Source organism: Bos taurus, chromosome 24 (assembly GCF_002263795.3).
Source record: "Bos taurus isolate L1 Dominette 01449 registration number 42190680 breed Hereford chromosome 24, ARS-UCD2.0, whole genome shotgun sequence".
NCBI classification, from domain to species: Eukaryota; Metazoa; Chordata; class Mammalia; order Artiodactyla; family Bovidae; genus Bos; species Bos taurus.
Window position 1 is genome coordinate 302299 of NC_037351.1, and position 121896 is coordinate 424194.

The 121896-nt window shown below is 46.1% G+C and overlaps 1 protein-coding gene across 1 annotated transcript; it reads left to right on the forward strand.

Annotated features, from left to right (window-relative positions):
- The first annotated feature begins 39389 nt into the window (after positions 1–39389).
- On the forward strand, positions 39390–116437 carry PARD6G (par-6 family cell polarity regulator gamma). The gene is given in 3 exon segments (NM_001098100.1): positions 39390–39621; positions 79092–79314; positions 113615–116437. Coding segments are annotated over 3 exon segments (1116 nt in total). The 5' UTR covers positions 39390–39549; the 3' UTR covers positions 114436–116437.
- Positions 116438–121896: the final 5459 nt, after the last annotated feature.

Below are 121896 nucleotides of genomic sequence, written 5' to 3' on the forward strand. Positions count from 1 at the left end.
CACGTCCACAGTCTCCAGGGTGACCCCACCTCCTAGACCCTCTATTGGAGTCACACGTACACAGTCTCCATGATGAACCCACCTCCCAGACCCTGCACCTGGGTAGAGGTTACAACAGACAATGCAGAAATATAAAGGATTATAATAGACTATTACGAGCAACTATATGGCAATAAAATTGATAAACGGAAGAAATGGACAGATTCTTAGAAAAATTTGATTATTCAAGACTGTATCCACAGTATCCAAATTTGGTGAAGACTGAAACAGACACCTGGCCAAAGAAGATAAAAAGATTGTAAATAAGCATACAAGCATATACTCAAGATGCTGGTGGAATGTATGTTCAGTCAACTTTGAAAGACAGCTTGGCACTTTTCTCCAAATCTAAAGAGTCTCACCTTAGGAATCAAGAAGTGCACCTCTTGTATTTAGACAACTGCTTTGGAAAACTGAAATAAAAACTAGCATCAAGTAATGTACAAGAGTGCTATTCATAATTCATAATAATTAAAAACTTTAAAATATCAGGATATCCTTCCATAGATGTGCATTCACAGGTAAATTAGGGCACAGACATTTCAAGGGGAGCACAAAACAGCACACCTAAAATATGCACATTTGACAAAAAGATTATTTTAGACTGATTAATTAAGAAAAAAAAAAGCAGCCCCCAGAGAATTTTTGAAAACCAAGTAGAAATGCCATGTTATGAAGTAGATTTACATTTATTAAGGATATCTCCATCTGTAGGATATGTCCCTCTCTGGACAAGGAAATGGAGGATGACTAAATATCAAGAATGATTTGACTAAATGACTTGACTAAATATCAAGAAGGTCTATGGAATGGACCTGGATGTTCATCTGCATAACCACCATACCTTTGTTCACTGTGCTTCACTTAATCTCCCTTAAATGGCTTCTTCCATCCCCTAACCTCCTTCTTTCATTCTTAGCTGATGATAGCATTTAAGGTAAAGTCTTGGACCATTTCAGGAAGAGACTTAGTTTTCCCACGTATCTTTCAACTATACAAGAGGTATGCATGGTGGAGCATCTCAATGAAGAACATTGAGGGTAGAGGGAAAAATTAATTTTCTTCTCATATAATGCAATACAATAGTATTCAGAGAAATAAAGGAATGAACAACCAACCCATTTATTTTTTTTAAAAAAAGGAAAAAAAAAGCATGAATCTAACACTTATATTACTAAGTGAAGGAATCCAGCCTCAAGTGCTACACACTGTATGACCTTATAAGACATTTTAGAAAAGGTAAAACAGACGTGATAAACAGTTTATGGAATATGTGGCTGAAATATTTCATATGGTATTTTAGTGATGAATACCTGCCACTATGCATTTGTCTAAGCACATAGATTTTTGTTTTCAGAACCCAACAAGTAGATTATTACCTATTAACATTTATTTATTTATGGTATGGGAGGGTCAAAGACTGGAATGCAGAATTTAACAAAGAGTCTAACAGACTGAGAAATATATCTTCCATCAGACTTCCCTGGTGGACCAGTGGTTAAGGCTCCATGTTGCCAATGCAGCAGAGGTAGGTTCAATTCCTGGTCAGGGACCTAAAATCCCACATGCCACAGCACAGCCAAGAGATTAAAAAAGAAGAAGAAATTTTTTTTAAAGCCACTCTTAGTGTTAAGACAAAATTATCTGACTTAAGTTCACTGTGGAAATGAATAGAATCTGCAGGCCAAAGGCAAAATGTACCAAACATAAACAATGGGCTCTGTAAGTTCTTCCCACAGGGGTTGTAGCTAACAGGACAGAAACTACCGTATCAGTCACTGAATGGAGCAAGCACTGAATTTGGTAAATGACAAGTAGTGGAAGCCAAGTTTCTTACCACTGGAGTGGGAAGTGACAGGCAGTCAAAGGGAGAAGGTTATAATACCTGTGTCATAAGAAATCAGGTTGGAGACATTATTATAAACTACTTTAGCCTAATACAGAAACACACAGCTCCATGTGAAAATCTTCAGAACCGTGTGTATGTATAGTCTGGGATACATGCATATGTATTTGCATTCATTTTCTGCTGAGATTACTAAGTTCCCACATTCAAATTTTTATTAACATTCTTTAATAAAAAGGAACAAGGACTCTTTAAATATTTGGCTGATACTAGGACTGAGACAGTAAATATGTTAAGCAGCATAATCTTAAAATATGAGAAAGAAGAACCAAAAAACCCCATGAAAGCTGAATTATGTAAAATAAAAACAGGAGAGCATGGATAAAGCTCTCAATAGTTAAAGCAAGAATGAACTAAGCAGTCTAATTGGATGGATTATAGTCAAAAGAAAGTAAAAGTGAAGCATCTCTGTCGTGTCTGACTCTTTGAGACCCCATGGACCGTAGCCTATGAGGATCCTTCATCCATGAAATTTTCCAAGCAGGAGTACTAGAGTGGGTTGCCATTTCCTTCTCCAGGGGATCTTCCCCACCCAGGGATCGAACCCAGGTCTCCTGCATTGCAAGCAGATGCTTTTACAGTCTGAGCCACCAGTGAAGCTCCCAAAAGTTTAAAATAATTTTCAGGTGTCCAAACAGGTTAAAAAAAAAAACATAGATTTTATGAGTAATGTTGAATAAAAATCTCTACACAGAAACATTCTAAATAATTGACACAGACACTCAGCTGTCCATCAAGTATGTGAAGCTAACTCCCCTCTCCTCAAATGTGGGTCCTGCATTATGACTTCCTCCTTAATAAGGCACTCAGGATGGACGTGGGGGAAATCAACAATAAAGACAAATGACAAATATTGGGGAAAATGTACAGAAATTGGAACTCATACTTTACTTGTGGAGATGTAAAGTGGTGCGATCTATGTGTACAAACCAGCATTTTCTCAAAAACATAAAAATGTAATCATATCACTCAGCAGTGGCCACAGGACAGGAAAAGGTCAGTTTTCATTCCAATCCCAAAGAAAGGCAATGCCAAAGAATGCTCAAACTACTGCACAGTTGCACTCATCTCACACGTTAGCAAAGTAATGCTCAAAATTCTCCAAGCCAGGCTTCAACAGTACATGAACCATGAACTTCCAGATGTTCAAGCTGGATTTAGAAAAGGCAGAAGAACCAGAGATCAAATTGCCAACATCCGTTGGATCATTGAAAAAGCAAGAGAGAAAAACTTCCAGAAAAACATCTACTGCTTTATTGACAACGACAAAGCCTTTGACTGTACGGAGCACCACAAACTGTGGAAAATTCTTCAAGAGACGGGAATACCAGACCACCTTACCTGCCTCCTGAGAAATCTGTATGCAGGTCAAGAAGCAACAGTTAGAACTGGACATAGAACAACGGCCTAGTTCCAAATCGGGAAAGGAGTACGTCAAGGCTGTATATTGTCACCCTGCTTATTTAACTTATATGCGGAGTACATCATGTGAAATCCCAGGGCTGGATGAAGCACAAGCTGGAATCAAGACTGCCGGAAGAAATACCAATAATCTCAGATATGCATATGACAGCACTCTTATGCAGAAAGCAAAGAAGCACTAAAGAGCCTCTTGATGAAAGTGAAAGAGGAGAGTGAAAAAGTTGGCTTAAAACTCAGTATTCAGGAAACCCGAATTGAAATAGACATGTGTACCCCAATGTTCATCGCAGCACTGTTTATAATAGCCAGGACATGGAAGCAACCTAGATGTCCATCAGCAGATGAATGGATAAGAAAGCTGTGGTACATATACACAATGGAATATTCAGTTCAGTTCAGTTCAGTCGCTCAGTTGTATCCAACTCTTTGAGATCCCATGAATCGCAGCATGCCAAGCCTCCCTGTCCATCACCACCTCCCAGAGTTCACTCAAACTCATGTCCTTCAAGTTGGTGATGCCATCCAGCCATCTCATCCTCGGTTGTCCCCTTTTCCTCCTGCCCCCAATCCCTCCCAGCATCAGAGTCTTTTCCAATGAGTCAACTCTTCACATGAGGTGGCCAAAGTACTGGAGTTTCAGCTTTAGCATCAGTCCTTCCAAAGAACACCCAGGACTGATGTCCTTTAGAATGGACTGGTTGGATCTCCTTGCAGTCCAAGGGACTCTCAAGAGTCTTCTCAAACACCACAGTTCAAAAGCATCAATTCTTCAGCACTCAGCTTTCTTCACAGTCCAACTCTCACATCCATACATGACCACATTACCCAGCCATTAAAAGAATACATTTGAATCAGTTCTAATGAGGTGGATGAAACTGGAGCCTATTATACAGAGTGAAATAAGCCAGAAAGAAAAATACCAAAACAGTATACTAATGCATATATATGGAATTTAGAAAGAAGGTAATGATAACCCTGTATGCAAGACAGCAAAAGAGACACAGATGTATTGAACAGTCTTTTGGACTCTGTGGGAGAGGGCAAGGGTGGGATGATATGGAAGAATGGCATTGAAACATATAAATTATCATATGTGAAATGAATCACCAGTCCAGATTTGATGCATGATACAGGGTGCTTGGGGCTGGTGCACTGGGATGACCCAGAGGGATGGAATGGGGAGGGAGGCGGGAGTGGGGTTCAGGATGGGGAACACATGTACACTCATGGCAGATTCAAGTCAATGTATGGCAAAACCAATACAATATTATAAAGTAAAATAAATAAATAAATCATTCTTGGAAGAAGATTAAAAAAAAAAAAACTCAGTATTCAGAAAACTAAGATCATGGCACCCAGGCCTATCACTTCATGGCAATAGATGGGGAAACAATGGAAACAGTGACAGACTTTATTTTGGGGGGCTCCAAAATCACTGCAGATGGTGACTGCAGCCATGAAATTAAAAGACATCTGCTCCTTGGAAGAAAAGTTATGACCAACCTAGACAGCATATTAAAAAGCAGAGACATTACCAACAAAGGTCCATGTACTCAAAGCTATGGTTTTTCCAGTAGTCATGTATACATGTTAGAGCTGGACTACAAAGAAAACTGAGTGCCTAAGAAGTGATGCTTTTGAACTGTGGTGCTGGAGAAGACTCTTGAGAATCCCTTGGACTGCAAGCAGATCCAACCAATCAATTCTAAGGGAAATCAGCCCTAAATATTCATTAGAAGGACTGATGCTGAAGCTGAAACTGCTATACTTTGGCCACCTGATGTGAAGAACTGATGCATTGGAAAAGACCCTGATGATGGGTAAGACTGAAGGCAGGAGCAGAAGGGAGTAACAGGATGAGATGATTGGATGGCATCACCAACTCAATGGACATGAGTTTGAGCAAGCTCTGGGAGTTGGTAATAGATAGGGAAGCCTGGTGTGCTGCAGTCCATGGGGTCGCAGAGAGTCAGATATGACTGAGTGACTGAACTGAATTATATGTTTTGGCAATTCCACACCCTTATATACATCCAAAGAATTTAAAGCATGTGTTCAAATATAAACTTGTACACCAATATTCACAACGGCAGTGTTCTTGAGAGCCCAAGTTAAAAACAATGAAAATGCCCACCAACAGGTGAATGGAAGAGCAAATAGGGTAGATCCATCCATAAGATGAATTACTCTTCCATATAAAGGAATATAGTAAAATAGTACCACAGCTGCAGAAAACAGGGGGCTTCTCAAAAACGTAAACCCAGAGTTAACATAGAATCCATCCATTCTGGTTCAGGTTATACACCCAAAATATTCAAAACCAAGAACCAGAACAGATATTCGAACCTCATATTCATAGCAGCGTTATTCATAGTACCCAAAAGCTGGAAGCAACACACGTATCCAACAGATGACTGGACAAGCACAGTGTAGTATAAACACAATGGAATATGATTCAACCTTTAAAAACAAGATAACTCTCACACATGCTATAATGTGGATGAAACCTCAAGTTATTATGCCAAGTGAAAGAAGTCTGACACAAAAGGAAAACTGTTCTATGATTCTACTAGTATGAGATATCCATATAAGACAAATTCCAAGTAGAATAAGATGGCCAGGGATTGAGGGTGGTGAGTGTTTAATGGTTACAGTGTCACTTCAGGAAAAGGAAAAGATTCTGGAGATGAATGGTGGGGAAATTTTTACAATGTGAGTGCAGCTAATGCTATAGAAGTGCATACTTAAAATGACTCAAATGATAAATGTTGTTATATGTCTGTAAGCTCAATGAAAAAATGACACGTGGAACAACATGGAAAAGCACTGAAAACATTCTTGGTGAAAGAAACCACACAGAAAAAGCCACCCAGATCATAGGCATCTTGTCACTTTAAATCCACAAAGGTTTTTAACATGAGGGAAAGCCCCAGTGATGGCTACAGAAAATGAAAACTGCATTAGAATGGAGAAGGACATTTGCACAAAGCTTGGACAGCTGATGAAAGTTGAACTGGTCTTATGGATAGGATTGTAATGTGGAAACAACAATTATCCCCCATTTTGGGGTTATGGGCTGGTTCCCCAGGGAAGTGCTCCTGTTTGGGGTACACAAACACAAATACACATTGCAGTATTTGGTGTGAATGTAGAAAACTTTGTACCATTATTTAAAGTTGAAGCATTCGAAATTTTACTAGAAAGTAAGTTACTTTTCAATACAATCATGTATGTCACAAGCCAGAAAATCAGAGATGACATAGAAAGTTGCAATAGAGGCCAAGACTTAACCAAACCAAATTTAACGAAGTAGTGATGCTAATTGCCTTGTACTAGTCCACATGGTATTAAAAGGCACCATAAGAAGAGTATATTAGTAGACACCATGCCTTCTATTTGGATGACCCAAGTAGAACTAAAACTATGAGATGTCTTAATTCTAGTTTTCCACATAACACTACACCAAAGCAACTTTCAGAACTAAAAAGCTAATTCATGGACTTGCCTGGCAGTCCAGTGGTTAAGACTCTGCACTTCCACTGCAAGGGGTATGGGTTTGATCCTTTGTCAGGGAACTAAGATCCAACATGTCGAGCTGCAGGGCCAAAAGAAAAAAAGAAAGCACGAAACTGAAAGAAAGTAGAACTGTAAGATCATTTGTGGTTCTCTACACTAATAATGAACTATTAGAAAGAGAAATTAAGAAAATAATCCCTTTTACAATTGCATCCCCCCCCCCAACCCAGCTAAAATCTAGGAATCTAACCAAGGATTTGAAAGACCTGCAAGCTAAAAAACTCCAAAACAATGATCAAAGAAACTGAATGGACACAAGTAAAAAGATATCCCATGTTTATGGGTGAAAATACCATTAAAAGATCCATTCTAACCAAAGCAATGTACACATTCATGCAATCACTGCCAACATTTCAATGGCATTTCTTACAGAAACAAAAGCAATCTTCACATCTGTGTGGAGCCACAAATGACCCAGAAGAGCCAAAGGGACCCTGAGAAAGCAGAACAGGCTGGCAGCATCTCCATCCCTGACTTCAATCTAGAGTATACACCCAGAGTCACCACAAGACGTGTGGAGTTGGCACAGAAATAGGCACAGAGACAAGAGAGGTCAGAAGTAAACCTACAGGTACATGGTAATTAATTTACAAGAAAGGAAGTAAGAACATTCACCCAGGAAAGGACAGCCCCCCCCCCACCCCGCAATAAACCGTGCTGGGAAAAACGGAAACCACACACCAAGGAACAATACAGGGCACCATCTTATACCACAGACAAAAACTGACTAAAATCCCACAACTTTCCACATCAAGCCCTAACAGTCCTGGGTTCTCATAAGGCAGACTTTCAGCAACAGCCACACACAGAAAGCTTCTTCCCAATTTTCCTCAGATTTTCCATCAGCAGCACCACCTCCTTACAGGTCTTGAGGAAACTAGACTCCCATCAGACTCAACTGAACCCCACAATGTCCCAAAGCTGAAGCCCCAGCAGGTCCTGAGGAGACCAGAGTCCTGTCAGCCTCAACTGAACCCCACAATGCCCCAAAACTGAAGCCCAAGTGTGTCCTGAGGGACCAGGCTCCCATCAGCCTCAACTGAGCCCTGCCATGCCCCAAAACTGAAGCCCAAGTGGGTCCTGAGGAGACCAGATTCCATCAGCCTGAACTGAACCCCACCATGCCCCAAAACTGAAGCCCAAGTGGGTCCTGAGGAGACCAGATTCCATCAGCTTGAACTGAACCCCACAGTGTCCTGAAGCTGAGGCCTCAGCAGGTCCTGAGGAGATCAGATTCCATCAGCCTGAACTGAACCACACCATGCCCCAATACTGAAGCCCCAGTGGGTTCTGAGGAGGCAAGACTTCCATCCACCTGAGCTGAACCCCACCATGTCCCAAAGCTGAAACCACGTGGGTCCTGTAGTGATCCATCTCCTGTCAGCCTGAACTGAACCTCACACTGTCCTGAAGTTGAGGTCTCAGCAGGTTCTGAGGAGGCCAGAGTCCTGTCAGTGGCCACCCACAGCCGCTGGAAGTGCTCTAGCAGAGCAGGGAGTTCCCCTTGGGGTGGGGGGATTCTCAGGGAGGCAGGCTCTACATTATCACGGACAGGCGTGATCAAGCAGGTTTGCAGGGGCCAGGACAAGGGTGAGGGAGGCAAGCTCCAGCTCCAAGTATTGTAAGTCCCCACTTTCTGAGACTGCGTGACCTACATGATCCAGACTTTGCAAGGAGCAAGCTGAGTTACAGAGGCAGAAGCGGCAGGAGGTGATGTAAAATTTTAACGTTTCCTCTTCAGGTTCAGGAACACGAAAGCCTCCAAGGTTCCCAGTTCCTGTGCCCCAGTGACTGTGAGCTCCTCCTCCGGGGCGTATGGCCAACCCCCATACTAAGTCCCTTGACATCCACAGCCCTGGCCCAAGCCTAACCTCTCCATCAGGCCCTGATGAAGCAATCAATGTAATACACCACATTAACAAATTGAAAGATAAAAACCATATGATTATCTCAATAGATGCAAAGAAAGCCTTTGACAATATTCAACATCCATTTAGGATAAAAACCCTCCAGAAAGCAGGAATAGAAGGAACATACTTCAACATAATAAAAGCCATATATGATAAACCCACAGAAAATATTATCCTCAATGGTGAAAAATTGAAAGCATTTCCCCTAAAGTCAGGAACAAGACAAGGATGCCCACTCTCACCACTACTATTCAACATAGTTTTGGAAGTTTTAGCCACAGCAATCAGAGAAGAAAAAGAAATAAAAGGAACCCAGATTGGAAAAGGGAAAGTAAAACTCTCACTGCAGATAATATGATCCTCTATATAGAAAACCCTAAAGACTCCATCAGAAAATTACTAGAGCTAATCAATGAATACAGTAAAGTTACAGGATATAAAATTAACACACAGAAAACCCTTGCATTCTTATACACTAACAATGAGAAAACAGAAAGAGAAATTAAGAAAACAATTCCATTCACTATTGCAATTGAAAAGAAGAAAATACTTAAGACTAAAGCTACCTAAAGAAACAAAAAACCTATATATAGAAAACTATAAAACACTGATGAAAGAAATCAAAGATGACACAAATAGATGGAGAAATATACCATGTCCATGGATTGGAAGAATCAATATAGTGAAAATGAATATACTACCCAAAGCAATCTATAGATTCAATGCAATCCCTATCAAGCTACCAATGGTATTCTTCAAAGAACTAGAACAAATAATTTCACAATTTGTATGTAAATACAAAAAACCTTGAATATCCAAAACAATCTTGAGAAAAAACAATGGAACTGGAGGAATCAACCTGCCTGACTTTAGGCTCTACTACAAAGCCACAGTCATCAAGACAGTATGGTACTGGAATAAAGACAAAAATATAGATCCATGGAACAAAATAGAAAGCCCAGGGATAAATCCACACACCTATGGATACCTTATCTTTGACAAAGGAGGCAAGAATATACAATGGAGAAAAGACAATCTCTTTTAACAAGTGGTGCTGGGAAAACTGGTCAACCACTTGTAAAAGAATGAAATTAGAACACTTTCTAACAGCATACACAAAAATAAACTCAAAATGGATTAATCATCTAAATGTAAGACCAGAAACTATAAAACTCCTAGAGGAAAACATAGGCAAAACTCTCTCTGACATAAATCACAGCAGGATCCCCACCTCCCAGAGTAATGAAAATAAAAGCAAAAATAAACAAATGGGACCTAATTAAACTTAAAAGCTTTTGCACAACTAAGGAAACTATAAGCAAAGTGAAAAGACAGACTTCAGAATGGGAGAAAATAATAGCAAATGAAGCAACTAACAAATAATTAATCTCAAAAATATACAAGCAACTCCTGCAGCTCAATTCCAGAAAAATGAATGACCCAATCAAAAAATGGGCCAAAGAACTAAACAGACATTTCCCCAAAGAAGACATACAGATGGCTAGCAAACACATGAAAAGTTGCTCAACAACACTCATTATCAGAGAAATGCAAATCAAAACCACAATGAGGTACCATCTCACACCAGTCAGAATGGCTGCTATCAAAAATCTACAAACAATAAATGCTGGAGAGGGTGCAGAGAAAAAGGAACCCTTTTACACTGTTAGTGGGAATGTAAACTAGTACAGCCACTATGGAGAACAGTGTGGAGATTCCTTAAAAAACTGGAAATAAAACTGCCATACGACCCAGCAATCCCACTACTGGGCATACACACCAAGGAAACCAGAATTGAAAGAGACAGGTGTACCCCAACGTTCATCACAGCACTGTTTACAATAGCCAGGACACGGAAGCAACTTAAATGTCCATCAGCAGACAAATGGATAAGAAAGCTGTGGTACATATACACAATGGAATATTACTCAGCTATTAAAAAGAATGCATTTGAATCAGTTCTAATAAGGTGGATGAAACTGAAGCCTATTATACAAAGCAAAGTAAAGGCAGAAAGAAAAATACCAATACATTATATTAACACATATATGTGGAATTTAGAAAGATGGTAATGATGACCCTATATGCGAGACAGCAAAAGAGACACGATGTAAAGAACAGACTTTTGGATTCTGTGGGAGAAGGTGAGGGTGGGATGATTGGAGAGAATAGCATTGAAACATATGTGAAATATGTGAAATCAGGTTCTCAGGTACTGCACAAAGGCACAGACCTGGTTGGGCCTGCGTTTTTTGCCCTTTCCATGTACAAGGAGCTCAGGTGACCAGGTGCTTGGTGAGCGCACTGTCCCACATGGACCATGCGTCTTAATCACCTCCCTGGTCCCAGCTGCTCGGTTTCCCAGATGCACCGAAACTGCACTGTCTCAGGTGTGCCATGTGTCTCCTCTGGGGAGCTGATATCAGGCTGTGACCCTCCTGGCAGATGTCAACCATCCAGGATCCCAGGAAGACTTGGTTAGCAACTGGAAGCCTGCTCGCAGTTTGGCAGAGGATGCCGTCTCTGGGGCTGAGTTTGCCCCTTGCCTTCCAGCTCTGGCTGTCACCCACCTGCCTCTCTGCCTCCAGCAGGGGGATGGGCCGGTCTGCAGCCCGCCAGCTCTCCTCTGGTATTGGCTCAATCCTTTGTTCTGTGAACCGGCCAGGCTGTGCCTTAGGTTATAGGTTAGAGCTTTTCGCAGGAAAGTTCTCTCTCTCTCTCTCTTCTCTCTCTCCCTGGCTATCCCACAGTTTGGGTTGCTATCTTATGTTAGCTCCTTCAGATTGTCCTCAGGGCATTCATGCCCAGTCCTTATCCTAATCATGCAGCCCACGCCTCCCCTGCCCGCTGGTGGCAGATGCGAGCGTCTGGGCTCTTTATCCACTGGGAGTTGCAGTTAAGGGGCGTATTCTGAGGGGTTGTTTCTTTTCCCCCTCCCCGTTATGTTGCCCTCTAAGATTCCAAAGCGCTCCACAGACCCGCTGGTGAGAGGGTTTCCTGGTGTTTGGAAACTTCTCCTTCACGACTCCTTCCCCGGGACAGGTCTCTGTCCCTAACTCTTATGTCTCTCTTTTTGTCTATTTTGTCCTACCTTCTTTTGAAGTGAATGGGCTGACATTCTGGGTGCCTGGTGTCCTCTGCCAGTGTTCATAAGTTGTTTTGTGGAGTTTGCTCAGCGTTCAAATGATCTTTTGATGAATTTGTGGAGGAGAAAGTGGCCTCCCCATCCTACTCCTCCACCATCTTAGGATCGCCCCCCCTCCCTTCTGTGTATTCTTGCCACCTCTTCTTAATATCTTCTGCGTCTGTTAGGTCCATATCATTTCTGTCCTTTATTGTGTCCATCTTTGCATTAAATATTCCATTGGTACCTCTAATTTTCTTGAAGACAGCTCTAGTCTTTCTTTCCCATTCTATTGTTTTCCTCTATTTCTGTGCATTGATCACTGAGGAAGGCTTTCTTATCTCTCCTTGCTATTCTCTGGAACTCTGCTTTCAAGTGGGTATATCTTTCCTTTTCTCCTTTGCCTTTAGCTTCTCTTCTTTTCTTAGCTATTTCTAAGGCCTGCTCAGACAACCATTTGAGAAGACAAACCGGAGTTGGGCAGGAAAAATGCTGCCACCTTGTGGCCATTTCCCATAACAACAACTTTAAAACGGGTATGGATGTGAGAGTTGGACTGTGAAGAAAGCTGAGCACCGAAGAATTGATGCTTTTGAACTGCGATGTTGGAGAAGACTCTTGAGAGTCCCTTGGACTGCAAGGAGATCCAACCAGTTCATTCTGAAGGAGATCAGCCCTGGGATTTCTTTGGAAGGAATGATGCTAAAGCTGAAACTCCACTACTTTGGCCACCTCATGTGAAGAGTTGACTCACTGGAAAAGACTCTGATGCTGGGAGGGATTGGGGGCAGGAAGAGAAGGGGATGACAGAGGATGAGATGGCTGGATGGCATCACTGACTCAATGGACATGAGTCTGAGTGAACTCCGAGAGTTGGTGATGGACAGGGAGGCCTGGCGTGCTGTGATTCATGGAGTCACAAAGAGTCGGACACGACTGAGCGACTGAACTGAACTGAACTGGATGATCTCTGAATATTCACAACGCATGCAGGGATGGAAAAGACACCCACTCTCAAGCAAAGTCCTTGGGGTAAATCACCAAACAAAGAATTCAAAACAGAGTCAACGTTCAAGAAGCCAATTGCAACAGCACACTGTACTCTCACTGTATAAGATCAAAAAGCACATGGAAACATACTCCACATGACTTATTATCAAATCAATGCAAATCAAAACACAGGGAGGAATTACCTCACCATTGTCAGAATGGCCATCATCAGAAAGATCCACAAATAATAAATGCTTCAGATCTTGAATACAAGAGGGAATCTTCCTACACTCTTGGTGGGGGTGTAATGGGTGCAGCCACTGTGGAAAACAGCATTCAGTTCAGTTCAGTTCAGTCACTCAGTCATGTCCGACCCCTTGTGACCCCATATACTGCAGCACACCAGACCTCCCTGTCCATCACCAACTCCTAGAGCCTACTCAAACTCATGTTCATCAAGTCGGTGATGCCATCCAACCATCTCATCCTCTGCCGTCCCCTTCTCCTCCTGCCTTCAATCTTTCCCAGCACCAGGGTCTTTTCCAATGAGTCGATTCTTCACATCATGTGACCAAAGTATTGGAGCTTCAGCTTCAGCATCAGTCCTTCCAATGAATACTCAGGACTGATCTCCTTTAGGATGGACTGGCTGGATCTCCTTGCAGTCCAAGGGACTCTCAAGAGTCTTCTCCAACACCACAGTTCAAAAGCATCAAATGTTCAGTGTTCAGCTTTCTTTATGGTCCAACTCACATCCATACATGACTATTGGAAAAACCATAGCTTTAACTAGATGGACCTTGGTTGGCAAAGTAATGTCTCTGCTTTTTAATATGTTGTCTTGGTTGGTCATAGCTTTTCTTCCAAGGAGCAAGCGTCTTTTAATTTCATGGCTGCAGGCACCATCTGCAGTGATTTTGGAACCAAAAAAATAAAGTCTCTCACTGTTTCCATTGTTTTCCCATCTATTTGCCATGAAGTGATGGGACTGGATGACATTATCTTAGTTTTTTGAACGTTGAATTTTAAACCTACTTTTTCACTCTCTTCTTTCACTTCCATCAAGAGGCTCTTTAGCTCTTCTTTGCTTTCTGCCATAAGGGTGGTGTCATCTGCATAACTGAGATTATTGATGTTTCTCCCAGCAATCTTGATTCCAGCTTGTGCTTCATGGAAGTTCCTTAAAAAACTCAACACACAGGTACCATATGATCCAGCAATCCCACTCGTGGACTCAGATATGGAAAAAATCATAATCTGAAATGATTTGTGCACCCCTTTATTCAGAGCAGCACTATTTATTAGAGTTGAGATAGAGAACCAACCAACAAGATCAGGGATGGAAAAGTGAAGACTAAGTGAGACAACTAGATACAGGAATACTCCTCACTCATAAAACAGAATTAAATAAATAATGTCCTTGGAGCAGCAGAGATGGACCAAGACATGACCATGCACAGTGAAGTCAATCAGAGAGAGAGAAATACCATCAGATATCACCTACAGGTGGAATCTATCCATTTATACCAAAAAACTACTATACAAAAGAGAAACAGACTTACCAACTTCGACAGCCAACTTACAATTACTAAAAAAAAAAAAATTAGGAAGAAGGATAAATTAAGACTTCTGCATTATCACATACACTAATATATATCCAATAGATAATCATAAAGGACATACTGAGTTGCACAGAGAGCCCTACTGAGCACACTGTTCAGAGCAAGAATAGATACACATCTACGTATATCTGAATCAAGTTCCTGGACACCTAAAAAAAAACACATTGGACACCTAAAAATCCACACTATTCTAATATATAATAAAGAAAGGCAATGACAAAGAATATTCAAAATACCATACAATTGCACTCATTTCACATTCTAGCAAGGTAATGCTCAAAATTCTTCAAGTTAGGCTTCAACAGTACATGAACCAAGAAATTCAACGTACATGCTGGATTTAGAAAAGGCAGAGAAACTGGAGATCAAATTGCCAACATCCAATGGCTCACGGAAAAAGAAACAGAATTTCAGAAAAACAACTTCTTCACTGACAACACTAAAGCCTTTGAGCGTGTGGATCACAACAAACTGTGGAAAATTCTGAAAGAGATGGGAATACCAGACCACCTGACCTGCCACCTGAGAAACCTGTATGCAGGTCAGGAAGCAACAGTTAGAACCAGACATGGAACAACAGACTGGTTCCAAACTGGGAAAGGAGTACATCAAGGCTGTATATTGTCACTCTGATTATTTAACTTATATGCAGAGTACATTATGTGAAATGCCGGGCTAGATGAAGCACAAGCTGGAATTAAGATTGCTGGGAGAAATGTCAATAACCTCAGATATGCAGATGACATCACACTTATGGCAGAAAGTGAAACCACCCTTATGGCAGAAAGCAAAGAAGAGCTAAAGAGCCTCTTGATGGAAGTGAAAGAGGAGAGTAAAAAAGTTGGCTTAAAACTAAACATTCAAAAAATTAAGATCATGACATCCAGTCCCATCACTTCATGACAAATAGATGGGGAAACAGTGGAAACAGTAAGAGACTATTTTCTTGAGATCCAAAATCACTGCAGATGGTGCCTGCAGCCATGAAACTAAAACACGCTTACTCCTTGGAAGAAAAGCTATGATCAATCTAGACAGCATATTAAAAAGCAGAGACATTACTTTGCCAACAAAGGTCCATCTAGTAAGCTATGGTTTTGCCAGTAGTCATGTATGGATGTAAGAGTTGGACCATAGAGAAAGCTGAGCACCAAAGAACTGATGCTTTTGAACTGTGGTATTGGAGGAGACTCCTGAGAATCCCTTGGACTTCAAGGAGATCCAACCAGTCCATCCTAAAGGAAATAAGTCCTGAATATTCATTGGAAGGACTGATGCTGAAGCTCCAATACTTTGGCCACCAGATGTGAAGAACGAACTCATTGGAAAAGACTCTGATGCTGGGAAAGATTGAAGGCGGGAGTGTTGCTGAAACCAGTACTTGAGAAACCAAGCACCACACTTGGAGAGTTGGAGAACTCAGGTTTATTATGCCAGTGGGCCCAGAGGAGTTAACACTCCAAACTCTGAGCCCTGAATAAAGGGATTACAGAGATTTTATAGACCTACTATAGTGGGCAACACTAGCTGGTAATAGGCTAGTTTAAACTAAGGGGTTTCGCACACACGGGAACAGTGATCAAGATGGGGAGGTGAATGCCTGACCCGGACAGGCATGATTAAGCAGGTTTGCAGCAGCTGGGTGGCTCCAAAGAGCAGGACAAGGGTGTATGAGATAAACTCCGGTTCCGAGTATCGCAAGTTCCCACTTTCTAAGACTACGTGACCTATGTGATCCAGACTTTGCAAGGAGCAAGCTGAGTTACAGAGAGAGAAGGAGGTAAAATTTTAACTCTTCCTCTTCATTCCCTCCTCTTGATGCTTCTGTCACTCATTGTAGAAAGCATCATCTCATGTTTTAGTAGGACATTCAGAGCTCCCCATTGTTTAGGGGGCTATATTGAGTGGAGAAGGCAATGGCACCCCACTCCAGTACTCTTGCCTGGAAAATCCCATGGACGGAGGAGCCTGGTGGGCTGCAGTCCATGGGGTCGCTAAGAGTCAGACACGACTGAGCAACTTCACTTTCATTTTTCACTTTCACGCATTGGAGAAGGAAATGGCAACCTACTCCAGTGTTCTTGCCTGGAGAATCCTAGGGATGGGGGAGCCTGGTGGGCTGCCGTCTATGGGGTCGCACAGAGTCGGACACGACTGAAGCAACTTAGCAGCAGCAGCAGCATTGAGCTATTACCATTTGTAACTTTATGGATTCAATCTGAGAGGTTATTAACTGAGTAATAGCATTGAGAATAAATACAAGGGCCAAACAAGAGCACCACAAAGAACATGAAGAGAGGACTGGTTAAAGGGAGAAGCCACGATGTCCAGCTCCAGATATTGTTCCAGTTACCCCAGGAATTTACTAGTTCCTCTCTCCTATTTATGGTTCATTTCCCATAGCTGTTGGGCCATGTCCCTGACTATGCCTGATTGGTTTACATAAAAGCAGCATTCTTCATTCAAGAAGAGGCCGAGTCCTCCCTTTTCAGCTGTCAGTAGATGTAACTCCCTGCTATTCTGTAAAACCACATCAGCCAGGGAATCCAATTGGTCCTGTAAGGCCACTAAAGATTTGGCTACTCTCTCAATGCCGTCTGTGAAGTCTTTGGTTAGTGTACAGTAAAAGGTGGTTGATGAAGCAAATCCTCGTATTCCCATACCTATGCCAGCCGTGATCCCCAGACCAACTAGTAGGGGTATAAACTGGACGGCTCTTTTTGACCGAGTATGTGCTGTGAGAGGTACGGTGAGAGTCTGGTTGTTAGGGACAATATTCATCTGGGGAGTGAGGAAGGCTAAGGTGCAGATACCCATCTAATTGACAGGTAGACATAAGTAAGCATCTGCACCACAAAGAAAAGGCCTTGATGAGGGCGGCACCATCTGTTACAGCACGGGACACCAAAAGGCTGCAAAGCAGCCTGCACATAACAGATAACTGAACACTAGCTAAAGATTTCCTCCCCATCTTTGGGTTGTCACGGCTATAGCAACTGAGCCTATCGTGAAGGGGGGTCGGTTATACTGTGGGGCAATTTAGTTAATAGGGAGAATTGATAATAAGAGACATCTAATAATAATGGGGCTTCCACTACAGTGAGATAACAGACAGCTAACCGCAGCTTCTGACCCAAATCCCAGTCCTGGGGTGTGACTGAACCTAGTCCTGTAGCAAAGAGCACAGCAGTAATGGCAATCAGGGGTAGAGTCCAGGGTTGACAATGAAAATCCATTGATATTTTGATAGCCAGACTCTCAAGCTTCCACCATGCGTGGTCAGCTGCCGGAGTGTGGCTGGAGCGAAACTGTAGCATCCTCAAGCTTCTGCCATGTGTTGACTACTCAGCTCCCAGAACAACTAGAGCAGGGCTCAGCGTCCTTCATGGGTGAGGGTCGTTGTTTTGGGAACCAGACCTTGAGGAGGTTTTTGGTGTCCCTAACTGCTTTCCAGGTGTCCTCATCACAGGAAGTTGCTGCCTCCTTAACTCTGATGTGGTGGATCCAAGGGATGACATCTATACCTTTATGAGCAGTAGGGGTTGCCAGGACAACCGTGTGAGGGCCTGTCCAAACTGGCTAAAGTGGTTCCTTTTTCTAATCTTTAACCCATACCTCATCTCCTGGCTGATAGGGATGAACCCAATTACCCAGTGGAATGGGTATCCTTTCCCAGGTTTCTCAGATGATATCGCAGAGGACTGTTCCCAGGGCCTGGAGGTTGGGACATCTCCAGGTCAGCTAGTTGTTGGTGGTCTCCCTTGAGCTTTTTTATCACTGGGGGTGGTCTCCCATATAAGATCTCAAAGGGAGAATAGTCTGAGGACCCCGCAGTGCATTTACAGAGGGCAATAAGAATAACGCAGCTTGTTCTGGCAGCACTGTCTGGGTGTTGGCTGGGGGATATTCTTGTCGTACTACTACTTGGAGAAACAAACTTAACAACAAAGTTAAAGATGTATGACCCAAAGATTAATAGAAATAGGAAAGCTGCCAAGGCACTAGCTAGGAGAACCAGGTCCAGACATTGGTTTGTGACATTAGCGCTTCTCTAGGCATGAGAAGATGTAAGAATTTGGACTCATAAAAATCCTTACCTGAAAACATCTGACTATCCAAAGGCCTGTTTTTATGGGTTTTCCCAGAGCACAGAATGCCTTATTTTTTGAACTCCTTTCAAGGGGGTGTTGAAGGTTGGCATCTTGTAGTGGCCATGATTTAATCTTTGTAGAGGCAGCTGGCAAGGGCCAACTTCTAGTCAGCAGGGCCCCTTCATAGTCATATTTGACCGTGTTTTGGGGGCATTTCATGGTCGTTGTGTCCTGCGGCGCTGGGAAGGCCCGTTCCCAGATCTAACAAAGATTTCACTTACAGGCCACTCATGTGTTGGCACCAGACCAGGCCTTGTAAGTAGCAAGTCTCTGGACCATATCTGTCTTACTAGCCTCTTGTTCCAAGAAAATATTTCCTCTTGTTGCTTCTTCTCATATCTAGAGTTACATTATTACATTTATTGATCTCATATGGAACTGCATATCAGCAGTTTATCACAGGCTCAGTCACACATTTTGTAACATAAATAATCTTCTGAAACAAGCTACATAGAAAATAATATAGCTAGCAATTATTAGTAAAGTCACAAGCAAGAATTTAAGTCAAGAACTTTCATTGGGTATAGCCCAGTATACCCCAGGTCATCTGTCTCAGTTAAATGATTATCAGTTCAGTTCAGTTCAGTCGCTCAGTCGTGTCTGACTCTTTGCGACCCCATGAATTGCAGCAGGCCAGGCCTCCCTGTCCATCACCAACTCCCGGAGTTCACTCAAACTCATGTCCATTAACTCGGTGATGCCATCCAGCCATCTCATCCTCTGTCGTCCCCGTCTCCTCCTGCCCTCAATCCCTCCCAGCATCAGAGTCTTTCCCAATGAGTCAACTCTTCGCATGAGGTGGCCAAAGTACTGGACTTTCAGCTTTAGCATCATTCCTTCCAAAGAACACCCAGGACTGATCTCCTTTACAATAGACTGGTTGGATGTCCTTGCAGTCCAAGGGACTCTCAAGAGTCTTCTCCAACACCACAGTTCAAAAGCATCAATTCTTCGGCGCTCAGCTTTCTTCACAGTCCAACTCTCACAGCCATACATGATCACTGGAAAAACCATAACCTTGACTAGATGGACCTTTGTTGGCAAAGTAATGTCTCTGCTTTTCAATATGCTATCTAGGTTGGTCATAACTTTCCTTCCAAGGAGTAAGCGTCTTTTAATTTCATGGTTGCAGTCACCATCTGCAGTGATTTTGGAGCCCAAAAAAATAAAGTCTGACACTGTTTCCACTGTTTCCCCATCTATTTCCCATGAATTGATGGGACCAGGTGCCATGATCTTCGTTTTCTGAATGTTGAGCTTTAAGCCAACTTTTTCACTTTCCACTTTCACTTTCATCAAGAGGCTTTTTGTTCCTCTTCACTTTCTGCTATAAAGGTGGTGTCATCTGCATATCTGAAGTTATTGATATTTCTCCTGGCAATCTTGATTCCAGCTTGTGTTTCTTCCAGTCCAGCGTTTCTCATGATGTACTCTGCATATAAGTTGAATAAGCAGGGTGACAATAAACAGCCTTGACATACTCCTTTTCCTATTTGGAACCAGTCTGTTGTTCCATGTCCAGTTCTAACTGTTGCTTCCTGACCTGCATACAGGTTTCTCAAGAGGCAGGTCAGGTGGTCTGGTATTCCCATCTCTTTCAGAATTTTCCACAGTTTATTGTGATCCACACAGTCAAAGGCTTTGGCATAGTCAATAAAGCACAAATAGATGTTTTTCTGGAACTCTCTTGCTTTTTCCAAGATCCAGCGGATGTTGGCAATTTGATCTCTGGTTTACAGCTTGAACATCTGGAAGTTCACAGTGTATGTATTGCTGAAGCCTGGCTTGGAGAATTTTGAGCATTACTTTACTAGCGTGTGAGATGAGTGCAATTGTGCGGTAGTTTGAGCATTCTTTGGCATTGCCTTTCTTTGGGATTGGAATGAAAACTGACCTTTTCCAGTCCTGTGACCACTGCTGAGTTCTCCAAATTTGCTGGCATATTGAGTGCAGCACTTTCACAGCATCATCTTTCAGGATTTGAAATAGCTCAACTGGAATTCTATCACCTCCACTAGCTTTGTTCATAGTGATGCTTTCTAAGACCCACTTGACTTCACATTCCAGGATGTCTGGCTCTAGGTCAGTGATCACACCATCATGATTATCTTGGTCCTGAAGATCTTTTTTGTACAGTTCTTCTGTATATTCTTGCCACCTCTTCTTAATATCTTCTGCTTCTGTTAGGTCCATACCATTTCTGTCCTTTATCGAGCCCATCTTTGCATGAAATGTTCCCTTTGTATCTCTAATTTTCTTGAAGAGATCTCTAGTCTTTCCCATTCTGTTGTTTTCCTCTTTTTCTACAAATGATTATAGCCAAGTGTTACTCTCCTGGTTGTACATCATAGAGCATCTGACCTTTATCCAAAGACTGGTTACTGAGATAAGCTTTGGAAACAATCTTAGAGTGTCCTTTTTAATAATTTAATTAAAACTTTTAGCAATATAACGTAACAAGGAACTATCTCAGAAGTGAGTCTTAGTAAACACAGACCTTAATTAACAAAACTAGAACTTAATACTTAGTGACACATAATTTTTTCTTTTCTTTTTTTTGGAGAACTCATTGTGAGGGCATTAACAGTGTAGCCAGGTAAGGCTTTAACCCATCAAATAAAAATAAGGTCTGTCAGGGAACTGGGAAAAGCCAAGGGGCCATCTTGGATTTCCCATAGCCCTGGCTCTTTGATTTTCAGTTGTTGTTTATCCATTTTTAATTTGCTGATTTAAGAGCAGACTATCACCATGTTTTAAGGATATCAAGATAGTAAAAGTCTAACCATGAGGGGTTATTTTTTGCAGAAGCAGAATGAGCTCTGTCCACAAATACCATAATCTTAAATGTTTATTTACTTTACCAAAGTAACAAAAAGATTTTAAAAACAAATATAAATCACTTAAAGGCAAAGAAATTCATAATCTGTTATCAAAAGCTGCATTTTAAGAAAACTTTGTTCTCTAAACAGAGAGAAGACCAAATTCCAATCTGGTACCAGCTTACTGTTAATAACAAAATTTGTTTACCTGTTTAATCTTAGAAAGTCTTTTCCATAAATCTTGAAGAACTAGCAATATTCTTCTAAAAACATGAGAGTAAAACTGTAGAAGGTATGTTTAAAATCTGATTCTATTGCAATTGACAAAGAAACCTGTTCATAACACTTTAATGTGATAACTAGAATTATAATTGACCATATTTTATCAGGGCATATCAGATCTATATGAATTTCACATAATTTTAGGATATCTACATTAGTAACATCAACCATACAGTATAACCTGAAAAGATTTATCACCCCTTCAACAATAATTCCCATGTAATTTAACATGTCCAATGAACCCAGGTAGCTTAATAGCTCTTTAGGATGTCTCAGGGGCCCTCTGAAGCATCCCAAAGTTAGCTAGAAATCAAGTTATTTAGGAAGTTTTGTTGATAAATATCAAAAGGGTTTATAATAGTCAGGTGGGATCATATAAGTTACCATGAAATAATAGTTATTTACTCAGCCAAAGTTAACAAAAAATTTCAAAGGTAAATATAAAACAGGTCAATTAAGAGGTAAAAAAAAAAATTAAATCAAATATTAAAAGCAGTTCAACATCTGAAGAAAGTATGTCCTCTTAACAGAGAGAAAGGCCAAATTTAAGTTTTTCCACCAGCTTACTTTAAACTCATTTAGGTAAATTTAATTAAATTTATTTTAAATTTAGTCAGTCCTAACCATGCACAAAATGTTTTCAGGGTCCACCTTCCACAAATCTTTTAATTACTTTCTGTAACAACTACCTGTAAATCAAACCTACTTTCTTTTCCCTTTATAAAATGTAATTTTATTTTTTTGTATTTTCTTTATTAAAAACATACATCCTACTTTCTTATTAGATTACCAAACATTAATACTAGATATTTAACATTGAATATTTCCCAGTTCACTTGAATCTGAAATTTATTTAGGTTAGTTTTTCTTGTATTTAGAATTGTTTGATTTGTAAGGGCTTACTTTTCTTTAGGCCAATTAAATTAGAACTCATTTACAACTTCAACAATATTATCAGAAAAAAAGATATATAGTGAGACATACATAAATCCAGACAGACTGACTGACTGAGATCTTATAGTTTTCTGCTTGAGATTTAAAATATACCTTTGGGTCCCAGCAAAGGTCCGTCTAGTCAAGGCTATGGTTTTTCCAGTGGTCATATATGGATGTGAGAGTTGGACTGTGAAGAAGGCTGAGCACCAAAGAATTGATGCTTTTGAACTGTGGTACTGGAGAAGACTCTTGAGAGTCCCTTGGACTGCAAGGACATCCAACCAGTCCATTCTAAGAAATTCTAGCAATGACGAATTTAGTAAGTGCCTATCAGAATAATGACATCATTGAATTTGAAAAGATTCTAAAAACAAATCACAGCAACATCATGGATGATTCCTTCATAAGGGAACACAATGAAGAGCTTTTGCGAAACATCAGAACACAAGTGCTTATAAAATTAATTAAGCTTTACACAAGAATACATATTCCTTTTATTTCTAAGGAGTTAAACACAGATGTAGCTGATGTGGAGAGCTTGCTGGTGCAGTGCATATTGGATAACACTATACATGGCCGAATTGATCAAGTCAACCAACTCCTTGAACTGGATCATCACAAGAGGGGTGGTGCCTGATATATTGCACTAGATAAATGGACCAACCAACTAAATTCTCTCAACCAGGCTATAGTCAGTAAACTGGCTTAACAGAGAACAAGCTTTTACAGACATACTTAAGGCAACAGTGCAGAGATGTAACCCTTAAAAGAACTAGGAATGGCAAAACTACTATCGGTTGATGTGCCCTGAAAATTACTGGACTTATGGCAGAAATGTTTTTTTTTGATCAACTGGTTTGTGTTTTGCTGCTGCATTTATCCCAAGGCCGGGGGCGGGGGGGCGGGGGGGGAACAGCTTTAATCTCTAGAAGAAAACCAAAATGCCACAGGATTTATGCTGTATTGACATCTTGCCCTAAAACATACAACATCATAGTAATTTGTCGTGGGCAACATGACCAGAGAGATTTTTGTCATGATTTTAAATACACTGACACACTGCTGCTGCTGCTGCTGCTAAGTCCCTTCAGTTGTGTCCGACTCTGTGCGACCCCATAGACGGCAGCCCACCAGGCTCCCCCGTCCCTGGGATTCTCCAGGCAAGAACACTGGAGTGGGTTGCCATTTCCTTCTCCAAAGCATGAAAGTGAAAAGTCAAAGTGAAGTCGCTCATTCATGTCCAACTCTTAGCGACCCCATGGACTACAGCCTATCAGATTCCTCCATCCATGGGATTTTCCAGGCAAGAGTACTGGAGTGGGGTGCCGTTGCCTTCTCCAACACTGACACGCTACTGTTGGTTAAATTTAAACATGTTTTACCTGCAGAAATTCTCTCACAAATAACCTGCAATAACTTGAAATGCATACCCTTTTGAACACTTCCTTTTCTCATGTATAAATTAAAATGTTTGCTGAATTTTGCAAAAATAAAATAAAATATATCTTTGACCCCTTTTTTTCTTCACTTGAAGTTTTAATTTGCCCAAGGCTGAGGTCTCAGGCAAAGCTGGCTGTGTATTTCAAGGACATGGAAAGGGTTAACTTCAAGCTTTCCCCTGAGCAGGTCTTTTTACAAGCTCATTGTTTTTAATTACATATGCAAAAAGAATTGGTTTTGCAGTTTCCAAAAAGAAAAATTTCTCTCACTCTGTTCAATCAGCCATCACGCACTCACAATCATCAGAGGCTATCACAATGCTTTCCTTACCCTGAGTCCCCAGGTCTCCCTATCTGATGCTCCCTTCCTGGGAGCCCAAGGAGGTGATCAGTCTCCTCTTCCACCCACTGGGGTAGGTTCCTGCCTAGGGATTGGCCTTGGGCCTTACCTTATCCTGTGGCCATTCCTGGTGAGTTGGTCCGTCCCTCCAGTGAGTACAGTTGGGGCTCGGCCGTCTGGAGAGTCGGAACGCAGGTCCAAAAGAGAGCCCGGAATACCGTCAGGTGGCGCGCCTCCTCCTTCCTCTCAGGGTTCCTTCACTCCAGCCCGGCCGAGCCACCAGTCCGGCGCCTCAAGGGCCTAGCGGGGTTGGAATCTCGCTGGGGCCTTCAGAAATGTTGCAGAAACCAGTACTCAAGAAACCAAGCACCACACTTGGAGAGTTGGAGAACTCAGATTTATTATGCCAGCGGGCCCAGAGGAGTTAACACTCCAAGCTCTGAGCCCGGAACAAAGGGATTGCAGAGTTTTAATAGACCGACTGTAGTGGGCAATACTAGCCGTTAATAGGCTGGTTTAACTAAGGGGTTTCGCGCGCATGGGAACAGTGGTCAAGATGGGGAGGGGGATGCCTGACCTGGACAGGCATGATGAAACAGATTGGCAGGGGCTGGGTGATTGCAAAGAGCAGGAAAGGATGTGTACGATAAACTCCAGTTCCTAGTATTACAAGTCCCCACTTTCTGAGACTACGTGATCCAGACTTTGCAAGTGGCAAGGTGAGTTACAGAGGCAGAAGGAGGTAAAATTTTAACTTTTCCTCTTCAGGAGGAGAAGGGGATGACAGAGGATAAGATGGTTGGATGGCATTGCAAACTCGATGGACATGAGTTTGAGCAAGCTCCGGGAGTTGGTGGTGGACAAAAAAGCCTAGCGTGCTACAGTCTGCAGCGTTGCAAAGAATCAGACACATCTGAGTGACTGAACTGAACAGAACTGGACAGCAAAGAGATCAAACCAGTCAATCCTAAAGGAAATCAACCCTGAATATTCATTGGAAGGACTGATGCTGAAGCGGAAGCTCCAATACTTTGGCATCAGATTTGAAGAGCTGACTCATTGAAAAAGACCCTGATGCTGGGGCAGATTGAGGTAGGAAGAGAAGGGGGCAAGATGGTTGGATGACATCACCAACTCAATGGACATGAGTTTGTGCAAACTCTTGGATTTAGTGAAGAACAGAGAAGCCTGGTGTGCTGCAGTCCATGAGTTGCAAAGAATAGATGCAACTTAGCAACTGAACAACAATAAAAATGAAATTACCAAAGAAAAAAAAAAAATAGGGGCATGAAGAAATGCTGCCATCTTGTAGCCATTCACTGTAACAGCAACTTTTTAAGGTGTGTTTGTGGCTCAGTCGTGTCTGAGTCTTTGCAACCCCATTGATTGTAGACTGCCAGGCTCCTGTGTCCATGGAATTTCTCAGGCAAGAATACTGGAGTGAGTATACATTCCCTTCTCCAGGGGATCTTCCCGACCTGGGAATCGAACCCAGGTCTCCTGCATTGCAGGCAGATTCTTTGCCATCTGAACCACCAGGGAAGCACTTAAAAGGTGCGTTGATGGGCATTTAATGTTCACACGGCCTGCGGGGCTGTAAGTAAAACTCACCTGCCTTCAAGAAATGTCATAGGCATGGTCATTAATTTTAAAAAACCCAATACACAGCAGAAGTTCAAGAAGCCAATTTCAAGAGACATGTTTCACTCACACCCTTTTAAAAAATCACATGAAAAGAAAGATGTCAGCATTGCTAAATATTAGAGAAATGCAAACCAAAACTACACTGAGGTATCACCATAGAGTGGTCAGAATGGCCATTGGCAGAAACCCTACAAAGGATAAATACTGGAGACAGTATGGAGAAAAAGGAACCCTCCCACACTGATGCTGGCAATGCAAATTGCAAACAGCCACTCTGGAGGACAGAGTGGAGCTTTCTCAAACAATGAAAAGGCCAGTGAAATTAGAATACTCCCTAACACCACACACAAAATTAAACTCCCAACAGTTTAAAGATCTAAACCTAAGGATGGGTACTATAAAACTCCTGAGGAAAATATAGGGAGATGTAAATCACAGCAAGTTCTTTTGGGATCTACTTCTTACAATAATCAAAAACAAAACAAGAATAAACAAATCGTGCCTAATTAATCTTAACAGCATTTGCACAGCAAAGGAAATCCTAAAATAAATTCATTTCTTCTTCTCCAGAAAATAATTTAGGATGCCCTGTAAATATAACCACAAACTGAGTCAAATATTACAGTAATGCTTTCCTATTATCCAGACAAAACATATCTTAGAGATGTTTTCTTAGGAAACATATATATATATATCTGATATATATACATATATATATCTGTAACAGATATGCAATCATAAAAGAGTCACCCACTTGATTTTCTCCTAACCCCCACCTTTATGGATTTAAGTCTTGGTGACCAGTGACTATTTAATAAATACATTTAAGAAATTGTTGGCAGAGATGGCTCTTTTAAACAATAACTTGTAGTTATATCTCAGAACATAATTTATCTACAAAAAACACTTTAAGTATAGGGAAAGATTGCTTCTGTTTCCCTCGGCTGCAGGGATGACTGCATTGGGGTGCAGTCTCCCCTCACGCATCACCCTGGACAGGCCTAACCCTCGGTCGCTCGCTGGAGCTCAGCTGCAGGGCTGGCCCAAGGAGCCTCTTCTGTCGAGGGGGATTCAGGCTCATGCTCCCCTAAGAGCCCACAACACGTGGAGCTAAGAGTGCTCACTGCAGCCCCCAGGCTACATGGTCTCATGAGGAGCTACTGTGGGAACAGAGGCAGTTCAGGCCTACACTCCACATCAGTTCGATTTACCAACTCTGATTTGTGTCCTGAACTGCTTTTCTTTTCTTCTTCTTCTTTTAGAAAGCTGTTTTTCTGGTTTTATCTATATTTGCTTATTTACTGATGTCACGGTATGGTTTTCGGGATCTTAGTTGCCTGACTACACTGGTGCCTCCTTGCAGGGGAAGCCGGGGAAAAAACCACAAGGGAACTCCCTGGAACTGCTGTTCTTGGGGTGGTTCTGCTGTGTCTGTCTTTCACCCTTTAATTTTACATAATAACCATTAGAACCAGTTTGTAGTTGAAGACAAAAGGATGATTTTTCACTGGGAATTAGCCAGTTATTTCGCAAATCCCTTGGGAATTCAAACACTGATGGGTATTCCTATTTGCAAACAGTGATTATACAAGACTAAATGCCATGTTACGTGGTTAGACGATGTTGTCATGCAGAATCCACTTGCATACAACAACTTGCCCCTGGAAGGACCCAGAAATCCCAGGTCCTGCCTTGTCCCAGGCCCTGCACCCACCGAGGTTGGGGGCACGTAGAGAGAAAGGTTTGCCCTGCACATCCTGTTCTAGGACTGCCGGTCCGGGATCCAGGCAGCTGTGGTCAGCCAGCCAGCACACCCAATGGAAATTCACATCCAGTGGAAAGGACAGACAGAGAAACAGAAAATGACAATGTGGTGTGGCACGTGCTACGAGAGGAGACATTCAGGGGAACAACTCAGACAACAGGAGGGCCAAGGCGGTGTGCAGGGCCGGCCAGACCGGGTGGATCTGTAGAGGCTCCAGGAGGTGGACACAAAGGTTTCCTTGAACGGCACAGGGGTCAGTGTGACCAGGAAATAACCAGCAGGGGATGCTGAGGACCTGACCAAGCACCAGGAAGAGATGACGGTTGGCCTAGCTCCAGACAATCAGCCAGCACCTTGGGTCACCCAGGCCTGCTCTGGCCTTCTGTTTCCCCGGACACAGGCCACCTCTCCAGACAGCTCTGGGCAAAACTGTGTCTTCACCCACCTCCACCCAACTCCCTCCTCACCCACCTCAGGTCTTGCTGAGCCCAGAGCACCAGGGATGCCCACCATCCTCCCAGTTGAAGCCCACCAGCCAGCCCTTCGAGGTCCTGCCAGCACACTTACATGGGCGGTCACGAGATGCAGCTGGAGTCCAAATCGCACAGTCCACTCATTTCACCTTGAGTTCCTAGGAAACAGCTCTTTACCCGTGAATCATACTTTGCATTTGCACTTTCACGCATTGCTGGTCCTTTACAAAACACATTTTCTTAGGGACTTTTACACTAAAGTGTCTTTTACAAAGCAAGCATTCAGTTATAACGTTGATTTTGGTACAGTTTCATTTTATGTGCATAGATGTGTTAAAGAGGGCCATGTATAAAATGAGCTGCTTAGTTTGCCACTTCTTTGAAGTCTGAGGCACCTGAGGGTGAGCTCGCCTGGTGTTTAGGATTGTTTTCTCAGAGTCCTGTCTTCCCACCTTCATCTCCAGACACAAGGGAGATGACAAAACAGGTCTGCTGCTGCAAAGTGTCTTCAGGAATCTTCAAACCCAGCTTCTTCCAGGAGTTCAGGGTTAGGGACCAGAACAGTGAGAGGGTGTGTGTGGGAGGCAAGAGCAAGTCACCGAAACCAAGGGTCTGTGACCAGCCCACCTTCTGTCAGGGGCACCACCTGGAGCTGGTCTCCACACGGGCCAGCCCTTGTGCTGAGACGGGGGGAGCAGTTGACCCCAGAAACCACCAGCTAAGTGCCTGTGGGACCGACTGTCAGCCCCGAGCTAAGGTTGAACCATGACTACATTTACCTGCATATTTACTGTGAGTGGCTGTATTCTCCCCTATTCTTTCTATTTTCTATAAACCCGCTTTATGAAGGTATGATTGACATACAGAAAGCTGAGTTTGGACATAGGTTACATCCACGAAGCCATGACCACAGTCTACACCGTAAACATTTATTTATAATTATCAGTATCATCATCATTTATGTGTACGGTAAGAATACTTAAGATAGGATCCATCCTATCGTAAATTTTAAGTACACAGTGCAGTATTGTGAAGTACAGGAGCCATATTTAACAGCCAACCTCCAGGACTTATTCATCTGGCATCACTGAAATTTGTGCCCTTGCACCAGCACCTCGCAACTTCTCAGGGACTCAGGAGGGTAAAGTATTGCCTAGGGCCTTTATAGCTGGGATTGTAGCAGCAGAGACTGGGTGTCTTTCTGCTCTGTCCAGACCTACTTGAGGTTGGTAAATGCTCTGCTCCCTCCAGAAGCTGGGTTTGAAGATTCCTGAAGACATATAGAGCCCTGAGTCTGGACCCCACGCCCACCCATTCACTAGCAAACAGAAGCCCTTGCTCCCTGGACCTCTCTGCTCCTGTCTTCTGGTCTTCTCTCCCCCTAATATGCCCCTCCTTGCTTTCCACCAGAGAAGGAGCTGGTGGAGAAAAGGGAAGCCATCAGGATATAACAGTGGCTCACACATAGGTGTTTCCTGGCGTGAGGGGCTGCTCTGTGTGTCCTGTGGGGTCACACATTAATCTTCATGACAACCTCATGAGGGGAGTTTTCATCACTACCTCCGCTTCACGGATGAAGGCCTGAGGCAGGGCAGTGCGGGAACGTAGCCACCCTCGCACACAATGAGACCCAGACGTCCTTAACCTGTGGCTCACCTGGCTCCAGCCACTGCCTCCTCGCGTTCTTGGAGACTCTGCTAGGTCCTCTCCACAAATCCCCTCAAGACTTACAGGCTCTTAACTAATCTATGTGGGCAAGTTACTTCAAGTTTGCCTGAAAAACAACCCCAGGCAGGTTTCTACCCAGCTATGAGCACACGGAAACCTGAAGAGAGACGGGAGAGCCCAGGTCCCAGCAGACAGGAAGCAGCTGGTTTCACTGGAAAAGCAGAGGCAGACCTGGGGACTGGACAAGAGGAAGTGGGCCTGGGAAGGAGGGGCAGCGATACCCCCTCACAGCCCCGTCCTCCACTCGAGCACAAGTCCACAGCAGTGCGCTGGCTCTGCAGTCAACACACTGAAGATGACGTGCCCCGTGGGCCAAGACCAAGTGCCAGCCAACATCCACAGAGGCGAAGGAAAGCAGAAAACAAAGAGCAACATCCACAGAGGCGAAGGAAAGCATAAAACAAAGAGCTGTGCTCTGAGTTTTTGAGATTGAACTGTGATGGGCAACAGCAGCATCACCCCTCTCTAGCACATGTCTGTGCCCAGAGTGGCATTCTCCAAGGGCAGTTGTGGACATTTGTGGAACACTGTTGTTGTCGTTCAGATGCTCAGTCGTGTCTGACTCTTTGTGACCCCATAGGCTGCAGCACGCCAGGCCTCCCTGTCCCTCACCACCTCCCGGAATTTGTCCAAGTTCATGTTCATTGCATCCGTGATGCTGTCCAGCCATCTCATCCTCTGCCGTCCTCTTCTCCTGCCCTCAATCTATCCCAGCATCAGCGACTTCTCTAGTGAGTCATCTGTTCGCATCAGAGGACCAAAATCCTGGAGCTTCACCTTCAGCATCAGTCCTTCCAGGGAATATCCAGTGCTGATCTCCCTTAAGATTGACTTGTTTGCTCTCCTTGCTGTCCAGGGGACTTTCAGGAATCTTCTCCAGCCTTCTTCGAACCACGGTTCAAAAGCATCAATTCTTTGGTGTTCTGCCTTCTTTTCGGTCCAGCTCTCACACCCACACATGACCACTGGGAAGACCGGAGCCTTGACTATATGAACCTTTGGTGGCAGAGTGATGTCTCTACTTTTCAACACACTGTCGAGGTCTGTCATCGCTTTCCTGCCAAGAAGCAATCATCTTCTGATTTCATGGCTGCAGTCACAGTCCGCAGTGATTTGAGGAAGCTGAGAACCACAGAACTCAAGTCTCCGAGAAAGGAGCATGCCCTGTCCACAGGTTTTAAGTTGTTTCAGAAGGTCAGCACTGCTGGCCAGGCCCCAGCTTCACACAGGGGGTCAAAAGTCGGGCAAGATCCTTTTGCAAAGCTCCCCCACTAAGCTTCCACTCTAAGAAGGTCTTGATTACAGAAATGTATACTCATGCAGATGTTTTTACAATGCAGAAAATAATGGAGAGGAAGTCAAAACTCCCTGTGATTCCATCCCAAGAGATACTCGCCACTAACCTGTGGATCCATGACCTCTCTGCCTCAGGCTTACTGACCTCTCTAACCTGGACTTTAGTCTGGGATGGACATCACATCCCACACTACCCCTAGATGTCCAGGGCAGAGCTGGCAACACGCTGAGGGTCGAGGTGGGGGTGTCTGGCTGGGAGATCCGTCTGAAGGGGCACACTCTGAAGGGCCTGGGCTGCAGACTTGGTGTGCGTCTGTGTCCTCGTCAGACCTCTGTTTATCAGCTGACCCCAGAGCCATGTGACTAAAGGGTGCTCCACAGAGCAGCCACGACCTCACTACTAACTGGCCCAGTCTGTCTCTTTCTACCCCAAATTCCACATTGTGTATTACCAGTGAGACCAAGACCAAGCCTGCTAGCACCAAGCCCAGCAGCACCCCCTGACTTTTCAGACCCTGCTCCACAGCAGAGGGGAGGGCAGGGAATTGGGGAGTTAACCAGGCCCTCGATTTCCAACTCCTGAGGCCAGGCCACCAGGTCATTCACAAACACTGGACAACAAAAAGTCCTTAAGTCTTAAGCTACAGGAGAGGCTCGTCCCTGACTCATGGGCAGAGAGAGGGATGGGCTGTCCTCCTTCTCTGCGGGCTAGCATTACCACATGCCTAGGCTTCTCCCCCTCGGCGTTGCTGACTTTCTGGACTGAACTGCTCTGTGTAGGGCTGTCCTGGGCACTGAGTGTCCCGGCAGGAAGGGCCACATGGTTCTGCTCTGGAGCCCCGCACTTGCCCCCCTGCTCTGGGCAGCCCAGGGCGCCCACAGGCAGGACTCACCAGGCACTCTGGAGTCGGGGGTGGGACTGGAGTCTCTTCTCCACCGCAGTTGGCATCCAAAAATCCTAACTGCTGATTCAGTAACTCATGTGAGGTTGACATTTCTCCTCTCTGTTATCAGGGTCTTAAAAACAATTTATCTCTGTGTTTTCATTATTAAATCCCTTTTCATTCTGATGAAACACCTTTGGTCTTCAAATACCTAGAAGTTTTGGGGGTTTTTTTAAGATATCCTTTTTTTTCCATTTATTTATTTGGCTGCACTGGTTCTTGGATGCAGCGTGCAGGACCTTTAGTTGCAGGATACTATCTCTGGGTTGCAGCCTGTGGGATCTAGTTCCCTGACTAGGGATCACACCTGGGCCCCCTGCTTTGGGAGTGTGGAGTCTTAGCCACAGGACCACCAGAGAAGTCCCTAGAGGTTAGGATTTTAAGTCTACTGCTACTTCCATTTTGGATACTGATGACTGTGAGGGCATACCCAGGACTTGGGGAAAAATATTTCCCTGGGTCTGTGGCATGTTTCCCTCGATACTGGGGGGATGAGTACCAATTTTGGATGGACTATTTGAAGCCATAGACATGAGGAGGACTGCACCCCTACACCTGCCCGTTTTCCTCCTTGGTCTCTGTCTGTAACTAGTCTGTAGCCGTGTACACATGGGGAGTGTGCACCTCTGCAGCTGCGCCTTCCTTGCAGACTCCCGACACCCTCTCCACGAGACCCAGCCGTGGCTCAGGGAAGGTGCAGCCACTCTGACTGACAGACCTCTTTAAAGACTTCAAAGTGGGGCCACGTGGTGTCCTTTTGCTGCCAGGATACGGCCAGGAAGTGGGTGAGGGAAGAGCCGTGGTGCCCACCTCACAAATAGAGAAGCCCAAGGCTCAGCTGAGAGGACAGTCCAAGCTTGCCCAGACCCAGGGCCCTCATGGGTGCCTGCAGGACGCATGACTGAAGTAAAAGGCCTCCCCAAGCTCCCAGCCCTCTGCAGAGGGCCTTCTCATTTAACTGCAATCACAGCTCTGGACACCTCACTGAGGCAGCCAGCTCAGTGATGACTAACAGAACCGCATCTTATGTCGGGATTGTGGGGCAAGCGTGTACCTTGCATCTGCCAGCCGCAGAGAGCCTCCCAGTGAGGCCTCCCAAGGCTCCATGACCCCATGGTGCCAGTCAGGTCAGGATGCACAGGGAGGTTTTCAATCAAGCTTCTGGACTTTGAAGAGATTTTCCCATTGAAAGACTTTGCTAGGCAAGTTGATTGTCTACACTGAACCCACCCACAGGCTTGAAGCCCTCAAGGACCTTATTCAAGTCTCAGCTGGACGCTCAGCCTCCACGCACAACCACCCAGTGTTCCCAGCCTTTCCTCCTGCTGATCGCACCAACCGACAAGGGACTGCAACAGAGGAGAGGAGAGATGGGTAGGAAAGGCTGCAGCAGGCCTGGGGGTCACGGACGGCGCCGAGCAGACACGTGACGGGGCTCTGACCACAGGCCACCAGCATGGCAGAGGTGACCGCTGCTCCACCAAGTCCTGTGGCCTCAGCCTCCTCTTTCCCCCATCCAGGGAGCTGCTCATCTGCCCTCAGCCTCTTTCCCTCTTTCTTAGAACGTTTGGGCGGGAGCACCCCGTGAGCACGCCCAGAGCTGCTCCTACCCCCGGGGGACAAGCAGCAGCAGCAACCTGCAACTGTCCTTGGGGCCGAAAACCTGCATTCAGCTTAGGAAATGTCCCTCTGAGAGAAAGCCAGCGCTTCTCCATACAGTTTGCGCTGCTGCTTGCCCAGTGTGCATCTTTGACATTTCCTGGTTCTACCTGGAATGTATGAGACTTCGTGTAGATGACAGGTTGATCCTTTTCTAGCTGTCAGAACAACGCTCATGCTCAGTGTGCTGTCTGGAATAGTCTCCTCTTGACTCTGCGGACATCTCTCAGCATTTCTTCTGTCTGCCTGCTTACTTCACTTGTTCTGGAACTCAAGTTCTGGCCAGCCTGCTGTTTCTCTTAAGAGCAGGGACTGTAAATCTCTGCCTCTCTGATCATAGTCCCTGGCATCCAACAGCATATTTATTAAAAGGAAATAAAAATTAAATTTTAAGTACTGCAATTTTGCAATCTGTATTGAAGAGGTTAGAGATATCTGTGCTTTATGGCCTAGTATTTTCATTTTTAGGAGTTGATTGTAATGAAATCAGAAATAAGTAAATTCAAGAAACAGAAGATTATATAAAATCTAAACACTGGAAACATTCTAAATATCCAATAATGAAATGATTAAAATTATACCTGTATTCAAATATTAAAAACAATATTTTCTAAGAACATTTAATGAAAATGCTTTTTATATAACATGAGGTAAAAAAAAGATCGAAATTTTTAAGATATATCAATCAGATCAGATCAGATCAGTCGCTCAGTCGTGTCCGACTCTTTGTGACCCCATGAATCACAGCACGCCAGGCCTCCCTGTCCATTACCAACTCCCGGAGTTCACTCAGACTCATGTCCATCAAGTCAGTGATGCCATCCAGCCATCTCATCCTCTGTCGTCCCCTTCTCCTTCTGCCCCCGATCCCTCCCAGCATCAGAGTCTTTTCCAATGAGTCAACTCTTTGCATGAGGTGGCCAAAGTACTGGAGTTTCAGCTTTAGCGTCATTCTTTCCAAAGAAATCCCAGGGCTGATCTCCTTCAGAATGGACTGGTTGGACTCCTTGCAGTCCAAGGGACTCTCAAGAGTCTTCTCCAACACCACAGTTCAAAAGATCAATTCTTCGGTGCTCAACCTTCTTCACAGTCCAACTCTCACATCCATACATGACCACAGGAAAAACCATAGCCTTGACTAGATGGACCTTTGTTGGCAAAGTAACGTCTCTGCTTTTGAATATGCTATCTAGGTTGGTCATAACTTTCCTTCCAAGGAGTAAGCACCTTTTAATTTCATGGCTGCAGTCACCATCTGCAGTGATTTTGGAGCCCAGAAAAATAAAGTCAGCCACTGTTTCCACTGTTTCCCCATCTATTTCCCATGAAGTGATGGGACCGGAGGCCATGATCTTCGTTTTCTGAATGTTGAGCTTTAAGCCAACTTTTTCACTCTCCTCTTTCACTTTCATCAAGAGGCTTTTTAGTTCCTCTTCACTTTCTGCCATAAGGGTGGTGTCATCTGTATATCTGAAGTTATTGATATTTCTCCTGGCAATCTTGATTCCAGCTTGTGTTTCTTCCAGTCCAGCGTTTCTCATGATGTACTCTGCATATAAGTTGAATAAACAGGGTGACAATATACAGCCTTGACGTACTCCTTTTCCTATTTGGAACCAGTCTGTTGTTCCATGTCCAGTTCTAACTGTTGCTTCCTGACCTGCATACAGATTTCTCAGGAGGCAGGTAAGGTGGTCTGGTATTCCCATCTCTTTCAGAATTCTCCACAGTTTATTGTGATCCACACAGTCAAAGGCTTTGGCATAGTCAATAAAGCAGTAATAGGTGTTTTTCTGGAACTCTCTTGCTTTTTCCATGATCCAGCAGATGTTGGCAATTTGATCTCTGGTTCCTCTGCCTTTTCTAAAACCAGCTGGAACATCAGGAAGTTCACAGTTCACATATTGCTGAAGCCTGGCTTGGAGTATTTTGAGCATTACTTTACTAGCGTGTGAGATGAGTGCAGTTGTGTGGTAGTTTGAGCATTCTTTGGCATTGCCTTTCTTTGGGATTGGAATGAAAACTGACCTTTTCCAGTCCTGTGGCCACTGCTGAGTTTTCCAAATTTGCTAGCATATTGAGTGCAGCACTTTCACAGCATCATCCTTCAGGATTTGGAAGAGCTCAACTGGAATTCCATCACCTCCACTAGCTTTGTTCATAGTGATGCTTTCTAAGGCCCACTTGACTTCACATTCCAGGATGTCTGGCTCTAGGTCAGTGATCACACCATCCTGATTATCTTGGTCCTGAAGATCTTTTTTGTACAGTTCTTCTGTATATTCTTGCCACCTCTTCTTAATATCTTCTGCTTCTGTTAGGTCCATACCATTTCTGTTCTTTGTCGAGCCCATCTTTGCATGAAATGTTCCTTTGGTATCTCTGATTTTCTTGAAGAGATCTCTAGTCTTTCCCATTCTGTTGTTTTCCTCTATTTCTTTGCATTGATCACTGAAGAAGGCTTTCTTATCTCTTCTTGCTATTCTTTGGAACTCTGCATTCAGATGTTTATATCTTTCCTTTTCTCCTTTGCTTTTCGCTTCTCTTCTTTTCACAGCTATATATGCAGAAAAAGAAATAAAGATAAAATATACCAAAAGGTAATAGAGTTGATTGCTAAGTAGTATGAGTGATTTTAACTTTTTCTATTTTGTGTTTGAATTCTCCAGATTTATTTCACAGTGAATTTATGGGCTTCCCTGATGGCTCAGTGGGTAAAGAAAGAAAGTGAAGTTGCTCAGTGGTGTCCAATTCTTTGCAACCCCATGGACTGTAGCCTACCAGGCTCTTCCGTCCATGGAATTTTCCAGGCAAGAGTACTGGAGTGGGTTGCCATTTCCTTCTCCAGGGGATCTTCCCGACCCAGGGTTTGAACCCGGGTCTCCTGCATTGCAGGCGGATGCTTTACTATCTGAGCTACCAGGGAAGCCCCAGTGGGTAAAGAATCTGCCTACAATGCAGGAGACAATGGAGATGCAGTTAGATCCCTGGAGTGGGAAGATCCTCTGGAGGAGCACAGGGCAACCTACTCCAGTATTCTTGCCTGGAGAATCTCATGGACAGAGAAGCCTGGAGGGCTACAATCCATAGGGTTGCAAAGAGTCGGACATGACTGAAGCAACTTAGCACGGCACAGTGCATTTTAACAAAGGTACAGTAGTTAATTTCACATTCTATTTCCTGTCATTTTATTTTGTGAATGCTGATCAATGCAGTATTTACATATATTAGATCTTCATGTTGGCATACCACCATTTTCATTATAAAGGTTCATGGTGTGTATGTGTTCCAAAAAATAGAGCCTTTTACTTAAATATCATGTAAGAGATTCCAAAGTCTTGTGAAGAGTTTATAACAACTGAGTAAACTTAACAGGAGTAAGGAATAACATTATCCTTAAAAAAAATTTTTTGTCCATACGATTTATTTTTTTCTAAAATCCTCTCCTCTGTGGTATCTCATTTCCATTAAATAGGGCAATGCCTTTGTCCCTAAAGCCACATAGTCTTAAATTAAGAACCCCATTTTCTCTCTTTCACTGATATTTTAAATTTCATCCTTTCTATGTCACTTTATTGTAGTTGTATCTCCTTTACCATTTTTGACTGGGTATTACTTAATGAACAAATCTGGAAGTCTTAAAACAGGTGTGTTTTATCTCATTCACGTTTATAGGCATGCAGATATATATACTCTCAGTTCCTATTTATTTTACATTGTGTTTTCTGTCTGTGGAACTGCTTTCTGGCTGCAGGGGCTCTGCACTGCAGTCTGCAGCTCCTTCTGCTGCACGTTCCCCTTTAGCTGCTGGGCAGCATGTGGGACCTTGGCTGCCTGGCCAAGGATAGAAACCCCGTCCCCAGGAAATTCTTAACCACTGGGCCACCAGGTAAGTCCCTATCTAAAGAATTTTATAATGAATTTTATAAATTCTAAAGAATTTTTTAATTTTAAATTTAAAATTTTAAATTCTAAAGAATTTTACAATATGTTTGCATTAGTTTCGCACTCTATATATACATAGAATGTTCTGAAAATTTGGAGAGGCTATATTTTTGTTCTAATACTGTTTTTGATTACATTTAAAACCATAAATTTAACTAATACACCCCTCTGTATGTATAATTAGCACGTTTGTATTTCTTCTTCCTTTTTCTCCAATTAATTCAACTAAGAAAAAGTGATATATAATCTACTAAATAGGATTGTAAGTTTGTGTAGCACGCTTTCACAGCACTCTGGAAGCACCTACTTGTCCTGTGTTCTTGGCTTCATCAGAGATTCCTCAAGAGCGAGGATTTCGGTTTCCGCAGCCCCGCTTCCAGAGCGCTCTAGATAGGAAACACCCATGACGTTGCTCACAACTGACGGCGTCTTTCTTCTGTTTCTTGCCTCTACCAGCCCTGGCAGAAGTCTTCCTTCTCATCAGACAGGCCTATAGGTGCTTCTGACCCTTCCGAACCCTTTACCTTTGGCCTGTGCTAGACTACGCCTTAGAATGTTGCCTCCGTGCAGAACCTCTGCCCAAACCATCTACCACCTGGCAGCTCTAACGGACAGATGGACCCAAGGGGGGTCAGGCCTCGGTGAGTCCGGTATCACCCAAGACAACGTTAAAAATCAGCCAAAACAGACCCTTTTCCTGGACGACGGAAGGATGCTAACAAAATCTTGGCGGAAGCGAGCAAGGGAGAAAAAGTGTGGGCGCCGCGGTGGGAATGGGGCGACCCGGGCGAGTCAACCGGGCTTCTCTCCCCGGCTCTTGATTTTGTGGACTGAAGTGAGCACCCACCCGGGAGAGGCGTCCTCGGGGGCGGGCCCGTGGGCGGGGCTCGGGGCGGGGACTGGCGGCGGCTCCTCCGGAGGCCGGCCGAAGAGCCCTGGGTGGGGCGTCGGGTGAGTCCTCGGGACGGGGGGCGTGTCCTCCAGACTGAGAGGGTGGGTCCTCAGGCGCGAGGCTGGGCCTTGAGGCTCGTGGGGCCAGTCCCCGGGACGTGAGCCGGGTTTTCTCGGCGCCGGGCCGGTCCTTGGGGAACCGGATTAGCGGCGGGTCTACGGGGCGCCGAGCGGGACGTGGGCCCTTGGGGCTCGTGGGGCGGGTCCTCGGGGCTCCGGGCGGGTCCTCGGGGGACGGGTGCTCTGGGCCCGGGGCGGGGACTGGCGGCGGGTATTCTGGGCGCTGGGCAGGGATTGGTGGCGGATCCTCCGGGCTCTGGGCGGGACGTGGGTTCTAGGGTATCGGGGGGCGGGTCCTTGGAGCGGCGCGCGCCGCCGTACCCCGCTCCTCCCGCGCGCGGCCCCTGGAGTGCCCAAGGCGCGCGGCCAGCCCTGCTCGGGCCGCTGCACTCGAGCTGCCCCGCGGCCGAGCGAGCGCGGGCAGGGTCCGGGGCCGGGGCCACGGCGGCGGGTGGCGCACCCAAGGTCCTTCTGCAGTCCCCATAGGGAAGAGCGAGGGCGAAGCCAAGGCTAAGCGGGTCCGGAACCATGAACCGGAGTTTCCACAAGTCTCAGACCCTGGGCTTCTACGACTGCAGCGCGGTGGAAGTCAAGAGCAAGGTGAGCCGGGGGCCGGCAGTCTGCGCAGCCCCCCCTCCCCGCCCCAAAATGAATGGGCACCCCAAAGGGGACTGGGCGGCGCGAGAGGGGCCGGCGCCGACCACAACTTCGGAGCGCGGCGCGCGTCCGTGAGATGCGCCGGGGTCCCTCAGTCCTTCCCGCCCCTGCGCGCGCACAAAGCCCAGCAGCCCGGTAAGGTTCGGCTCGAGCCCCGGCGCTCAGAGGGCCGCGCGGCCGCCGGACCCTTCGCAAGAGTGGCTCTTTTGTTCCACAAGCCGGCGGCGATCCGGCGCACCGCGCGATGGAGGGGCGATGTTTCCGGGGCGACCCAGGGGCTGATCGGATTCGGGGCCCTGGAGGGGCCTTGGGGGCCCGGGCCGGGGGAGGGCCCTGGCTGCGCCGCCTCCTTCGCAGCGGAGGAGCCTCGGAACCGGCGAGGGGGAGACAGGCAGCGGGTCCTCGATCCCCGGACCGGACCCCCGGTCCCCAGCACGGCCCTGCGTACCAGCCCTTCAGCCTCCCGACGCGCCCCAGGCCCAGATTCCCCGGGCGCGCCGGACCGGCGGCCCCTCCCGCTGCCCGCGCCCCGGCCCAAGCGTGCCCGAACTTGCGGGTGGCTGTGCGCTTTGGATAATTGGCTGATAGGATCTGGCGCTTCTGCCCGTTGCGGGGGCGGCACCTTCGCGGCAGAAGCTTTTGTCTGCGAGGGTCTCAGGGGTGGACCTTGCCGCAGATGAAGAGCAGCAGTTGTTCAGGGTCCTGGAGGAGGGGGCCTCGGGCTTACTGCTGCCTGGGATCGGCTTTCGCCCTTTCTCTGCGCTACACCTCCCCCCCCCCCCCCCCGCCCCCGGCTTGGTCTGGCAAGGAGGAGAACCTGAGTGGTGGCAGAGGGGCCAGACCCGAGGGTGGGCTCTGACCTCCAAATCTGTGCACACTTGGTCGCCAGCGTGTGTGCCCTGGTTCGCTCTCTGGGAAGACTAACCCGATGGCCCCTGTCTGGGCTGACCGTACCGATCAAGGTGGGGTCCTTTGGCGTAGGATTTCCAGGGCTTCCTCCGAGGATGGGGGTTCTCTGCAGGAATCCCACAGAATGAGTTGTGGGATTTCATCACATCTTGTTGGGCAGTCTATTTATGAACCTTCATATCTAATTACCTCCAATGCTAATTCTGTGACCCTGGCCCAGCACTCATCTCTTTTTAGCCCCAGAACTCCCCACACCCCCAAATCAAAAGTGACCTCTGTGAGTTGTGTGGGGGGAAAAACCAGCAAGCCTGAGTGGGAGCACCAAATAACTGACGTTTCTTCAACTCAGTGGGAATGTGGCTTCTTAGAACTCATTGTCCCCTGACAGTAGCCACTGAGCACCCATGGTGTTTCACTTTAACTCTTTATTTTGAGATCATCATAGATTAACAGGCAGTTGGGAGAAAGAACACAGAGACTTCCCACAGGTGCCATCTTGTATCACAGTGTCACATCCAGGGCCTTGTGGCATTTTCAGGTCACAGTTTGTCATGCGTGCATTCCTGAGGCCCAGCAGTCTCCACGAGGACCACTTCCGTCGCGAGGGGACCTCCTGGCAGCCTTTCACCCCTGCAAGGTGGCCGTGTGGTTCTAAGTGATGAACAGCACAGGCCGTTCACGAGTCTCACTGGCCGAATTCCCTGGGCTCTGCAGCCGTGGTGGCAGGCAGCTGCCTGACCAGATGCAAGTCCGGAGGGCTAGCCCTGGAGGAAATGCCCTCACCAGCCTTTATCCTGCAGTCATGCACTCTGGATACTGCGGACCCCTGAGGCCTGAAGAGTAAGAATCTGCCTTTGCCTCTCCCGGGGAACTGGGGGCCATAGGCGTTCTGGTGGCCCAGTGGGTTACCTCAGGCTGCCGCTCCTCCTTGACCCCCAGTGAAGAAGGAGGGCTGCCCCATGGCCCGAGCCTGGGTTCAAGTTCACATGTACTGACTGCTTCGCCAGGGGTGAGTGGCAGAGGGGGAGAGTTTTGGGAACTGTCCTGGAGGGCCACACCAGGCTGGGCCCTGCTGGGCTGGCTGGTTACACACAACACCACCGCCCCAGGCCCTTTGGGATAGGTGGCTTGCCTTACTGTTTGTCCAGTGGGGCCACGTGGCTCCCCCTTCTGTACCACTCTCTCACGCACCCACGGGGTCCATCTCTGCAGGGAGCCTTATTCCAGCTACTCTTGTCAAAATATGGGAGGCAAACCATTAAGACAGTGATGTCTTTATCCAATCTAAATGGTTCACCATAACACCTGGGTTTGCGTGTGGAGAAAATTGTGCCAAAATCCAGCCAGTTCTACCACCCAACCTTGTGAGCTTTCAGGCAAGTCATCTAACTTTTCTGAGCCTTAGTCATTTCATCTGTACAATGGTCATTGAACCTATTCTGGTAGCCCGACAGGATCAAATGAGGCAATGAATGGGAAAACACCTCTAAACTGCAGAGCACCCACAGTTGTAAGAGCTAAGCACTGCAGATCAAGACTCTGTGGCATTTCAGGATATCAGGTCTGAAAATTGCCTCTGATCCTCTCAGAATTGTTGGTATTAGCCCTCTGCCACAGCTGGTCAATTCCCAAAGCCTTGAGACAGAGAAACTGTCTGGATCTGGTGGCTCTCCCCCATCAGATAGCCCCTAACTCTACCCAGCATTTCTCTCAAATACCTGTGATTTGTCTGTCCCTTTCCCAGCCGGCTGCATGCACTTCTGACTCCCCAGTTCTGGTAACAGGGCTGCCATTTCACACTCAGTCTGACTTTTTCCTCTCTTCCCAGAAGACCTACAGTGGGAAGGGGCTATGCAGATGTCTGGGGAGAATGTCTCAGGCCAAGGGGAGCAGTCTTGGCCCTTCAGAGGGATAGCAGGAAGTCTAGTGCTGGGAAGGAGTCTACAGGGCCCAAGTAGTTGGAGCTGACTGGCTGTGTGAGGGGAAGACAGAAGGCCACACAGGCCATTGTGAGCTCTGTAGTAGATTTCACTGTGTGACTGTCTCATCAGTCCCACCAGCATCTGCATATGCCTGGAAAGTCTAAAGGAACACAGCTTCCCCATCTCCGCAGTGTGCTCTACACTGCGCCCCCATCCTCCACCCCCGCCTGGAGACCCCTGCCTTAAGTGAGGTCCATGGTGTCCCAGCTTCCTTAGCAGGCAGGTCTCTTCCGTCTTCTCTTTGGCCTCTGGGGCCCTGGTTCTGTGGCTTCCCACACCTGAAGTGTTTTCTCCAAGAATCAGTGCTATCCTGACATTCCTCCTGCCAAGCCGCCTTTGCAGGCCGAGCATTCTCCATCCCACGCCCCTTCCCCACATTTCTCTCATTTTGCGGCCTTGGTACTGGTGACGGGGGCCCAGGGCTATATGACACACCCGTGGCCTCTGGTGTCCCTTGTGTCGGGGGAGAATAACACCACTAAAGGTTTTAATCCAGTTTGGGCTGCTTGTTTTAGATACTGAAAAGTGAAAGTCTCTCAGTCTGACTCTTTGCGACCCCATGAACTATACAGTCCATGGAATTCTCCAGGCCAGAATACTGGAGTGGACAGCCTTTCCCTTCTCCAGGGGATCTTCCCAACCCGGGGATAGAACCCAGATCTCCTGCATTGCAGGCAGATTCTTTACCAGCTGAGCCCCAAGGGAAGCCCAAGAATACTGGAATGGGTAGCCTATCCCTTTTTCAGCATATCTTCCCAACCCAGGAATTGTACCAGAGTCTCCTGCATTGCAGGCGGATTCTTTAACCAACCAAGCTATCAGGGAAGCCCTACTGCTGGAAGCTTTTCTGTATTCTAAACAAATACACTATCATTGTGGAAGATGTGGAAACCACAACAGGCACAAAGCGGAGGTAATTCTCACATTCCAAGCGTGGTCGCATGTCCTTCTGACCCTTTATGTGCATCTGTACATGCAGATGTCTTCGTTTGACAGAATCAGGGTCATATTTTATAGGTGTATTTTTCTGTAGCCTTCAGCGTTCCACTTTCAACTTAACAGTGAAGTGTTGTATTTTCTTATGTCATTAATAGTTTCAGAAAACATATTTTTGAAATGAATACATAGTATTCAATCTTATATGTGAACCATAATTAACCTAACCAATATCCTATTTGGGTTATTTTCCATTTTTTTAGAGTAAACAATGTTGTGAATAACAACTTTGCATTTAAACGTTTATATAAACAGTACCTATAGAATGTATATCATATGAAGTATATAAAGCATGTCAGGGATTGGAGAAGGAAATGGCAACCCACTCCAGTACTATTGCCTGGAAAATCCCATGGACAGAGGAGTCTGGTGGGCTACAGTCCATGGGGTCACAAAGAGTCGGACACGACTGAGCACACCAAGTTTATAAAGATGTTGATTCTCTTACTTCGCTGCAGGACTTTTATTATTTCTTTAGGACAGATTCTTAGAAATGAAATTACTAAGTGAAACGTATGCAAATTTTTAAGACTTTGAACACATATTGCTGAATTTTCTTCCAGAAAGTCTCTTCTATAAACGTGTACACCCTGCTTCGTGTCTATCCCCTCCCTCCCTCTGGTATACCCTCCAGTACTGGGTATTTTCTTATTCTTTTCAAATTAGATAAGTGAGACACTACCCCACTGTTTTAATTTGTAGTCTTGGGTTATTGGTGAATGGAATATTCTAATCTCTGTGTCTATTTTTAGCTGCCATATTCTTTCCTGCTTTCTTTTGTCAGTGATCTTATTTTTCACTGAGTTATGGACCTGCTCATCCACGGGAGATTTTCCAGTCGGTGCAGATGCTGCTAGGTGTCAGTGCACCCTGTGGTCCCAAATCTTGTCTCTGCCTGGCCATGCCCTTGCATCTGGGGGCTGGAGCAGGGGCCATGCCCTCCCCACGCGATGGCTGGGCACTTGCCTCCTGCGGGCCAGTTGAGAACCGCCTGACACAGTTTGACTCACCTCTATGTGCAGCTACACCCTTTTAAGATTCTGGTTGTGTTGTATCGTGCACGTCTGTGTTTAAACAGGTTTGGTGACTCGATTTGGGAAGTTGCGTCCAGAGGAGACTGTCATCAGAGACCCAGGTGGGGAGTGTCACCTGATGGGCATGGATGGTGGTGCTGCCCACACCCTGTGAGCAGCAGAAAGCCCCTGTGGACCTTCCTGGGGGCACCCAGTTAGCAGAGGTTCCAGCCCTTTCCTGGGACTTGTGACATTTCAGATAGAGGGGTCTTCCAATTTTAGGGCAGGGAAGGCATGTCAGGAATTGGGAGATGCAACCATTCAAGTTGCTTTGAGGAGTCAGAAGGTTAGGGTCAGGATTAGGGTTAGGGCTACTGTTTGTGAATCAGCAGAAAGAGAGAGGAATCTTGCCCCTTTCCCACAGAGGGGCCTCCTGGACTTTTAGAGACAAGCAAGGAGGGAGCCCGGAGTGACATCAGAGCATCGCTGAAACGGACCTTGGGGGACAGGGAGCGGCAGCATGGTTAGAGTCCAGCGGGCTGCTTACCTGCTTACTGCTCCCCACCTCCTCTCGAAGGTTTCTCCTACTGTGATCCTGAGAAGCAACAAGAGGTGCTGTACACCTTCCAAGCCCCAGTACATACCCTGCAACCCTCCTCTGAGGTGCCCCTGAACACAGGGTCCAGGCTGGACACTGCCCTCTGTGAACAGGTTGCATCCAGAAGTATTTCTTTATACATATATATATATATATATATATATATATATATATATACACACACACACATATATAGGCTTCCCAATTGGCACTAGTGGTAAAGAACCACCTCCCAGTGCCGAATACATCAGAGACGTGGATTCGATCCCTGGGCTGGGAAGATCCTCTGGTGGAGGGCATGGCAACGCACTCCAGTATTCTTGCCTGGAGAATCCCATGGACAGAGGAGCCTGGCAGGCTATAGTCCATAGGGTCGCAGAGAGTTGGACATCACTGAAGCAACTTAGTGTGTGTGTGTGTGTGTGTGTGTGTGTGTGTGTGTGTATAGTATATATATATAATATATATATGTTTTTTTAATTTTCCTACACCAGGTGTTAGCTGCACTGTGAAAGATCTTTTAGTTATAACATGTGGGATCTAGTTCCCTAATCAGGGATTGAACCCGGGCCCCCTCCATTGGAAGCACGGAGTCTTAGCCACTGGACCATGAGAGAAGTCCCAGAAGCATTAAAATAAGTTTAACCACATACATATATATTCATAAATACATTTAGTTTCAAATAATAATTCATTACTCTCCATCACAACCTTGCCAGATAGGTTCTATTATCACCCCCATTATACACGGAAAAGTCCGGGGGGGTCCACTCAGCTGGCCCAGGTCGGAGAACTCAGGCTGTTCGGCTCCAGACTCCAGTCTCTACTATGCACTGTCTGTGGCCCTAGTGAAGGAGGGTTCCTGCCCCGCCTCCTCCGACAAGCCCTCAAGTCCGGTCCAGATACTGACACAGGTATTCCCACACAGAATGAAACAGACCCCTTGGGCTCTCTCGATCCAGAGTTTGGAAGGGTTAGGCCTGGTGCTCTGAGGAAGGAAGTTCTATTTTGCTTCCATCCCTGCAGCAGGTTTTAGCTGTGTGGCCTCAAGGGAAGTACACTCTCCAGTAGGTATTCTTAGAAGTCTACCATCCACTCATGTATTCATTTACTGAGCACCTACTGTATGTGAGGCATGGGGTTCATGCTGGGGTACAAAGGTAACCAAGATAGCCACTATCCCCAGCTTAAAAGCAAATGGCCCAACGAAGGTCCAGTTGTGTGTAGGCAGTGGGGGGGCATGAGGGTCCTTTATCCTGATGCCCAAAGTATCGCCAGAGCCACAGGGTCACAGCTGGAGGCTGAGGTCTCCAATCCCCCTGCTGCCCGCCCGCACAGCAGGAGCAGTCGTGGTGCTCGGGCCTCCAGGAGCTGCTCTCAGCTTCTCTGGAACCAGTGGCAGCAGCACCTGCGCGGGCCGCTTGGAGCTGAGGCAGAGCGCCCTCTCCCCTCCTTGCTTCCAGGAGCAGCTGGGCTCCTCCAGTCTCCAGTTTTCCTCACCTGGGGACTCTAGTTGTCTCCCAGCCCTGCATTTCTCAGTAGTATACTCCAAGGAAAGATTCAGTATCTGAAGTGACCAGCAGGGCTTTGCATGAAGTAGGTGCCCAGTAAATGTCACTTGAGTTAAATTCAGATGAGGAACAGGTTTTCCAGATAGCTACTAGTGCAGGAGATAGTGAAGAACAGGGGAGCCTGGCATGCTGCAGCCCATGGGGCCTCAAAGAGTCGGACACGACATAGAGACTGAACAACAATGGCTAGTTCAGCGGTGGTCTTTTAGGGTACTTTAGAAAGGAACTGCTTTTTGAGGAAGGTGACCAAAGCTGGATTCACTAATTGACTTAGCCCCAGGGCATCTCTGAGAGGGCTCAGGGGCCTTGTCCCCTCCCCACTAGTGCCATGGAGGGAAGGGAAAGAAGCAGTACAAGATGAGCTAAACAGAAAAGAGAAGCTTTGGAAGTCCAAAGGAAGCTGATTTAAAAGTCCACATTGGGGGCTTCCTTGGTGACTCAGGTGGAAAAGAATCTGCCTGCCAATGCAGGAGACACAGGCTCGATCCCTGGTCCAGGGATATCCCACAGGCCGGAGAAACTAAGCCTATGTGCCACAACTACCGATCCTGCACTCTAGAGCCCGGGAGCCGCAACCAGAGAAGCCCCCGCAGTGAGCAGCCCGTGCCCCACAACTAGAGAGTAGCCCCTGCTCACCACAACTAGAGAGAGCTCACGCAGAAATGAAGACCCAGCACAGCCAATTAAATAGATAAAATTATTTTTTCAAGTCCACGTTGATAGTGTCACCTAATTTCCTTAGTGCTAGACTCTAGGCTGACAGCTTCGGGGGCTCAGGGCACCTCCTCAGAGCCAGCCCCACGCATCTCTCTATGCAGTGCTCATACCCCTTCCCTAGAGATGGCACCGGCCTCCCTACCTCCTTCAGAGCTGCCCTGTTACCCACAGGACTGGGTGGGGCAGGACTGGGCACTCACTGTTACAGCTGGGGCATCAGTGACCTTTGAAACCTTTCCCCAGTCCCCTCATTCAGTTCTCCTCTGGTTCCTGGGCTCCGGGAGGTGTGTCCCACACCCCACCGTCCAGCTCTCTGACTTCCAAAGGCTGTGTTCCTCTGGGGCTCTGTGAAGATGCTTGTTGGCAGAGGAGACAAGGGAATGGCTCCTTTCACCACCCCAAGCCAGAGCATCTGCTCTATATTTTGGAGAAAGTGTGTAGCATTTTACTTGCTGCTGCCAAGTTGCTTCAGTTATGTCCAACTCTGTGCGACCCCATAAACGGGAGTCCATAGACGGCAGCCCACCAGGCTCCGCCATGCCTGGGATTCTCCAGGCAAGAACACTAGAGTGGGTTGCCATTTCCTTCTCCAATGCATGAAAGTGAAAAGTGAAAGTGAAGTCACTCAGTCATGTCTGACTCTTCGAGAGCCCATGGACTGCAGCCTACCAGGCTCCTCCGTCCATGGGATTTTTCAGGCAAGAATACTGGAGTGGGATGCCATTGCCTTCCCTGAATTTTACTTGAGGAAAGTAAAAAAAAAAAAAAAAAAATGTTGCTGCTTAAAGAATTCAAAAACCACCTGGACCCTTCTGCACTGCTCATCCCCGTTAATTCTTCGTTTGTTGGCCTCCCTGGGTCCATAGGCTGCCCTTGCACCTGATCCTCTCCTGCAGTTCAGTTCAGTTCAGTTCAGTCGCTCAGTTGTGTCTGACTCTTTGTGACCTCATGGACTGCAGCACCCCACACCTCCCTGTCCATCACCAACTCCCGGAGTCTACCCAAACCCATGTCCATTGAGTTGGTGATGCCATCCAACCATCTCATCCTCTGTCATCCCCTTCTCCTCCTGCCCTCAATCTTTCCCAGCATCAGGGTCTTTTCAAATGAGTCAGCTCTTCGCATCAGGTGCCCAAAGTATTGGAGTTTCAGTGTCAACATCAGTCCTTCCAATGAATACTCAGGACTGATCTTTAGGATGAACTGGTTGGATCTCCTTGCAGTCCAAGGGACTGTCAACAGTCTTCTCCAACACTGCAGATCAAAAGCATCAATTCTTCAGTGCTCAGCTTTCTTTATAGTCCAACTCTCACATCCATACATGACTACTGGAAAAACCATAGCCTTGACTGGATGGACCTTTGTTGGCAAAGTAATGTCTCTGCTTTTTAATATGCTGTCTAGGTTGATCATACCTTTCCTTCCAAGGAGTAAGTGTCTTTTAATTTCATGGCTGCAGTCACCATCTGCAGTGATTTTGGAGCCCCCAAAAATAAAGTCAGCCACTGTTTCCACTGTTTCTCCATCTATTTGCCATGAAGTGATGGCTAATAGAGTTTTGCCAAGAGAACACACTGGTCATGTCAAACACTCTCTTCCAGCAACACAAGAGAAGACTCTACACATGGACATCACCAGATGGCCAACACCGAAATCAAATTGATTATATTCTTTGCAGCCAAAGATGGAGAAGTTCTATACAGTCAGCAAAAACAAGTTCTAAACAGTCAGCTCCTGAGCTGACTGTGGCTCAGATCATGAACTCCTTGTTGCCAAATTCAGACTTAAATTGAAGAAAGTGGGGAAAACCACTAGACCGTTCAGGTATGACCTAAATCAAATCCCTTATGATTATACAGTGGAAGTGAGAAATAGATTTAAGGGACTAGATCTGATAGACAGAGTGTCTGATGAACTATAGATGGAGGTTCGTGACATTGTACAGGAGACAGGAATCAAGACCATCCCCAGGAAAAAGATCCTCTCCTGCACTTGCCCAGAAAGCTCTGCCGTACCTTGAGGCTGAGACTGCTGCCTTTCAGGGACCTGTTCACATGTGACACCGGAGTCATTCCTGTGTGGAGTTCAGTGTGCGTGACAGTGTGTGTGTGTGTGTGTGTGTGTGTGTGTGTGTGTGTGTGTGTGTGTGTTAGTGGCTCAGTCATGTCCAACTCTTTGCAACCCTATGGACTGTAGCTCACTCACCAGGCTCCTCTGTCCATGGGATTCTCCAGGCAAGATACTGGAGTGGGTAGCCATTTCCTTCACCAGGGGGCCTTCCTAACCCAAGGATCAAACCCCAGTCTCCTACATTGCAGATGGATTCTTTACCATCTGAGCCACCAGGGAAGCTGGGCATGGCAGTAAAACACACTAATCTCAGGCGTGCAGTCTGATGAAATTTTACATGTTTGCACACCTGGTGAGCACTGTGCACATCACAGTAAGTGTGCAACATTCCAGCGTTTGAGAAGGTCCCTCCATGTCAGCACCCACCCCCAGCGTAACTGCTGTCAGGGCTCTGTCACCAGGGTGAGCATGCTGGTGCTCAGATTCAATGTCACAGTGCACTCTGCGTCCAGAGGGTCCATCCATGTTGTGTGCGTCTGGAGATCAGTTTTTTTTAATGGATTCAGAGTATTCCTTATGCATCTGTCTGTATGGATGGAGATTCAGGGGCACAAAGCCTCCTTTGGGCTCCTCTTCAACACACTCTTGGATTCCACTAGCGGTTCTCGATGCTGCTGTGAGCTGGCTGGGCGTAGCCCTGATCAGCCTCCTCCCAGCCCAGTGTGCTGTCCCGGAGCCGTGTACAGACCCCAGCCCTGGACTTGAGTGGACCGGGGTGGAGCAGCTGCTGTCAGAGGTCTGAGGGTTCAGGAGTTCCTGAAGGCCTTGAACCATGGCTTATTAATTACTTGTCGATTACTAAATCAAAACAAATCAGGGATTTGTTTACTGAGTTGAAAGGCTTTCCTAGCCCTTCCTCTAATTCTGCACTTTGACTCACAGCTTTCATGCCATCCTGTGCGTTCCGTTACCCGCTGCAGCCCTCCTGGGGGGCTGAGACACCAGGTGAACAGGGTCGGGCCTGATGCTGCTCAGTGGGTCCAGGACAGCACGTCCCACGGTGTCTTCGATGGAGGTGAACAGCTGTCCTTTTGAAAGTTGTCTTTCACGTGTGGAATGAAGACCCCACAGCAGCCTTGACGGTGGTGGGCTGTGGGGCCACGCACTTCAGGTGGCCTTCACCTGGGGTTTGCCTGTGTCTTCCTGCAGCTTCCCACTCGCACACCTGAGGGTGTTGGTGAGTCACATCCTTTGCCTTTGGGAATTTCTGTGTTCCTCCTAAAAGCCCTGCCTAGTGATCGGGTATGTTTATTTTCCACTTCATCACATCAGTGTGTCTGTCGAAAGCTGGACTGTGTGTTCATCGGTCTGCAGAGCTTATCTCTCTGCGCCTTTGCTTCCGAGACAGGACGCGGGGGACTGATGCACAGGCCCAGAAAGCCCCCTCAGATGGCCTCTCCTGGGAGGTGTGCTGTTGTGCATGGGCCCTGGGTAAGGGCCATGGAAGAAAACCACGCAGGCCGCTAAAGCTGTCATCTTTACATGCTGTGCTAGAGGAACTGGGAGACTAAAGTACTGTTCGCATCCTGTTTTCTGTGGCTCAGGGGCCTGAGCCACTGGCTCCCCGCCCACACATCATGACCTTGCTTCCCTCACCGGTCTGGAATAATAACGGGGTGTTGCTATGGGACAAAACAAATACTCTGCCTGTAGTGTGGCCCCTCTCATGGAGGAGGAGCCCCTGGCTCTGGCAGCAGCTGCAGGGATGAGCAGGGCCCCCAACCTTCACAGGAACGCACTCCTTTTGCCAGAAGGTGATGCCGAGGCTCCACAGGTCAGAATGCTCTTGTGAGAAATGGTATGTTGGGGCAGCTGCGCTCCACCCTCAGGAGAGGAGCTGCCCTGGAGCAGCTTTGTCCCTGTTCACCTGGAGCTGGAGTCACTGCGCTCCCCCACCGCAAACTGGGAACAGTTTTCCAGGAATGTGACCCACTGCTTGTCAGTGGTGAGCTGAGGGTCCAGGAGGGGCTGGGGAGGGAGGGAGAGCGACACACGCAAGCATCCACACCAGGTAGGTGTTGTCTGTCTCCTCACAATGCCTCTTCTCCACCACCCAGTCACAGCCATTCATCGGAAGAGGGTTAGCACCTGGCCCTGGAGAGTAAGCCAACGTGCACTGTTGAGGTTGCCCTGTGGTTCTTCCTGGGAAAGCATTCTGGGGGGCCACAGTCTCTGGGCTCCCTCCCTGCCCTAGGTTCTTCCTGGGAAAGAATTCTGGGGGGCCACAGTCTCTGGGCTCCCTCCCTGCCCTAGGCAACTGGTAGGAGCAGTTGCCACCTGGTCACATCACCTGAGTCCTTCTCTCAGCTTGGGGTTACAATGTCCTTTCTTAGAGCATCGGCTCTGTGCCAGCCCTTCTACTGGGCACTCAGCTCAGGTGCTTCCGTGATGCTCACGACACCATACCTGTGGGCTGCAGAGAGGAAGATCTGGGGTCTGGACCAGGCTGCTAACTCGCCCCAAACAAGGCCCCAGCAACCTTCCATTGCTCTGCCATCCTGCTTCTCACCTAGTTCTCATTATCCCCTGATTCCACCTCATGGAAAACGGACAACACCTACCTGGTCTGGACTGCTCCGCAGCTACAGCACGTATCGCTGTCTCTCCCTCCCCAGCCCCTCCAGGACATGGCTCAGGGATGCACTGCCTCTTCAGTATCCCTCCTGTGTCCTGAGAATCCCCCTCTCTGAGGCCGCCCCATGCACTTTGGCCTGTGTGCAATCTGCTGGGGGCGGAAGGGGTGCTGCAGGCAGAGCCCCCCTCTGCAGCTGTGCTCAGAGTGTCAGCAGTGACCGAGCAGAGGCCCCTTGGGCTGCAAGGCTGGGATGGGCAGCTTCTGCTTAGCTCAGCTCTGAGTCCCCGTCTAGAGATCCGGGTTAAGGTCATGCTCCTGAGCACCACTTTTCTCTCACAGAGTAATAAAAAAGTGGTTTCCTTGTGAAAAAAAAAAAAAAAACCTGAAAAAGAACTGCCAGTGATGGAAGGGACAGGGCCTAAAAAAGTCATGACTCGTATTCAGAAATTAGGAAGGTGGCTTAACTGAAGAGGGGTGTGCTCCTGTAGGGGCATGCTTCCTGCTCTGTCTTTTATAAACCACACGGGCAGAGGTCTCACTGTGTGGTGCTTGCAAGTCTGGGTGTTTGAGAAGGGATCTGGCAGCCCTGGGGTGCGTGTGGAAGCCTGATGTGCCCTGTACACCTTCTCCATGTGCGCTTGGCCAAGAAGAGCACAAGCTCTGGAACAAAGTGATCAAGTGCAAGCTGCTGTTCGATGGACTCTCACTCAGGACACGGATTTGATTCAGGACTCACAACAGCCCTCTGGGGAATATATTGTGTCCTTCTTTTACAAAGGAGGAAATATGCTTGGAGAAGTTTAAATGATCCAGAGTCACCAGCCAGTTCAAGGTGAGTCAGGAGTTTGAACCTAGGTCTCCATCCAGGGCCTTGCCTCTTGATGCCTCTGCCTTCTGCCTGCTAAGACACCACTGACCCAGGCAGCGTCCCCTCAGCCCATCCCGTCCCTGGACACTGCCTCTTTTCCAGGCGCTTTTCCTGAGCTCAGGTCCAGATGTGACCTTGCTTCCCTACTCGGGCTGGGGCTCCAGGCCTCTGCCTGAGTACATTTCTGCATTTCTGTTCCGGGGAAGTGCTATGAAGGAGAGACAGGTGAGCAGCCTGGCACTGACCTCCACACTCTGGCCCAGGTGGACCCTCCAGCCCGTCAGCTCCCTGCACCTCTACCTCAGCTTCTAGAGCAGCTGGTTCTGGTCTGTGGTATTCCGCCCACCATGTGTGCTAAGTTACTTCAGCTGTATCCAATTCTTTGCAACTCTGTAGACTGTAACCCACCAGGCTCCTCTGTCCATGGAATTCTCCAGGCAAGAATACTGAGGGCTGCCATGCCCTCCTCAAGGGGATCTTGAGTAACATCGAGTTACTTTTCTTGTTGATAAGTTTGTAAGAGAATACCAGGTATCAATTTAATACTGAATATTTCCCAGTTCAAGTGAACCTGAAATTCACTTAACTTCTCTTATATTTAGAGTTGTTTGATTTGTAAGCACTTACTTTTCTTCAAGCCAATTAAATAGAGCTCATTTACAAATTAACCATAGCAATATTATCCAAAGACACATACTGAGACATACATATACCCAGACAGACACGAGGGATTTAGCTTCATTTTCTAAACTTAGTCATGAATCAGCTATCACAATGTAAAATTCACTAATTTATAGTGAATAAATAAAAATTGGAATAAATAAAAATTATTGGAATAAATTGGAATTGGAATAAATTTGGAATAAATAAAAATTCTGAAGCCTTCTCCTGCCCACCATGGCCCCCTTTGTCCACGCTGCCAGCTGGCCTGGGTGTCGGCCCTCCCACATGGGGCGGCCCCTTCTCGTGGAATCCTCACGCCCCCACTGGCGCCCCTTGGACCTCTTCTAGACCCTCTCCTGTGTCAGCCTCAGGTCCTTTCTTTGCTAGTAGCCTTGTGTCTGTGCACAGTTGTTGAACCTTCTGGGTCTCAGCTTCCTGGTCTGTAAAATGGGAACAGCGACACCTCTGGGGTGCTGTGAGGAGAGCTTGGCCCCGACCACACCTTCTCTCCCACCGTCGGGACCACAGCCGTGTCCCGAGATCTCTCTGCTCCCTTCTCGGCCCTGCCCCACTCCTACATTCAGCAGTCCTGGGTCCATAGGTGCAGATCACACTTGTGACCTGGACAACACACCGTGTGGAGCACACGCAGGGCTCACTCAGCCCCCGGCAGCTGCTTGGCAGCCTCACGCAGGAGCCGCTGCTTGTCTGAGCAGTTCTGCAGGTGCTGACAGCTACGCCATCACTGCTCCGGATTGAGGTGGGTGGACGCGGCACAGCAAGGGGCCAGGCTCGGCTGTCCGCTCCACCCCATCTGACTCACAGGTCTGTGGCCTGATTTTAAACTGTCCCGACGTGTCCGCCCCGGAGGTCACCCCCTGGCAGGTCCCACGCTCTGGCAGATGCCTCGTGAGGTTGGCAGCCTGTGCTGCCTGATCGTCCCCAAAATGGACGTCTCTGCATGATTTTCTTACACAGCATGCATGTGTGCGCATGCTCCTTGGCCCTGTCCTGAAGTGGCCCTGATGTGTTCGTTCTCCTTCGCGGTTGGATGTATTGTGTTGATTGTGACTCCAGGACCCACCTTGATGAAAAGCAAGCAGGACGTGAGGCATCACAGCCCACGGGGCTGCCCTGTAGCCTCTGGCGCGCAGTAAGGTCCTGCCCGCCCTGGTCCCGGGCCATGGTGTGGGGCGCGCTCTGGCCCTCTCTTCATCTGATTACTGCTTTCCTGATAGGCTCAGTTTAAACCAGGGCCTACGTCTGTCATACAGCGTCTTTGTGTACTTTTCTCAGTTTGTCCTTACACGTTTGCACATGCGATTACTGTTCAACATCTCAACAATGGGCTCTCAAACAAACCGTCAGCCTTGTGAAGACACTCAACACTAGCCCAGGGCCGTACTGGGCATTCAGTACAATCTGAATGGGTACTAAAAACTAGCCTATAACAGTAACTAGCAAGGTGCTTACTGGGATGTTCATGACACAGCTTTTTGGACTTGAAAAGTCCCTGGGGATCTTGTTAGACTGCAGATTCTGAATCCCTAGACCTGGGGCCTAAGGTCATGCGTCTCCAGCAGGTTCGAGATGTTGCAGGAGTTGGAACGTGGCACAGGCAGGAGTCCAGGCCTGGGGCTGGGCCTTGCTGCTTTGTTCTGTGTTCAGCCCGAGTACAATATTTTTCGATCTGATTGGGTCACATTGGAAACTTACCCTTGGGTTGTGTTTTCTCTCACTTTCCATATTGTAAAGGCTTCCTTGAGTCCTTCAACCCTTTCTAATACAGCACTTCTGTTGGCTTCATCCTGGGAGCATGCTTCATCTGTTTGATGAGCTTTTACAGTTTCCACTTTTCACCTTTGTGCATATTTTGATGATGATTTTCCATCCGAATCTACCTGTGCTTCTGATGTCCTGTGATTGCTTTCGCCTGAGAGGCCTGGGGTGGTGCCTTGGTATGGGTGGGGCTTCGGGGTGGGGCCTCGGTGGGCGGGGCCTTGTGTGGGGGCGGGGCCTGTGCTGCAAGGTCCGGAGTGCTTGGCTGGGTTTCTATCTACACTGTGGAGCTGGGAAGGTGAGTAATGTGTGGGCTTCCTTTTAACTTCACGTTGTAAGACAGACTTTAATTACAAGGGGTCGTTCGTCTGTGAAAGAACACAATAGCTCCCTCGATGCCCTGAGTATGTATGTTCACGATAAACACAACATTTCACGACAGAACAAGCTGAGGAATCCTGGGTGCTTCAGCCCCAGGCTCCTGCCAGGGAGCAGTCGGTGGATATTGGAATGTCTAGGATTCTTCTGGGTCCCTCAAGACTGGGGCAGTTTCAGGATCACTGGAAGAGTCTAGCCCTGAAGGGTTTTCCAAGGAAAATACTGCTATCGTAGTAACAGGATGTCCCTTGTGGCACTTACAAGACAGGAGCCAGACGACTTGACCTTTCTCATGTTCAGGAGCACCTGTAAGTTCAAGATACCTACCTACCTCCTAGGACTATAAACATCCAGCAAAAGAATGTTTTTCAAGTAGAGCAGATAAGTGAAAAAAAATCAGAGTAGACCAGTGTGGACAGCGTGCTGCTTGTCAGAGACGAGGTCACAGATATTGCTCTCACGGGCACGAGATGCCTTTTGAAGGAATAGAGGACTGAAATCATTGGTTCCTGTGGAGACTGTTCACTGAATACCTTTTGAATTTTGAGCTGTGTGGTTCTATTCCATTCACACCATAAAGAAAAATATACCAGGCTCTGTGATCCTACTTTTTCTTTAAAAAAAAAAAAAGCATGTTGGAGAAGATTGAGGAGTGTCCTCTCTCCCATGCAGAGCTTTAGTCACTGGGTCTGCCCAGGTGGGGCTGGGATGGCTGCAGGACAGTGGGCTCCCAGGGCACCTCAGTGTCACACCACACAATGGACCTTGATTTCCCTCCTTCTTTTCTGTCCATCATGAATCTTGCTGCTTTCTCCAGAGTGACTGTGTTCGCGGGCACAAGTAGTCAGCTCTGTGGACTGCCTCCAAGGTGAAGATTACCATGAGCTGTGTACGCAGGAGGGAAAAGAATGTTGTTGTGGGTTTTTTTAAGAGTATTTTAAGGAAATGATGAAGGAGGATAGACATTCAGAGTTGCAGACCTTTGTCCTTAAAGTTCAGTTCCCCCTTTTTTTATGAAAAAAGGGGGGAGAAGGTGATGAAAGGGCGTGAAAGGGCGGAGAAGGCGATGGCACCCCACTCCAGTACTCTTGCCTGGAAAATCCCATGGATGGAGGAGCCTGATGGTCTGCAGTCCATGGGGTCACAAAGAGTCAGACATGACTGAGCGACTTCACTTTTCACTTTTCACTTTCATGCATTGGAGAAGGAAATGGCAACCCACTCCAGAGTTCTTGCCTGAAGAATCCCAGGGACAGGGGAGACTGGTGGGCTGCAGTCTATGGGGTCGCACAGAGTCGGACATGACTGAAGCAACTTAGCAGCAGCAGCAGCAACCTGAAAGGGAAGGTGAGCTGGGGGTTGGGAGTGGTTGAGTCAGATACAGTCGCAGAGAGTGACCAGAAACATCTCTGGATATCAGTTACCTATATCGGGGATCAAGGACGGGGCAGCTTGAAAGCTACAAGAATGTGGTGTGCTTCCTGCCCACAAAGAGCTGTCAGAGACACAGCCCCTTGTGCACCGTCACCTCTCACAGCCTCTCCCCACGTGATGGAAACAGTGGCCCTGGGGCCACCGAGGGACACCACATGGGGTCAGGTATAGGAGCCCTCCCCAGACAGAAAGACAACAGCATGAAGGCCCGAGGTGAGAAGACAATACCACTTATAATTTTCCTCTCCCTCCACTGATGTTAGATCAGCAGGAGGGTGCTTTACTCAGACTAGGTTTCTTTGGGAATGGTATTCCGGTATTAAGCCAGAAGTGCATCTTAATCATCAAAAACATGCTAGAGTTTTTAAGTGAAAGTAGCTAAGTGACTTTAAGATGAAACCTGGAGACCATGATTTCAGTTGTAAAAAGAATGAGCTTTTTGGTTGGTTTGAAGTGGCAGTAGCTTAGTGCTGCAGACGGAACACAGGACCAGAGGAGACGGAGTCTGTTTCCAACCTGGAATCCAGCAGCTCGATGGCTCTGGGCAGATCTCTCTCTGAACCCCTCAGCATAGGAGTTCAGAAGTGCACTTCTAGGGGGAACTTATGGTTTAGTTGCGGGCATGAAGACAGCCAGCAAGACTTGCAGTGCATACCAAATGAGCCTGGCATGTGCTGAACTAAATGTTTCCATACAAAAGGGATTTGTTTAAACATATGGATAACTGTAGAGAGAACTCCTCAGGTCTCAAGAAAAAGAAAAGTTTACATTGTTAACCTGGAAAGTAAGAGATAATTATGGTAGTGGTAATGAATGAACCATAGAGTGACGTGACTTTGGATGATGAAAATACATTTGTATTGTCAGAGACTTGTGGCTCCAAAAGCATCATTCATATAAAGTTTTAGCTTCTACATTGGACAAGAGGGCCTGAGGGCCGTTTGCAGTTTGGGGTCAGGGTGGAGATGGGCATGTGAAGGAGGCAAGTCCTACCCTGTTCAGAGTGCCTGCCGCTGTCTTCCCTACCAGTTCAACACTGTTGGACCAATTCAAACTGGAAAAGCTTGCCCTTCCAGCTTTGATGAAGTCTCACATCCTGTTCTCCTCTGCAAGGGCCAGCAGTAATGGGAGTGGGGGCTTCCCTGAGTCCTTAATACATCTTCATCGTCTAAACTGATGTGTGCTGACGGGGGATGCCTGGACCCTTAGTCTCTTAGTGTTTTCCATCTGCCTGGAGCAAAAGCAGGGCCTCCATGCGCACCAACCAGTCTGCCACCACCTTCCGGAGTTTCCATATTTCTCAACACAAACTTCCAAAAAGCCTTCAATTGGCTGTTAAAAATAATTATTCTTAGGCTTCCCTGGTGGCTCAGTGGTAAAGAATCTGCCTGTCAATGCAGGAGATGTGGGTTCCATCCTGAATCCAGGAAGATCCCACATGCTGCAGAGCAACTAAGCCCACGCCCCACAATTACTGAAGCCCAAGAGACCAAGAGCCCGTACTCCCCAACAGAGAAGCCACCACAATGAGAAGCCCATGCTCCGCGACTAGAGAGTAGCCCCTGCTCGCTGCAACTAGAGAAAAGCCCAAACAACAACGAAGACCCAGCACAGCCAACAATAAATAAATACATAATTTTTAAAATTGTTCTTTGAAGTGAAAGGTCAAAAAGCCCTATAAACTACAATTCATATGAAATAAAATTCATACCTTTGAAGTATAAATTCAGTAGGGTCTAGTATTTTCAGTTTCCCTGGTGGCTCAGAAGTTAAAGCGTCTGCCTCCAATGCAGGAGACCCGGGTTCAATCCCTGGGTGGGGAAGATCTCCTGGAGAAGGAAATGGTAACCCACTCCAGTATTCTTGCCTGGAGAATCCCATGGACAGAGGAGCCTGGCAGGCTACAGTCCACGGGGTCGCAAAGAGTCTGACACAACTGAGTGACTTCACTTCACTTCACTTCAGTATTTTCAGAGTTGTGCAGTCGTTACCATTATTTAATTTTAGAACATTTTCTTCAGCCTAAAAAGAAACCCCATACCCATTAGCAGCCATTCTCAATTACTTACTACTTCTAGTCCCTAGAAACCACTACTCTACTCTCTTTATGAATTTGCCTATTCTGTATATCTCATATAAATAGCATCATATAATATATGATCTGATGTGTCTCATGTCTTTCATTAAGATAATGTTTTCAAGGTTCAAATTTGTCATACTTCTTTCCTTGTCATGGATGAATAATATTCAGGAATAAGAGTATGTATGACTTTTGGTTTATCCATTCATCAACTGAGTAGTTTTCACTCTTTGGCTATTCTGAATAATGCTGTTATTATTGTACGAGTTTTTGTGTGGACCTATGTGTTCCTTTATCCTGGGTACATGCCTAGGGGTGAAATTTCTGGGCTATATGGCAATTCTTTGTTCAACATTTTTAGGAGCTGCCAAACTGATCACCAAAATACAGACATATTTTCTATTCCTACGAAAATGTATGAGAGAGTCCAGATTCCTCCACATTCTTACCAACACATTGTCATTTCTGTCTCTTTTTTTTCCACATCAGATAGCACATAGGATCTTACTTCCCTGACCAGGGATCGAACCCGTGCTCCCTGCAGTGGAAGCATAACATCTTGACCACTGGACAGCCTGGGAAGGCCCTGTCCCCTGTCTCTTTGATCGTAGTCATGCCAGTGGACGACATGGTGGCTGATTCCAGTTTTGATTTGTGTTTTCCTAATGACTAGTGCTGTTGAACATCTTTTCGTGTGTTTATTCGCCACGTGTATATCTTCTTTGGAGAAATGTCTATCAAGTCCTTCGCCCATTTTTAATAAGGTTGTTTGTCGTCATTGGGTTTTAAGGGTTCTTTATATATTTTTGGTGCAAGTCCATTATATATATAATTTGATAATTTCCTCCCATTCTGTAGATTATCTTTTCATGTTCCTGATTCACAGAAGTTTTCAGTTTTGATGAAGGCCAATTTATCTAATTTTTTTCTTTTGTTTCGTATGCTTAGTATCATGTTGAAGAAATTATTGCCTAACCAAAGTAATGAATTTAATCCTATGTATTCTTCTAAGAGGTTTATAATTTTAGTTCTCACATTTATGTCTAGGATCCAGTTTTAGTTTCAGTTCAGTTCAGTTCAGTCGCTCAGTCGTGTCTCATGCTTTGTGACCCCATGATATGCAGATGACACCACCCTTATCGCAGAAAGTGAAGAGGAATTAAAAAGCCTCTTGACGAAAGTGAAAGTGGAGAGTGAAAAAGTTGGCTTAAAGCTCAACATTCAGAAAACAAAGATCATGGCATCCGGTCCCATCACTTCATGGGAAATAGATGATGAAACAGTGGAAACAGTGTCAGACTTTATTTTTTGGGGCTCCAAAATCACTGCAGATGGTGATTGCAGCCATGAAATTAAAAGACACTTACTCCTTGGAAGGAAAGTTATGTCCAACCTAGATAGCATATTCAAAAGCACAGACAGGGCTTCCCTTGTGGCTCAGCTAGTAAAGAATCTGCCTGCAATGTGGGAGACCTTGGTTCGATCCCTGGGTTGGGAAGATCCCCTGGAGAAGAGAAAGGCTACCCACTCCAGTATTCTGGCCTGGAGAATTCCATGGACTGTGTAGTCCATGGGGTCACCCGCAAAGAGTCCTATAACCAGTGTAGTAAATGGCATGTAGTAAATGTTAATAAATGTCAGCTCTTTAAAAAAAAAAAAAGGCACAGACATTACTTTGCCAAGAAAGGTAAGGCTATGGTTTTTCCTGTGGTCATGTATGGATGTGAGAGCTGGAATGTGAAGAAGGCTGAGCACCGAAGAATTGATGCTTTTGAACTGTGGTGTTGGAGAAGACTCTTGAGAGTCCCTTGGACTGCAAGGAGATCCAACCAGTCTATTCTGAAGGAGATGAGCCCTGGGATTTCTTTGGGAGGAATAACGCTAAAGCTGAAACTCCACTACTTTGGCCACCTCATGAGAAGAGTTGACTCATTGGAAAAGACTCTGATGCTGGGAGGGATTGGGGGCAGGAGGAGAAGGGGACGACAGAGGATGAGATGGCTGGATGGCATCACTGACTCCATGGACATGAGTTTGAGTGAACTCCGGGAGTTGGTGATGGACAGGGAGGCCTGGCATGCTGCGATTCGTGGGATCACAAAGAGTCGGACACGACTGAGCGACTGAACTGAACTGAAATGAACTGAATTGCAGCACGTCAGGCCTCCCTGTCCATCACCAACTCCCGGAGTTCACTCAAACTCATGTCCATCGAGTCAGTGACGCCATCCAGCCATCTCATCCTCTGTCGTCCCCTTCTCCTCCTGCCCTCAATCCCTCCCAGCATCACAGTCTTTTCCAATGAGTCAGCTCTTTGCATGAGGTGGCCAAAGTAGTGGAGTTTCAGTTTCAGCATCATTCCTTCCAAAGAACACCCAGGGCTGACCTCCTTTAGAATGGACTATTGGATCTCCTTGCAGTCCAAGGGACTCTCAAGAGTCTTCTCCAGCACCACAGTTCAAAAGCATCAATTCTTCGGTGCTCAGCTTTCTTCACAGTCCAACTCTCACATCCATACATGACCACAGGAAAAACCATAGCCTTGACTAGACAGATCTTTGTTGGCAAAGTAATGTCTCTGCTTTTCAGTATGCTATCTAGGTTGGACATAATTTTCCTTCCAAGAAGTAAGCATCTTTTAATTTCATGGCTGCAATCACCACCTGCAGTGATTTTTGAACCCAAAAAAATAAAGTCTGACACTGTTTCCACTGTTTCCCCATCTATTTCCCATGAAGTGATGGGCCCAGATGCCATGATCTTCGTTTTCTGAATGTTGAGCTTTAAGCCAACTTTTTCACTCTCCTCTTTCACTTTCATCAAGAGGCCTTTTAGTTCCTCTTCACTTTCTGCCATAAGGGTGGTGTCTTCTGCATATCTGAGGTTATTGGTATTTCTCCCGGCAATCTTAATTCCAGCTTGTGCTTCTTCCAGCCCAGTGTTTCTCATGATGTACTCTGCATAGAAGTTAAATAAGCAGGGTGACAATATACAGCCTTGACGTACTCCTTTTCCTATTTGGAACCAGTCTGTTGTTCCATGTCCAGTTCTAACTGTTACTTCCTGACCTGCATATATGTTTCTCAAGAGGCAGATCAGGTGTTCTGGTATTCCCATCTCTTTCAGAATTTTCCACAGTTTATTGTGATCCACACAGTCAAAGGCTTTGGCATAGTCAATAAAGCAGAAATAGGTGTTTTTCTGGAACTCTCTTGCTTTTTCCATGATCCAGCAGATGTTGGCAATTTGATCTCTGGTTCCTCTGCCTTTTCTAAGACCAGCTTGAACATCTGAAAGTTCACAGTTCATGTACTGCTGAAGCCTGGCTTGGAGAATTTTGAGCATTAGTTTACTAGCATGTGACATGAGTGCAATTGTGCGGTAGTTTGAGCATTCTTTGGCATTGCCTTTCTTTGGGATTGGAATGAAAACTGACCTTTTCCAGTCCTGTGGCCACTGCTGAGTTTTCCAAATTTGCTGGCATATTGCGTGCAGCACTTTCACAGCATCATCTTTCAGGATTTGAAATAGCTCAACTGGAATTCCATCACCTCCACTAGCTTTGTTCATAGTGATGCTTTCTAAGGCCCACTTGACTTCACATTCCAGGATGTCTGGCTCTAGGTCAGTGATCACACCATCGTGATTATCTTGGTCATGAAGCTCTTTTTTGTACAGTTCTTCTGTATATTCTTGCCACCTCTTCTTAATATCTTCTGCTTCTGTTAGGTCCATACCATTTCTGTCCTTTATCAAGCCCATCTTTGCATGAAATGTTCCCTTGGTATCTCTAATTTTCTTGAAGATATCTCTAGTCTTTTCCATTTTGTTGTTTTCCTCTATTTCTTTGCATTGATCTCTGAGGAAGGCTTTCTTATCTCTCCTTGCTATTCTTTGAAACTCTGCTTATATCTTTTTTATACTCTGCCTATAATTATACTCTGCTTATAATTCAGATGCTTATATCTTTCCTTTTCTCCTTTGCTTTTTCGCTTCTCTTCTTTTCACAGCTATTTGTAAGGTCTCCCTAGACAGCCATTTTGCTTTTTTTGCATTTCTTTTCCATGGGGAGGGTCTTGATCCCTGTCTCCTGTACAATGTCATGAACCTCTGTCCATAATTCATCAAGCACTCTATCTATCAGATTTAGGCCCTTCAATCTATTTCTGAAGTAGGAATCCAACTTCATTGCTTTGCCTGTGAGTATCAAATTCCCACAGCACCATTTGTTGAAAAGTTTATTCTATGCCACCATTCAGTTATCTTAGAATTCTTCTCAAAATCAATTGATCATAAATGTAAGGGTTATTTTCCTGGACTCCCAATTTTATTCTATTGATTATATGTCTACTTTTATGCCAGCAGTACACTGTAAATTTTGAAATTCAGAAGCATGAATCCCTGCTGTTCTTCTTTTTTAAGAATTTTGTGGATTTTCTGGGTCCCTTGAATTTCCATATATATTTTAGGGACAGCTTGCCAATTATTTTAAAAAGGCAGCTATGATTTTGATAGGGCTTGAAATGAATCTGTATTTAATTTGGGGATTATTGCCATCTTAACAGTATTAACAGTCTTCAGTTCATAAACATTGAATCTTTTTTTCCTTCTTTCCTTCCTTCCTTCCCTCGTTCCTTTCATGCCATAAGTAACCATCTGCTTCCTGAAGATGTCTGCCAATAACTTTGAGAAAAATACTTGGCAAAATGTGAACTCATCAGAGAATTATAGGTAATATATAAGAAACAAAAGTCTTACTTTATGAATTAAAGACTTTATTTTGTCCTTTTTACATGTCTATATATGTGCTCACACTATTCAGGTCTTCTTTAATTTTTCAACAATACTCTGTAAACTGTAATTTTCAGTGTACGAGTCTTTCACTTCTTTTGTTATGTTTATTCCTAAATATTTTAATCTTTTCTGATGCTATTATAAATGAAATTTTCTTAATTTCATTTTCAGTTGCTCATTGCTAGTGTACAGTAATAAAATTTATATTCCTGTGTTGATACTGTACCCAGCAATCATACTGAACTCATCTATTCAGTCTAATAAGTAATTATTGCAGATTCCTTAGAGCTTTCTACCTGTAAGAATGTATCATTTGGGGATAGACATATTTTTAATTCTTCCTTTTCAATCCAGATGTCTTTTATTTCCTTCCCTAGGTGCCCTGGGTAGAACCTGTAGCACAATGTTTAAACAGTAGTTGTGAAAGTGGAAATTCTTTCCTTGTTCCACATCTCAGGGTGAAAATCTCTGTCATTAACCATTAAGCATGAGGTGTTGGGACCTTCCTCGTGGCTCAGATGGTAAACAATCTGCCTGTAATGCAGAAGACCCAGGTTTGATCCCTGGGTCCAGAAGATCCCCTGGAGAAGGGAATGACTACACACTCCAGTATTCTTGCCTGGAGAATTTCATGGACAAAGGACCCTGGTGGGCTACAGTCCATGGGTTGCAAAAGGTCAGACACGACTGAGCAACTAACACACTTTCAGGGTTTATTTGGAAAGAGCAAAAAATTGCATTATGAGCATGCAATCTATGGCAAACCACAGGCATGTTCAGAGAACAAAGGAAGGGAATCTGCTTTTATGGGGAAAATGGGGAAGTTGCAGGGTCTGTTCTAAGTGAAAGTTCATTGGAGGAAGGTGGAGGTTCAGACTGGTGATGGCTTCTCATTGGTTGAGCTGTGATGTTTCTCACTGGCAGGACTGTTGCTGAGCAAGGAGAAATTCTTCCTTTGGGTTAGTAATGTAGTCACTTCCTGTTTGGGAGTGCAAGGTATGCTTCTTCCTGTGGGGTGTGCACATGAAGATCACTGTGTGCAAATGACGGTGAGCGGTAATGCATGAGAGCTCCCTCTGCAGGTCATTCCTGACTCTAATTTTAGTTGCTGTTGCTGCTGCTAAGTCACTTCAGTCATGTCCGATTCTGTGCGACCCCATAGACGGCAGCCCAACAGGCTCCCCAGTCCCTGGGATTCTCCAGGCAAGAACACTGGAGTGGGTTGCCATTTCCTTTAATTTCCAGAGGTTACCTATGGATTTTCATAGAAGCCCTCTATCAGGGTGGAGAAGTCCCCTTATATTCCTAATTCATTGAGTATTTTAGATCATTAAAATGTGTTCAGTTCAGTTCAGTTCAGTTCAGTCACTCAGTCATGTCCGACTCTTTGCAACCCCATGAATCGCAGCATGCCAGGCCTCCCTGTCCATCACCAACTCCCGGAGTTCACTCAGACTCACGTCTTTCGAGCCAGTGATGCCATCTAGCCATCTCTTTGTCAAATGCTGTTTCTGCATCTACTGAGATGATCATGTGGCTTTGTTCTTTATTACTATTATATACTACATGATGTTCAGGTGTTAAACTGATCTTGCATCCCTGTGATAATCTCACTGGTCATAATGTATTGTTCTTTTTGTATAGTTCTTTACTGGATATGGCCTACTAGTATTTTGTTGAGAATCTCTGAGTCTCTGTTTACAATGGATATTTGTTTGTAGTTTTCCTATAATGTCTTTTTCTGGCTTTCACAGGGTAATGCTTCAAAGAATAAGCTGGAAAATGTTCCTTCCTCCTCTTTTACATTTTAGAAGATTTGTGAAGAATTGGTGTTACTTATGTAAATGTTTACTAGAATTCACTAGTGAAGCCATATGGACATGGGCTTTTCTTTGTGGGCAGTTTCAAAATTACTAATTAAATATCTTGTAATAAGTTTAATCAGGTTGTCTATTTCTTGTTGAGTCAGTTTTGGTAATCTGTGTATTTCTAGGAATTTATCCTTTCCACCTTGGTTATCAAATTTGTTGACATACAGTTATTAGTAGCATTCCTTTGTCATACTTTTAAAAAGAAAACTTTTAATTTTAGAACAACTCTAGATTGATAGAAAAGTTGAGAAAATAGTACAGCAAATTTCCATATGTATACCACATTGAATTTCCTCTGTTATTACTATCTAATGTTAATAAAATCTAATGGTACATGTGTTATAATAGGTCTGTAAATATTGATACATTTCAATGGAATGCATATTTATTTTTCCTTAGTTCTCATCTAATATTCTTTTTAGCTTTGTGTTTCAAAATCCTGTACAGTATACATTATATTTGTTGTGATATCTCCTTAGGTTCCTCTTGACCACGAGAATTATGCTCTATTTTTTAATTACCTCTATAAGTTGAATGTTGAATTTAATCCATATGTTGAACCCCTAATCCCCAGTTTGATGGCATTTGGGAGTTAATTAGGGTTACATTAGGGTCATGAGGGTGGGGACCTCATGATGCAATTAATGTCCAGAGGAAAAGACACAAAAGTGCTCCATCATGTGAGGACACACAGTATGAAGGCAGCCATCAGCAGATCAGGAAGAGAGCTCTCACCAGACACCGAATCTGCCAACACCTTGACCTTGGACTTTCCGACCTCAAGAACTGTGAGAAAAAAAAATTGTTTAAACTAGCCAGTCCGTGGTATTTTGTTATAGCAGCTCAAGCAGGGACCTGAGCAGTTTTAAGAAGTGTTGGTCACTTCTTAAAAATCCACTATCTTTTGTGGATTGTCCTTCAGTGAGATTTGCCTGTTGGGCTTCTCATTACTGTACAGAGAGTACTGGTTTGGGGAGGAAGACCACAGAGGTAAAGTGCCATTTTCATCACATCTTTTCAAGACTGCACACTGTCAACACGACCCGTTACTGTTGCTGTTGACCTTGATGGCACGGCTGGGAATGTTTGCCCCATTTCTCCACTTATTCTTTCTCTCACTTTCCTTACGGTATTCGGGATGAGCTCTGGGGTATGTTCTGTCTCCTTGAAGGTGTGTATCTACATCAATTATTTGGAGTTATTCTGCATGATAGATCTGTCTATTCTCTCGCAATTACTGTTCACCCATTTATTATGTCATTATGGACATGTGGACATTTATTTTGTACACTGAGTTTAATCCAGTACCACTACTGATTATGTTGCTCATATTATACCAGCTTCAGCAATTGGGAGCTTTTTCAGTTGGTTCGTATTTCTGTTTGACATATCCCCATGCTTAGGTATTTTGCTTTTAGCACTTTCTTACTGTCTGGTATTATAAAATTTCCCAGGCTCATCTTGTGTGTTCTGTATACCATTTTTAGAGTCAGTCAATTCTTCAAGGAGTTTCTTGGGTGTTAGGTATGATTGTTACTACTAGGATGCTTATGATCCTTCTTTTTTTTTAGATATAAATTTATTTATTTTAACTGGAGGCTACTTTACAATATTGTATTGGTTTTGCCATACATCAACCTTCTTAATTCCTTAAGCTCAATAGTAATATTTCCTCTTTCATTCCTGATTTTAGTACTCCAAATCTTTTCTTCTTGACCCCTCCTACCTAAAATTTATCAATTTTGTTGATCTTTGATCTTTTCAAAAACCTATTTTTGCTTTTGTTATTTTCTATATTTTTTCTATTCTCTATCACATTCTGTTCTAATCTTTATAATTTCTTACTTTCTACTTGCAATTGGATTACTTTTGTGCTTTTTTAAAAAGTTTCTAATGGTGGTAGTTTTCAAAACTATGGTTTTTCTAATAGGCACGTATGGATGTGAGAGGTGGACTATAAAGAAAGCTGAGCACTGATGAATTGATGTTTTTGAACTATGGTGTAGGAGAAGACTCTTGAGAGTCCCTTGGACTATAGGGAGACCAAGCCCATTGATCCTCAAAGAAATCAGTCCTGAATATTCATTGGAAGGACTGATGCTGAAGCTGAAACTTCAAAGCTTCAGCCACCTGATGCGAAGAACTGACTCATTTGAAAAGACCCTGATGCTGGGAAATTGAATGCAGGAGAAGAAGGGGACGACAGAGGATAAGATGGTTGGATGGCTTCACCGACTTGATAGACATGAATTTCAGCAAGCTCTGGGAGTTGGTGGTGGACAGAGAAGCCTGGCATGCTGCAGTCCATGGGGTTGCAAAAAGCTGGACAGATTGAGCAACTGAACTGAATGGTGGTAGTTTAGGTTATTGTTTTGAGATCTTTTTTTTTTCTTTCACTATGGCTATTTATAGCTGTGAATCTCCTCTAAGCACTGTGTTAGCCAAGACACATAAATTTTTGTATGGTGTGTTTTCATTTTCTTTAATCTCTCTGTGTTTGCTAATCTATTGTGATTTATTCTTTAACCCATTGGTTATTTATTGAGTGTGTCGTTTAATTTCCTCATATTTATGAATTTCCCCAATTTCCTCCATTGTTGATTTCTAATTTCATTCCATTGTGGTTGGAATTATACATATTTTTTATTATTTCAGTCCTTGCAAATTTATTAAGGCTTGTTTTAGGGTCTAAAATAGGATCTATCTTGGAGAATGTTCCATGTGACAGATTTGCCTAGCTTTTGTTTATTTGGGAATCTCTCATTTTGCCTTCATTTTGAAGGATAGTTTTGCTGGATATAGAATTCTTGGTTGATTTTTTTTTTCCACCCACAACTTGGAACATGTCATTCTGCAGCATTTTAGCCTCTGTGGTTTCTGATAAGAAGACAATTGTTTTTATTTATTTATTTATTTTATTTATTGAGGATCATTTGTACACAACAAATTGTTATTCTCTTGCTGCTTTCAAGATTTTCTCTTTGACTTTGGATTTTGGTAGTTTGACTATAATTCATCTAAATGTGGGCCTGAGTTTATCCTACTTATAATTTGTTGAACTTTGAGATATGTAAATTAAACTTTTTCATCAGATCTGGGAAGTTTTTGACCAGTGTCTCTTCAAATATCCTTTAGCCTTTATTTCTCTCACTCTCCTCTAGGACTTCCAGATGTGTTCTTTGGTATGCCTGATAGTATGGCACAGATAGTACATCTCTAAGACTGTTCATTTTCCTTCATTTCTTTTTCTTTTCTGCTTCTTAGACTGGATACTCTCAATTGACCTATCTTCAAGTTTGCTGATTCTTTCTCTGCCATGTCTAATCTACTGTTGAGATTAGGGAATTTTTCATTTCAGTTATAATTTTCAACTCTAGAATTTCTATTTGTTTCTTTTCAAACAAAAGATTTTCATCTCTATTATTCTCTATTGGTGAGACATCATTTTATGGTTTCATTTAGTTCTTTGTATACGGTATCCTTCAGTTATCTGTAAGTATTTATAATAGTTTATCTAAAAATCTTTGTCTAGTATGTGCAACTTCTGGGCCAGCTCAAGGACAGTTTGCACTGAGTGTTTAACTCTGTTTAGGCTTTTTTCACTATTTCTTTGTATATCTTATAATTTTGTTGAAAACTAAATATTTTAAATAATATGATATGGTAACTCTGAAAGTCAGATATGATATGATAACTCTGAAAGTCAGACTGTTCCCTCAAAGGTTTGTGGTTGCTCCTACTGTTTGTTCAATAACTCTCCTGGGTTAATGCTGTAAAGTGTATTTTTCCTCATATGTGACCACTGAAGCTCTGCTCATTTAGCTTAAATGGTCATCTGATGATTGGACATAGATATCTTTAAATGATTTGAACCAATAAGTCTCCTGTCCTTTGGTTTATATGTATGTACTAGGGTACATCTTCAGCACTCCAGCAGTTTACAGCTTTGCTTTAGCCTTCAATTCCTGATTGCACAGAATCTCACAGTCAGCCAGCTATGAGAGATTACAGCATTCTCAGGTCTTTCCTGACCATGCCCACAGTCCTGCACATGTATGTGCGCTTATATATTTCCAGGAATATATCAGAGCTTATCAAAGCCTTCTTCGGACAACTCATTCCCCAGCATTTCAAAAATGTTCCTCTATTTTTCTATTGTAGTAAAATTTACCATCTTAGCCATTTTAGGGGTACAGTTTAATAGTATTAATGCATTCACATTGTTGTACAGTCATCACACTATTATACTCATAACTTTTCATCTTGTTAAACTCAAACTATATACTCGTTATGGGCTTCCCAGGTGGCACTAGGGGTAAAGAATCTGTCTGCCAGTGCAGGAGCCTCAGGAGACACGGGTTAGATCCCTGGGTCAAGAAGATCCCCTAGAGAAGGGCATGGCAACCCACTCCAGTATTCTTGCCTGGAGAATCCCTCGCAGGCTACAGTCCATAGAGTCACAAAGAGTCAGGACTGAAGCAACTTAGCATGCATGCATGCATACCCATTAAACAATAACTTCCAGGAGTTCGCTGCAGTCTAGTCATTAGGGCTATACGCTTCCACTGTAGGAGGCATGGGTTTGATCCCTGGTTGGGGAATTTTTTGAGGAACCTCCCTACTGTTTTCTATAGTGGATGTATCAGTTTACATCCCTAACAACAGTGCTCTAAGGTTCCCATTTCCCCATATCCTCCCCAACACTTGTTTTCTGTTTTTTGATAGTAGTCATCCTAAGAGGTGAGAATCACCAGCATTCCTTTTTATTGTCTTTGTCCTAGCTGGTACCTTAACTCGGGTAATTTTGTGGCAATTCCTATGCCCTATGCAGTAATCTTCATACATTACAACCCCCTGAAAAGAATTTTGAGAATTACCTGTATAGTGAAGTGAAGTGAAATTTGCTCAGTCATGTCCGATTCTTTGTGACCCCATGGACTGTAGTCCATGGAATTCTCCAGACCAGAATACTGGAGTAGGTAGCCTTTTCCTTCTCCAGGGATTGAACCCAGGTCTCCTGCATTGCAGGCATATTCTTTACCAGCTGAGCCACAAGGGAAGCCCAAGAATACTGGAGTGAGTAGCCTACTGCTTCTCCAGGGAATCTTCCTGACCCAGGAATTGAACTGGGGTTTCCTGCATTCCAGGCGGATTCTTTACCAACTGACCTATCAGGGAAGCCAATGTATTTTGAAGTTTACGTCTAAGTTTTCTTGTAATAAATGTAGTTTATTACCCCAGGGACTGTAGCCTACCAGGCTCCTCCGTCCATGGGATTTTCCAGGCAAGAATACTGGAGTGGGTTGCCCTTTCCTTCTCCAGGAGATCTTCCTGACCCAGGGATTGAACCCAGGTCTCCTGCATTGTAGGCAGACACTTTACCATCTGAGTCACCAGGGAAGTCCCTAATAAATGTAGTTACAAAAGATAATTTCTGGGGATTTCCCTGGTGGTCCAGTGGATAAGACTCAGAGCTCTCAATGCAGGGGGCCTGGGTTCAATCCCTGGTCAGGAACAAGATCCCACATGCGGCAACAAAGACTGAGCATGCTACAACTAAGACCCAACATAGCCAAATAAATAATGATTTTTTTAAAAAAAAAGATAATTTCCATCACATTGTAAAAATTCCATTTAAAAATGAAACTTGTACCATATGATCTTTATTCATTAAACAATTGCTGCTGATTGTTCTTAACAAATGTCCTGAGGAAAGGGCTTTTCCCAACAAGTGAGTTCTGACTCAAGTCAAATAAAGACAAACCCTGTGAACAGGGCTTTTCTAGGGACCTGTGAAACAGGTTTAATGATGACAGCTCTGTGCATATGGGGCTCTAAGGTGAGCTCCAAACCAGTTCTGCCCCCTGTAAAACTATTAGGCTGCTGGTTTCCAAAGCTGAGGAACAGAGGACAGGAAGTTAAAACACCATAAAGCTTGCCACTCTGAGATTCAGCTGCTTTTCTGGAATAAACACACCTTGCATTGTTGCTTGCAAACCTTTGATTAATTTCCAGAATTCTCAAAAAGTTGGATTTTTTTACTCTCTTTGCCAGTGCTCTCATTGCTTTTATGGAGGAGCAGATTTTTGCTGATCATTACTCCACTGTTTTAGAAGTACTTCAAGGTTAACTTTTAGGACAACAAATAACTTGTGTTTCCCAAGTTCTTAGCTTTATTGGGTTTCTACCACTCTTTTTGCCTCTTTGCTTCTTGGCCAAGGAAAGGCTTCTCAGTGAAAAAGAACTTTATCGGAAACATAGTTTACTCAATAGCATATTATGTTTGTAGCAATTGAGTTCTAGGTATTATTCATTCAACAAGTACTTGTCAGAACTATCCCTTCTTCCTGAAGGAAAAGGTGTCAAAATAGATAAGATAGATATAGATAGATAAATCTTTGTTTTGAAATTATAATGGTCATTTTATTACTTAATATTTTAAAGGAAATAAAAATGAGTTTCATTTAAAGACTGATTCATTTTTGCTTACTGACTTCCTTATTTCATTTGAGATAACTAAAAATTTTAAAGAAGTGAACTCCACCCTCCCCTGCCACTTTACTATTCTATTGTAGGAATACGGAGAAGGCAATGGCACCCCACTCCAGTACTCTTGCCTGGAAAATCCCATGGACAGAGGAGCCTGGTAGGCTGCAGTCCATGAGGTCACTAAGAGTCGGACATGACTGAGCGACTTCACTTTGACTTTTCACTTTCATGCATTGAAGAAGGAAATGGCAACCCACTCCAGTGTTCTTGCCTGGAGAATCCCAGAGACAGAGGAGCCTAGTAGGAGGTCGTCTATGGGGTCACACAGAGTCAGACACGACTGAAGCAATTTAGCAGCAACAGCAGCAGCATTGTAGAAATAACAGGTATGGTCAGCTGTAAAATTCAGTAAATATTAATGCTTGATTCTTTCTTTTTATTTACTTATTTTCAAAATAGTAGGTTGGGACTTCCCTGGTGGTACAGTGGATAAGAATCTATCTGCCAGTGCAGGGCACATGGGTTTAATCCCTGGTCCAGAAAGACTCCACATGCCACAGAGCAATTGAGCCTGTAGACCACGACTACTGAACACATACTCTCAACAAGAGAAGCAATGAGAAGCCCACACACCACAACACAGAGTAACCCTCACTCACAGCAACTAGAGAAAGCCTGCACAGTAACAAAGACCCAGCACAGCCATAACTTAAAAAAAAAAAAAAGTAGGTTGGTTCCTAGGAAACTTCCAGAAATTATCATCCTTATCAATGATAAACACACAAATGATCCACTGTTGGGAGATTATTCAAACTAGTTCCTGAGTCCTTTGGATATGACCCTAATAGTCTTTGATAATTCCTTGCCTCTTAGAAGGATGAGATTCATAGGCTCATACAAATTTCTTGACTCATATCTAGAATTACCCCGTTTGATGAGGAACCCTAGATCTTTTTGAAAAATTGTGTTAAATACACAGAACAAAATACACAAAGCTAGTGGAGGTGATGGAATTCCAGCTGAGGTATTTCAAATCCTAAAAGATGATGCTGTGAAAGTGCTGCACTCAATATGCCTGCAAATTTGAAAAACTCAGCAGTGGCCACAGCCCTGGGAAAGGTGTTTTCATTCCAATCCCAAAGAAAGGCAATGCCAAAGAATGCTCAAACTACTGCACAATTGCACTCATTCACACACTAGTAAAGTAATGCTCAAAATTCTCCAAACCAGGCTTCAACAGTATGTGAACTGTGAACTTCCAGGTGTTTAAACTGGTTTTAGAAAAGGCAGAGGAACCAGAGATCAAATTCCCAACATCCATTGGATCATCAAAAAAGCAAGAGAGTTCCAGAAAAACATCTATTTCTGCTTTATTGACTATGCCAAAGCCTTTGACTTGTGGATCACAACAAACTGTGGAAAATTCTGAAAGAGATGGGAATACCAGACCACCTAACCTGCCTCCTGAGAAATCTGTATGCAGGTCAGGTCAGTTCAGTTCAGTCGCTCAGTCGTGTCAGGAAGCAACAATTAGAACTGGACATGGAACAACAGACTGGTTCCAAATTGGGAAAGGAGTACATCAAGGCTGTATATTATCACCCTGCTTATTTAACTTATATGCAGCGTACATCATCAGAAACGCTGGGAGGCCGGGTGTGCTGCAGTCCGTGGGGTTGCAAAGAGTCGGACACAACTAAATGACTGAACTGAACTGAACTGGAGTTGATTTAAAGTATGGGCGTGTGGAGTGTGTGTAGGTTACATTCAAATATTGCAGCATTTTATGTAAGGGACTTGACCTTCTTAGGATTCTGCTGAAATAAAGGTAGGACTGTGCTCACCACTTTTCAAAGCCTTTTTACTCTGTGGATATTGTCCTCTGATGAATAAAATTAAGTTTTTAAGAATTCTAGTGTGTTTTTTATTTTGTTACCTGTGCATTTTGTGTCATATCAAGAAATCATCACCAAACCCGGTGTCCTGAAACTTTCGCCCTATGTTTTTGCCCAAGAATTTTATAGTTGTATGTGTTATATTTAGGCCATGGATCCATTTTGAGTTAATTTTTTATAATGGTGTTAGGGAAGGGTCCAACTTCAATATGACAAAACCATTTTATTTTTTAATTTTCTATTTTTACTTTCCCGTTAGATCAGATCAGACAAGTTTCCTCTAAATGAAGGAATTAACCGGCACAATTCATTGCCATATAATTCTTGGTATAATTACCAGAAATTGAAAAAGTGAATGGCTTTAATGACTGGGCAATAAATCTTCCAAGTCACATATTTTCCAAATCTGTTTTCAGCAAACTTGAATGTGGTCCTAATTGAATTGTCGTCTAATGGACTGTTTGAAATAATTCTAATCATAGGCTGCTCTATGGATATTTCTGGCATAAGACTTGGTGAGACTCACAGGCTGAGCATCTTTGTGCCTTCAGAGCTCTCACTGCTGTCTCCTCCTGTCACATGAAAGGCCTCTCAGTACCAACACCATGACAACAAGAAGCCCCAGAAGAATCAGTGCTAGCCGGGCCACGTTCAGCAATCGATACTTCTCATTAAACTAAAGACTTTTTAAATGTTTACTTTGGAAGGCTAATAATCATTTGTCAAATCTTATAACTATGTTCCAATTTGATTTAATAATTGCAAAGACTCAATCTAGAAATTTTTTTACTGTAAAAATCTGTTTTTTTACATTACTTGATTTATAAATGTGATAAAATACACATGCATAAAATTTACTATCTCAGCCACTTTGTAGCATATAGTTTGAAGTGAAGTGAAGTGAAAGTCACTCAATCACGTCGACTCTCTGCAACCCCATGGACTGTAGTTGGCCAAGCCCCTCTGTCCATGGAATTCTCCAGGCAAGACTACTGGAGTGGGTAGCCTTTCCCTTCTCCAGGGTATCTTCCCCACCCAAGGATAGAACCCAGGTCTCCCACGTTGCGGGCAGATTCTTTACCAGCTGAGCCACAGGGAAGCCCGTGTACAGTTTAGTAGTGTTAGTTACATTCACATTGTAGTGCATCTACTCCAGAACACTTTCCATTTTTCAAAACTAAAACTCTATTCCCAATAGAAACAACTTTGAAATATTTTCACAAAGAGACACTTAGCCTCAAGGGTAATGTTTAACTTCAATTTATCTAATTTTGTTGTAGAGGAGAGTGATAGGGTAACCAAGCATAAATTATTAGGATAAAATATCAGGATTAGCACTTACAAATAAGGTCTATGGGAGTAGCATGGAAAATGTTTACTGTTTTTCCCTTTTTTTTTTAATTGCTTTTGTTTAAAATTTGATCGCCTTAACTACTGTAAACATAGCCTATTTTTGTGCTTAAAATACTGAATGGAAAACTCCATTGTGTGTTGCTTTGGACATATTTGGTCAAATGTGTGTTACTTTGGCTGTAAAGGCATTTAAAGCAAACAAACAAAAAAAAGCTGTGAAAATGGCCTTGGAGCATTATCTTTAGTTACTTGAAGAGTTTCTACTTTTTTTTAAAGTACAGTTTATGTTAAGATAATTTTTATTAATTTAGAGAAGACAATCAATGTCTGTGAGAAAACGGACTTTCTTTTGGATTTTCTTTTTGTGGTCATTGTAAGTGATTGCTTTTTCCTTTTATTAGTTTCACATTCTTCCTTTGTTCTAAAACTTAGACTGACATCTAGCTTTGACAATCATAGTATGTTTTATTTTCCTGAGGGGGGAATAATTTATAATGCTGTTTAGTTTTGTACTATTTGTGTGTTGGTGAATTTTTAAACTGTGTGCTAACTGCAATGAATTATATGAACTGAGGAAAAAAAATATATATATATATCAGGATTAAATTCTTCTGGGGCAGTGCAATGGAAACCAGAGATCAAAGAGAAACAACCTTGTTGGATTTTTTGATTGTTATAAAAGAGCTCGTTCATTCTATTTTAAAATGCATGATGGTAGTATCAAATGACTATGGCATTTAGATTTCATTGACTATATTTAAAAGATCATATGATAAAATATTTATTTTTAAATAAAATATTTACAGCTTGCTGGAAATTAGGGCTTCCCTCGTGGCTCAAACAGTAAAGAATCCACCTGCAATGCGGGAGACCTGAGTTCTATCCCTGGGTTACGAAGGTCCCCTGGAGGAGGGCATGGCAACTCAGTCCAGTATTCTTGCCTGGAGAATCCCTTGGACAGAGAAGCATGGCGGGCTACAGTCCATGGGGTCATAACGAGTCAGACACGACCGAGGACTAAGCACAGCACAGCTGGAAATTATATCCTTTGCAACTATTTATTTTTATTATGAAAAATTTACAACTTAAAGGTGTATTATCCCTTTTATACTAGTAGGTTTTTCCAAAATTCTTGATGGGATATGTCACATGTGAAGACCACAGCATTAGGGGAGAGGGATCCCTATGGAATACTGAACCAAAAATTGAAATTCACTGGAGACTCACATCCTAACGTATTCAGTATCTCACTGTGGACAGTGTCTCCACAGCAGGACTCATGAAAGGGTAGCCGCTGAGCTTCACCCCTTCGTCTGTTACATTATTCCATAATCAACCTGTAAAACAGCTACCAATTTCAAGGAAAGTTTTAAGAAAAACTTGCATTACTGTGCCTGGCCTAGGTTAGGAAGTAAGTTACACAACTGTATCAAAAGTTTATCTTTCCCTCCCAGCACCACAGAGTAAAAGACAGAATGGGAGGAGAGGTTTACAAATCATGTATCTGATAATGAATTATATGCATATACATATATATATATAGAGAGAGAGAGAAATCTATACATATGTAGAGAGAGAGAAAAAGCAAAAGCACAGTGGTGGTTGCAGGGTCAGGGAGCCAGGAAATGGTAGTTACTGCTTGATGGGAGCAGAGTTTTAGTTTAGTGAAAATGAGGCAAGTGTTGATAAAAACTAATTGCTCTGGAAATTAGCATATGTGAAATATCAAACAGGAAAGATGATGGGTGACTGTTATTGAAATAAACATCATGACGTGACTGGATAACTGATTATGAAAGAAATCACATTAAACTTGTGTTGTCTGCTTGATCTCGTGTCTTGAAAAGTTTTGCCAGCCTAGGATGTCTCCCTGTGTGTAAGAGGGGGTGTGCCTTGCTCCCTGGCAGCCTGGCAGCCTGCTCATGTGAGCGTGCTTGGAGAAAATATTGAGAAGTAACGGGGAGAGGGCAAGGGGATGGAGGAGAGCGCGCCTCTGGACCTTAGAGTGTGGAGCAGGCTTTACTTTAATTAGCCACTGAAGGTGGCTTTTCCCAAACTTGAAGTTTTTTATTCCAGGGGCAATGAAGAATAGTGTTTTCCTTTGCTTTTTAAAAGGGAAATGGGATCTGAGACTGTTTCTCAGAGATCTGTGTAAGTTGAGGTCTGGTGATATTCCCTTTAAGTCAGTGGTTTTATCTGCGTGATTCCCAGACCAGCAGCATCAGCTTCTCCTGGGAACTTGTGAAAAATGCACATTCTTGGGCTGCATTCCAAATTAGCCAGTTCCAGAACTCGGAGGTCCTCCATGACTGATGCCTCCCCAAATTTTAGAGCCACTCACACCTGCATGGTTTGAGTTGCATTGCCCTTGTAGTTGACATGTCTAGGTGATGTAACTGTTAGTTTTATGTAAACATTAGACATTTCATTTTTGTGTTTTTTGGAACCAATGTAATTAGTTTTCAGTTATATAGAAGAGCACAAAGTCTGTCCTGCCTGATGAATAAAGTTCCCTTTTGCCAAGTGAGGAACAACAGCGTGTCCTAATCCAGCGGCCTCAGGCCAAACAAACAGGCGGTGTCCTTAGATCGCTGGACAGGTCAGCCTGCGGGAGGTGACCTAGGGTACGCCTAGCAGGTGGCCTGGAGGTCTGCAGGCAACGCTGTGGGCATTTGAGCCAGAGCCAGGGGCTGACAGGAAAGAGGTGGGCCCGGCTGTTTCCCAGAGCAGGGCCGAGCTGCATCTTTTTTAAAGGGACCTGCTCTGTCTTTTTAGCCAGAACCCATGCTCCTGCCTCCCAGAGGTTTGTGAAGCTTGGTTTTCACCAGGTTCTTTTCTTCTTTCAGTTTTGCTGCCACTTCTGATCCTTTTGAAGTGCAGCCATTTGGTGTTTTTAAAATGCAAATCATATCCAGTCATTTCCTTCCTTAATATTAAAACTGCCCAGGACTTCCCATTCCCCTTAGGGGAGAGTTCAGAAGTTGCAGCTGGCCTTTGCTTCACTCACGCCTCTGAGTGTCTGATGGCTGTCGGGGGCTGTGCAGACAGTGTGGCCCAGCCTGGGGATGCTCCAGGGTCCCCAGTGAGGGAGGGGCCCCCACCCTACAGCCTGAGCTGCGCACCTCTCCTGGGGTCCGCAGGACAGGGGTCCATGCGCATGAACTGTTCCCCCACACTGCCGTCTCCCTTCTCTCGAAGCTCCACGAGGACTGGGGTGCTGATGCAGCCATGTCCAGGCCTCCGGGAGGCCCGGTCATGACGCCTCTTCTCCGATGCCGGTCCCTGCTGTTCACACGCCCACTATCTGTTTCCTCCTAGTTTGGAGCCGAGTTCCGAAGGTTCTCTCTGGACCGCCAGAAGCCTGGGAGGTTCGAAGACTTCTACAAGCTCGTCGTGCACACCCACCACATCGCCAACACCGAGGTGACCATTGGCTATGCAGACGTGCATGGCGACCTGCTGCCCATCAACAACGATGACAACTTCTGCAAGGCCGTCTCCAGCGCAAACCCCCTGCTCAGGGTTTTCATCCAGAAACGAGGTACTCAAGAGACTGAGCCCATGCTCCTGCTTGGCGCTCATTTAAAAAATAAATACACCTTCCAGTTTCGTCTGTCATTTCAGAACCATGTTATTCTGATTTCTTTTTTTTTATTTATTTTTTAATTGGAGGAAAATTGCTTTACAATGCTGTGTGGTTCCTGCCGTACAACAACACAAATTATATATATATATCCCCTCCACCCATCCCACTTACTCTGTTTTCTAGCCTTTGATGAGAGACTAAAGAAATTAAGATCTGTTTGGTCAACATTAATTTCTTAGAAAACATTCTTAATAATATTTAAACTGCATTTTCCACCTGAAATTGTGTTGACTCATGATTTTTAAATACTGAGAGAAAATGACATTGATATTTTCAGTATTTTAACCGGAGTCATTAGCCAGTAACCCAAGAATTAAAGTAAAGGTTGTTAGTATATGTTTTCCACTGTCTTTTTAGGGTTGGGAAAAAATGTAAACTTTAGATTATAACTTTGGTTGGTTTTTAGCTCTGAAGGCCTGTAACAGCAGTATAACTTTATGTGAAAATAAATCGCTAACACAGGTTAATGACTGAGGTGGGGGCATTCCGGTGGATTTACTCCTCAAAGCTGCACATTAGACTTGTTTTCTTGTCTCTGGACTTGGGAGAACCTTAACAATTCTAAATACCGTCCTGGAGAGAAGGACACTAGCAGGGGAGGCCTGGCGTGGGGAAAGGGCTCTTTCCAATTCCCGTGGGGTGACTGTCCCTCCTTCCCTGAGGGGCCTCTGCGCCGCCCTGGGGGAGCAGTGTGGTGGGCGGGGGCACCTCTCACAGTGTTCTCTGCTGCGGACTCTGCCGTCTGGGGAGGAGGGAGACTGGCCTTAGTCCCTGGGGCTGTGGGCTCTTCCCACCGGAAGCAGCAGCAGTGTGCGGGCGGAAGGCCCAGACGCGGAGCCCAGAGCTGCTGGCATGGGGCCGGGGACCTGGTTCTCTCTCCTCCACTTGAGTCCTTGCTTGACTGACGGTGTTCTTACATCGCTCGCCACCAGTTGTCCTGTGGCGAGGGGGCCACACATGCAGAGCGCGCTGAGCATCGGCCAGGGCCTCCTGTGTGCGGTGTTGGAGGGGACGTGGAGGAGGGCCCGCAGGGGGGCCGCTGACCTCACCTCGATCTGGTTCTCTGGCACCAGATCAGAAGCGCTGCATCTGCGGCCCTGGCTGAGCCAGTGTGTCCTGCTGCTGGTCCCGAAAAGTCAACACAGCTGCCACTTCCTCACGGTGACTGGGGTGGGGCGGGCGCGGGCGCTCCGGTGCAGTCGCCGGGGCTTCGGGCCCTCCACGGCCCCTCCTGTGTGGCTACACCTGCACCAACTGCCCCTCACGTCTGGGTGCCTGTTCTCCTTCGACCCTCTCAGCCAGGCCTGATCTCCACTAGCCTGCATCCCCGCCATCCTCTCGTCTCTTTATTCTGGCTTCTCCGTGTTGTGTCATCAGTTGCTCCCAGGGCTGGTGTGTTGTCCAGATCCCACGTCCACAGCTCTGCCGGCCATCCCAGGTTGTTGGCGTCACCTCCCGAGGTACAGAAAGTGAGGCGTGGGTGTGAAGCCGTGCGCGTGTGTGAGAAACGGGTCTCTGTGCCGCTGGCACATGCAGTGGGGTGGGAGGTACCACTGGCGCCCTCGTGACACACCTGTGCCGTTGGCAGACCAGGGGAGGCGGGACGCTGCCCGCGGGGCCGCACACATGGCTCTGCTGCTCAGGCGTGCGGCCTCAGGCCCCGCGTCCTGTCCTTTGTGCTTTTTGCTTTTTCCCTGGCCTCACAGAAGTGGCCCGAAGATTAACCAGCTGCCTCAGGGCTCTAACCTTTTTGTAAGCATTTCCAGCGCTGGGGCTTCGCCTCCAGCCGCTGCCTTTCTGTTCCGTGACCGCAGGGGGCGCTCACCCCCGACCCCCAGCACTCTCTCAGGGACCCTGACTTCAGGGGGTGCTCACTCCCGCCCCGCCCCCAGCACTCTCAGGAACCCTGACTGCAGGGGCGCTCACTCCCGCCCCCCAAGCACTCTCTCAGAGACCCTGATATCAGGGGTGCTCACCCCCGACCCCCTCCCCAGCACTCTCTCAGGGACCCTGACAGCAGGGGGCGCTCACCCCCGCCCCCCAGCACTCTCTCAGGGACCCTGACTGCAAGGGGTGCTCACCCCCGCCCCCCCAGCACTCTCTCAGAGACCCTGATATCAGGGGTGCTCACCCCCGCCCCCCGCAGCACTCTCTCAGAGACCCTGATATCAGGGGTGCTCACCCCCGACCCCCCAGCACTCTCTCAGGGACCCTGACTTCATGGGGCATTCACCCCCGCCCCCCCCCCCAGCACTCTCTCAGAAACCCTGATATCAGGGATGCTCACCCCCGCCCCCCCAGCACTTTCTCAGGGACCCTGATATCAGAGGGTGCTCACCCCCGCCCCCCCCCAGCACTCTCTCAGGGACCCTGATATCAGAGGGTGCTTACCCCTGCCCTGCCCCCCAGCACTCTCTCAGGGCCCCTGACTGCAGGGGGCGCTCACCCCGGCCCCCCAGCACTCTCTCAGGGACCCTGACTGCAGGGGGCGCTCACCCCGGCCCCCCAGCACTCTCTCAGGGACCCTGACTGCAGGGGGCGCTCACCCCGGCCCCCCAGCACTCTCTCAGGGACCCTGACTGCAGGGGGCGCTCACCCCGGCCCCCCAGCACTCTCTCAGGGACCCTGACTGCAGGGGGCGCTCACCCCGGCCCCCCAGCACTCTCTCAGGGACCCTGACTGCAGGGGGCTCTCCCCCCTGCTCCCCCCTCCCCCCAGCACTAGTCTATCACGGCCTGGTGGCCCCTGAGCCTACCGTTCTCACCGGTTCTATGGGGGAGCCCACCTCGGGTTGTTGTCAGGCTTCAAGAGAAGAATGTTCCCGCTGTGTAGGAAGCCTGGCCCCTCGATACTATCGCTGTTGCCGGGAGAGGCAGGGGCAGCTGCGCTTCTCCGGACGGCAGGCGGGAAGCACCACCCTGATGCCCGCCGTGCTCAGGAAAGGCCCACCAGCCCTGTGACGGGGCTGTCCTTCCTGGGAATGGACGGGCCTGAGAGTCCTGGAGGGAACTCTCCAACCCCACGTCCTTTCCCACAGCATGGGCTCTGAGCTTTGGGTCACAGAAATGCTATTTCTGTGATTTTACTGTAACCACACCAGCTCTGTCATCTACTTCATAAATTTCTGTACATTGATGGTGGATGAACAGATAAACGAAATGCGGTGTATCTGCCCACCAAGGTTTTATTCAGCCATAAGAAGGAGTGAAGCGCTGGGGTCCAGCCTGCAGTACAGCTGGGAAGCAAGGCCTCGTGGATGAAACCGGCCTGTGTTGTACGGCTCCACACACAATCCACCGGGTTCTGTTTGTGACCAGTTTATCTGTAGCAGCACTTTCACGGCTGTCTGCAGACGCGCACAGGTTACCAACGCACGTTCCCACCGAGGCAGAGTAGGCGCTGCTCTGCCTGCCTGTTTCAGCTCACACTGTGAACTGTGTGCTTTCCACGGTCTATTTAGTGCCACATTTTCCACATTTTTCTTTTTTTCTTTAATGTATTCAAATACATATAAAATTTAGCAGTGTAGGGGCTTCCCTGTTGACTCAGTGGTAAAGAATCCACCTGCCAATGCAGGAGACACAGGTTGGATCCCGGATCCGGGAAGATCCCACATGCCACGGAGTCCCCAAGTCCAGGTGCCGTAACTACTGAGCCTGTGCCTAGAACCTGGGGGCCACGACCAGAGAAGCCACCACGATGAGAAGTCTGTGCACCACAACGAGCGAGTAGCCCTCCATCTCCATAACTAGAGAAAAGCCAGCACAGCCATGGAGACTCAGCACAGCCAGATAAACAAACACAATTATAAAAAGAATAGTTTCGTGTTGGGACCATGTAAGTGTTCAGCTCACTGGCTAATTAAATATGCTCCTGCTGTTGTGCAGCACCCACCACCATCCGCCCCAGTAACTTCTTCTCATAAGACTGAATCACTCTACCTATTAAACACTGACTCCCCATCTCCCCTCCCTCAAACCTGGCAACCACCACTTTTTGCCTCTATGATTTTGACAACTCTGAGTACCTCATATAAGTGATATTAGACAGTATTTGTCCTTTTGTACTGGCTTATTTCAGTGACTGAGCAAAATGTCCTCCAAGCTTCATCCATGCTGTAACCTATGTCACAATTTACTGTTCCTTTAAGGCTGAATAATAGTACATTCTATGGCTACCACATTTTGCTTTTCCACTCATCCATTGATGAACACGTGGGTTTCTTCCACGTTAAGCTATTGTGAATAATGCTGCTGTGAACATGAGAGACAAAAAGCTCTTCGAGACCCTGCTTTCAATTCCCAAGTATGAACCTAGAAGTGGAATGGTAACTGTATTTTTTATTTTTTTGAGGAAGCCCCATACTGTTTTTCACAGAGGCTGTTCCATTTTACATTCCCACCAACAGGGGGTAGGGGTTCCGGTTTCTCCACACGCACACCAACACCTGTTTTCTGGTTTGGGGGTAATAGCCATCCTGATGGATATGAGCTGGTAGCTCACTGTAGTTTTGATTAGTGTTTCCCATTATTAGTGATGTTGAGCATCTCTTCACTTGCTTAATCATCATTCATATGCCTTCTTTGGAGAGATATCTATTCAAGTCTTTTGCTCATTTTGCACTGGGTGGTTTGTTTCCGGTTGTGGAGTTTTGGTTCTCTATTTATCTGGATATTAATCCCTCATTCAGACACATTATTTGCAAATATGTCTTCCTGTTCTGAGGGTTGTCTTTTACTCAGTGGCATGTGTCTTTTCTAAGATATAAATGTACCTTTGTCTGTGCCGCATCTCAGTTGTGACATGCGGGACTTTTAGTTGCAGCGTGGGAACTCTTATTTGTGGCCCCTGGGATCTAGCTCACTGACCAGGGATCAAACCCACGCCCATAGCCTTCACATCTGCAGGTTCCTGTCCTTCTGCACATACTCCACTATCCCTCCTCCGCCCAGGGCTGTCTACTGTTACAAGCTGTGCAGGTTTTCCCCTTGGAAGGGTAAGAGATGTCACTGTACCTTTCACTTTAATGCTTTGCCCACTTAAGAAGAACAGCAGTCCCCAGAATTAAGTACTCACAGTGGAGGAATCCAAATCTGGTCAAAATCTGCTCCCTCCCGGCACACTCCACCCCACCCTCGCCTCCCCCCCACCCCGCCTCCCCCCCCCGCCCCCCCACACACACACACTCCTGTCCTCCCCGGGCCTGTGAGAACAGCGGGAGACTGGCCCAAGGCGGAGGGAATGCAGGAGGAGACGAGCAAAGGCACTGGGAGTGTCTCTATTTTCAGCAGAATAAACAGGAAGTACAGATACTCACTTGTCACCACTTACCCACAAAATAAAACCTCCCAGTACTATCGACCCCTGTGTTCTTATCATCTATGAGATGGGCCTGTACCCTTCAGGCCCCAGACCACGACCAGAGGAGGGGCCCTAATGGAATCTCAGTGGCTCTCTGCCCCTGGGGTAAGGGGCCTCCCACAGTGCCAGGGGAGGCTTGATGACTTAAGTATACCAAAAGATTGCCAGCATAATTAGAGGACTCTCAGCAACTATTTACTTTTAAAATAAACATAAATATGGGTCATTTGCATGTGTCTGTTAACTGTTCTTGGCATTCTGGCATTCTTTTGGGTTCCTAGAATGAGGAAGATACATTTTAAAACTTTTTTGGTTATCAGAAACTGCATGATTGGGGGTAGGGGAGGGAGGTAAGGGTATTTGCTTGTGATGTCACTTAAGTGAGTTGCCAGAAAAAGTAATTAAGGGGTGTTCTTCAAAATAAGTTGGTTGCAAATTTGGTTACAGATACTGGCAGAATCTATAATTTCTGCTTTATAAATGCTTTTCTTGGATTCTGCATTAAGTAGCAGGAGGTGTGTTTGGTTTTGGAGTTAGGGGTTCACTGCTGAGCATAAAGCATTCAGTGGGTGTAATCTTTTAAGTTCCCACAACTGAATTTCTGTATTTTTTTCCTCATTTTATTCTGTTTCCTAAGACACTGCCTAAGGTTTTGAGGCTGTGTGTTGAGGGCAGGGTAAAGATGTAATTTCACTGAATTCACTTCCTCTCTGTGCCCACACTTTTCGGAACAGGCATAGAACCTGCAGGTAAACACCCTCTTCTATGGGAGATGTTTCACAAGACACATTTACTTTTTTGTCAGTGATTTCTGGACGTTTACATGTTTGGAGAATTTCCTTTTATTTTCTAATTATAAAACAGGACAAAAATTCTCCCACTGCTCTACCACGGGAACATGCAGAAAACAAAACGCCTGAACCCCGTGTTCACCCTGGAGTGGGAGTGGATGTGGGAGAGAATGTGCTGACGCAGCTCATTAAAAAGCAAACAGAGCCCAAGCCACGCACCGTCCAGAAGAGTCCAGGGCTTGTCCTGGGGAGGCTGGCCACTCTGGAGGCGCTGTCAGACAGCCAGGGCCGCCCCATCTCCTGGACGCACTCCCTCCATCCGTGTCACTGCAGCCTCTCCTCCAGTTGGGCCTTTGGGAGGGAGGGGAGACACAGCTGGCTAAGCCCCACAGATACCTTGTGTATAAACAGTGAGCGTTTACACAGATGGAATTGGAATCTGCTCCTTTCTTATTTACTTGCTAGTCATATATACTTTTCAATGCTTTTAAGCCCATAGTATATTAATAATTTGGATTCTTTTAAAAATCTTTACACATCACAAACATATCCTAGGTCATTAAATCCTCTGTAAAACATTTGTTTTAAAAAACGTTTTGTTTTGCTTTTTTCTGGGACGTCCCTGGTGGTCCAGTATAAGAATCCACCTGCCAACGTAGGGGACTCAGGTTCAATACCTGGTTCAGGAAGATCCCAGACGCCCAGGCAACTAAAGCCCGTGTGACACAGCTTCTGAGCCTGTGCCCTCGAGCCTGCGAGCCCCAGCTTCTGAGCCCCTGGGCTGCGACTCCCGAAGTCCGAGCACCTCAAGCCTGTGCTCCGCAAGAGACGCCACCATAATGAGAAGTCTGTGCAGCAGCGAAGAGTAGCCCGAGCTCGCTGCAACTAGAGAAAGCCCTTGCACAGCAACAAAGGCCCAGGTCAACCAAAAATTAATTAATTTAAAAAGAAACGTTTAAATTTTTTCTACTACTTATAACATATTTGTAAAAGAAAATTCAAACAACATGGAAATAACTCCACCAGCCTGAGACGACCACTGTCAGTAGTTTGGTGAGGCGCCTCCAGACCCCTTGGTGTAGATACAACTCGTTGGATACAGTTTTATATAAACAGGGTCATAATGCACATACTACAGAGATTATTTTAGTCTAGCATCACATTTTTGACTCCTTGTAGATTATATAGTATTTACCATCTTTTTAACAGACATAGCAATTGTATGAATGTAACAAACTCTGACTAATCCCATATTAATTTACACTGTTCCCATTTTTCACTATAGTAAACTGTGTTGTACCTTTTATATACATGTCAGATTCAGGATTAATTGGTATTAATTAAATTGGTATTTATTTATTATTATGCAGGTTCTTGCTGGATTAAAAGGCATATTTTTAACTAAAGTGTATTTATGCCAGTGGGCCTCTCTTTAGCAGGGCATTAAAATGACATTTGAATTGGGTCTTTTAAAACACACCTTTGAAGACTGTTCTTATGTGGCATGAAAACTCGTGAGCTTTGAATTGACCCTCCTGAAGGCTGCAGTGAGGCCAGCAAGGATCTAGCAGCGCTGTGGGGTGAGGGGCTGCCCTCGGCTAAGACAGCACCACCTGGGGCCACGGGGGACTCCGAGAGTCCAGGCTGACCACACCCCGAGTTCAGGGAGCCCCTCCCAGCCAGGTCTCCCCGGGGGACCTTCAGGACAGGGCTCCAGGGGAGAGGCGGTGCAGGGGGCCGGTACCTGCTGAAGCAGCGTGCTTCCACAGGGGCCGGAGGGTCGTGGGGCTGAATGTGGTCACGGTGTTGTTTTCCTGTCTGGTCCGAGTGGGTCATTTGCGACAATTAACACGTGTATTTAAGCTGGTTCTTCAGTGAGCATGAGCTCAAGGATTTCCAGTCTGACGGGAAATAAGGCCCCAAAACAGAAGCACGGTTGGGGCTTTCTTTTCATGTTTGAGCTGATAATCCTGGTTGTCAAGCTGCCAGTGTGAGTAGGATTTCTGTTTGTAAAAATCTGTCTAAACACAAAGCAGCAGACTCCTCTGGTAACATAACAGGGCTGTGTTTCTGTTTCCAGAGTGGGTTAGGGTTATGTGCCATTGCCCATTTTTAGAAGGGAGAGATTCTTTGGCCTTCTGAAACCACCCTGCCTATAGACTCTGTGACTGCACTGCCAGCCTCCCCTGTGTGCCTGGTGCTGGGGTACCTCCCACGGAGGCAGAGCCCCAGGGCCCACCTAGCATTCAGGCCGGCGAATATGGCCGTTCCTTTCTGGACTTGCCGAGTCTCTAGCGCTGCGGCGAGCAGGTTGGTCCTGTTTGTCCTTTGGGGGGCAGGTCGTGGGGCCACTGCAGCTCCAGAGAGGGGCCGGGTCCCACAGACTGTGCAGGTTGTGCCAAAGCTGATGCAGGACCACGGGGAGGTTTAAGCAGATGCTCTGTGAACTGGTGGAGTGTCCTTGTTTATAAAGTGGCTGGTTAAAACAGGGATTTCCCTGGTAGTGCAGTGGATAAGAATCTGCCTGCCAACACAGGAGACGTGGGCTTGATCCCTGGTCCAGGAAGATCCCACATGCCATGGAGCAGCTAAGCCCAAGAGCCACAACTACTGAAGCACAAGCTCCCTAGAACTCACATACTGCAAGTACTGTGCCCACGCACCTAGAGCCTGTGCTCCACAACAAGAGAAGCCATCCCAGTGAGAAGTCCCTGCACCGAAACGAAGCATAGCCTCTGCTTGACACAACAAGAAAAAAGCCAAGCAAAACAGCGAAGACCCAGAGCAGGAAAAAAAAAACAGTGGCTGGCTAAAACATCTTTTGTTTAGGTGAGAAATAGTTGATGAGTATTCATCTTAAATGTTTAAAGATCTTAAGCATTTTCTATTTGATGCATTTTTCCTGGAAAAAAGCTCCAGGACACTGGAAACTTAAATCTTCTTTCTTACCCATCTAGTCTACACCTGCCTGTGTTCTCACGGTCAGTGAGCTGAGGAAGCTGTTTTCATTCCTGTTAGTAATCGCTTTGAATCCAATTAAATGCCACTGCATTTGGAGGGAAATCTTTCGGGACGAGAATGAAGACAGCTGGAGGAGAAGCTGCACTTGGTGGGGGCTCCATAGGCGCCCCCAGGGAGAAGGCTGCGCCCCGGAGCAGCTCCCATGAAATCACCCCGCACAGAGACACTAAGGGTGTTCTTGCGACAGGCCATTTCTGTTTAAAGGGCTTCTCATGGCAGAGGACAGCTGTGGAGACCGGAGGCAGGTGGAAATCCAGAGGGTGTGTCTTCAGCCCACCCATCCACGGTGATGCAGCCTCAGTGGGGCTCACCAGTGAGGAGGAGGGAACCGCTGTGAACAGGCAGCAGCCGAGGGAAGGAAGCCCTGCTTTCAAAGAGTGGCCCCAAGCCTGGGATGAAGCCTTCCTGTGCCGCCTTCCTCCAGGCCTGAGCTCTCAGCTCTGGAGATGCTTACTTGCTCCTGTTTACCTTTTCCTTCTCCTTCTCCTTCCTTCCCAAACTCTGGCCTGGCTCCCCGCACCGCAGACTGTTTCTCAGCCTTCTGCCTGTCTTGCCCCATCCTCTTTCTCTCTGGCTGCACTGGGCCAGGCTGGCTCCTTGCCCATCACTCCCTCCTGGTTCCACAGCTTAGAGGCAGGACTGGCCCCGACACGCTGCCCAGCCCCGCAGCAACCTCGGGGATCCTCGTCACATTCGTATTATGGTGCATCAAGGCGTGTCTCGTGGGCATCTCACACTGTGCCTTCTGTATGTTTGTGTCATTGGCCAGCTCCATCGCAGCCTGCTTGTTTCCCTTTAGCATCCATTCCTGCCTAAGATCCATCGCTGTTACCTGCCCACTCAGGGAGCCCTTAGAAGTGACTCCCATGTGGTCCGGAGACCACTGGCATCAGCACCCCAGGGAGGTGAGGGGCTTGTGAGCAGCTTGTCCCAGTTGCAGCCAGGACCCCCGGGTGAAGGTCAGAGCTGCTCCTCCAGCGCCTCGTGTTCATGGCGCCAGAATGCACCTATCCCTTCTACTCTCATAACAAATGCTCATTTAACAGTTTGAGGTTGACCAAGGACTTTCCAGCTATCATGTGACTCTCACAACAAACCAGGCTATATGATTGTTCTCATTCTGTGTATGATGAAACTGAAGCTTCAGAAAAGGTCAAAGCTTCCAAACATAATTCTCAACTGAAATTGTTTGGAATCTATTTATAATAGCCGCTGGTGAGGGCTGATCTGGCACCTTTCAACAAAGGATGTACGGGGTGACATCCAGGCATTTCACTGTGATGGGTGTGACATGTGACTGTCGGCAGTCAGAGGAAGCCCCAGCCTTGGGAGCTGGAACCGAGGTGGGCCCCCACCTCACGACCATGTTGTCTTCCTGTCACCAGGAGAGCCCTTATTTAGAATACAGTCAACTTCAGTGGGCGGAGAAGGCGATGGCACCCCACTCCAGTACTCTTGCCTGGAAAATCCCATAGACGGAGGAGCCTGGTAGGCTACAGTCCATGGGGTCGCGAAGAGTCGGGCACGACTGAGCGACTTCACTTTCACTTTTCACTTTCATGCATTGGAGAAGGAAATGGCAACCCACTCCAGTGTTCTTGCCTGGAGAATCCCAGGGACAGGGGAGCCTGGTGGGCTGCTGTCTATGGGGTCACACAGAATCGGACACGACTGAAGCGACTTAGCAGCATTAGCAGCAGCAGCAACTTCAGTGGGACCTCAGCGCAAGGTGTTTATCATGGGAATGGTTTACCTGTGCTGGTTTGGAGTCCAGAGATTAACATTTCCATCGTGAACTTTTCTCTTTTCCAGAGACGTAAGCAAGATTTGGATTTCCTCTTGCATAGTGATCTGTCTTCCTGTTTTTGCCCTTTTCTCTGTACTTTCCACCCTCTCCGGTGGGAAAGTGATTCAGCCCGGAGCCTCGTCTCTGTTAGACTCCACCTGCACCCGGGGTCTCATAAACCCGAGCTATCTTGTAGCATTTAACAGGTGCAGGCGGACATGAGGGCGATACTGACGGTTGGCACTGGAGCTGCTCACTCCTGCATTGTCTTCTGTGGGGACACCAGGGCAGGCCATGCCCCCGGCCCACCCACCACACTCCCCGTCCCGCGAGAACCACAGAGGGAGGGAGGTGCCCCGGAGAGCTGCGCCTTGTCGGCCTGCAGAGGAGAGAGAGTCCTGACACTACCCACATGGAAGGCTGTTTCATTGTGAGAAAGCACAGGCAACATCACACTGACCATTTTACCCTTTTTTGAGCGTGCGGGTCAGGGGCACTCAGCACATTCACACTGATGTGCAAACACCACCCACCTCCTAAACCTTTTTGTCTCCCAGCTGGAACTGCACCCATTAAAAATAGTGTGTTTTAGGGAGTTAAATCAAATGCCAAAAAGTACCTCTGTCCATATAAGTATAAATCCCTATAAAATGCCCATGGGGCATATTTATAGCTGATAAATGTCTACAGTCTTGTTACAATTTCTAATCCAAGGTGAGGGATTACACTTTTTCAAACAGTAAATCACTTAGGAAATAACTGTCACTTGCTAGTTGGAGTCGTCACGTCCCTGCAGAGATCCCACGCCTTCCTGGGGGCTGCGTCTGCAGCTGACCCTCCCCCTGGTTCCCCTGCACTGACTGCCCTGGCCTGGAGGCCGGCAGTGGGAGCTGTGCTTCTTCGACTTCAGCTGTATGTGGAGTCTCAGCAACTCCGGACACGTCAGGGCATCAGCAGTGACTCAGAAGGTCAAGCAGCCTAACTGGTCTTCCTCTTGCTGGGACCCCAGTGAGCTGGCAAGTGCAATCTGTGTCATGACATGTGTTTGCGTGTTGGGAGTAGAGTCCCCTGAGACACTGGGACCCCTCGGCCAACAGCTGTGCTGCCTGTCTGCCTCCCTGCAAACCTTCCTCCTTCTGCCTCCCAGACTCAGGAGAGGGGAGCCAGGTGACGGCCAAGCCCGCATGGCTCCCACCTGCAGCTAGTAAGCCTTTGACCTTGGAGCCACCCCAGTCTCTTTCAGCATCTTTTAGTGAATGAAATTTCTTTGTGCAGTTGACACTGAAGACACCAGATGCATGTTTCTGATGCTCAGGACCATCAGAGGGCAGAATCTGAGACTGAGGTTTAGATTCAGGGTTTGTCAGCGTGAAGAAGAGAACCCCCAAACCATCTCTCCAGCAGCTTTCTGGTGGCCCTCATTGTTGAGGCACTTGGGCACACTTAGCACACACTGATGGATCTCCTGCGCCGGCAGAATCAGTGGAATTGCCGTAATTCAGAAGGTGAGGGGACCCTGCACTCAGTGCGGCAGCTCCCTGGGCTTTGCATGAGGAGGTTTCCAGATCCCGCGGCCCTGGGTACTCCTCAGGCCCCTTGGGAGATCCCTGCCGACCACGCTCTGTCGTGAGGTGCTTCTGAAACTAAAATACGTCCTCCTCACCTTTGTTACTTTTTAAGTCTTCATCCACTGGTGCCACAGACCAGTTAACCTCGAGTGCTGTGAGCTGCGAGGTTGCGCTGCAGATGCTCTCTGCCAGGCCCCATGGTAACTGACTGGCAGGGGTCCTGGTGTCCCAAGAATGGGGGTGAGGGAGCTGCAGAGACTGTGTGTGTTTCACCAGGAGTCAGGCGTCAGGTTCAGGGCTGTTGTCACAGCAGGAACTCAATGAGCCCTGTTTCCTGCAAAAGGAGCTGGTTTTGTCGGGGAAGACTCCCGGGGCTGCGGAGCCTCACAGGCAAGCCTGGTGTCCTCGAGTCCATGGTCTCTCTGAGGGGGGTGACCTGTCCCTCCTTTACAACGGACAAACTTGAGTCCCAGAGAGGTCATGTGGCTTCTCAGAGGTTCAGGTGTCTCTGCGTCTCCTCCCACAACTGGAGCTGCGAGTGAAGGAGGCTGCAGCTCTCTGGGGCGGTCAGCAGAGGAGCTGGGCACTTGCACAAGCCTGGCCCACAGGCTGCAGTTTCCATGGGCCTAAAGACGGCATCAGAAAGTGTCCCTGGACAGACCACAAATTCCTCTGGAACGCAAGAAGGATGCACACTGTGGTTCCTGGCTGCCATGGCTTTTCCATCTTGGATGCCCGTGCTGTCCAGCCCCTCTGCTGACCTGGCTTGTTGCTGGGGTACCAGGCAGCTCTTGAGAAACAGCAGGAAGATGGCCTATTCAGCTCTTAAAATCTGGGTCCTCAAGACGTACTGAGGAGAAAACACAGAGTGCAGAATTTTATGCACACGATGCTACACTGAGCAGGGGGTAAGAGTCTGCGTTCATACCTGCTCATATTTGCACAGACAGACTCTGGGGTGATTGATAAATGAGCAAAGTCACAGCCTAGGGTGGGGGTGGGGAGCAGTGAAGGCTTTGGGGTTTGCTTCTGGGGTGATGACAGTGCTCTGGAATTAGGCGACAGTGATGGCTGCACAGCTGAGTGCACTGTTCTCAAGGGCCGCACCGAACATGGCTCAGCCAGCAGTGAAAGCGTCTTTTTGAAGCAGGTGTTTCACTTGACTTTGAGCCTCTGCCACATATATAACATGAGCTGGTCTTCGACTCTGCTCTGGATTCTTGGACTGAGGGTCCCTGTGAAGTTGTGTCTTCTGCAGAGTCTTCAGGGTGTATGGAGTAGAGGACCCAGGGGAGGGCTGGCCTGAGTGTGTGCAGGGTCCTGGGTCTGCTTGCGGGTATTCATCCTCAGGGGCTGCTGGTGAGGCACCTGGGTGGCATTGGTGGCCTTTGCCGTGGGCTCACGAGACAGACATCTGCCTGTTGGCATCACGCAGTGCCCAGCGGCCTCTGCTGAGAAAGGGCTGCTGCCGTGTGTGGGCACTCAGCGGGCGGGTGCTGTGAGGCTCACAGTGCCTGGAGGGCGCAGAGCTGGGCCAGCTGAGGGCAGGGGCAAGGGCCTGTACCCCCTGCCCGGCTGAGCTCTGGCACATCCGTGCCCTCCTCTGCTGTCGGGCCCAGCTGTGGGAATTGCTGAAGGAGGTCTGCTCTAAGTATGTGCTTTTCTGCCAACAGTTATTTTCAGCTGTTTGAATTACAGTTGTCCCTTCTGGTAACCGCTGTAGTGTCCTGTAAATACAGGCCGAGTCACAGCCCCAGGCAGGAAGGGCGGACACGTGGACGGCTCCACTCCTCCTGCTGGGGCCGGCGACCCCTGGGGCTTTAAGTGGCCGCTCGGAGGCAAGGGAGCCGTGGAACACGGCCCTTTCTCTCTGATTCAGTCCTGATACTCTTCCCACACCCTCTGCTCTGCAGCTGAACCAGGAGCCCACCATGAGCTGGTGGCAACCCACTGGCTCCAACATGGGTTGGAGAGCTGGCTTTTCAGAAGTGTCCAACCCCGTTCTGCCCCTGGCAGTCCCGTCCTGCTCGCAGACAGACTCCTGAGAGGCCCTGTGTTTTCCTTGGAAATTGAAGGTTCACGTTTCATTTCATCTGACCTCTTGCCTATTTCATAAAAACGATTAAATGTGAGAGAGTGGGAGATGGGGACAGCTCTTCCTGTCCATGTCCATGAAGTGGAGGGCCTGAATCAGGCTTAGCCCCCAACACAGTGTGCTGGGGCTGGTGAGACGAGACCCAGGGTCTTTCATGACTGTTAGTCTTGGGGTGTGGTGTCTGGACCACGAGCCAGCACAGCAGCCCCAGCTGGAGGTGAGGGTGGAGGAGGTGAGGGCAGAGGGCAGGGATGGCATCGGGGCCCCTGGTTCCAGGCTTCTGAAAGTGTGCCTTTTGGGAGAGACACCAGCTCCATCTCCTGATGCTTTGTGAAGCGATGGGTCCACAGGACGGCTGCTCACAGCCTGCTCCCCGGTTGCTGAGCTGGAGCTGTGGCTTAACCACACTGTAGGAGGGCACGGTGCTGAGTCTTCAGCTGAGCTTCTTGTCTGAGGTCAGCACCTCAGGCCCGGAGGCAGGAGGCTCCGTACAAGACCTGCCTGGGGACCCGGGGAGAGGGAGCGGGTCACTCGTCAGGGCCCCACTGTTAGCCCTTCTGCAGTGACGCTGAGGCTTGTGACCCGTGGAGGGCAGGACACAGTCCTGGAAAGGAAAGACTGCTCTCCCGCGACGGCCGGGGGTGGGAGGCGTGTTGCTGCGGGTTGGGGCGTGCGCGCCTAGCTGAGAAAGATGACTTCACCTGCCCTGGCCTCGCATGTGTCTGAGGCAGCAGCCCCGAGACACACCTGAGTGATTTCAGATCCCGGAGTAACCGAGTAAAAATGTTCCCCTCTAGTCAAAAATGTGACTGCAGCCCTCCAGCCAGGCTCTCCCTGTGGGCTAGGCTGTGGGCACAAGGCTGGGAGGCTTGGCAAGAAGTCCTCCCACATGGGCTAGAGGCGGGAACGGCGAGTTCCGATTGGTGCTTTGTGATCCGTCCCCCTTTGTGGCTTCTGCAAATATGTAAGAAATCGGGCAGTTGGCTCTGTGTTTCCCTTGACTCGGCATGTTCTTTATTAACCATCTGCCCAGGCTGGGTTGTCCTCCTCCCTCTTCTTCCCAAGAGGAGCAAATGGCCTGCAACCTTCAGGCTATTTGGAGTTGACATGGCCCCGAAGGTGGGAGGGGGCTGGGGCCGAGGAAGGAGAGAGCGCACCCTCCTGGCAGCCTCTGCAGCTTGTCTTGGGGGATGACATTCAAGGAAGCCATGCTGGATACCCCGAACTGTGTTCCCTGCCCCTTCTGTCTTAGATCCACGCCCTCTTGGAGCAGCAGAGCACTGGCCCCCAGCCCCTCCCATGTACCTGGTCTACACTGCAGGCCCTGGAGTCGGCACCAGGAGTGTCCCCAGAGGACCCATCCTCCTCTATCTTCCAGGCTGATCCTCACCACAAACCCAACCTCTCCTCTCCTCCCAAAGCCCCTCCTTCAGAAAACTGCTTAGGATTTCCTGTTCTCTGACCAGAAAGACATCACGGTGTGTTGCTGGGGCTCGTGGCCAGTTAGGGTCACTGGATTTAGAGATGCTGCCTGCAGCGACATCACAGAAGCGGGCCTGGGGTGGCTCACCATGCGTGTTGACCCAAAGCTCAGCAGCCTCACTTCCGGGAAGAGCCCACGGAGAGGCACGTAGAGTGGGGGCCTGTGGGGGGCCCCCACATAGAGCAGTTGGGGGGTCACATGGGTACGGAGGCCTATCCCTGCAGTGTGCACTAGACATTGCAGAGTGACAAAGACCTGTCCCACACAGACGGCACTCAAGATACAGTAAACAAAAAGAGCCGGCCGTGAACCGCACACACGCAGCACAGACCGAACTCTGTCCCAGAGCCGCACGTCGAAGCCCTAACCCCAACCTGAGGGTCTTCAGGAGGCAATTAAGGTTAAATGAGGTCACGGGAGGGGACCTGTGTCCTTCTAGAAAGAAGAGAGCCACGAGGGTACCCCCTCCACTGTGAAGAGGCCTCACAAGAATCCAGCACACAGCACCAAGTGCAGCTCCAGCCCCAGGACTAAGAATAAACTGCCTGTGGTGCTTTGCACAGCAGCTCCACCTGGCAAGCTAACACAGCTCCCCATTCCGCTCAAAACATCAAGTGTTACTGAGTGTATTTTCTACATTTGTGTCACGATGGTTAATCGTACATGTCAGCTTGACTGCCGTGAGTGACGCCCAGAGAGGCTGTGTCTGTGCTCATGTCTCCAGGAGAGATGGGCATCTGAACTGGGGACTGGCTGGGGCCAGTCTCCACCACCCCACCGGCCAGACGACCAAATGAGGACAAAGGTGAACCAGGGGGTCCTCTCTTCTGGGGCTGGAGGGTCTGCCTTTCCTGCCCTCAGACAGGGGGGTGCCCGGCCTCCATAAACACCACCATGAATCTCCTCTCCTGTCTGTGTCCACATGTGCTACCAGCTCCATGTCTCCGGAGAACCTCCCCACACAGACACGTGTTCGGCGCACGAAACAGCCTGGGAAAGTTTGCACGAGACATTTACTAGGGAGGAGCAGGAATGTCGGGGCGTTTTCTTTGTGTTTTGTGTATTTAATCCACTTGATCCAATCTGTTTAGTGTTGGCTCCCGACAGATGTCAAGCACTTTCTCTGTACATTGACTGAATGAACGAACCAGCAGGAGGGAGTGAGTCTTCCTGACGCTGTCTTCACTCCTGCCACCTCTGGAGCAGTGTGCAGGCGAGCACCGGGGTCCTGTACCTAGTGGTGTCTGCATCTAGCCTCAGAGGGAGGTTCCCTGGGCCTCGGGAGCCCTGAGGACTGAGGAGGAAGGGGTGGGACGCTCTTAGCCAGCTCGGCCTCCAGGAAAGGGTGATCCCAGCTGACGTGGCCTCTCCAGGCCTCAGGAAAGTCACCCAAGTGGCTCCTGGCCCCCTGACCTGCCTGTGTCTGTGGGCCTGAGGCTGGGCCCTGAGCACCTGGAGTGGGTTGGAGAGGATGGTTCAGACATCCTGGCTCCATGTGCCTTTGCTTTCTTGCTCTAGAGCCCCGGGGAGGTCGAGGGTGGCTCAGAAGGAGCAAACCACTCCCTGGGCTACAGTGACCCAGCTGGGCCTCAGCCTGGCTTCTTCCATGTCCTGAAGCCATAAAGCTTCACTGGTCATTGACCTCAGAGGTCCCACCAGCAATCTAGACCCTGAATCTCGGTGGAGAATCTTGGGTGCTGCCCAGAACTGGCCACGCAGGACCTAGCACTGCTCACAGTGGGCTTTGACAGCATCTCAGCCGACTCTTTGGGGAGCGGATCAAACGTCTCGCAGAACTTGGGCATGGCTTCCTCTTGGCAGAGAAAAGTGTTTCAGAGTTGACTTTATTTTCACTTTGAGGTGCTTTCAAGATTCATCTGTTTGAGGAAATTTTTAACAGAAAACACGGACGATGGTCTGAGTCTTGTCTTCCTGGTAAACTTGTTCAGCCTCCTGGCATGCATCACCCTCACACAAGGCTGGGAAACTGGGAGGGAACGCCGTGCTTCACTTTTCAAATTAGGACTCTATGCATTGTGTGGTTGCATTGCTCATATTCTCATCATGCCGGTTCCAGCAACTTCTATTAACGCATGGTATTTTGTGTTGGGCCTCTTCTGCAGGGCAGACAGAAAAGAGCTCCTAAGACCAGATCCCGCACACACGGTGTTATTTATGTTTCTGTTTTTTAGAACCAGGGCCATAGCTACTTTTGTTTGCTGCTTTACTTAGAAATGCACAGGGACATGACCCTGGGTTAGGCGATGGCTTCCTAAATATAATACCAAAAGCACACCCAACAGAAGGAAAAATAGATAAACTGGAATTCATCAAAATGTAAAACTTCTGTGTATCAGGGGACACTATCAAGAAAATGAAAACTGACAGAATAGAATATTTTCAAGTCATATACCTTATATTTGTATCTAGAATAGAAAGAAAACCCTCACCAATGACAAAAAGGCAAAGGACCTGAACAGACATTTCTCCAGAGAAGATATTCAGATGCCAATAAGCACATGAAAAGATGAAGACAACGAGAAACAAATGTGGAGAAACTAGAGCCTTCACGCCCTGCCGACAGGAATATAAAATAGCATAGCCACCACGGAAAATAGTTCAGCGATTCCTCAAAAAGTTGAAATTATGGTTAGCATACGACCCAGCAATGTCATCCCTAGCTATCTACCCAAGAGAAATGAGCACGTGTGTCCACACAAGAACACTCACACAGCACAGCTCACAAAGCCCCAGAGTGGAGACAAGCCAAGTGTCCATCAAGGAGGCGTGAACTTAAAAAATGCGGTCCATCTGTACAGCGGAATATTATTCAGCTGTAGATAAGAAATTAACTTGAAAATACAATGCTCACTGAAAGATGTCAGACACAGAAGGCCACATACTGTATGAGTCCACTTATATGAAGTGTCCAGACGACAGAGACAGACAGTAGACGAGCATTTGCTTGGGGCTGGAGGGAGGAGGTTGTCTTGAATGGTGTTTTTTTCTGGGGTAATGAAAATGCTCTGGAATTAGATAGTGGTGATGTTTCCACAACATTGTGAATTTACTAAACACCCCGGGATTATACATTTTTAAATTGGTTTAAATGGTGAATTTTATGTCATGTGAATGTTATCTCAAGAAAGCACACAACACTTTTTAAGGCAAACGTTCAGGGAAGGAACACGGGCTGGTGAAACACACAGCTGGGCGGTGCCACTTGGCGCTCCGTGCTGACACCCCTCCATGGACTGGGGCAGGTGTGGGGGCCTGCAAGCTCCTCTGTCTTAGAGATTTTGCAGGGGAGGAGGGTGGTGTGGAAATATCCTCCTGGGGTGGGGATACCCTCTAGCTGCGTCCATGCTCACCTGCTCAAGGGATTCACAGGGGAGCAGGCAGGCACGGCCTGAGACAGTTCTCATGGGAAGAAGATACACCGACAGTGGTGACCGAGCAGTGGGTTATGGCTTTGGGGTCTTTCGAAGGAAAATTTAAACCCTATCCTGCTGATTCCTTCCTTGTGTCTCCTTGTCAGGGCCAGCGACACACACTCCATGCCCTGGACTTGGGGTGGGGAGTGGCCTAAAGAATTCTATGTCCTAGTTACCAAAAACAGGACCCAGGGGGAAACTAGAGCAGCTGACCCTCTGTATCCGCGGTCTCACGTCCACGGATTCGGTTGAACTGAGGACTGAAGAGGATGCGGATGCAGAGCCCACAGACACGGAGGGCCAATGGCACTGGGCCATGTAAGAGGCCTGAGCCCTCAGACACCCAGGAATGACTTACTTCGTTTTGTTTTGTTTTTCGTCAGAAGAAAGCTTGTTGTCAAGCGCCCAGCCTTTCTGAAGCTCACATGAGAGGAGTTTACTTTGAAAGAACATGTTTTAAATTGAGGGAAGCCGGGCTAGAGGACTGGAGAGCTTGTTAGGGAGGGTTTCTCCCAACTGGTGCTCCAGCCTCCGCCCTGCAACCACCGCCGTACGAGTTGGAGGTGCTCCTTCCCACCTTCCCAGCTCTCGATGGGCACCTGTGCCCCACCTGTTTTCAGGTTTCTTTGGCTGTCTGCACACCTAGCTGACGGGTGTGTCTCAGCCCACCTGCCTGCGGCTGATGCTCACCTGAGCACCCCAGGGCAGCTTCCAGGCCCGTCACCTGCTTGGCAGATGTAGGACCTGAGGTGCTACTCTGCCGCGAGGTGGTTATAAGTGAGTATTTATAATAATAAGGGACCAAAGATTCTTAGAGTTTATCAAAAAGGGTGGATCCACAGGTGTGAATATAAGGAAGCTTTGTCACTCAGTCAGCTTTTGGGGTTGGGGGAGGAGGCTGCTGGCCGTCCCACAACCCAACCTATGTGGGAGGCAGAGAGGCTAGGAAGCTGGTTAGTCCCTGGCCCCGATGTAGGTGGAGGCCACTGCCTGAGACCTGCTGACCACCATCTGCAGTCTGGTCAACCGAGAGCCAGCCTCGGGGTTGACAGAGCCTGTCCTGCTGAAGTTGCAGGGGGGTGGGTGGGGGCAGGGGGCAGGTAGGCAACTAGCATCTCTCGTGGAAAGAGGAGGGGGGCGGGGAAAAAAAGTCAAGCAACTGGGAGCAGAACACAAGCACACAAGACACCTCTGTGCTGGTTAAAACAGATGTTGTCACCTGAGAAGCACAAGCCCCAGAAGCCAACTCTAGTTCACGGACACAGTTCAGGGCCCCTGCCTGCCCCGGACGTGGAGCTCACAGCCTCTGAGAAGGCCGCGCCCCAGGAGCCCTGTGAGCGGCCCTCAGCCCTGCTTCCTGTGCTCTCCTTCCAGGCTCCTGACACTGGTCTGTGGGGTCTCTGCAGATGGCACAGACAGTGGACCTGCCTCCTTCGTCCCCAAGATGGCCCAGTGACCCAGGGCTACCACGGCTTCCCTGCTGGGATGATTAGCAGAGACGCTTAGACATGTGCTGAGTGTCCATGGAAAGCCCCCCAGAGCCTGTGCACCCCCTGCTAGAACAGCTGTGTCTGCCGTCGGGAGGTGCCTGTGCACCCCCTGCTAGAACAGCTGTGTCTGCCATCGGGAGGTGCCTGTGCACCCCCTGCTAGAACAGCTGTGTCTGCCGTCGGGAGGTGCCACACCCTAAAGCAGCCCCTTCTTCCCAGAGAGAACTGAAATGCAGGTTTACCTCTAGGAAGGGTCCTAGGACCACAGCTCCAAGAGGGGCCCTGACTGGCCTGAGCCCAACCCTAGCCCCACCCAAGATCTTGGTTCCGGAACCAGCTGAACCATTGCGGGCAGGAAGGGACAGACGGCCACAGACTGGCAGGTGCCAGGCTGGCATTCGGCTCCCGAGCCGTGCGTTCCTTGATCCTTAGAGCAGTTTATGCAGAGCCTGACTCTGCATTTATTTTGAGTCATTTCTTTAAAATCCTCTTTAACTTCCTTTGATTCTGGAACCAGACCTGATAAAAGCAACCATGATGCCAAACCAATGCCTGGCGCATGATCAGTGTGTGGCCCTCGGGTGCCCCTGGAGCCATCCCACCATGCTTCCTCCCACAGGGGCTCAGCAAGCCTGGGGGCTGCACTCTTGGGGGAGATGGGGGCTAACAGGACAGCTTCCTTTGAGGAAAATGGGGGGTGGGGTGGTGGGGGCCAAGACGGAACATCTGGAAGTGGCATCTGAGTCCCTGCAGCCCAGCGAATCAGAGCTAGGAGTGGAGAGAGCTGAGTGCCTGGGGTTGGGAGGTGGGGGACCCTCCAGGGAGTTCTGATCGCTGCAGGAACTGAGTTTATCAGGGGCACTGAGGGGGAAAAAAACTAAGGAGACAGGTCTTGAGGCTTCAGGACAAAACTTGTGAGGAAAGAAAACTGCAGGAGTTTCAGATTCCTTTGCAATATGTGGCACATTTTGTTTTTCAGCTTATGTGGCAGACTTTTCAAATGTTGACGTTTCCAGTGTCTCTAAGAATAGACTCGTTCTGACTTGTGTTTGATCCAGCAGTGCAGCTCTTCCGGGAGGTTTCCATGTCTGCTTAATCATGGGCAGGGGAGCTGCTTGGCCTTAGCTACCCTGGACAAGCTCAGACTGGAGGCAGTATTTGCACGCAGCTGGGTGACGGCTAATTAAAGTCCCTGTGTGAGCTTCTCAACCCGTGGGGTACGCGTCACTGAAAGGTAGAAGGATGTTCTCGGGCCACTCCCCCTCCCCGCTGTTCCCCTCCGCGCTCTCATTTCTGTCTGGAATCCCTTTCATTTGTAGAATTCTTTTACGCAGAAGCCAGCAGTCTGCTTGCACCACTTCCTGTGCTGTGGGTCTGGGTGCTCCTCTGGTGACCATGCAGCAGCCATTGGGGCTCTCTTGTGATCCCGACAGCGATCACACTCATTCCTCAGCTCTTCCTTCTCTCCATGATGCTAACTCTGCTAGGAGGAAAGCAGACCGCCTCAGCTTGTGTCTGGAGAAACTGAGTCAGCAGCACAAGACAGAGGACAGTGGACCCGGCTTATTGGATGGCAGGCGGGGCGCCTGGAGAGGCCCTCTCCTCCCTGCAGGCCTAGCCTAATCGGCAGGAAAAGCTGAGGACACCCCTCTGAGCACCAGGGCAGGGGCTTTCTGTCAGATGGGCAGAATGTGCCTTGGTTTCTACATTTGTCTGGAGCTTCCCAACTTGAGCAGTTACAAGAACAGAGGGGAGTGGGTGGGTGGAAGTGTGGCCTGTAGGCGTGAGGTGTCTGGGTGCTGAGGTCCGGCACGGCCTGGCCAAGGCCACAGCCACCTGCCTCCCACACTTTATTTGAGGGCTTTTTATTGTCTCATTGATCTGTGTCTGTTTTGTGCCAGTACCATATGGTTTTGGTTAGTATAGCTTTATAATAGCCTGGACTCAGGGAGCATGTTACCTTCAGCTCTGTTCTTCTCAAGATTGTTTTGGCTATTCAGGTTTTCTGTGTTTCCATACATATTTTTTAATTACTTGTTCTAGTTCTGTGGAAAGTCTCATGGGTATTTTGACAGGGATTGCATTACATCTGTAGATTGCCTTGAGCAGTACGGTTATTTTCACAGTATTATGATGACTCTTCCAATCAACAGCGTATGTTTCCTTCTGTCTGTGTCATCATCAACTCCTTTCGTTAGTGTCTTCTAGTTTTCCAAGCACAGGTCCTTTACCTCCTGGGATTTATTCCTATGTAATTTATTCTCTTTTGATATGACTATTTTGAATATTAATTTTGTATGCTGCAACCTTATTGAATTAATTGATGAGGCCTAGTAAGTTTTTGGTGGCATCTTTAGGATTTTCTATGTATAGGATCATGTTATCTTTAAATAGTGACAGTTTTATTTCTTTCCAATTTGGATTCCTCTTTTTGCTTTTTCTTGTCTGCTCTGCTTAGGACATCTAATACAATGTTGAATATAACTGGTGAAATTTGGCAATCTTGTTTTCTTCCTCATCTTAGGGAAAATGCTTTGAGCATTTCACTATTGAGTATGATGTTATGTGTGGGCTTATCCTATATGACCTTTCTTCAGTTCAGTTCAATCGCTCAGTCGTGTCCAACTCTTTGCGACCCCATGGACTGTAGCACGCCAGGCCTCCCTGTCCATCACCAACCCCGGGAGTTTACCCAAACTCATGTCCACTGAGTCGGTGATGCCATCCAACCATCTCATCCTCTGTCGTCCCCTTCTCCTGCCTTAAATCTTTCCTAGCATCAGCGTCTTTTCAAATGAGTCAGCTCTTTGCATCAGGTGGCCAAATATTGGAGTTTCAGCTTCAGCATCAGTCCTTCCAATGAACATTCAGGACTGATTTCCTTTAGGATGGACTGGTTGGATTTCCTTGCAGCTCAAGGGACTCTCAAGAGTCTTCTCCAACACCACAGTTCAAAAGCATCAATTCTTTGGCACCCAACTTTCTTTATACTCCAACTCTCATATCCATACAAGACTACTGGAAAAACCATAGCCTTAACTAGACGGACCTTTGTTGGCAAAGTAATGTCTCTGCTTTTTAATATGCTGTCTAGGTTGATCATACCTTTTCTTCCAAGGAGTAAGTGTCTTTTTATTTCATGGCTGCAGTCACCATTTGCAGTGATTTTGGAGCCCAAAAAAATAAAGTCTGACACTGTTTCCACTGTTTCTCCATCTATTTGCCATGAAGTGACAAGACTGGATGCCATGATCTTTGTTTTCTGAATGTTGAGCTTTAAGGTAACTTTCCACTCTCCTCTTTCACTTTCATCAAGAGGCTCTTTAATTCTTCTTCACTTTCTGCCATAAGGGTAGTGTCATCTGCATATATGAGGTTATTGATATTTCTCCCAGCAATCTTGATTTCAGCTTGCACTTCATCCAGCCCAGCGTTTCTCACGATGTACTCTGCATAGAAGTTAAATAAGCACAGTGACAATATTCAGCCTTGACATACTCCTTTTCCTATTTGGAACCAGTCTGTTGTTGCATGTCCAGTTTGAACTGTTGCTTCCTGATCTGCATACAGGTTTCTCAAGGGGCAGGTCAGGTGGCCTGGTATTCCCATGTCTTTCAGAGTTTTCCACAGTTTATTGTGATCCACACAGTCAAAGGCTTTGGCATAGTCAATAAAGCAGAAATAGATGTTTTTCTGGAACTCTCTTGCTTTTTCCATGATCCAGCAGGTGTAGGCAATTCGATCTCTGGTTCCTCTGCCTTTTCTAAAACCAGCTTGAACATCTGGAAGTTCACGATTCACATATTGTTCAAGCCTGTCTTGGAGAATTTTGAGCATTATTATGCTAGCATCTGAGATGAGTGCAAATGTGCGGTAGTTTGAGCATTCTTTGGCATTGCCTTTCTTTGGGATTGGAATGAAAACTGACCTTTTCCAGTCCTGTGGCCACTGCTGAGTTTTCCAACTTTGCTGGCATATTAAGTGCAGCACTTTCACAGCATTATCTTTCAGGATTTGAAATAGCTCAACTGGAATTCCATCACCTCCACTAGCTTTGTTCGTAGTGATGCTTCCTAAGGCCCACTGGACTTCACATTCCAGGATGTCTGGCTCTAGGTGAGTGATCACACCATTGTGATTATCTTGGTCATGAAGCTCTTTTTTGTACAGTTCTTCTGTGTATTCTTGCCACCTCTTAATATCTTCTGCTTCTGTCCATACCATTTCTGTCCTTTATTGAGCCCATCTTAGCATGAAATGTTCCCTTGGTATCTCTAATTTTCTTGAAGAGATCTCTAGTCTTTCCCATTCTGTTGTTTTCCTCTATGTCTTTGCACTGATCACGGAGGAAGGCTTTCTTATCTCTCCTTGCTATTCTTTGGAACTTGGCATTCAAATGGATATATCTTTCCTTTGCTTGTCACTTCTCTTCTTTTCACAGCTATTTGTAAGGCCTCCTCAGACAGCCATTTTGCTTTTTTGCATTTCTCTTTCTTGAGGATGGTCTTGCTCCCTATCTCCTGTACAATGTCACGAATCTCTGTCCATAGTTCATCAGGCACTCTATCAGATCCAGTTCCTTAAATCTATTTCTCACTTCCACTGAATAATCATTAGGGATTTGATTTAGGTCATACCTGAATGGTCTAGTGGTATTCCCAATTTCTTCAATTTAAGTGTGAATTTGGCAATAAGTTCATGATCTGAGCCACAGTCAGCTCCCAGTCTTGTTTTTGCTGACTCTATAGAGCTTCTCCATCTGTGGCTGCAAAGAATATAATCAATCTGATTTCAGTGTTGACCATCTGGTGATGTCCATGTGTAGAGTCTTCTCTGTGTTATTGGAAGAGAGTGTTTGCTGTGACCAGTACATTCTCTTGGCAAAACTCTGTTAGCCTTTGACCAGCTTTGTTTTGTACTCCAAGGCTAAATTTGCCTATTACTCCAGGTGTTTCTTGACTTCCTACTTTTGCATTCCAGTCCCCTATAATGAAAAGGACATCTTTTTTGGGTGTTAATTCTAGAAGGTCTTGTAGGTCTTCATAGAACCATTCAACTTCAGCTTCTTCAGCATTACTGGTTGGGGCATGGACTTGGATTACCGTGATATTGAATGATTTGCCTTGGAAACGAACAGAGATCATTCTGTCATTTTTGAGACTGCATCCAAGTACTGCATTTCGGACTCTCTTGTTGACTTTGATGGTTCCTCCATCTCTTCTAAGGGATTCTTGCCCACAATAGTAGATATAATGGTCATCTGAGTTAAAATCACCCATTCCAGTCCATTTTAGTTTGCTGATTCCTAGAATTTCAACATTCACTCTTGCCATTCTCCTGTTTGACCACTTCCAATTTGCCTTGATTCGTGGACCTAACATTCCAGGTTCCTATGCAATATTGCTCTTTACAGTATCGGACCTTGCTTCCATCACCAGTCACATCCACAGCCTTGTCTAACGCAATGAAACTATGAGCCATGCCATGTAGGGCCACCCAAGGCAGACAGGTCGTGATGGAGAGTTCTGACAGAATGTGATCCACTGGAGAAGGGAATGGAAAACCACTTTAGTATTCCTGCCTTCAGAACTAAACCATACTTGCTTCCCTGGGATGAATCCTGTGTAATCGTGGTGTATGATCTTAATATATTGTTGGGTTCAGTTTGCTAACATTTTTTTGAGAATATTTGTATCTATGCTCATCAGAGATATTGGCCTATAATTTTCTTTTTTGATAGCTTTTTCTTGATGAGTCTTGCTAAAAATTTATCAATTTTATTTATCTTTTCAGAGGACCAGCTCCTAGTTTCATCTGTTCTATTTTTTAAGTCTCTATTTCATTTATTTCTGCTGATCTTTATGATTTATTTCCTTCTACTAACTTTGGGTTTTGTTTGTTCTTTTTCTAGTTCCCTTGTGTGAAAGGTTAGGTTGTCTGAGATGTTTCTTGCTTCCTTAGGTAGGCTTGTATTACTGTAAACTTTTCTTACGTTTGCTGTGTCCCATAGATTTTGGATCAGTGTGTTTTTATTTTCATTTGTCTCCAAATATTTTTTTATTTCATCTTACTAAAGATCCATTGGTTCTTTAGTAGTATATTGTTTAGCCCCTACATGCTTTTGTCTTTTGCTGTTTTTTTTTTTTTTCTTGTAGTTGGTTTTGTCATCTCATAGCATAGTGGTTGGAGAAGATGCTTGACATGATTTCAATGTTTTAAAATTCAGACTTATTTTATGGCCCAGCATGTGATCTATCCATGTGCACTTGAAAAGAATGCATATTCTGATGCTTTTGGGTGGAATTATATAAGTCCGTGTAATCTAATGTGTCATCTAAGACCAGTTTCCTTAATGATTTTCTGTCTGATCTGTTTATATTGTTGTTGTTTAGTTTCTCAGCTGTGTCTGACTCTTTGCAACCCCATAGACTACAGCCTGCCAGGCTCCTCTGTCCATGGGACTTCCCAGACAGGAATACTGGAGTGGGTTGCCATTTCCTTCTCCAGGAGGTCTTCTCAACCCAGAGACTGAACCCACATTTCCTGCACTGGCAGGCGGATTCTTTACCACTGAGCCACCAGGGACGCCCTTGCTGATGTTAGTGGGATGTTAAAGACCCTCACTATTACTGTGCTGCTGTCAGTTTCTCCCTCTGTGTCTGTTAACATTTGCTTTCTGTATTTAGGTGCTACCGTGTTGAGTATGTATATATCTACAACTATTATATCGTTTTACTTGGGTGATACCTTGATCATTACTTAATGTCGTTCTTTGTTACTTGTTACAGTCTATCTTAACATCGATTTTGTCTAGTATTCTTATTTTGGCTTTATTTCCATTTCCGTTTGCATGGAATAAATTGTCTATCCCCTTTCAATCTGTGTGTGTTCTTAGATATGAAGTGAGTCTCCTGCAACATATACATGGCTCTTGTTTTTGTAGGCATTCAGCCATTCTGTATCTTTTGATTGAAGGATTTAGTCCATTTACATTGAAAGTAATTATTAATAGGTACATACTTATTGTCACTTTAGTTAATTTTGAGTTGCTTTGTGCCAGGGTCCAGCCCCGGCTGATCCAGGGTATTCGAAGGAGAGACGGCGTAGGCGACCTATTTATTTAAATATTTATCAAAGATATAAAGAGTAATAGAATGAGGATAGCTCAGTGAGGAAATTCAGTGGAGAAAAGAGGCTGAGTAGCTTGGTTTACGCGGGAGACCAATAAAACTTCAAGACAAGAAGTTTGCACCACTTACGTAGGCTGCAGGCATCCTTCCGTTCTCCCGAAGGAGAGGAGACACTGAGGCCTCCCTGGTCGGATCTTAGAAGCCCAGGCATAATTAGTAAGCATGGCAGGTTCCTCACTCCAGATGGAGACTCAGCCAGAATTTGAGAGAGAGAGAGTGACATGGGGAGACCAAGTTCAGTGAACAAGGCCCACACTTTATTTTCCAAAGTAGTTTTTATACCTTAAGTTATGCATAGAGGATAATGGGGGAAGGGGTAGAGTCATGCAAGGACAGCAGTTCCTGATCCTAATCGAAGCCAGGCTTTCAAACTTATCATATGCAAAAGTTTAGGTGATTTACATCATCTTCTGGCCAGGAGGCCTGTTAACATTTTAAGAAACTTATTTTTCTCTAAAAGTGATTACTCTAAAGTCAGGCGCCAGCCTCCAAAAAAGCATTGGATAAAGTTGCATTCCTATAGGGCAAAGGTGAGGTGGGCTCAATCAAGAAAAGAATTAACTCAAGGGTCCAAGGTTACAAACATTGAGGCTATTACTTACATTTCTATACACCCATTATATCAATCAATACACTGCCAAGGACACAGTAGGTAAGGGATACGGAAACTTAGCAGCAAACATTGGCCCAACAAGTGAAAAACCCTTCACCAATACAATTTCTAATCAATCTTTTCACTGCTCAAAGGAATCTGTATTTAAACAGTTTAAAACATGTCATGCCTCTCACAGTTGGGAGGCTCTGAGCAATAGCATGTGGCCGGAAAAACCTATTCAGGCAGGCTAGAGGATTTCCAAAGGAGTTTGTAGGTTGAAACACTGTCACACCCAGGAATTATTAACTGGAGCTGTAAGCTAACTCTTTTTTCAGAGAGAGGTAGTGGGGGACAGCCCCCAGTAAAGTCAGAGGTGTAGGTGAGAGCACAAAGCAGAAAGTAGGCAGACTCTGGTTTTCAGGGGTAGATGCTTGAGAATTTCCAGGGGGACTCCTGAGGCTCGATCTCACCTTTGCGTATGCCGAGCCTCCTTCCTCATGACCTTTGCCACGGGCGGAGTTCCTCACGCTGGCTCCTGGCAGTGATAGACTTCCACTTGAGCTATTCCAGATCCTGAAAGATTATGCTGTGAAGGTGCTGCACTCAATATGCAATATGCACTCAATATGCAATATGCACTCAATATGCAATATGCCGGCTCCCGGCAGCTTTGTAGCTCTTTTTTGATCCTTTCTTCTTTTGTTCCCTTGTCTTTTGATAGTATCTTTAATGTTATGTTTGAAAATTTTTCTCTTTTGTTTGTGTTATAGGTTTTTGGTTTGTGGTTACCATGAGGGATGATAAGTTGTTGATCTTGCAATTCCAAACACATTTAAACAACTGCAGTTTTACTCCCCTCCCCCAATTACTGTTTGACATCACATTTTACATATTTTTTGTTTTTCTATCCCTTAACTACCTATTGCAGATACAGATGATGTACTGCTTTTGTCTTTTAACTTTCCTACTACCATTGTATGTGGTAGGTTTACTATCTTTCCTATATATTTGGTTTTACTGGTGAGCTTTCTTCCTTTCATAGTTTTCATGTTTCGAGTTGTAGTCTTTTCTTGTGTGCTTAAAGAAGTCCTTTTAACATTTCTTGTAAGGCTGGTTTCATGGTGCTGAACTCTTTTAGCTTTTGCCTAGCTGTAAAACTTTTGATTTCCATCAGATCTGAATGAGAACCTTGCTAAGTAGAATATTCTTGGTTGTAGGTTTTTCCCTTTCATCACTTTAAATATATGGTGCCACTCCCTTCTGGCTTGCAGAGTTTCTGCTGAAAAGCCCCTTGTGTGTTGCTTTTGTTTTTTCCTTTAATATTAATGCTGCCATTAATATTCTCTGCCACGAATATTCTCTTCATCACAATTTCTGCCATTTTAATTACAAATTATCTTGGTGTGGTCCTCTTTGGATTGATCCTGCGTGGGCTTTCTACTTCCTGGACCTGGATGTCTGCTTCCTTTCCCAGGTTAGGGAAGTTTCCAGCTAGTATATCCTAAATGTATTTTCAGCCCCTTTTTCTATTTCTGGGGCCCCTTTGATGCAAATGTTAGTATAGTTGATATTATCCTAGAGACCTCTTAAACTATCCTCATTTTATTTTTTTATGTTCAGCTTGCACTACTCTGATTTCCATTGCTCTGTCTACCAGCTCGCTGATCCAGACCTGTATCATTTAATCTGCTGTTGATTCCTTCTAGTGTATTTTCATTTTAGTTATTGTATGTCTCTGATCATTCTTTATATTTTCTTGTTTTTTGTTTAAAATTAATAACTTTTCAATCTGCTCATCCATTCTTCTCCCAAGTTCTTTGATTACCTTGATGATATTACCATGAGCTATTTACCAGGTAAATTGCTTATCTATTTCTCTTGGTTCTTATGGGTTGTTTTTTTTTTTGTTTTTTTTTTTTCATTTGGAATCTGTTCCTCTATTGCCTCATTTTGCCTAATTTGCTGTTTTTATTTCTGTGTATCTCATATGTTGGTTACATTTCCTGATCTTAGAGAAGCAGCCTTTTTTAGGAGATGTCATGCTCCTCGCAGCACACACCTCTCTGGTCACCAGAGCAATATGCTGCGTGAGGGCTTGTGGGCTCTTCTGTTGCAGCAGGATGACCCTATGGGCAGTCTGGTAGGTGCAGCTGGCCCTGTCTGCTGGTTTGCCAGGCTCTACTGTGGGTGGAGACCACTGGCCTCTGGGTGGCAGAGCCAGGTCACAGGGCAGCTGGCTGCAGAACCCTGCCTGCCTGCAGGTCTAGTGCTCACTGTTGGGTGGAGCCTGGTTCCAGGGTGGATGGCTGCAGAACCAGATTTCCTGGATCTAGTGTTGGCCTGTTGGTGGGTAGGTTCTCCAGTATCCCAAAGCTGATACCGGCCTGCTGGTGAATGGGACTTTCTCCTTGGGCAGCTGGCTGAGGATTCTAAGGTATCTCAGAGCTGCTGTTGGCTTTAAGGTAACTGATTCTGGGGACCGGGGGTCCAGGGGTTAGTTCTGGCTCACTGGTGGTTGAAGCCAGGTCCTGAGGCCTCTCACTGAAAGGCCATTGGGGTTTCATAGCAGGTTTCATCCCACTGTTGGTGGGGGTGAGGGGGGCATTGATGGCTGGATCCTGAGATATCCTGAGACTGTGGCCAGTTTGCTGATGGCCTGAGAGCTGATAAGGCAAGCTGCAATAATCCTATGGCCAGTGTCCACCCACTGGTGGGTGAAGCTGGGTCCTGGAGTCTCTGGTTGTGGTGTTCCTGGGGCTGGTGTCTGTCTGCTGGTGGCCAGGGCTCAGGGGGCTCTGAGGCTCATTGGTGAGCAAAGCTAGGTCCTGGAGTCTCTAGCTGCGGTGTTCCTAGGGGAACCCTGGCTGTAGCTCCAGTGTGTGGTGCCAGGGCCTTCTGGTGGAGAAGGTGTTTGCAGGAGTAGCTGTGGACTCAGGGGGTCTTTAGGCAACCTGCATGCTGGTAGGTGGGGCTGTGTCCCTGCCCAGCTCCCAGTGCTGGTGCCTTCAGACTGTTGGGCAGGGGATGGGCTGGGTCCTGAAGCTAATAAGCTAGAGGGAGAAGTCAAAGATGGCACTTTCTAGTGCTAGAGTCCATGTGACAGAATGAGTTCCCCTAAATGGCGGCCACCAGCATCTGTGTCCCTAGGGTGATCTGCAGTCACCTTCTACCTACCCAGGAGACTCTCTGAGATCAACAGGTGGGTCTGCCCCAGCCTCCTTTCATATTACTGCTTCTGGGTTCTGGAGCATGTAAAATTACATTGTGTCTTAATTAAGTTTGATTATATTGTCATCTTGGGTCTCTTTGACTTCTTCGAGTTCGTTGAGCATGGGCTTTTACATTTGCACATTTCATCACATTTGGGAGTTTTTAGCCATTATTTCTTCAAATAGTCCCTCCACCCTTTTCTGTTCTCCTGCTGCTGCTGCTGCTGCTGCTGCTGCTAAGTCGCATCAGTCGTGTCCAACTCTGTGCGATCCCATAAATGGCAGCCCACCAGGCTCCTCCATCCCTGGGATTCTCCAGGCAAGAACACTGGAGTGGGTTGCCATTTCCTTCTCCAATGCACGAAAGTGAAAAGTGAAAGTGAAGTTCCTCGTTGTGTCCGACTCTTAGCGACCCCATGGACTATAGCCTACCAGGCTCCTCCGTCCATGGGATTCTCCAGGCAAAAGTACTGGAGTAGGTTGCCATTGCCTTCTCCGCTTCTCCTTCTGAGAGTTTCACAAACTACACGTCAGTTTGCTTAATGATGTCCCGGTGATTGCTTAGGCTCTGTTCACTTTTCTTTAACCTTTTGTTGTTTTTCCTCAGAAAGGATAATTTCTACTGTCCTGTCTTCAAGTTCACTAATTCCTTCTTCTGCCTGCTCAAATCTGCCTTGGAATCCCCCATTCACTACTTTCCATTATTGTAATTTCATCTCCAGAATTTCAATTTAGTTTCCTTTTAGGTTTTCTATCTCTCTCTTGATATTTCCATTTTGTTCACACATTGTTTTCTTGATTTGCCCTATATCTTTTTGTTTTTAATCATGTCTTAGGCCATTGTTTTAAAGTCTTTGTCTAGTAAATCTGCCATCAGGTTGTTTCGGGGCCCGTTTCTACTACGATTTTCCTTTGAGTTGGGGCACACTCTTGTTTCTTTGTAGGCTTTGTGATTCTCTGTTGTTGCTGAACAATGGGGATTCATAATGTGGTAGCTCTGGAAATTATATTGTACCCCTTCCCCAGGATTTGCTATGGTTGTTTTTCTAATTTTTTTTTAATTGTTGTAGACTGTCTTTGTGCTGAGTGTCAGCATTAAAGTGTGAACTTAAGGTCTTCTAAGGTCCTTTCTGAGCCTTTCCTTGAGCATGCACAGTCACTTTCTAACTTTCCCTATATATGCAGCTGTTTTTAATGTCCTGGACTTTAAGCTTTGGCTCCCAAAGTGGGAAAAGGTGAAAAATGAAGGGAGAGAAAGGGTGCCAGTCCTCTCACTCTCTGGAATGTTCCTTCAGGTGGAAGGGGAGGGGCTTGCAACAACACAGGGAGGTGCAGCAAAAGCCACCCACCCGTCTACACCTTTGTGATGAGAAGGATCAATCAGTAGTCAGAGAAGATACCTGATGTTTGGAGGACAGGTCCCACAGACTGCTCCAGGATCAGTGCACAGCTGCCTGCCAGGGTGCTGGGGGTGGACTAGGTAGCTGCTACTGCACTGAGAGTTGAATTACCCAGAACTGAGTTCAATTAGCAGCCAGCTCTTCCCTTGGAAGGTGAGCCTTCAACAGACTCTCAAGTTCCAAATTAGTTACATCAGACAGACTCTGCCCCTGCCATTGCTGTCCAGGTGGGGGGCCATTCCTGGTGTCCCTGCTCCACTGTCACTGCAGAATCCAGCCAGGCACGTTTAAACCTTGCATCTACTGTTAATTGTCTTAACCTTTCAACCATTCTGTTGGTTGCCTGTAGAGCTGAATTTAGGGAGGTGATTGTGCTTGAACTTGGCATCCAACATTTGCCTGGTGAATATTGTTGGGCCAGTTTGGCCGATGGCAGGATTGCTGTGGGCTCATCAAAACCACTAGTGAAGCTAGTAGCCTGCATGTCATCCAAGAAGCCGAGACTCTCCCAAAAACTGACGTGTGACAAGATGAATTGATGATTCAGCTCCAAGGCATGTGTGGGAGTTCTGTGTTTTAGTTAGTTCTTTACACCATTTGATTTGCTCACCGCCTCAGACTTCCTGGGATCACAACACATCAGAGAGGTGGTGGGAGGCGAGCTGCAGAAAGTCAGGACTTACCTGACACTCTGAGTGTTCAGTGCAGCCTGACTTGTGCTTCCCCGCTGCCCCCGATCTGTGCTCTCACTGTCCTCTCTGTGCTTTTCCAGAAGAGGCTGAGCACTGCAGCTTTGGGGCGGGCTCGCTGTCCAGGCGGCGGCGCCCACTGGCCCTGCGGGAAGATGGCCCCCGCCGGCGCACACACCTGCACATCGGCCTGCCACACGACTTCCGCCCGGTGTCCTCCATCATCGACGTGGACATCATTCCTGAGACGCACCGCCGCGTGAGGCTGTACCGGCACGGCTGCCAGAAGCCGCTGGGCTTCTACATTCGCGACGGCACGAGTGTGCGTGTGGCCCCGCAGGGGCTGGAGAAGGTGCCTGGCGTCTTCATCTCCCGGATGGTGCCTGGCGGCCTCGCCGAGAGCACCGGGCTGCTGGCCGTGGATGACGAGGTCCTGGAGGTGAACGGGATTGAGGTGGCTGGGAAGACACTGGACCAGGTCACGGACATGATGATCGCCAACAGCCACAACCTCATCGTGACGGTCAAGCCCGCCAACCAGAGGAACAACGTGGTGCGGGGCAGCCGTGCCTCAGGCAGCTCTGGCCGCTCCTCGGACAGCACAGCCAGCCGCCACAGCCTGCCCGCGGCCCATGTCCTGCAGAACTTGCCCCCGGACGAGATGGAGAGCGACGAGGAGGCCGACGTGGTCCTCGAGGGCGTGCTGGAGCCCCGGCTGGCCCCCAGGCCGCCTCCCGGCAGCCTCACGCGCGTCAACGGCGCAGGCCTGGCGCCCAGCCTACACAGCCCTGGGCGGGAGGGCAGTGTCCAGAGGCTTCTCAGCTCCCTCCGCTCTGACCCTCGCCACAGCCTGGCCCTGCCCCCGGGAGGGGTGGAGGAGCACGGGCCGGCGGTCACCCTGTAGGGCCAGGCACCAGACAGCTCAGTTTACCAAGGAGAAACACTTCTAAAATTCTATTCCAATTTTAAAATAAGAAAAAATTATATACTTCACTCCTCCTATTTGTTGTTTTTACTTATCCCTCCCTTTTCATCCATAACCCTATTCTTTCTTTCAACTCATGAATAGAAAAAAACTTTATAGAGTTTCTCCGTAGAATATAAAATACACACACGTGCACAGTCTATACTGGCCCAGGTGCCAGGTCCAGCACCTTTGTGAAGTGGTAGAAATGACCTAAGCGCAGAAAATATTTCATTTTTAAATTTTAAAAACATACTTTTTTTTAAAATGAAGCCTTTAAATTACTTTTGTATTGGGTTGGCAAAAAATCTCATTCGGGTTTTTCTGTAAGATGCTATGAGAAAGCCCAAAGAAACTTTTTGGCCAACTCAGTAAATAGTCGTCATGTTTTCACTGTGCTTCCTGCCGACTTGCACTAATCCTGCTGATAGGCCAGAAGGCTGTGAAGACAGAATGTGGCAAGAAGGCAGAGACTGGAATTTAAGAGCAAGTGCACCCAAACCTATACTAAGCATGACTGCAGAGGATGAATTTCAGAATTTCACAGTTTGTAGTCCTGTCTCAAATAGCCAAGTGGGTGTTGAACTCCCACACCTTGCTGGGAAGAGAAAACCCATGTGAAGTGGTCATGGTGATCGTGGCGGGGGACTCGCCCTGTGGGCAACTTTGTGAGACCTTTGAAGGTGAATTTAACTTTGGAAGAGAGTGGAAGGTGCAGCTCACCATCTGTGATCAAAAGCCATTATCTACTCTGAGATAAACACCACTCTGTTCCTGGGACTGTGACTCTGAGGGTGGTTTTGACATGTTTCCATGAGGAATGGTGGCCAAGCCAGCCACATGTCACTCGGGCCTCTGAGAGGTCTCAGCCATTCAGATGTATGCGTTCTGCATCTTTCCTTTTAAATAACAAGTCACATGAAGTGTAAAGATTTTTAACACAGAGTAAATTCATTGTCACTTCCCTTTGATATTCGATCAATATTTACATATTTAGTAATCTTAAAGGTTTATTCGTGTTTCATCCAAATTTTATATGTATTTTTGCTTGAACCCAGTGTTGAGGAGAAAATGTTACATTTATCCTTTGAAAACTAAACTTTCACCCAAAAAAGTTTCCATGTAAATACAGGTAGATGTATTTTTGTAGGTTGCCCTTTGGGAAACTATGCAGCTGCTTCTCCTGTGGTCTAGCACCCCCTGCTGGTCAGTGGCAGAACTGACTTTATGGATGTCAGTTTGATGACAGATGTCAAACCGTGTATCACAATGTTTTTATTTCTCCTGAATTCATTAAGTGAAAAGAAAGTTATTTTTCTCTTAGAAACTATTTATTGGACATAAATAGCTTTTACTGAGTAGCTGTGGTCTCCTGCACCTTTGTTTTTGTTATTTGTATGCCAAGATCACTGTCTGTTTTGGTCCTAAAATACAGGGAAGACCAAGGATGCTCCTCCTCTGAGGTCTAGGACCCCCAAGTTTATGGGCTCCAATGAACTGTATGAGCATTTGGGGGCCCCAGGAGTAGGAAGTATTTCTTTTACTATGACACGTGTCATAGAACCAAAACTCTAAGGCAAAGTTTCTATCACTAAGTTATTGCTGGTCACTGAATATCTTCTCAAAAAACAAGGTGTGTTACCAAGAAGGAAAGTTATATTTCTTACCGTATCTTAAGTTTTTAAACAAATGTGAATAATTTTTTAAAGAAAAAAAAAAGGCTTATGCTGAGATTTGTGTGCTATTGCTCATAATTTTAGGAGTTACAAATTGTCTTGAGCAGCTGCTTGAGTGTATTTTTCTACCCAAGTCTATATTTCTGCAATTTTCTTCTTAAAAAAAAGAAAAAGACAAAAAAAAAAAAAAAAACTATGTTGTATACACTTGAAAGTCTTCTTGGTTTTTATATATCAAAGAATAAAAACTCTTTCTTTGCTTTTAATATTTTCCAGCTGGTTCTAAATATCGGAGAGCATGTGTGTTAACGATCAGCAGAGATAAACTTACCCTCAGGATGAAACGCCTCTAATGTTTACCAAGTGCCTCTCGTGTGCCAGGTTTGTTCCCTTGATGCTCACGCATTCTTCACAGGAAAGCACCAGTAGCCCTACTTTACAGAGGGAAAAATGGGCTCAGACTGAAGTAGGCAGTAGGGCATTTCAAATGACAAACTGCACTCATATTTGACAGGAGGTGGTTGTGTCTTAGGTCCAGAACCTTCTTTGGAAGTCAATATGAAACAGCTTTTCTGAAAAACTAACCATGCAGCTTTTTGAAAATACACCTTAGTTTGAAAATTTTCCAATAACACTTATACATTCAGTACTGTCAATGATAAATACATCAAGATCCACTCATGCAGTAAATTACAAATGACAAGGTGATGGCAGCAAGTACCAATTCCTGGAAGAAATAGCACGTATGCTTTACCAGCATGAGGCACTGCACTACACCCTCCCTGACACACTGGGCTACAGACAGCCCTTTCCATTGGGAGGGAACACCAGCAGTGCTTCTAGAGTGACCCCACACCTGTGAGGGGCAGCTGGGGAGGCGGGGACTGAGGCTGGATCCATGCTCTGAGTTGACTCAGGGGTGGGGTCAGAGATGCAGGGGAACATACCTGGCTGACCAGCTGGGGAGTGAAGGTCATGTGACCTTATAGTGACACATGTTGCCAGCCCCAGAGCCTGCAACACCTCAGAAGAACCAGCCTTGCAGCCGACAAGGAGACCCTATCCACCAATCAGTGGTTATGTAGCGTCTCAGTTTTACAGAGCAGCCAAAGACTGGCAGTGACGTCTTTTGGTGAGTCACAAAGATGTCTGGAAAATGCTGGTACTAAGATCCTAACTTAATATCAGGTAACCTTCAAAAAGTGTTTCCTGATGGGCAGAAATACTATTCAGTGATTAACTTTTTCTTCTAACACCACACCTGTTCCTTTCTGCCTCTGACATCAACTTGCTACATACTTCTTATCCCAAAGACCTCCCAGGTCAACACACAAGTTCCTTTTCCATGTTTCCTCATTTATCTTATTTTCTTCAGGATCTTCATAAAAAGATAACTTTCAGGGATTGAGAACTTTGCCTTACCAGTTTCCTAAGGAATGGTCCCCCCTCCAGGAAGCAAGCACTGTTTTCCACATTCCCTTTCCCAGGGAGCTTTGTAAGGAAACATTTCTTGAGTTGAACCCTCTTGACCCCAAGCTAGTGTGCTGGGGGAAGAGCTCTCTCCACACAAGTGTTGCTTCTAGTGGATCCAGTGATTGCATCAAGCATGCCTACACGTGTTTCATGGCAAACCGAGGGTTTGTGTTACTGCTCCAGAACCAAATCACGGTCTTCATACAAGCCCACCCACATGAACTGAATATAAACTGAAGCAACTACCAGGGAAGCACTGCAAATTCCACACAGAATGGAATACTACTACACACACACACAATGGAATATTACTACATACACACACACACACAATGGAATATTACTACACATACACACAATGGGATATTACTACACATACACAAATCAGATATTACTGTACATACACACAATGGGGTATTACTACACCCACACACACACAATGGACTATTACTACACATACACACAATGGGACATTACTACACATACACACAATGGGATATCACTACACACACACATAATGGGATATTACTACGCACACACACAATGGGATATTACTATGCACACACACAATGGGATATTACTATGCACACACACAATGGGATATTACTATGCACACACACAATGGGATATTACTATGCACACACACAATGGGATATTACTATGCACACACACAATGGGATATCACTACGCACACACACAATGGGATATTACTATATACACACACAATGGGATATTACTACGCACACACATAATGGAATATTACTACACACACACACAATGGAATATTACTACATACACAATGGAATATTACTACACACATACAATGGAATATTACTGTACACACACGCACAATGGAATATTACTACACACACACACAATGGAATATTACTCAGTCATAAGAAAAAAAGGAGTCACTGCCATTTGCAGCAATGCGGGAGGACCTGGAAAATACACTTAGTGAAATAAATCAGATGGAGAAAGACGAATACTATAATGATATTTATTTCTGGAATATAAAACTAATGAATATATATATCAAAACCAAAACAGACTCACAGATAGAAAAAACAAACTAGTAGTTACCTCTGGGGAGAGGGAAATGGGAAGGAGCATGTTAGCAGGATGGGACTAAGTTACAGAAACTACTGTGTATAAAATTCATAATCAGCAAGGATATATTGTACAACACAGGGAATTATAATCATTACTTTGTGATAATTTTTAATGGTGTATAATCTATAAAAATATGTATTCACTATGTTGTACACTTGAAATTAATGTAATATTGTAAATCTATACTTCAAAAAAAGCAGCAAGAGAAAAACAACATATATACAAGAGAAGCTCCATAATACCATCAGCAGTATTTTCAGCAGAAACTTTGCGGGCCAGTAAGGAGTAGCACAATATATTCAAAGTGCTGAAAGAAAACATTTCCAACCAATAACACTTTCTTGGCAAAGTTATCATTCAGAACTGAAAGAGAGATAAAGAGTTTTCCAGACAAGCAAAAAGTAATGGAGTTCATCACAAGTACACCAGCCTTACAAGAAATGTGAAAAGAATGATTTTAAGCTCTAATTAGTAAAAAGAAAATATATGGAAGTCTAATTCTCACTGAAAAAGGTAAAGGTAGTGGATTGTTGTTGTTGTTCAGCCACCAAGTCATGTCCAACTCTTCAGGACCCCATGGACTGCAGCACACCAGGCTTCCATGTCCCTCACCATCTCCCAGAGTTTGCCCAAGTTCATGCATAACTCGAAATTATGAGCCATGCTATTCAGGGCCATCCAAGATGGATGGGTCATAGTGAAGAGTTCTGACAAAATATGATCCACCGGAGAAGGGAATGGCAAACCACTCCAGTATACCAGCCTTGAGAACCCCATGAACTGTATAAGAAGACAAAACATGGATTTATCACTTATAAAGTTAATATGAAGGTTAAGAAACTAAAGTAGTAAAAATAACTCTTAACTACAACATATACATAGTAGAAAGGAATCTAAGAACACTAAAGAAAGTCATCAAACAACAAGGGGAGAGAGTAAAAAGAAGCAGAGAAACTACAAAACAGTCAGAAACCAGGTAACAAAATGGGAACGTATATATTCCCATCAATAATAAATTTAAATTTAAATTGGTTAAATTTTCTAATCAACAGACAGACTGGAAAAAAAAAAAAAAAGACAGTGGCTGATGGATTAAAAAAAAAAAGACGCATCTATATGCTATCTACACATCAGATGTAAGAACACACAGGCTGAAAATGAAGGGGTGGAAAAAGATGTTCCGCACAAATGGAAACCAAAAGAAAGCTGCAACAGCTATGCTTTAAAACAAAATAGACTTTAAAACAAAGTTTGTGATAAGAGACACAAAGCGCATCACACAATGATTAAGGGGTCAATCCACAAGAGGATATAACATTTGTAAATATTTATGCTGGAGGAGGAAATGGCAACCCACTCCAGTATTCTTGCCTGGAATCCCATGGACAGAGGAGCCTGGAGGGCTACAGGTCAGACACGACTTAGCAACTAAACAACAAGAAGTACTATTTATGCACCCAACACAGGAGCCTCTACATATATAAAGAAAATACTAACAGGCCTAGTATAATTATATACAGATAATTTTCATTAATATATTTATGTAAACACATATACATACAAAGGAATACTACTCAGCCATAAACAAGAACAAACTCTTGCCATTTGGGACAACATGGATGGACCTGAGGGCACCATGCTAAGTGCAGTCAGTCAGACACAGACAGACACTCTGATCTCACTTATGAGTGGGTCAATTGGATTTAACCACATTTTCCAACTGGTAACCCTGTTAGATGACACACCCCTTGTATTTTTAAAGAACTGAGTGAAATTTTAGAAAATTTGTAAAGTACAGAAAAACACCAAGAAGGGACTCATGGCTCGTCTTGCACCAGGCGCAGCTTGCCCTTCCCACATCACAGCTGACCCTCACCGGCCCATATGCCCTGAGCATTAAGTGGAAGCAGATGCGTGAGGCCTTTGGGCACCCATGTTCACGGCTGCCTTGTTCATGGAAGAACGGGTAAACAGAAAATGGAAACACATACAATGGAATATCATTCAGCCTTGAACAGGAAGGACACTCTGACACACACCACAACATGGATGAATCTGGAGGACTCTGCTCGGTAAAATAAGCCACTCATAAAAGGACTAGCGCTGAATGACTCCATGTAAAGGAGATCCCTAGAGTAGGCAAAAATCACACAGAGACAAAAACCAGAATGCTGGGGTCTAGGCGCTGGGGGAGGTGAGATTTGGGAGTCACTGTTGAATAGAGGCAGCATTTCAATTTGGGAAGATAAAAGTGTTCTGGCGACTTGCCTGGAGATCCAATGGCTAAGACTCTGTGCTCCCCGTGCAGGGAACCCAGGTTTAGTCCCTGGTCAGGTATCCATCCGACTTGCCACAAGGAAAACCAAGACCCCGTGTGCCACAACTAAGACCCAACTCAGTCAAACAAAAAAATGTTTTAAAAGTCCCATCAACCCATAAAACAATTTTTTTTTACAATGTTCTGTGGATGGATGGTGGTGACAGTGGCACAACAATGTAGAAGTATTTAATGCCACCAAACTGTAAACTTAACTGCAGATGGTGACTGCAGCCGTGAAATTAAAAGACACTTACTCCTTGGAAGAAAAGTTATGACCAACCTAGACAGCATATTCAAAAGCAGAGACATTACTTTGCCAACAAAGGTCCATCTAGTCAAGGCCATGGTTTTTCCTATGGTTATGTATGGATGTGAGAGTTGGACTGTGAAGAAAGCTGAGCTCCGAAGAATTGATGCTTTTGAACTGTGGTGTTGGAGAAGACTCTTGAAGAGTCCCTTGGACTGCAAGGAGATCCAACATGTCCATTCTGAAGGAGATCAGCCCTGGGATTTCTTTGGAAGGAATGATGCTAAAGCTGAAACTCCAGTACTTGGCCAACTCATGCGAAGAGTTGACTCATTGGAAAAGACTCTGATGCTGGGAGGGATTGGGGGCAGGAGAAGGGGACGACAGAGGATGAGATGAGTGGATGGCATCACTGACTCAATGGATGTGAGTCTGAGTGAACTCCAGTAGTTGGTGATGGACAGGGAGGCCTGTCGTGCTGCAATTCATGGGGTTGCAAGGAGTTGGACACGACTGAGCAACTGAAATGAACTGAACTGAAGATGGTATATTTTATGTTCTGTATATTCTAA